The 140337-nt window shown below is 42.3% G+C and overlaps 6 long non-coding RNA genes, 4 other non-coding genes and 1 pseudogene across 20 annotated transcripts; 5 read left to right on the forward strand and 6 right to left on the reverse strand.

Moving 5' to 3' along the window:
* Window positions 1-65: 65 nt before the first annotated feature.
* Window positions 66-6726, reverse strand: LOC121436751. Of its 2 annotated transcripts, XR_005972757.1 has the most exons (4): window positions 6677-6704; window positions 3732-3769; window positions 2810-2916; window positions 66-124 (listed from the first exon to the last, which is right to left on the reverse strand). It is a non-coding gene; the product is annotated as an uncharacterized LOC121436751 (long non-coding RNA). The 2 variants fall into 2 exon arrangements; XR_005972756.1 differs by lacking the exon at window positions 3732-3769 and having other exon boundaries at window positions 6677-6726.
* Window positions 6727-7190: 464 nt separating this feature from the next.
* Trnaa-ugc lies at window positions 7191-7262 on the reverse strand. The gene has a single exon. It is a non-coding gene; the product is annotated as a tRNA-Ala (tRNA).
* A 24405-nt stretch (window positions 7263-31667) lies between these two features.
* On the forward strand, window positions 31668-31739 carry Trnaa-cgc. The gene has a single exon. It is a non-coding gene; the product is annotated as a tRNA-Ala (tRNA).
* Window positions 31740-32192: 453 nt separating this feature from the next.
* LOC121436752 lies at window positions 32193-35745 on the forward strand. 2 transcript variants are annotated; one of them, XR_005972759.1, is made up of 4 exons: window positions 32193-32252; window positions 32405-32503; window positions 35326-35432; window positions 35683-35745. It is a non-coding gene; the product is annotated as an uncharacterized LOC121436752 (long non-coding RNA). The 2 variants fall into 2 exon arrangements; XR_005972758.1 differs by lacking the exon at window positions 32405-32503.
* A 5816-nt stretch (window positions 35746-41561) lies between these two features.
* On the reverse strand, window positions 41562-46196 carry LOC121436745 (annotated as a pseudogene).
* A 3293-nt stretch (window positions 46197-49489) lies between these two features.
* LOC121436749 lies at window positions 49490-74358 on the forward strand. 8 transcript variants are annotated; one of them, XR_005972753.1, is made up of 8 exons: window positions 49490-49960; window positions 52870-52964; window positions 66754-67165; window positions 67631-67737; window positions 68416-68514; window positions 70359-70787; window positions 72867-72904; window positions 73719-74358. It is a non-coding gene; the product is annotated as an uncharacterized LOC121436749 (long non-coding RNA). The 8 variants fall into 8 exon arrangements; XR_005972754.1 differs by lacking the exon at window positions 67631-67737 and having other exon boundaries at window positions 73719-73824; window positions 73895-74358; XR_005972751.1 differs by lacking the exon at window positions 67631-67737 and having other exon boundaries at window positions 66754-66813; window positions 67059-67165.
* Window positions 71204-102423, reverse strand: LOC121436758. Of its 2 annotated transcripts, XR_005972765.1 has the most exons (4): window positions 102405-102423; window positions 98765-98873; window positions 95960-96054; window positions 71204-71465 (listed from the first exon to the last, which is right to left on the reverse strand). It is a non-coding gene; the product is annotated as an uncharacterized LOC121436758 (long non-coding RNA). The 2 variants fall into 2 exon arrangements; XR_005972764.1 differs by lacking the exon at window positions 102405-102423 and having other exon boundaries at window positions 98765-98900.
* A 1511-nt stretch (window positions 102424-103934) lies between these two features.
* LOC121436756 lies at window positions 103935-107206 on the reverse strand. Its single transcript, XR_005972762.1, has 4 exons — window positions 107157-107206; window positions 104932-104969; window positions 104252-104358; window positions 103935-104001 (listed from the first exon to the last, which is right to left on the reverse strand). It is a non-coding gene; the product is annotated as an uncharacterized LOC121436756 (long non-coding RNA).
* Window positions 107207-107669: 463 nt separating this feature from the next.
* Trnaa-cgc lies at window positions 107670-107741 on the reverse strand. The gene has a single exon. It is a non-coding gene; the product is annotated as a tRNA-Ala (tRNA).
* Window positions 107742-132295: 24554 nt separating this feature from the next.
* On the forward strand, window positions 132296-132367 carry Trnaa-cgc. The gene has a single exon. It is a non-coding gene; the product is annotated as a tRNA-Ala (tRNA).
* A 456-nt stretch (window positions 132368-132823) lies between these two features.
* LOC121436750 lies at window positions 132824-136096 on the forward strand. Its single transcript, XR_005972755.1, has 4 exons — window positions 132824-132881; window positions 135070-135107; window positions 135680-135786; window positions 136037-136096. It is a non-coding gene; the product is annotated as an uncharacterized LOC121436750 (long non-coding RNA).
* The last annotated feature ends 4241 nt before the right edge of the window (window positions 136097-140337 follow it).

The raw sequence follows: 140337 nt of genomic DNA on the forward strand, positions 1-140337 counted from the left end.
CGTCCAGATGGAACTCCTCAGCACATAAACAGGGTCGCCTGGTAGCCCAATGATCCTAGACCAGGATGGAGGGGGGAGGACTTTGGACTTTCCACAGGGCAGGGAACACTGACTGCTCTTCAGACTGGAGAGGGAGGGGGAGAGGAGTGGGTGGAGGGGGAGAGGAGTGGGAGGAGGTAGAGGGAAATGGGAGGCAGGGAGGAGGCGGAAATTTTTTTCAATAAAAAATAAAAAATAAAATAAAATAAAACATAATTGACAGAAAAAAAGATAAAATCTTAAAATACTGACTTTTAAGCACATATCCCTTAAATGTTACACTGAACACTTAGAAATGAACAAAAAATAATAGCCAATTACAAATAAAAGGTAACCTGAGATAAAAATTCTGATATTTGAGAAATGCTTAAAAGAATATGCAATTAAGAGATATTTTTGAAACCCACAATAATTCTATGGGCTCAACTTTAGTGGCAAAATGTTACTTTTTCAAGAAATATACCAATAATGTGGCATTTTTTTGAGGAATGTGATGGCTAATCTTGGTTGTCACTAAGACTACATCTGAAATCAACTAAAACTCAAGTATCTGGACTCTCCTGTGAGAGATTTTCTTGATTGGATCATGTGAGGTGAGAATATTCACCCTAATCATCATCTCTGTTGGAAGTCCACATCAAAGGACGTGGAAGAGGAAAGCTTTTATTTTTGCTTGCTCTCATTCTTATCAGCAATGTCATCTACCCTGCTTCTGAGGCATCCCTTTGTTGGAGTTAGAACCTACATTTTTGGGACTCCAATAGTGACTGAAGAAAAGTAGCAGGTCCCTAAGAATCCTCTAGATCTCCAGTGCCAAACTGGGACTGCTGAGACATCCAGTCTTGTTGACTGAACAACTACCATTTATGGCTTTTCTGCCAGACAGAGCCATTGTTGGTTTTGGGAGGCACATTCTACCAATTATATTCCTTTAGATCAGTGGTTCTCAACCTTTGAGTTTGACCCCTTTCACAGGGATCAGATAAGACTATAAATAAACACAGATATTTACATTGTGGTCCATAAAAATAGCAAAATTACAGTTATGAGTAGCAATTAAATAATTTTGTAGTCGTAGGTCACCACAATATGACAAACCGGATTAAAGGATCACAACATTGGGAAGACTGAGAACCACTGCTTTAGTGAGATCTGAGTAATGCAATGGATAAGGAAAAGCTCAGGAACAATAGTAGATTGGAACACACTGTTTTCGATGCAACAATAATCATATGGGAAATAATACATTGAAAAGATTTATGACAGCTAATTTTCCTGTAGCTCTATGGACTTCTGAAACTTGATAGAAGACAACCTACCTACTCTCCAGATGAATATGGAACATTCGCCGACACTAACTCCACATGAGACTGTTAAATTTGTACACAAATGCATGTATGGATTAAAATGTTGCAATTTGCAGGTAGTTCAATTGGTAAAAGAAAGGCACATATACTTATGCCTGCCTGCTGAGTTCAATTCCCAAGACCCATGAGGTGGAAGGAGAGAACCAATCATCACAAACTGGTTTTGGGAGGCACATATGTATCTAGGCACTGATGCACTGAAAGGCCTCTTTCACAGCAATAGAAACCACGGCTTAGCAGAAAAGACAAAAATATTCCAAGAATGGTGACCTCTATGTATCCATTAATGTAGGAGAAGACCCAAGTTTTCCAGAAGGTCTGTAAAACAATGCAGACTAAGTAAGGATAAAAGACCCAAGTTTTCTCTCAGATATCGAATCTAGAGTTGAATTCGTTTGTGAGTGTGGCTGTGTGTGGTCATGCTTGCAGGTCATAAAACTAGAAAACAGACCATGAGGAGACGAACAGGAGCTTAAAAGAGGAAGGAAAAGAGAGGGCAGTGAAATATGTGGGCCATGAAAACAGAAGATGCAACAACTTGTAGATGAAAGCACAAAGGAAAAAATCTATTTCTAAAACAATGTTGAGTAAACCAGGAAGCATATGAACCCAAGATACATGAAATGATTGATATAGTCAAACTTCAGAAAAGAAAAAAGAAAAAACCTTGAGATCATGTTGAAGGAATTCTGTTTCTGGTAGACAAAAAGAGAGCCACATAATTATAATGAGGCATGCAGTCCAAGGGATAAAGCACACTATTTATTATAGTGCTGAATAAAAGCAATTATCAAACCTGAATCTCTATGTCTACATAAATTATTCTGCTGGATTATCTTGGGGATAAAAAACCATCATCAAAAGTAAACGTAATTGTTTATCAATATGAGACATGCTGCTAAAAAGGGCTAAAGGAAGTTTCTAAAACAAACAAATCTTAGAGGAATCAGAAATATCTGGAAGAAAGAAGAAGAATATCAATGCAGAATATGATTAAAATATATACGTTTCCTTTTCCTTTTAATATCTCTCAGTTCTGTGTGATGTTTGAAGCAAAAAGTATAAGTGATGTGATGTGGTCCTCTATAGACACAGAGTAAATGTATTGTAGATTCTGTTCTTACAATGGTGATTGTGAAGGAACTATAATTGCAGTAACATCAAATAGGGTTAGACTTGAAGGCAATCACGATATCTGAGTAGCACTAACACCGACCAGAGAGATCTGGGATAGCTGATGTAACATACTCACTTCACAGTGCCTTGATCCTTCCATCCAACTGAGATGACAAGGCATTTAGGCACATGGGATCACATTTAACCTCAAAGAGCTGCTAATGAACAGAACATGAGGTATTGTTATCATATTGAATGGTTAAGGATGGGTAAGGGAACTAACTCACCCTTAATGTCCCAACGTTCTGCTCAGTCTGGCAGACATCACAGCACACTGGGTTCTTCCTTAAAACTCCTGCTTCTGGGTTGCAAAGATTAAACCCTTTACTTTACACTAGAAGGTAGCAGAAGGGAAAAGAAAACTCATGAAGTAGAGGAAACCAGGATGAGGAAGCACATAAATCCCAGGGGATGGAATGATGGTGCCTTGTCTGTGCAGACGACATCAATGGAAGGTACACAATGATGTTTTTCCTCCTCCCAGGTCATCTCACCACCCTGGGCATATACAGTGATAACTGTGACTGCAGACACATACTGGGAATGTGAGCTTGTGCATTTCCCATTCCCGTGGCAAGAACTCCCCCTCTCTGTGTGCACTCAGGCCCCTACTTTCATGCCACAGCCTTCCATGGGCAGCACAAAGGGGGCAAGGGAAATCCGCCAACCACATAAATACACAGGTTTTGTTTTCTCTCCATTCAGGCCCTGAAAATTATTCTTTGAGGTGGGCATCATTACTTCCTTTCCACACAGGGGCTCAGAGAGCGCAATGCTTAGACCCAGGAAATTCTCCAGAGGCACCAGATGAACACTGATGCCATCTTAAATGGATTCCTCTGACCAATATTGGGACAAATGGAGCATGGAAATAGAGAACAGCAATAGAGGAAAACAGTTTGGGAAAATGGGTGTTGAGCCATACTGATATAGGTCAGCACATGAGTAAAGAAATATGGAGATAAGTAAGCAGTATACTACACACCAGGTCATCATTGAAGAGGACCAGGAGAATTATAACACATAACCTATCACAGCAGTAAGTGATTAACTAACTTTCACAATATATATCCAGGGACATATCTGCACAAGCATGAGCATATACACAACACACACTAACAAATGTCAATGTAAACACACAGCTCTCACCTCAAAGGAAGAAGAGAGTTCATTCTGGAGTCAAATATCTGTGAGTAAACATGAGTGAGACAGGTTTATGTTAGTACAAATTACATGTTACAATGTGGAAACAGTTTCATGAAGTTTTTATAATAATAGAATGAAGAAACTATAGACTCTCTTTAAGTACATGGGTGATAATATTAAGTAGACTATTATGTTAAAGCAGAGAAACCACAGCTACAGGCACTAGCTGCTATGTGATGACACGCAGTCATTTGACTGGTAGAAACTTAAAGCTTTGATAAGGAGACATATTCTGATATTTTAAATGTCAGGTCCAACGTCATCACTTAGTAACAAGGTGTTAGGTAAGTTCAACACAGGGGGCCCAAGGAGTGGCTACTCATGGGCTCAAGAGAACACAAAGGAAATTGTAATTAGGCCCTGGGACTGCGACTTCCACCATCTCCATATCACTGCAGGTCTAAGAGTCAATCAACCAGGCTTTGCAGACCAGCCTCTGCCAAGGAATTCCTGTACACACACACACACACACACACACACACGACACCTCATTCTCACTCTCCTAGCTCCCTGGTGTTTACTGAGAGCTCAAGGGGTACAACCACATTACAACAGATTCATCTCTGACCACACACAGGATGGTGAGAGCTACTAAATTATGTGGTCTGAATGAGATTCCTGTGACGATGGCCATGGACTTGTCTCTGGGACATTTCTCTCATTTGTTTCAGACTGTCAATAATAACCTGTAAATGCCGATACGAAAATAGGGACATGCTGCATTACACATCAAATATAGTTTGCATCATGAAATAATCCATGCTTGCAACAAAAAATATCCTTTGTAAGTTTCATTGACACTTGTTTCCTGACAGTTTACAGAAGATTTAATAATTTGTTCACAGAAAAAACAATACGTATCAATTTGTTTAAAAAATAATAGCAGTTATAGATGAATCAAAAAGTACAAATATTTGTGCATTATCCCGACAGATAGATCCATAGTGCTGATAGGCCGAGAGATTTCCAAACATTGCTGAATTGGAGACAACCTGTCTTAATAAAGGACAACTATGTTCACGGCTCAAACAATTCATTATTAGTAAGATGTCTGTTGATTCAAAACTGAGCTACAGATTCGATGCACTAACAATAAAATAGCACTTATTCTTTTTAAAAATTGAGTGGATAACTCTAAACATTGTAGACTAAATATATAGCTTGTGTAAACCTTAGAAACAGACAAATGTTAGAGAACAGCATTGCCTGATAGGAGACCTCTGTGTGAACCTACAGTAATTGGACCAGCATGCTATTGAATCAAAGTTGGCAAGAAAAAGTCCAAAACCAACATTCCACGCTCACATCCACACATTTACATACCACTGCCTATATCGAGTCAACATTTTTCCTGTGTCTGATGCTGGCATCAAGCTTGTGTGTAGTGCGTGTAGTGTGTGCTGAGAAGAACTGACCATACTCCTGCTGCAGCCTCCCAGGCACTGGGATTACTGGCATATGTACCATGATTGGATAATTGGAGAACTGATGTTTCACAAATAAACAAGGCAATTTGATGCAGAAAGATGGCCTTTCAGGAAGCAATACTGAGGTAAGTGTATATCCAAACCCACAAATATAAACTAGGACCTACATCGTATCATATGTGAAGACCATTCAAAATAAATTACAGATGTAAAAATATAAAAATCAGCCTATAAATGTCCAACAGAAAACAAGAAGAAAATCCCTGTCACTGGGTTCCAGGAAAAGATTTCGCAGACAAGACACCGAATAAAAACCGTAATTGAAGAACTAGAGAAGGTGGGATCTTACAATTGAAAATCTCCTGCTCTTCCAAAGACATGGATGAGAATTGAGATGATAAGTCTGAGGCTAGGAGAAAAGTTAGAAATACATATATCTGATAAAGCATTTCTATGAAACATACGGAAAACCTCATATGTCAGTCAGAAAGTAGTCATTGAGACCCGTGAAATATTTCAGGTGTGCTTTTCAAGGGGGTGTTGATAGGATTGCCCCCTTTATAGAGATTCATTAGAGATATTAAGGCCATAAGCAGTGTCTTAGGGATTCTGAGGAGAGATCAGGGCCACCTGGCAGGGCGGGCCCAAGGAAATGGAAATTAAAATGCCAGACCGGTGCCAAGCACAAAGTGTCCCACACCTGCAACCCCTTCACGAGGCAGCCAAGGCAGGAGAATCACTGAGAGTTCTGAGCCAGGGTAGGACACAGTGAAATGCTGTCTCAAATCCAAACAAAACCGCAGATTACTAAAAAGAAAATCCTCTAACCAAGTGAGTCTTTTACCACTCATCTGAGACATGTAGGGTAATTATTGACTAGCATTTAGGCTTTCCCTCTTAAATCTCACCGGTCCTATGGGCTAGCAATCTCATGGCCTTTTCACAGAGAGGGACATGTACAGACAGGTCTGGGGAAGAAGGGGGTAGTGGAGAGGAAGGTGCTCGCTGGTCATCCAGTGGTAAATAAAGCTGGGAATAAATAGCTGAATATTAACTCATTCAAATAATATTAAAACTGTTCAAAGAGAAAACAATTGCTTTCTTTTCTGTTTGCCCAGAGATCTGACTGACTGCAACTTGGAAAGACAGCCCTGCTATCTCACTTATCTCTTACATCTCACCGATCCATGGGCGAACAATCTCAAGCACAGAGTAGGAAGTCGGGATCACAGAGTGCTCATTTGGCCTCATCTCCCTCCTGTTCACTCTCCCACAATTCCCCTCCTGGACAATGGCTCCAGCACAGCCCTGTACAGAACAGCACAGGAGGAGGCAGAATGGTCCCAAGTCTCTCTCCTTCCGGAGAAACACAGGTTGCAAACCCCGAGGTAGGAGTGGTCCTACTTGGGTCTGGAATCCCTGCATCTGCCTCCAAACCCTCAGAAAGATTCTGGTGCTCACCTCCGGGAATCCATAAGCTCAACTCAGTCCAAACACCAGGAACTGAATGCTCCTTTCCAGGACATCGTCCGGTCGCCATTTGAAAAGAGTCGCCATAATGACCCCGGTTTCTATGACAACCGTAATGCTGCCTCCCCCTTAGTAACCAGGAATGGCTCCGCCCAGCCCTCCCTTACTTCCTCTCAAAGGAAGAACTCTTCACCCTTGTTTTCACCCAAGAAAGCATACCCATTAGAGAAACTGTCCCCACTACGAATGCAGAGCTTTTCTTTTTTTTCCGCTCTGTGAACAAAGCATATCCCTAAAAGCCCGACCACATTGTACTCACCAGACCATGGTGGTATCTATGGAAATGTCGTCACAAAGATGAACATTGCTGTCACGGTGACAAACGAGCAATTTCATTCCAATAATTAACTATGCATATATGACCTCATCACGGGAATTTAAAGTCTGGGACATCTTGTACAGAAACATCCTGAAAAAGAACAGTCAAAGGTTAAAAGAACTGCTTTGGAGATGCCGGGGATCGAACCCGGGGCCTCACATATGCAAAACATGTGCTCTACCTCTGAGCTACATCCCCACACCTGATAACAGCTTCATCAAAGCCCTTGTGAAGTCAGAGGAACCGAGCCAACGTTCAGAGTCTCTGCAAGGGTCTGCATCAGGTCCTTTGAGCATACTGGATTCCAGGTTGAGTTTAGTGCTTTGATAGGATTCTTGGGACATTTGTTGCATGAGAAAACAATCTATTTTCAGTCAAAGGAAAAATAATAACAATAAAAATAATAACAACAACAAAAATAACAACAAACCTTATGCTCTTTAAAGCAAAGTAACCTAACAATGAATGATACTTTGAAGTACTCAGTCCCATCAATTTTACTTCAACTTTACCTTGCAGGTGGTTCAACATGCCAGTATCATGCGGAATTAATAATTATATGTTGCTGATATGCGGTCATATCTGAGAGTATGAGTAGCTTCCTGAAACCCTCTCTAGCATACCTTCTTCCTCTTTTAAAGCACTAATTAGTTTCAGGGCTTGAAAGGCAGTTTTTATAATCTTGGTCAGGCTGCTCATTTTGTTTCTTAACGTTGCCAATACTGTCCATCACTCCATTTATGGCAATAACTAAATGTGCGGTAGCTATTGGTTCATAAAACCCTAAGGTACTGTCACTTTCTGCACGTTTATGTATCTCACCGCACGCTTTGTAAGTTTCAAAAATGAGAGGTTTTCTGAAATATGTCCTCCTTTTCACACATCATCTAGTATATGTCTCAATATACAAAATCATTAAATAAATATTGTATGTATGTTCAGATGAGTGAGAAAAGTGAGTATTTTTTAGAAAGAAAGCAATCTATCTTTTTTTTCATTTACATGCTTATCCAAGTTTCTATTCCCTCTCCTCAGCCCATTCCCTCCACTTACCCCCCCCTCCCAGCCCACCTTCATCCACTCCTCAGAGAGGGTAAGGCACATTGCCCAGAGGAAGAAGCAAGGCCTCCCCCACTATATCCAGGCTGAGCAAGGTATCCATCCAAAGACAATGGTTTCCAAAAAGTCAGCACCAGCAGCAGGGATAAATCCTGGTGTCACAACCAGTGGCCCTGCAGTCTGCCCCAGCCATAAACTGTCACCCACATTCAGAAGGTCCAGCTTGGTCCTATGCTGGTTCCTTCCTTGTCTGGCCAGAGTTGGTGAGCTCACAACTATTTCAGTGGGTGTCTTCATCATGGTCTTGACCTCTGCTCATATTCTCACTCCTCCCAGGTTTCAACTGGAAAAAATTAATAAAGAGTACCTGAGAAGATGCCAGACTATAGAAGACTGAGTCCACATAAGACATTGCTTAACCTCAACAATTATTGGAATACTACAAAGAATGATATTAAAACAGGCCTTTAATATATAACTTCTAGATAAAGACAAGGAGTAATGGCAAACGGGTGAGCTAGTGTGGTAGACCGAGAGCTACCTAAATTAAGTGAAGACAAAAGCAAAAAGAGAGGGATGGAGGGATGGAAACAAAAGGTAAATGAGGGCAACGGAAGAAGCAATAACATCTCAGTACTGACTGTGGTCTAGGTTTGAGATGTTGGTGGATAGGTACTGATACCCAAATGACCTAGAAGTAATAAAATATGAGTCAGTGTATCTCTGTGAGCCATGACCCTTTTGTGTTATCTTTCTTTCTGGGAATCATCCTTTCAATTTCATTCATAATAGATTTTCCCCGTAATCTATCCTGATTATAATTTTCCTTCCCTCTACTCCTCCCAGTTCTGCTCTACCTTCCCTTCTTTCAGGATCCATTCTGTTTCTATCTCTCAGTAGATAATAATATGCTTCTAAGAGATAACAGCAAAGTGCAACAAAATAAATTAGAATAAGACTTTAAATCACAATTATCAAATTGAAATTGGATGAGACAAATGAACAGGAGTAAAAGAGCCCACAAGAAGACCCAAGAATCAGAGACGCACTTCTTCACACACTCAACAGCCCCACAAAAATACAAATAAAAGTTCTCCTAAAATACTGAAAGAGATAATATACACATTGAAGACCTGGTGCAGACCCATGCCTGCCTCATGCTTGCTGCTTTGGTCTCTTTGAGTTTCTGTGAGTTGATTTAGATGGATTTGTACTCCATATGGTAATCAATCTACCTTAAATTCCAAATAAAGCACACTCGTTATATACTCCAAGGACACTTTACCCTACCACAAGGACACTTCTATGTGATAGTTGCATTTTATCTTATTCTAATTAATTTTGTTATTTTTTATCTCTTAGGAACTTATTGTTTTCTAATAAGAATCAGAAAGGAGGTGGATCTGGATGTTATGGGAGGAGGGGAGAAACTGGGGAGGTTAAAGGGAGAGGAAACTCTAATCAGAATATATTTAAAGAAAAATGTGTCTTTTAAACACAGGGCGAAAATAAGAAAAGTATCAGGATAACTATCATGATTTCATGCTTCTAACATAACCTTGCTGTACAACTGTCCCTGCACACAGGAAAGGCCTCCCTTCTCTCCTCGCTTTCACTCAAAGCAAAAGTCCTTCCTTAGAAGGCTACCAACTGAGAAGCAGAACTAAGATGACCTAGGTGGGGACTCAGACAATTGGCAGAACTCACTTTTGGAAATAAACTATCTCCTCTCAGGAATTTTTGCATTATAGCAGTGAGTGTAGGATCTACCGTGAAGACATAGCTAGGGATAAACAGTAGGACTGTGGAATATAAGGTAAGTCTTTTCAGAGGAATGTCTAAGATAGGCCATCCACCTATGACAGAAAACTGCAAGATTTTTCTCCAAAACATTGACTAAGCAGTCAAGCAACATTTGAAAACCGAACAACAACAAAAACAAACAAACAAAAAATGCCCAAAAGTTGTATAGCTGGGTCTTGAGGTAGACTGATTCCCAATCTGAGAAACCACCATACTGATTTCCAAAGTGGCTGTATAGGTTTTCACTCCCACCAGCAGTGGAGGAGTGTTCCCCTAACTCCATATCCTCTTCAACATAAGCTGTCCTCATAATTTTATCTTAGTCATTCTGACAGGTGTAAGATGGTATCCTAGAGTCATTTTAATTTATGTTTCCTTGTTGATTAAGGATGTTCAGCAATTCCTTAAATTTCTTTTGGCAATTTGAGATTGTCCTGTTGAGAATTATCTGTTTAGCTCTATACCCCATTTTTAAATTGGGGTATTTTGAGCCTCGTTTCTTCAGTTCTTTATATATTTTGGGGATCAGTCCTCTGTCAGATGTGGGATTGGTAAAGACCTTTTTCCATTCTGAAGGATGTCATTTAGTCTTATTGACTATGTCCTTTGCCTTACAGAAGCTTTTCAGTTTCAGGAGGTCTCTTTTATTGGTTGTTGTTCTCAGTGTCTGTGCTACTCCTGTTATATTTATGAAGCGGTCTCCTGTGCCAATGTGTTCAAGGATACTTCCCACCTTCTCCTCTATCAGGTTCAGAGCAACTGGATTTATGTTGAGGTCATTGATACATTGGGACTTGAGTTTTGTGTATGGCTGAAGATTTAGATCTATTTGTAATCTTTTACATGTTGACACCATTTATCCAGCACCATTTGTTAAAGATACTTCCATTTTCCATTGTATATTTTGACTTCCTTGTCAAAAATCAGGTGTTCACAGGTGTGTGAATTAATGTCAGCATCTTTATTTGATTCCATTGGTCCATGTGTCTGATTTTATGCCTACCAAATTGTCTTTTATTACTTTAGCTCTATGGTGAAGTTTTATGTCAGGGATGGTGATGCCTCTGGAAGTTCTTTTATTGTACAGGATTGTTTTAATTATTCTGAGGATTTTTTGTTTTTCCATATGAAGTTGAATATTTTTCTATAAGTCTGTGAGCAATTGTGTTTGGATTTTGATGGGTATTTCTTTGAATCTCTAGAATGTTTTTGGTAAGATTGCCATTTATATTATGTTGGTCCTACCTATGCAAGAGCATCCATGAGCGTGGGAGATCTTTCCATTTTCTGATATCTTCTTCAGTTTCTTTCTTTAATGTTGTAGGGCACCACTCTGTAATATGGAGTGAGCGGTGGGCTGCCTCCCCAGCACCCAGCTGCCCACATGGCTAGATTTACACCCCAAATAATTACACGGAAATTGTATTCTTTTAAATACTGCTTGGCCCATTAGCTCTAGGCTCTTATTGGCTAACTCTCACATCTAGATTAATCCATTTCTAATAATCTGTGTACCACCACAAGGTGGTACCTTACCGGTAAGATCTTAACCTGCATCCATGTTGGAGAGCACAGCTATGGCAACTGCCTGACTTGGCTTCTTTCTCCCAGCATTCTGTTCTGTTACTCCGCCTACCTAATTTCCTGTCCTATTAAAGGGCCAGGGCAGTTTCTTTCTTTAACCAATGAAATCAAGACAAAACAGAAGACTCTCCCACATCACTTTAGAGACTTAAAGTTCTTCTCATACAGGTGTTTCAATTGTTTAGTTATAGTTACCCCAAGAGAATTTATATTTGTGGCTTTTGCAAAAAGTGATGTCTCTGATTTCTTTTTTTTTAATTAATTAATTTATTTATTAAAGATTTCTGCCTCCTCCCCGCCACAGCTTCCCATTTCTCTCCCCCTCAACCAATCAAGTCACTTGTATATAGGATGGCTACTGATTGTTTTGAGTTGATCTTGCATCCTGCCACATTACTGAAGATGTGTATCACCTGTAGGAGTTCTCTGGTAGAGTTTTTGTGATCACTTATATTTCATCTCCAAATAATAAAAGTTTAACTTTTCTCCCTTTCCAATTTGTATCCCTTGAACTCCTTTTGTTGTCTTATTGCTCTAGCTAGGTCTTCAAATCCTATATTGAAAAGATATGGAGAGAGTGGACATCCTTGTCTTCTTCCTAATTTTAGTGGAATCACTTTGAGCTTCTCTCCGTGTAATTTGATGCTGGCTGTTGGCTTGCTGTAAATTGTTTTTATTGTGTTTAGATAGGTTCCTTGTATCCTGATCTCTTCAATACTTGTACTACAGATGGGACTCAAACTACCTCATATTCCACATATAGCACTTGGGGCATATACCCCAAGGACACTTCAACCTACCAGAAGGATAATAGCTATTCCATGTTCATTGCCACTCTATTCCCAATAGCCCAAAATTAGAAACAACCTAGATGTCTCACAATAGTATAAGGGATAAAGAAAATGCTGTACACTTATATAATAAAGTATTATTCTTATTTTAGAAAAACGACATCATGAAATTAGCAGGTTATTGGATGGTACTGGAAAAAAAATTCTGAGTGAGGTAACCTCGATTCAGAAAGACAAACATGGTATGTACTCACTTCTAAGTGGATATTAGATGTAAATCAATGGGTAACCAGGCTGAGATCCAGAGCTCCAGAGAAGCTAGGTAACAAGGAAGCCCCAAGGAGGGATGCATGGATCGCCTTGGGAAGGGGAATTAGATGAAATCCCCTGGGTAAACTGGGGGTGAGGCCGTGGTGAAGGAGAGGCAATGGGGAAGGAGAACATGAGGGAACAGGATGGTCATAGAGAATGGAGTGGGAAAGCAATGAAAGAGGGAACTTGATAGAGAGAGTCACTATGGTTTTAGGGAGAAACCTGGTGCTAGGGAAATTCCCATGAATCCACAAGGATGAGCCCAGCTAAGATTCCTAGCAGTAGTGGAGAGGGTTCCTGAACCGGCCTTCCCCTATTTTCAGATTGGTGACTACCCCAACTATCATTATAGAGGCTTCTCCAGTAATTGATGGACTCAGATGGGCCTTCTGTATGTGGAGAGATAGTTGTGAAGTTTGGACTATCTGAGGTAATACTGGCAGTGGGATCAGGATCTATCCTTGGTGCTCAGCCTTGTTTGTTGGTGCCCATTCTCTGTGTTGAGATGTGATGCTATCCTTAATGCAGGGAAGAGGGACTTGGTCCCGTCCCAAATTAATGTGCCCTTACCCTTAGGAGGAGTAGAAGAGATGTGCGCTGCTGTGGGGAGGCATGGGGAGTGTGAGCAGAGGTGGGAGGGGGAACTGTGGTTGGAATGTAAAATGAAATTTTAAAAAACAAATTGATCAATTTAAAAAGCAATAGAACCCACCCCCCAAATCCTCTTAGTCAAGGCTGGTGGGCCATGCCTACAATCTCAGCACTTAGCACGTGGAGAAAATAGAATGCAAGACAAAATAATAAACATTATTCTTTTTATATGATAAATGAAATTCAAATATACAAGAATATTCCTTACATAAATATGATAATAATTCACCACTGTTGCAACACTCCATTTTATTGTTTTTATTGAGCTATACATTTTCTCTGCTCCATCTCTTCCTCCTCTCTCCCCTTCTACCTTCTCCTATGAACCCCACATTCCCAATTTACTCAGGAGATCTTATCTCTTTCACCTTCCTGTGTAGATTCATGTATGTTTCTTTAGGGTCGTTTGATTTATGTCTAAAAGCCACATATAAGTGAATACATATTATATTTTACTCACTGAGTCTGGGTGACCTCAATATGTTTTTTCTAGATCCATCCATTTTCCTACAAATTTCAAGATTCCATCATTTTGTACCAGATTTTCTTTATCCATTCTTCAATCTAGGTTGCATCTAGGTTGTTTCCACGTTCTGACTATGACAAATAATGCTTCTATGAACATAGTTGAGCACATGTCCTTGAGGAATGATTGAGCATTCTTTTCGTATATTCCCCAAAGTGGTATTGCTGGGTCTTGTGGTAGGTTGTTTCCTAATTTTCTGAAAAATCACCATACGGATTTCCAAAGCAGCTATATCAGTTTGCACTCCCACCAGCAATGGAGGAGTGTTCATTTTACCCCACATCTTCTCCAGCATAAGTTGTCATCAGTGTTTTTTATCTTGGCCATTCTTACAGGCATAAGATGGAATCTCAGAGTTGTTTTGATTTGCATTTCTATGATGACTAAGGATATTGAACATTTCCTTAAATGTCTTTCAGTCATTTTAGATTCCCCTGTTGACAGTTCTCTGTTTAGGTCTGTACCTTATTTTTTAGTGGATTATTTGTTCTTTTGATGACCAATTTCTTGAGTTCTTTGTATATTTTGGATATCAGCCCTCTGTCTGATGAAATATCAGAAGAATCAGCCACATAATTGTTGGGGGGAGTGAGCTGCTTGTTGTTTAACGGCTGCTTAGCCCCGAAATAATCACTCAGAAACTGTATTATTTAAATCGCTGCTTGGCCCATTAGCTCTAGCTTCTTATTGGCTAACTCTTACATCTTAATTTAACCCATCTTCATTAATCTGTGCATTACCACGAGGTCGTGGCCTACCAGCAAAGTTTCAGCACATCTGTCTCTAGCACCGGCTCCATGGCTTCTCCCTGACTTTCTATTTTCAGCATTCAGTCTAGCTTTCCCTGCCTTCCTAGGTTCTGTCTTGGTATAGCTCCAAAGTACTTTCTTTTTTCATTAATGGTTATCACAGCACACAGAGGGGACTCCCACATCACATAGTCAGACAATGGATAATTTTCTATAGATGCAAAATAGTCTTGCAGCATGTGGCAGAGATTTCACAAATTTCACAAAATCATGACTTCACTAGGTCTTCAAGTACTATACTCAACAGATACAGAGATTGTGGAAACCTTTTCTTATTTCTGATGTCATTGGAATCGCTTTGTGGTTCTCTTAATTTGATGTTGGCTGTTTCCTTGCTGTATATTGCTTTTCTTATGTTTAGATATGGCCCTTGTATCCTTGATCCTGCCATTCCCAGGGTCTCTATCTTCCTTCTGTTTGTGGGCCAAGATGTTAACTGCTTTTAGCTGTTCCTAGTGCCAAGCCTTTTCCCAGATATCATGGACTGTAACCCTCTGAATGTGTGAGTCCAACACATTGTAAAAACTGTCTTTTTTAATTTGCTTTGTTTGTGGTGTTTTATCTCAGCAGAAAAAGAGTAACTAAGACACCCAGGTCCTTCCTGACAGAAAAATGATGCTCGTTCACCAATACTCTCTAGTCTTAAGTCACTCTGCCTTGTCAGGAACTTCCTGACTAGGAGAAGGAACTAGGAGATGCAAAAGGCCTGTCTGACAAAGCTTCCCTTGATTGAGATGAGAGAGGCCTATCCTCATTGAGGTCAGTTTTGTTTTTTATTAAATCACTGTTGGTGTTCATTGAGTTATGATTGTAAAAATACTTACTACTGTTTATTTCCTATAAGCAAAGATGATAAAGCATGTGCTAACTTAATTGGTAACTGTTGAACTCTCCTTGGTGCCCTGCCTGCCTTGAGGACTGTCAATCAAACAGCTAGGCAGACTACTCAAGTCATCACTAACAGTCTTGAACTCTCCACAGATACCTTGAGAAAACTCCCCCAAGTCCACAATTGATTTGTGCTAGTCAGAGGGTATGACCCTAGCCTGGATGATTTGAAACTGTTTGCATCAGATATACTGTTATCACAGGCCTCAGTACAACTGAGAAGGGTCTGGAATAGTTTACCATAAGCCAGAGGGGAGCCCATTTCGTGATGGCCTAAGGTAGTTGCTGTAGTGTCTGTTGCTAAGATACAAGGCTGTGACTGCTTTCAAAGCAAAGTCTCAGTGACTGCGATTGGTTTTAAGAGGCAAGGCTGCCCTGGGACACAGCACAAACCTGAGTGATACTGGTTGATGCTAAGAGGCAAGATTGTGATTGTTTCTGCCAGATGGTTGGAATTGGTCCCCACATCCATTTTATACTGTATAATCAGGTTGTTCAGGCTTGGCTGGAAGAAGCTCTCCTGTGCTGTGTGATCTGGTGTTGCAGCCTTAGACACCAGACAAGGCTTCTCTTGCTTTGTCTTTCCTTACCAGTTTCAGTAGTGTTGCTGATGGGATGGAGAAAACACCAGCAGAACCAAGTAAGGTGAGTCTCACTTGGAATCACAGCTCTCAGCAAGGGAAGCAGCATGGTCGTGTTTAAATGCTCACCTGGGCTATGTGAGGTTGTGTCTCAAAGAAGGAGCATGAGACAGATGTGGGCAAGGGACAGGGAGACAGGGACAGGCAGACAGAGGACACTGGATTGGCAGTGACAGTGGGGAAGGAAGGCCAAGTAGAAGAAGCATCAAATCAACCAGCTGTCTCACAGCTGAAGAGCAACAGCTGAAAAATCTGAAGGAGCCAGGAAAGAAATAAGGGCAGGGGAAGTAGAAAGGAGTCAAGAGAGCAAGGAGGGTCGATACTGAAAGAGAAGAGCTGTGAGGTGACAGGAAAGATAACATGAAAGTCCTAGTGGGTGGAGGGTTCCACTGGGCTATCTATATATTTCAGGGTCAAGGATATTTCTATTATTTATTCATTTATTCATTCATTTATTTTACATCCCAACCACAGTTTCCCCTCCCTCCTCTCCTCTTTTTTCTTCCCACCCTATCTACTCCCCTCACCCATTTTTCCTCCTTGTCTGTTAAGAAAGGGGCAGGCCTCCAAAGGGAGTCAACAAAGCCTGACACATCAACTTGAAGGGGGACCAAGCTCCTCCCCCTGCCTCAAGGCTGGTTAGGGCAACCAGCATGGGGATAGGTTCTGAGTATCAGAGTCTGCACCAGGTATAGGTCCTGATCCCATTGCTAGGGGTCCCGCAAATAGACCAGGCTACACTCTCACACACAAGAGGGGGCCTAGGTCAGTCACATGTGGGCTCCCTAGCTACAGGTCCAGAGTCCTTGAGCTCCCACCAGCTCAGCTGTGCTGTCTCTGTGAGTGACCTTGACCAAAGTGGCTTGAGCAATCCCTCCTCTCTCTCTCTTCAACAGGACTCCTGGGGCTCGGTCCAGTTCTTGGTTGTGGAGAGGGTCAAGAGTCTTAGAAGCTGGGGCTCAGACTTGCAATGCCATCTTGTATTAAGGGTTAAGTAGCACTGAGCCCTGGACCTACAGAAGAGCTGTACCAATGGTTACTATTAGGGATGGAGGAGCCATGGTACTTGGACTGCCCTGAAGCTGTGGTGCAAGTTGGAACAAAGAACTGGGCAATGTGAACGTTCTAGGACCAAAAGTTCCGTACTACTTAAAGGGCCGAGGGACCCTGTTTCCATACTAATGTGCATACAGTCATGGCTGGCAGCTGTCAAGTGCAGTGGGAAGGAAAATCTGACATCTATCAGAACTTGAAGGCCTTCCCATCTACCCACAGGGATTTCTATGCAGGTGAAGCAAATGGCATCCAGCCAGCTGATTGGTAGCATCACCACTGTTTGATCAGTGCGCAATCTCTGAACACAAACACTACAAGGGATTTACTTACATGTGAAAATGCATAAGAATAAAAGGTTTACAACTGTGTTCTTTAACGGGGATAGTAACCCAAAAGAAAAGAGTGACATGTGTGTGTATTTGTGGGGAATATAAATGAGAGAAATTAAACCCACACACATTCATAAAGAGACTTAAGAACTAAGAAGAGAAGAGAGATTGACCTCATTACTGATACTCAGATCCCATTACTAAATTACCAGACTTCCTTAACTTTTCTGTGTCAGACAATTATAGATTTTTTAAAAAATAACCAAACGTTTTTATACTATGAGGAGAAACACCCCAAAGAAACAAATAGTTCATCTCATCTTTATTATATATTTTAAGACATATTGACATCTGCCCTGGCGATCGCCTCTAATCCCAGCACTGAGGAGGCAGAGGTAGGAAGATCTGTATGAGTTTTAAGCCAGCCTGGTCTACGAAGTGAGTTCCAGGACAGACAAGGCTATTCCTCAGAGAAAGCCTGCCTCAAGAAACAAAACCATAAACAATTATTTTAATAATCTATATTGATTCCAGAAAAATGAGCACATCCTCTTGAGGTTCTGGGTCTCATTAATAATGTGATTTTAAAATACTAAATGAATATTTGATGACAATAACAGTTTAGATTTATTTATGCTCTTCTATGTGTATGGGTATTTTGCCTGCATGCACACATGTACAGCCCTTGGGTGGATGGTGCTGGAAGAGGAGAGAAGGGAGTGTTTGATTCCCAGAAACTGCATTTAACAGATGTTTATGATCCTATATTTGGATGCTGAGAACTGACCAAGGGTCTTCTGGAAGATCAAGGGCTCATCAGAAAAAGGCTAATAAAACCAACTCTGAGATTCCTTCTTATACATGTCTGAAGGGCCAAGATCAAAAACAGTGATGACATTTTATGCTGGAGAGGATGTGGGGTAAGGGGAATGGTCCTCCATTGCTGGTGGGAGTGCACACCTTCTACAGCAGCTTTGAAAATCAATATGGGAATTTCTCAGAAAATTAGTAAGCAATTTACCTCAAGACACAACAATATCACTTTTGGGTATATACCCAAAGGATGCTCAATCATACCACAAGGACATGTGCTCTATTATGTTCACAGCAGCATTATTTGTCATAGCCAGAACCTGGAAACAACCTAGATGCTCCTCTACCAAAGAATGGAAAACGAGAATGTGGTACATTTTAAAAATGGAGTACTATTTAGGTGTTAAAAAGAATGACATCTTGAAATTTGCAGACAAATGGATGGATCTAGAAAGAAACCATAGTGAGTGAGGTAACCCAGATCCAGAAAGAGAAATATAGTATGTACACATTCATAAATGGGTTTTAGACATAAAGGAAAGAAAAACCAGTCTACAACTCACAATCCCAGAGAACCTAGAGAAAAAAAGAGGACCCTAAGAGAGACATACATAAACCTTCATAGGAAGGTGAAAAAGATAAGATCTTTAAAAAAAAAACTGGGAGCATGCGGGTCAAAGCACAGGATAGAAGGGGAGAGAGGAGGAAGAATACACGGGAACAGAGAAAATGTAGAGGTCAATAAAAACAATAAAAAAGAGAAAAAAGATAAAGTGCTCTTAATCACTGAGCGTTCTCTCTAGTTGTTGGATGACGATGTCCTTAGAGTTTAAGAGAGAAACCCTGACGCCTTTACAGCCCTTGTTTTTGCAGAGAACTTGGGTGAGTTTCCCAGCATCCAGCAGGGTGCTCACAACCATTCCAATTCCAGGGTATCAGATGTCTTTTCTAGTCTGCTTGGATAGCAGGCACCTGCATGGTACACAGACATCAATGCAGGCAAAATATTTCAGTGCATAAAAAAAAAACACCTAGAAAAGAAGTAAAGTGGCCAGAGTCAAGAGGGTGAGAGACTGCAGCTCTGTGGGAGACTGCTGGAGGGGCAGGGGTATGGTAAGGGAAAGCAGATTACCTCCTGGAAGATGAATCAGTATGGCCCCTTTCTCTTTCTAGTGTGGCTTAAGTGGAAGGAGCCCCATTTTGGAGAAGGGATCCTTTGGTCTTCTGGTTGGCTGACCCAACTGAACCAACTCTTCACCAGGGAGAGAGTGGAATGTCTCCATTCAGAGGGACATTTCGTTCTTTTGGAAGAGAGGCAACAACATCCCATTATTGAGGCTTCAAGGCTACTGATAACAGAACCATCCAAGGCTTAGGTGAAGGGACAGAGGGGCTACCCATGGAAGAACAAATAGAGGCTGCTTGTTTGCAACTTGTTAAATCAACAGAGTCAGACATTTGTGTTCTCCAGAGATTAAAGTGAGAAAGCTTTGTGTTGGAGATATCTTTTAAAGCACCCAAGACTTTGGGAATTTCTTGAGAAGATGAAGTAGGATCCCAGGCAGCTGGAAGCCTGGCATGGAGTGCCATGGACTAGCGGGCATATTAGATGTATTCAAAGGCAAATTGGTTTGTCCTTCAATCTTGAAGATGATGCGAAGAAGTGTTTTGTTCACTCAATCTGTGCGGTGAAAGAATGACCGATCACAGCGCTATTTTCATCCAGGGTCTGGTCATTGCCTCTTGCATACGCAGTTTCCCATTTAAAATAAATTAATGTTCTGTCTCTTAGCCCCAAAACTCAAAAGATCTAATCTCCAAAATATATAAAGAACTCAAGAAACTAGACTGTAAAATGCTAATAAACCCAATTATAAAATGGAACACTGAGCTGAAGAGAGAATTCTCGAGAGCGGAATTTCAAATGGCCAAAAGACCCTTAAGGTCATGTTCAACTTCCTTAACGATCAGCTAAATGCAAATCAAGACAACTTTAAGATATCATCTTACACCTGTCAGAATGGCTAAAATCAAAAACACCAATGATAGCCTTTGCTGGAGAGGTTGTGGAGAAAGGGGTACACTCATCCATTGCTGGTGGGAATGCAAACTTGTGCAATCACTTTGGAAAGCAGTGTGGCGGTTTCTCAGAAAATTCAGGATCAAATTCCTGGACCCAGCAATACCACTCTTGGGAATATACCCAAGACATACCCTATCAAACAACAAAAGTATATGCTCAACTATGTTCATAGCAGCATTGTTTGTAATAGCCAGAACCTGGAAACAACCTAGATGTCCTTCAATGGAAGAATGGATGAAGAAAGTATAGAATATATACATATTAGAGTACTACTCAGCAGTAAAAAACAAGGGCTTCTTGAATTTTGCATGCAAATGGACAGAAATAAATATTAAACGTGTAGAAAAAGTAATAGAATAAGAAAAACAAGCCATGTAAAGATGTATGAGGCTGCTTGTTTGTCCCAGCCAACCAGAACCAAAATAAGCACATAGAAACTGTATTAATTAAATCACTGCTTGGCCCAGTAGCTCTGGCTTCTTATCGGTTAACTCCTATATCTTAATTTAAACCATTTCTAGTATTCTGTGTTGCCATGTGGCTCTGGCTTACTGAAAAAGTTTCAGCATGCCTTTCCCTGGTGGCGGCTCCATGGCTTCTCTCTTACTCAGCCTCCTTTTCCCCAGCATTCAGTTTAGTTTTCCCTGCCTACCTGTTCTCTAATCTATCACAGGCCCAAAACAACTTCTTTATTAACCAATGATATTCATAGCCTACAGAGGGGAATCCCACACCATATTTGACGACAACTTATGCTGGAGAGATTGTAGGATAAAGGGAACATTCCTGCATTGCTGGTGGAAGTGCAAGCTGGTACAGCCCCTTTGAATATCAGTATGGAAATTTCTCAGAAAATTAGGAAACAACTTTCCTCAAGACCCAGCAATACCATTTTTGGGTATATATCCAAAGGATGCTCAATCGTGCCACGAGGACATGTGCTCCAAGATGTTCATAGCAGTATTTTTTTTTGTCATAGCCAGAACCTGGGAACAACCTAAATGCCCCTCAAACAAAGAATGGATAAGGAAAATGTGGTACATTTAAACAATGGAGTACTACACAGCAGAGAAAAATAATGACACCTTGAAATTTGTGGGCAAATGGACGGATCTAGAGACATCATATTGAGTGGGGCAACACAGATCCAGAAAGACAATTATCATATGTACTCACTCATAAGTGGTTTTTAAACATAAAGCAAAGAAAACCAACCTACAAATCACAATCCCAGAGAACCTAGACAACAATGAGGACCCAAAGAGAGACTTACATAGATCTAATCTACATGGGTAGTAGTAAAAGACAAGATTTCCTGAGTAAAGTGGGAGCAGAATAGGGTTGAACATGAGGAAAGAGAAAGGGAGGGGAGTGGAAAAAATGTATAGCTCAATAAAATCGGTAAAAAAGGAAAAAAATTTGTTTGAGGCTACATTCTTAACCCAATTAAGATTGTTTACAAGATCACATATGGCAACAATACATTGTCCTTATTCTAAAATGGTTTGAGATATTGCCAAGTTTTTTAAAAGTAGTTATTGTTTTCACAGGATGTAAGCAATAATGTGAAAGATAAGAAGAGATTGTAAAATGACCATCTGTGACTCAGAAATTGGGGATTGTTAAGACTAAAATCTAAAAGCTTTTCTACTCACATGATGAGATTTATATGATACTCTAGACTGGGATATACCTTTGCATTTGGTGACATTAAAGCCTTCTTGGTCTGAAATATTCATGAGTCAATGAATAATGAACTTTTGAGTAATTTTTCTGTATAGAAGATCATCCCAAGGTTCATCATTGTGATAGCCCCTGATGGGTTCAGAATATAAAAACAACATATGCTTGTTGTTTGACTTTGGATACTTTCTTCTGTTTTGTGACAGGATCATTTGTCGCCATATAATAGGCTGGCCCAGAACTCATGATCCTCTTGCCTCAGTTCCCTCACAGCTTTTGCTAGCATTATATATTATAGACACTTTTCACCACACCCAGAGGAAAATATAGGTCCTTAGTCAAATAATGATCTGAATTTTATTCCAACCTTAGACCTTACTTACTTTTTACATTATAGTAGCCTATTTCTTTAAAATTTATTAATTCTGTAATTTAGTTTCTTCGTCTTTGTCCATATTCTGCTACCTTACTTCTACTTTTTACTTCTTAATATTGAGAATTGGACCCAGGACCTTGGACAGCATGAGCCCACAATCTTTCACTGAGACACAACCCTTTCCTGTCTTTCCAGTTTTTCATCTGATGCACTTGCTCCCAAGCACAGGTATATGACTTTCAGAAAAATCAACTAGAAAAGTCAGTAATTTTTAGTTTACTGTCATTTATGATCTTCTAAAACTGTGCCCACTAATAAATAAATTCTAAAACTTATATTAGAATCCTATTTTAGTATGGTAAAGACAGGTTACATTATGATCAAGAATTATGTTTTTGGTTCCAAGTTTTATTTTTTGTTAAGAATCACAAAAAATAAAAGGAAGAAAGAAAAACATAAGTCAAAAATAACAAAAAAAAGAAAGAAAATGTCTAAGTAAGAGAGTGGCCTGTGTTGTTAGATACCTTAGACATACAGGGCCCACCTCTGCCCCCATTTCCTGACTACCTTGAGGTCCCGATGGCTGATGTAGTTAGTGCACTTGACTTTTCCTCTTCATGATAGATTGCTTTGGGTACTTTGTTGAATCTCAGAAGTCCATAGTTGGTAAAGTAATGACTTCTGGCTACATTCGAGCCTTACCCACACACCTTATCTCTTCTTCCAGGTTAGACGACTTTATAACACCCCAGGCTGACTTGAGATCATGTCTGGATTTCTTTATGTTCAGAGCTTCCTGAGACTTTAAATGTCTAACTCCTGATGTGGCTGTTATTTCTGCTACTAGCCTCTTCCCTCTCTTTTTATCCATAGCAGAGCCACTGACAGTTCTTCAGCATTTCCCAGAAATGTTCAACAACTTGCATCTGTCTTGGCCTCAGGGCAAATGAGGTGACAATTTTCTGGGCAAAGAGGTGAGTGATGAGGTGTTAGAATAACCCTCAGAGCTCATAACCCTTGAGCCTTCAAGGGCAAGGGGAAACGGGGAGGTGGGCCACGTCCTTCCTTACCTGACAGCCACCAAGAAGAAAAGAGTATTCTCACAAGCATGAGCTCCAACCAGGTGCCATAACATGGGTTCCAATCCAGTTTCCACACCATCTAAGCCCACATACAGTTGGATCTACTCCCTGTGATACTTTCAGGTCCATCTTGCACAGCAGTGGGACTAGGCTAAGTACAAATCCCTGAGCACAGTGCTTTGCTGATGTCATGCTAAGTCTTTTATGCATTGCATCCATTTCTTTTTGTCAAACAAGTATAGTAATACCTTCCTGCCATGTGAAGGTGAGGACAGCACATAGCTTGTCTGTTTGTGAGTGGTTCCTTGCCCCTTTTAGGTTAACTGTGGCCCAAATTCATAACTCTCTTCGTGACTCAGATAGCTGATATACTGCCCCTATCTCTTCTGTTCCATCCTGTGGTAGATTGCTTCAGATCAGATGTGATCTATAATCTCAATAGCCCCCTGCCAGGGACCCACTGTCTCCTCCTAAGGAGTATTAACTCAAATTGTAATCATCTTACTACATGTTCTGGGAAGTTAGGTCCCCTAGAAGCTTTCCTGACCAATACCAGGAGAGGTTAACTCCTTTCCTAGGTCAGGAATAGGATTCTTACAGCAGCTACCCCCAACATAGGAGCTATGCCCAGAAGCTTGTACCTCTCAAGGATCCTTTGTCCTATGGCAAGCACTGAGCAACTCCCACTGCAGGGTCACCTGTACAGGAATGGAGGTTGAACCGAAGCCTCCTCTTTTCCTGGAGGTAAGGTATCCCTTGTCCTCCCAGCAAGCTCATACTCTTGGGTTTACCCAGAGGTTCTAGACTCCACCAAGGAAATCCCATATTCCCCATCCTAAATCTTTCTTATAGGTTTAAATGGGAGCCTTTCTCACCTAGTTTTCTGGAATCTTTCATGTTCCAAGGTTTATTCTTGGAAAAGTTGGGAGAGTCGGGGAAGAGATCCTTGGTGGAGATCAACAGGAACTGGCACAAAGAGGGAGAAACCCAGGAGTCCTCCATCCTACTGCCTGTATATTGGGATGGGACCAAGCTCCAAGACAAGGGATTAGTCTCCTTGAAATTCAGAAAGTGGGGGTTGTGGCTTCAAGAGAAAGATACAAAGGAAGATTCTGTCAAGTCTCTCCACGGAATGGGACGTCCAGGTCTACAACAGGGCTACTTTCACAGTAACTCAGAAGAAACTCAGGCTCCTTCCTCACATGAGAGCTCTTAACAAAGAGCTTGGACCACCTTCAGACTCAATGAAGCGAGGAACAGAAGTGGGTGTCACTTTCAGACATGGGTTCCTTGAGAACAGAATATCTCAAGGCTTTTCATAGGCAGATCCTGCATCTTCCTTGCTCTCAGAACACGGATTCATACACTCCCATCACTATCCTCTCCAAATCCATACCCTTTTCTAATTCAAGGGACTGATAAATTCACTGGAAAGAAATAGAGACTGACAGCTATGAACTGTTTTAAACTCTTCTTGGGCAGGACTGTAAGGATGTAGGCCTTACTCTTCTTAGAAATAAGTCTGGATGTTACACAGAGATACCCTGTCTCAAACAACAACAACTACAACAACAAACCCTCACACAAACAAATAAATAAAAACAAAAAGAGAAAGAAAGAAAAGAAAAGAAATAGAACTAGGTCTGGAGTCTCAAGAAAATAATCACAAAGCCATTTTAGCAAGGCAAGAAGTTTGACTTGCGCAGAATGGCACATAGCCGTGCCCAATCAAAGTCAAGAACACTGAGCAGAATCCCATTTGGTTTTTGGTTTGGTTTTTATCTCTACCACAAAAGGGAGCCTGTGCCTTAGCCTGAGGGGTCAGAGCTGGGCCTGACATGCTTATCCACTTGGGTAACTTAAATGGCTTAGCTGGTAAGTGAAGCACAAATTCTGAGAATACCATGCATCGTGGAACACACATTTTGATTTGAAGAAGTGCTGGCCCGGGGGAAATTTCAATTTTTTTCAAGTGGATTCTCTATTATTAAAAAAAAAAGACTTTGTCTTATTTAACCCTTTAATAAAGACAATTTGCCTTATTCGCATTTCCCACAATCCCACCAAGCTGTGGTTCCAGTTGCAGAAATGATGGTACTACTCAGAGCTGGAAACCTCAGGCTAGGCAATTCTGAGACCTGAGTCCTGAGCTTCTCTTCAAGAAAAAGGAAGCATTTGTGTAACTAACAAGATTTAACATCCTTACGCATTTTTTATTTATTTATTTATTTATTTATTTATTTATTTATTTTGGTTTTTTTGAGACAGGGTTTCTCTGTGGCTTTGGAGCCTGTTCCTGGAACTAGCTCTGTAGACCAGGCTGGTCTCGAACTCACAGAGATCCGCCTGCCTCTGCCTCCCGAGTGCTGGGATTAAAGGCATGCGCCACCATCGCCCGGCTCGCATTTTTTTATTTTGACGCAGGCTTTCACGCTGCAGCCCAGATATGCCTTGAACTCGTGCAATCTTTCTGCCTCATCCTCCCATAGTCTGATATTACAAACATGAGCCACCACACTTGGTTTAAGGTCAGGGACCATCTTAAATGCAGAATGCCTAGCATACCCAGTCTTTAATGGGGGGTTCAATAAATTCTAGCAAGAAAAATTAACAGAATAATAGTTATAAGAAATCCTTGATATGATATTCAATGTTAACAACTTGGGCCTTTGGTGTTATATATAGTCAGTCATCACAATGTTTCTTAAATTGTTAGCATAATTACTACCATTTTAGAAGTAAGAACACGGAGATTCAGAGAGGTTGAGTAACTTGCTCACAGTCACACTGCTGTGAAGTGGAAGGGCTGAGATTCAAATTCATGAAATCTGGCTTTAAAACCTGCCCTCTTAAGCTTGCTACCATAACCAGAGCAATGCAAAACTAAAATTATACCTCCACTGCTTTAGGTCTCAGTTACTATGTTCATCATATGTGAATAACAATGCTACATGCTTGCACAGCATTATGATACATAGTAGCTAGCATGTAAGAAAGTATCTGTCACATAGTGGGCATTAATGTCATCTGCCTTTCCTTTCACACCAATCAGAACAGGGAGGAATGAGGGGACGTGGAATGAAGGCATAGTGGTAGAGGAGCTAAACAACAAAGTTTCAGGGGCAGATGCTTCTGTTCCAGAAACTAGCCACGAACAGCCTGCAGATAGGTGGTCAGCATTGGGAAGACTCGAGTCATGGCCTCAGCCACCATATTCCGTAGTCTAAGGTCGGGGAGGTCCATAGGTAATGACCAGGACTGTTGAGTCAAATCAGAGGATCCAACCCTTTATTCAATTTCTATATCGCTTGGAGCTGATCATCTGACTCTGGATACAATTCCTATAGCTGAGGGGGTGGGTGCCTTGCCTGGTGTCCATGAGCTTTCTTTAGCTGACTACGTATGACTCCCGGTCTCAGAGATGGACTTCAGCTCCTTTCAAGGAAGGATTTCCCAATAGAAGGGAAGGAGTCTGAATCTGATGGTGAGCTCTCCATTTTTTTTTTTTTTAAAAAGTGTGTTCAGGTACTGTTAAACACAGGCAGAGGCCCACTGCCTCGGCAACCTCCTAAATCCACCGCAGCTATTTATTCAGGATCCATTGGCTGAGGCAGAGTGGAGGGCAGTGGAAAGCACGGAGTATTGTCCTAGTCTCCAGAAAGGGCAGGAAAGGTTTGGAAGGGAAAGCCTCACTACAGGCCTAAGTCTGCATGGTACCAAGAGGAGGTATGTCTCCCATGTTCTGGAAATGATGCAGACTTGAATGTTGACGTCAGAGACCTAGTTACAGACAATTGAGAAGGGGATTAGCAGCACATTGCTCTGTTGAGGTTAGGTAGAGGAGAAAGAACACCAAGAGAAAGGTGCCACTCCTGCCACAGAAAACTCGGTGGAGAAGGGGCATTTAATCCAAGCAGATCTATAACAAGTGCGGCCAAGAGGAGTTGGTAACATGGAAGACAGCACCTGGCATACAACAGGCACTTAGTAAGAATAAAGACTTAGCAGGGACTCCCCTCCCCAGTCTAAGGAGCGCAAATGGAGGGCCTCACAAAAGAACCATAGGGCAGAGTCCAGGAGCAGATACAACATGGCCCATATCTAGCGTGAGCAGACAGATCGGGGTAGAAGAATAACCTACTCATAAACAAAAGCATAGCCTGCTGAAAAGGGCACTGAGAGCCAAGATTAGAAGGCAGAGTCCCAGTATACAGATGGGCAAACTGAGTTCAGCTAATGGAAAAGGACTGGCCCTGGAAATCTCTGCACATGAAGCTAGAGGAAAATGTAGGCTTGGCTACAATGGAGCTAAAATCAAGAGTGAATACACTCAAAATATGCACCAACAACCCAGATAACCTCTTAGTCCCAAAGGGTTCCCAGGCTGTTTGGTGTGGTAAATTGACTCTAGCTGGAAGCCTGACTCTTCCCATTGTCTCCCTCTCCACACCCCTTCTCTCTCTTTCTCCCTCCCTTCTCCCTTCTCCTCTTTCCCCTCCTTTGCTATCTTCCCAGAACCCTGCCCTGCTAAAGGGAGGAAAGCATCAAAAGTAAATGCCTTATTACAAAGCAGCCTCTGTTCATTGCCTTGGCTGTTGTTAGAGGGGCAGGGAAAGGTTCTGCCTCTGTGCATGCTTGTATGGGCTCAGGAAGGTATGGATGAGGCAGTTTGGGACTCAGCTATACATATCGGTCTTCTCTTTGTCTCTTCACATTCAGCATGAAACCTAGAAATTAGAAGTGCACAGTGAGATGCACCATGTTCACCAGCACTGTCAGATAAATAGCAACCATATTTTCAGGTATGATATATTCCACATGTTGCATGAGATATAGATATATATTTATATGCACTTTATCATTTGGCACAGAAACTTAAATAAGTTTCCTCTAATTTGAAGTCCTACAATGATCTTCTCTTTTTAAAACTTTTCTCCACCCCCTTTATTGAAAAGAGATTCTTTTCAAGTTCACTATAATCTGAATACAATTTCTCCTGACTCCCTTTCTCTACTCCTCCCAGCTCCACCCAGTCTCTTTCATCCAGGTCCACTTCCTTTCTGTCTCTCATTTTAAAAAACAGGCTTCTAAGATATAACAACAAACCAAAACAAAATAAAATATAATAAAACAAAAATAAAGAATAATGTTTATTATTGTATATTGCATTCTATTTTTTCCATGTGCTAAGTGCTGAGATTGTAGGCATGAACCACCAGTCTTGGCTAAGAGGATTTGGGGGGTGGGCTCTATTGTTTTTTAAATTGATCAATTTGTTTTTTAAATTTCATTTTACATTCCAACCACAGTTCTCCCTCTGCTCACACTCCCCATGCCTCCCCACAGCAGCCCACACCTTCTCTACTCCTCCCGAGGGGTAAGGACACATTAATTTGGGGCAGTACCAAGTCCCTCTTTCCTGCATTAAGGATAGCATCACATCTCAACACAGAGAAAGGGCACCAACAAACAAGGCTGAGCACCAAGGATAGATCCTGATCCCACTGCTGGGGGCCCCCTCAGATAGTCCAAACTTCACAACTATCTCTCCACATACAGAAGGCCCATCTGAGTCCATCAATTACTGGAGAAGCCTCTATAATGATAGTTGGGGTAGTCACCAATCTGATAATAGGGGAAGGCCGGTTCAGGAACCCTTTCCACTACTGCTAGGAATCTTAGCTGGGATCATCCTTGTGGATTCTTGGGAATTTCCCTAGCACCAGGTTTCTCCCTAAAACCATAGTGACTCTCTCTATCAAGTTCCCTCTTACATTGCTTTCCCACTCCATTCTCTATGACCATCCTGTTCCCTCATGTTCTCCTTCCCCATTGCCTCTCCTTCACCACGGCCTCACCCCCAGTTTACCCAGGGGATTTCATCTAATTCCCCTTCCCAGGGCGATCCATGCATCCCTCCTTGGGGCTTCCTTGTTACCTAGCTTCTCTGGAGCTCTGGATCGCAGCCTGGTTACCCTTTGATTTACATCTAATATACACTTAGAAGTGAGTACATACCATGTTTGTCTTTCTGAGTCTGGGTTACCTCACTCAGAATTTTTTTTCTAGTTCCATCATTTAACCTGCAAATATCATGATGTCTTTTTTTTCTGAAATAAGAATAATACTCTATTATATAAGTGTACAGCATTTTCTTTATCCATTATTATATTGTGAGACATCTAGGTTGTTTCTAATTTTGGGCTATTGGGAATAGAGTGGAAATGAACATGGAATAGCTAGTGACCTTCTGGTAGGTTGAAGTGTCCTTGGGGTATATGCCCCAAGTGCTATATGTGGAATATGAGGTAGTTTGAGTCCCATCTGGAGTACAAGTATTGAAGAGATCAGGATACAAGGAACCTATCTAAACACAATAAAAACAATTTACAGCAAGCCAACAGCCAGCATCAAATTACACGGAGAGAAACTCAAAGTGATTCCACTAAAATTAGGAAGAATACAAGGATGTCCACTCTCTCCGTATCTTTTCAATATAGTATTAGTTGACCTAGCTAGAGCAATAAGACAACAAAAGGAGATCAAGGGATACAAATTGGAAAGGAAGAAAAGTCAAACTTTCATTATTTGCAGATGATATGATCGTACATATAAGTGACCACAATAACTCTACCAGAGAACTCCTACAGCAGATAAACACCTTCAGTAATGTGGCAGGATACAAGATCAACACAAAACAATCAGTAGCCCTCCTATATAGAAATGATAAAATAAAGAGAAAGAACTCAGAGAAACATCCCTTTTTGCAAGAGCCACAAATATAAATTATCTTGGGGTAGCTATAACTAAGCAACTGAAACACCTATATGACAAGAACTTTAAGTCTCTAAAGAAAGAAACTGAAGAAGATATCAGAAAATGGAAAGATCTCCCACGCTCATGGATGCTCTTGCATAGGTAGGACCAACATAATATAAATGGCAATCTTACCAAAAACATTCTAGAGATTCAAAGAAATGCCCATCAAAATCCAAACACAATTGCTCACAGACTAATAGAACAATATTCAACTTCATGTGAAAAAAAATTAGAATAGTTAAAACAATCCTGTACAATAAAGGAACTTCCAGAGGCATCACCATCCCTGAATTAAAACTTCACCATAGCGCTGTAGTGATAAAAACAGTTTGGTATTGGCATAAAAGCAGACACATGGACCAATGAATTAAATTAAAGCCCCAGGTATAAATTCCTCTGGGCAATGTGCCTTGCCTTCTCTGAGGAGTAGATGAAGGTTGGGGGGACGGGTAAGAAGAGGGAATGGGCTGAGGAGAGGGAATAGAAACTTGGATGGTATGTAAATGAAAAAAAAATGATTGTTTTCTTTTTAAAAATACTCACTTTTCTAACTCATCTGAACATACATGAAATATTTATTTAATGATTTTGTATATTGAGACATATACTAAGTGATGTATGAAAAGACGACATATTTCAGAAAACCTCTCATTTTTGAAACTTACAAAGCATGCGGTGAGATACATAAACATGCAGAAAGTGACAGCACCTTAGGGTTTTGTGAACCAATAGCTACCGCACATTTAGTTATTGCCATAAATGGAGTGATGGACAGTATTGGCAACGTTAAGAAACAAAATGAGCAGCCTGACCAAGATTATAAAAACTGCCTTTCAAGCCCGGAAACTAAGGCGTCTTTTAAAAGAGAAAGGAGGTATGCTAGAGAGGGTTTCAGGAAGCTACCCATACTCTCAAATATGACCGCATATCAGCAACATATTATTATTAATTCCCCATGATACTGGCATGTTGAACCACCTGCAGGTAAAGTTGAAGTAAAATTGATGGGACTGAGTAATTCAAAGTATCATTCATTGTTAGCTTACCATGCTTCAAAGAATATAAGGTTTGTTCTTATAATTGTTGTTGTTATTATTTTTATTGTTATTATTTTTCCTTTGATTGAAAATAGATTGTTTTCTCATGCAACAAATGTCCCAAGAATCCTATCAAAGCACTAAACTCAACCTGGAATCCAGTATGCTCAAAGGACCTGATGCAGACCCTTGCAGAGACTCTGAACGTTGGCTCGGTTCCTCTGACTTCACAAGGGCTTTGATGAAACTGTTACCAGGTGTGGGGATGTAGCTCAGAGGTAGAGCACATGTTTCGCATATATGAGGCCCCGGGTTCGAGCCCCGGCATCTCCAAGACAATACTTTTAACCTTTGATTTTCTTTTTTCAGGATGTTTCTGTGCAAGGTGTCCCAGAATTTAAAGTCCCGTGATGAGGTTATATATGCATAGCTAATTATTGGATAAAATTGCTCATTTGTCACCGTGACAGCAATGTTCATCTTTGTGACGACATTTCCATAGATACCACCATGGTCTGGTGAGTACAATGTGGTCGGGCTTTTAGGGATATGCTTTGTTCACAGAGCGGAAAAAAAAGAAAAGCTCTGCATTCGTAGTGGGGACAGTTTCTCTAATGGGTATGCTTTCTTGGGTGAAAACAAGGGTGAAGAGTTCTTCCTTTGAGAGGAAGTAAGGGAGGGCTGGGCGGAGCCATTCCTGGTTACTAAGGGGGAGGCAGCATTACGGTTGTCATAGAAACCGGGGTCATTATGGCGACTCTTTTCAAATGGCGACCGGACGATGTCCTGGAAAGGAGCATTCAGTTCCTGGTGTTTGGACTGAGTTGAGCTTATGGATTCCCGGAGGTGAGCACCAGAATCTTTCTGAGGGTTGGGAGGCAGATGCGGGGATTCCAGACCCAAGTAGGACCACTCCTACCTCGTGCTTGCAGCCTGTGTTTCTCCGGAAGGAGAGAGACTTGGGACCATTCTGCCTCCTCCTGTGCTGTTCTGTACAGGGCTGTGCTGGAGCCATTGTCCAGGAGGGGAGTTGTCGGAGAGTGAGCAGGAGGGAAATGAGGCCAAATGAGCACTCTGTGATCCCGACTTCCCACTCTGTGCGTGAGATTGCTCGCTGACATTTGAGGTTTTCCGTATGTTTCATAGAAATGTTAGAAATGTTTTATCAGATATATGTATTTCTAACTTTTCTCCTAGCCTCAGACTTATCATCTCAATTCTCATCCATGTCTTTGGAAGAGCAGGAGATTTTAAATTGTAAGATCCCACCTTCTCTAGTTCTTCAATTACGGTTTTTATTCGGTGTCTTGTCTGCGAAATCTTTGCCTGGCACTCAGTGACAGGGATTTTCTTCTTGTGTTCTGTTTGACATTTATAGGCTGATTTTTATATTTTTACATCTGTAATTTATTTTGAATGGTCTTCACATATGATACGATGTAGGTCCTAGTTTATATTTGTGGGTTTGGATATACACTTGCCTCAGTATTGCTTCCTGAAAGGCCATCTTTATGCATCAAATTGCCTTGTTTATTTGTGAAACATCAGTTCTCCAATTATCCAATCATGGTACATATGCCAGTAATCCCAGTGCCTGGGAGGCTGCAGCAGGAGTATGGTCAGTTCTTCTCAGCACACACTACACGCACTACACACAAGCTTGATGCCAGCATCAGACACAGGAAAAATGTTGACTCGATATAGGCAGTGGTCTGTAAATGTGTGGATGTGAGCGTGGAATGTTGGTTTTGGACTTTTTCTTGCCAACTTTGATTCAAAAGCATGCTGGTCCAATTACTGTAGGTTCAAACAGAGGTCTCCTATCAGGCAATGCTGTTCTCTAACATTTGTCTGTTTCTAAGGTTTACACAAGCTATATATTTAGTCTACAATGTTTAGAATTATCCACTCAATTTTTATATTTATTTATTTATTTATTTATATTTTTTTGGTTTTTCGAGACAGGGTTTCTCTGTGGTTTTGGAGCCTGTCCTGGAACTAGCTCTTGTAGACCAGGCTGGTCTCGAACTCACAGAGATCCGCCTGCCTCTGCCTCCCGAGTGCTGGGATTAAAGGCTTGCGCCACCACCGCCCGGCTTCCACTCAATTTTTTTTTTTTTTGGTTTTTCGAGAATTTTTAAAAAGAGTAAGTGCTATTTTATTGTTAGTGCATCGAATCTGTAGCTCAGTTTTGAATCAACAGACATCTTACTAATAATGTATTGTTTGAGCCGTGAACATAGTTGTCCTTCATTAAGACAGGTTGTCTCCAATTCAGCAATGTTTGGAAATCTCTCGGCCTATCAGCACTATGGATCTATCTGTCGCGATAATGCACAAATATTTGTACTTTTTGATTCATCTATAACTGCTATTATTTTTTAAACAAATAGATACGTATTGTTTTTTCTGTGAACAAATTATTAAATCTTCTGTAAACTGTCAGGAAACAAGTGTCAATGAAACTTACAAAGGATATATTTTGTTGAAAGCATGGATTATCCCATGATGAAAACGTTATTTGATGTGTAATGCAGTTTGTCGCTATTTTCTTATCGGCATTTACAGGTTATTATTGACAGTCTGAAACAAATGAGAGAAATGTCCCAGAGACAAGTCCATGGCCATCGTCACAGGAATCTCATTTAGACCACATAATTTAGGAGCTCTCACCATCCTGTGTGTGGTCAGAGACGAATCTGTTGTAACGTGATTGTACCCCTTGAGCTCTCAGTAAACACCAGGGAGCTAGGAGAGTGAGAATGAGAGGTGTCGTGTGTGTGTGTGTCGTGTGTGTGTGTGTGTGTGTGTGTGTGTGTGTGTGTGTGTGTGTGTTTGTACAGGAATTCCTTGGCAGAGGCTGGTCTGCAAAGCCTGATTGATTGACTCTTAGACCTGCAGTGATATGGAGATGGTGGAAGTCGCAGTCCCAGGGCCTAATTACAATTTCCTTTGTGTTCTCTTGAGCCCATGAGTAGCCAATCCTTGGGCCCCCTGTGTTGGACTTACCTAATACCTTGTCACTAACAGATGACGTTGGACCTGACATTTAAAATATCAGAATATGTCTCCTTAACAAAGCTCTAAGTTTCTGCGAGTCAAAGTACTGTGTGTCATCACATAGCAGCTAGTAGCTGAGGTTTCTCTGCTTTACCATAATAGTCTACTTAATATTATCTCCAATGCACTGAAGGAGAGTCTACAGTTTCTTCATTCTGTGATTATAAAAACTTCATGAAACTGTTTCCACATTGTGACATGTAATTTGTACTAACATAAACCTGTCTCACTCATGTTTACTCACATATATTTGACTCCAGAATGAACTCTCTTCTTCCTTCGAGGTGAGAGCTGTGTGTTTACATTGACATTTGTTAGTGTGTGTTGTGTATATACTCATGCTTGTGCAGATATGTCCCTGGATATATATGTGTGAATGTTAGTTAATCACTTACTGCTGTGATAGGTTATTTGTTATAATTCTCCTGGTCCTCTTCAATGATGACCTGGTGTGTAGTACACTGCTTACTTATCTCCATAGTTCTTTACTCATGTGCTGACTTTTATCAGTATGGCTCAACACCCATTTTCCTAAACTGTTTTCCTCTCTATTGCCGTTCTCTATTTCCATGCTCCATTTGTCCCAGTATTGGCTAGAGGAATCCTTTTAAGATGGCATCAATGAATATCACAAATTCACCTTAAGCTTAGGAGCTCACAGCCCTGCTTCAGGGAAAGTTTGCCCCAAATTAACAGCTCTGCTCTGGTAGGGGAGTGTTACCCCAGCTAGGTTGTTACAGCTCTCCTTAGATCCTCAGAAGAGTAACAACTCTGCTCTGCTAGGAGAAGCTTTTCCAGTTCTGCTCCCCTCACCTCTGCCTTGCTTCAGTTGAAGTCATTGCTTCTCTGTTCTTCTTAGGCAAAGAAGGTCTCACCCAAGCCTCATTTAAGAGATTCACTGGGAGGGAAGAGTCCAGGAGGTGGCTGACCCTGCAAGAGTGGGAAAGGCAGCTCCCAACTGAACAGGTACAGGGTGGTTTCATGCTCAGTGATTAGCTTGTTTTCCTGCTCTGGGATTGGTTCCTTTTATGCTGAGAGATTGGTTAGTTTGTTTCGCTGAATTGGTAAGTGGAAGAGTGTGTTTCTGTGGCTTTGGTTTCAGGGGCAAAGTGTGTTTATTTCACTGGCCTTTTTAAAACGTTGGGCTCTGGTTTCAGGGCCAGTGAATTGATTCTAGTCTCAGGGTCAGTGTATGTTTCTTTTGCTCTGGTTTCAGGATCAGGGTGTGCTGCTTTGGACAGAAAGGGGTGTTGTTTCCCCTAGAAACAGATATGCAGTCCATTGTGGGCCAGCAAGTGAGTGCTGAGAACCCAGCCCAGGTCTTCTGTAAGAGCAGCAAGTCCTGTTAACCATGGGGCAATCTCTGAAGTCCAAGTCACCAAATATAAAACGTAATTTGTATTTTTCCACTTTTCCCCATAATGACAATAGACATCTTCTTATACTCAGGTAGGTATAAGTTTCATTATTATTTACCAATCCATAAAGTTTCTTTATGTTACTTAGGTTCTCATACCCAACCACTGCCCAACTCTGTCTGCAGAAAAATACAACAATCTGATATTATAGACAAATTTATATATGCTGGAATGTATTAGGATAAAACCAGAGTTTAGAGACATCTGGCCTTCATTCATCTTGAATATATGTTTAAATTTATCTCTTTTGTTGCCCATGATAATTGTTCATTCTTAATATGAAATAGTGTAGCAATGTATAGCTACACGGCAAGTTTTATAATTTAGTTTATTTCATGTGTATATATGCTTGCCTACATATAGGTATGAAGAGCTCATGCATGCCTGTTGCTCATGGAAGCCAAGAGTGGACATTGAATCCCTTGGCACTGGAGTTAACAGTTGAAAACTGCCGTGCTGGTTTTGGGAAATGAGTCTTTGCCTGTTGCCTGTTGCTGAGGTTGTTTTCAATTTCAGTGTCTTGTATATAAAGCTGTTGTGAACTGAAATAAATAAGTCTTTAAAAGAAAATATGTCCTCTTTCTCCAGGTTATATATTTGGGTTGTGATGGCCAGATGACAATTAACATATGAAGAAACAGAAAAAGATTTTTCCAAGTTATCCTGTTTTCCATGGCCACCAGCAGTGGGCATTTGAGAGTCATCCTCCACAAACTTGCCAGGTCTTTGTATGACAAGTCTTTATTTCTGAGTATTTTATATGGGTGTCGAGAGTCCCATCAGAATCACCTGTCTCTCTTCCCTAAGTGTTAAGCATGTTGCTGCTGTATGTTTCTCTTAGTGGAGCATCTATTCACCCTTCTGGTCAAGTTTTATTTCCTGAATTGTTTATTTTCTTAGTGTCTCCTTTAGAAGCTTTCTGTATTCTGGATACAAGAAGACTGTCATCTGATATACAATTTCCCACATTCATTTTCCCAGGTAAGAAAAATATGTTTCTATCATATATTTGGAAGAATAGACATTTTCTCACTTTATGGAATTCTTAACACTCCTGTTCTTCATTTAATGAATGGGGGTTTGCCGTATCTAAGAAGTTTGTTTGTAATTCATGAACCTGAACATCCAATTGTATTCTGCTACAAGATTCATGTTTAGGTTGTAATTTGGACTTCTTTTAGGTTTATTTTCCCTATTTACTGAGGGTCTGCCTGTATGTCTGTGTGTGCCAAATACACGTTTGAGTGCAGATGCCCACTGAGACCAGAAGAGACTGTCAGTTCCCCTGGATCTGGAGTTACAGACATCTGTCACCCACCATATGGGTGCTGGAAACTGAAGTCAGGTCCTCTGCAATAGCAAAAGGCACTCTTAACTTCTGAGATGTCTCTCTAGTCCTGTGTAGATCATTTGTTCATTCTCGATTGACTTTTGTATCCTGCGATATACGTTTGTCTATATTTATATTTGTGCATGGGGAGGTCTGCTTGTCCCAAAATAAGACAGAAAGACAGGGCATTGAAGGGGATATGAGAGGGAACACACAGCCCCTCACCCTGTAATCATTTTTACATTTTTCTGACATTCAAGAAACCTCAAGCCAACTGATAGAGCCAAAATTACCTGCAGATATGATGCAACTATTCCTAAAGACATCCCAAATAATGTTTAAAAATAACAACAAATAAACTAGAGTCTGAAGATAGGGTGTCAGGAGCTGTTTCCTCCTGAAGTCATTACAAGAACCATCACCCTGGGGAGTCTGCAGAGAACCCCACACCCCTAATTGTGTTAGGAATCGTTCTATTGACAGAGCCTACCCCATACCCAAATTGGCTGTTAATGGAGAGCTATCTGTTAGTGGAACCCGCCCCACATTCCAAACTATCTAGAGAACTAGGTGTGTCAACTCCTAGTTGTGAGTTCCCCGCCTATGTGACCTGACCGAATGTAACCTCCTGGCCTAGTGACCAACGTGAACTACGTGAACCATGCGACAAGAGTCCAGGCCCCTGTGCCCCCCCCCCCAATTCCTTACCCTATATAAACTGTAAACCTGTCTCTAATAAGCACAGGCTTCGACAAATCTACCTAGCCTTCTTCCTCTTTCCCCCCATATCTTCCAGATAGTGCCTCTCCGGGACCCTGGAATAGCTGAACTGCCAGGTGGGTTACAGACCCTAGACTGAGTAACCCACCCAAAGCGGTTTACAGTGGCGCCCGAACCAGTGACTCGGAGCATGGCCAACTATTGGATGAAGATGCGCGGTCCCGGGACAACAACAAGAAGAAAAAAGAAGATTCTATGGCTGTAGAACTCAGACACATCTGCAGAATGAGGTAGGCGCAGGATCACTGTCGTCCAAAAAGATATGGGACTTTCAAAGGAAGAGAAATTCATACAGGAATTTGCGCACGCCTTTAATCCCAGCACTCGGGAGGCAGAGGCAGGCGGATCTCTGTGAGTTCGAGACCAGCCTGGTCTACAGAGCGAGTTCCAGGACAGGCTCCAAAGCCAGAGAGAAACCCTGTCTCAAAAAAAAAAAAAAATCAATCAATCAGGGAGAGAGGAGTAAGAGTCAAAAAGAGAGATTTATGTGTTTGCTTTATGTGTTTGCTTGCGGACTCAAAAGAGAGTCCCTCGAGATGCGAGAAGTTAGGGTACAATCCACACAGCTATGCCTGCCAAGCAGGCTGGCTGCTAGGGCTAGAGAGCCTATGTCTTTAACCCCCTGCCATATGGAGCAAAAGCTGACAGGCAGGTTTGCTATAAAGGAATCTAGACTCAAAAAGCTGCAGCTTCATTTAGGACAGTAAATATGCTTCTTTTCCATTTTTAAAAATCTTGCTTCTTGGTCAAAAATCTTTAGTTTGTAGGTGTCTAAGTTTATATCTAAGGTAGATTAATTTCAGTACTGTGTTTCTGTAAAAAAGTTTTAAAATCAAAGATTGTAATACATTCAGAAAATTTTTAAAATTGTTTAGGCTATCCTGAGTTTTCATTTCTTTCTCATAAAGTTGAGGTTTGTTCTTTCGAGTTCCGTGAAAAGTTTTGCTATAATTTTAATGAACATTTACATTAAAATCTGTATGTGAGTTCTGTGAAAAATGTTGCTATAATTTTTTTTAATTTATTTATTTATTGTGTATACAACATTCTGCCTCCATGTATGCCCACACACTAGAAGAGGGCACCAGATCTCATTACAGATGGTTGTGAGCCACCATGTGGTTGCTGGGAATTGAACTCATGACCTCTGGGAGAGCAGCCGGTGCTCTTAACCACTGAGCCATCTCTCCAGCCCGTTGCTATAATTTTTAATGGACATTTACACTGAATCTGTAGATTGCTTTCAGTAAAATTGTCATTTTTGCTGTGTTTCTTCTGCTTTCCCAAGAAAGTAGGGGATCTCTCAAGATTTAAAATTCTCATACAAGTTTTTCCATTTGTATGGCCCGCTCTTGGGTGGGAGTCGTATTGTTTCAGCTTGAGGTTCTTTCCTGCTGACAGGTGTTGCTCCAGGCTAAACTGCTGAGACTCCAGCCTCTCACTAAATTTATCAAGGGCAGGAGTTATACTCTACCAAGTGATAATGTTTAAAAATAAAAAACATTTCTGCCTTCACACGCAGAGATTACGGGACTCAAACTTCTGTCCTGCTTGCTTAAAGTTATTCCAAGATATTTTGTGGTGTTCATGGATACTTAAAAGGATGATGTCTCATTTATCCTAGGTGTAAAAGAGGTACATTTGGGTTATTTTCAGATTCTGGCTATGATAAGTAACTCTGCTGTAAGCAAGTCTGAGCCCATGGTCTTATGGTTAAACAACTTTGTATTTAGGCCCAAAAGGGTTATTGCTAAGTTTTGAGGTAAATATTTGCCTAATTTTAAAAAAATAGACATAATGGGGGTCCCCCAGTGCTGGGGAGACTCTCACTCAGGTCTCCCCATGGCTCGCTGGAGGCCGGCCTTGCTGAGGTAGTGCACGTGGCTTTAGTTGGGGGGGTGGGGGGAGGAGTTCAGCCTCTAGTGACCTAAAGAGAAAATTTTTGAAAAGGGGCCACAGCCCAGTGGTCCAGGAGGGTCATAAATTCGAAAAATACAGTGGTGGTCGCAGGAGGACAGCTGCCTGCCTTGGGACCACTCCCAGGGTCATAATCCGCTAGTTCCTAAAACAGTACTGTGATAATTGCAGCTGGAAAACCCGTTTTTCGAGGTAAAGGTCTGGCTTTGTCTTCAGACAGTTCCTGGTACAGGGTCGCTGAACAGGCTAGTCCTGGATTTTTGATCCTTCTCTTCCTGATGAGGGAGTCTGGTTTATCCAGGTTTTTCAATACTATGTGTGATCCAAAGGTGACTGTCAGTTTGCACTTCCAGCAATGGAGTTTTTTCCCTACCCACATTTTCTTAAGCATAAATTGTTAGCAGTAATTTTTAATCTTGGTCATTTTTGCAAGGATAAAATAAAATCTCAGAGTTTTGGTTTGCATTTCTCTGAGGGCTAAAGGATGTTCTGCTTAAACATTTTTTAGGTGTCTCTCATTTTTAAGTTCGTCTGAGAGTTTTCAGATTAGGTCTGTAACAAATATTCTTATTGGATTAATTTTTAATAACTAATTTCCTGAGTTCTTCATATATTTTTGAAAGGGATTTATGGTAAGTAAAGATCTTTTCCCACTCTATAGCCTTGTTATACAAAAGTTTCTCAATTCAAGAGATCTAGTTTATGGTTTCTCACAATGTTTGTGCCACTGAGGCTGTGTTTGAGATGTGGCAAAGTGTACTTCAAAAAATTTTTTCTCTGTGAGGTTCAACATAATTTTTATATGCTGAGGCCTTTGGCTCATTTAAACTTAAGTTTTGTACATGGAGATGAATATGGATCTATTTTCATTCTTCTACATGTTGGTGTCTAATGAGGCCAGCATTATTAGTTAAAATGCTTCCTTTTTCCATTTTCCTATCTGTAAGGCAGACTTAAAACTTAAGAGGAGGATAGCTTGCAAACTTTTGGTTGGATGTCCAATGGTTAAAGCTCTAGTTATAATAGTCTTATGAGGGACCTTGAGCCAATAGATAAAATTCTTACAAAAAAAACAGTTTTCAATAGAAAGCTTAAGCAAGCTGCCTAACAGATACTCAAGCAGGTAAAATATAAATCAAAAGGTAAAGTATGCAATAATCAACAAATACAGTATATTAATTATAATTCAGCTATGGCAAGTGTGTATATTAAGTACAAACTTATTCTACAACAGTTTTATAAAAAAATGCTGTTTGTGGCTAAACCTTCCCAGTTTTGCCAGTTAAGATATTAAACTCTTAATTTAAAACAGTAGCCTGTCTGATACAAAAGGACAGGATAAAAGCTGAAAAATTGTTTGACAGAATATTGACTATGATCAGTGTTTCTTATACTAAACAATAGATTCATTGATAATTTTAAGACTGATTCCTGGACAATTGTCTTTGCTCAATTCAAAGGCAAAAACAATAATCTTTTCCCAGATCATTGCTACAATTCACACAACTGTATTTTGCTAATGTTATAGCAAAAAATCCCTTAAAGGATTTTATGCTAATTTTTAGCACATTTCCCCAAATTTATTTTTGTTTTTATGCTTATATCAAATACAAAAACATTCATAATATTATAGAATATTATACACTCACTAGGAATGTTGATAAAGATATTTGTTTATTCATTCACTTGGAGTTCTTAAGTAAAACAGTATAATAGAAAATAAGTTAGAAAAGACTGTATATTCCAAAATCCTAAAAGTGATCACTTAGGGGCAGTATAAAAATACACAGAGCATTGCTATCATGAAAGTTAACTAAACCGAGGCACTTGTGTGAGCCCCCATGCTCACATTCTCACTCAGGCTTCCCCCAACGCCTCAGCCACACCCCCTCCCACTACTCCCGCCCCACTCCAGGCCATGTGGGCTAGAAGTTACTTTCTCATACAATCCATTGGGTGTCCACAGTATTGGGGTGGTAGTCCGAGGCCAGCCTGAGACCCTTCCTGTGTACACACAGGACTCACAGACTCCCACTGTCCCACACAGGTCATCTGACTGTGACCTTGTCCAGCTCTTCCCTCTCAATAAGAGAACCAACTACAGAAGCCTGAAAGGTCTGTCAGCTATGAGGAATAGGTTCACAGCAGAGGTCTAAGTGTCACGGTTAGGCCACAGGAGATATCCATTTCAGGACCCTAAGAATATTTTATTAACAATTAACAAGTTTTCCTCTTTTTATGTGTGGTATTAGGGCAAGAACAGGTCTACGGGACTTCCTTCTAAGGGGCAAAAAACCCCAGTCAAGAACAGCGAAGCTCACGGTCTCTGCCACCAGGTGGCGTCATAGAGCAGTCCACAAGAACCTGGATGGGTGGTGGCAGCCACTCTACCTATCTCCTCCCTCCTCCTGGCTCCACAGCTGTCAACAGCTGACCCAGAAGAGATGAGGTAGGGCAGGAGGGAGTTTTCTTAGCCCTGGCAAGACAGAATGAAGACCCAAACGCCTTTCTTCTCCTTCTCTTTTAATCTCTTTTAATACCTAGATATAAAGATCCCAGAACCGACCACAGTAACAACAGCTGCATGTTGGCAGGTCCCTTCCAGGGCTGTCCTGAGCACCTGCCACGTGCCCAGCTCGCAGGCCCCGTTCTAGGAGGAGCTGGGGCTAGGGACTGCCTTCAGCCCACAGCCTCTCAGACCTCTGTTGGAAATGTGTGGTCCCAGTGGAGGAGGTCTTCCCTTGAACCAAGATGAGGGTTATTACTTGTGGAGAAACTTCATTTTATTGCCCAGACCCTTTAGGAACTTATTGACTCCGCTGTGTTCTCCGCTGGGCAAGGTTTCGAGGTATTCCTGGGCTCGGACCTCAAACAGACCTTTGGCATCCTGCCTGCGTAGTTCCCGCTCCTGGATGAAGCCACGGAAAGTCTGGGTCTCCATGAAGACCTGCAGGAAGCGGCGCAGGCTCTTGGAGGAGACAGCTTTTCTGAAGGCCTCTCGCTGCAGGCTCCTCTCCTCGTCCGAGGTCAGGAACGAGGAATAGTGGCCCACAATCTCCACGAAGAATCGGACAAAGGCTTCAGACGCCACCGCATTCAAGGGGCTGAACTCAGGGCCATGCACGCAGTCCAGTGGGCCTCCATCCTAGTCACAGGCCAGGTCATTCCTCTGCTCCAGAATGTGTTCCAGGGCTACCTGAAGCTTCCGGGGCAGAATGGAATCCTCGTCCTCCATCTGTCTGAGGAACCGATCATTGATGAGATGGACCACAAGGACCTCTTCCAGTGGCAGCTCCCTGAGCAGCGGCAGTGAGCTGGAGAGCAGCCCGATGAGGAAGGGCGTGGGTGAGCACACTATGTCAATCGTGGCGGGTGGCAGCACTGGGATGTAGGTGTGCTGCCAGCTGAAGGGGTAGATGAGCGCCACCACGGCATGGCAGCACTTGGACAGCGTGCTGAGTTTGTCCGCAATGAAGATGACCCTCCTTTCCAGGAGCAGGGAGGCAAAATCACTGATGAGGTGCCAGACGCTGAGGGAGGAGAACAGAGACTCAAAATCCACGTGCTCCAGCCGGGAGTCCAGGGGCCAACACAGCTCAATCACAACAGTCCCCGAGCTTGGCAGGAAGTTCTTGACAACGATGATTTTGCCCAGGACTGGGAAAGGGGCTTCCATGATGCTCCTCATGAGGGGCTGCACCAGAGCAGGGGAAATGCCTCTTCTCTTTTCCACCTCATCCAAGAACTTTGAAAAGAGGCTGAAACATCCCAGATGGCTCACAATGCAATAAACTTCAGGAAGCCTCTTCCCTTTGCCTCCAGGCAGCAATCTTTGGCAATAACCGAACCTTCTGCTCCCGTCTTCTCCAGTTAAGACAAATGAGAATGTTTCACTGGTAAACTCCTGGATGGAAGCCCAGTCCTTGGCGTCAGGAAAGCAGAACTGGGGCATTGCCTTCAGCTGGTCCTCAGCCTCCCTTATGAACTTGAATGACTTTTCTAACTTCAGAGGAAACTGCTGGGTGAGTTCTGGCACATAGGCAGCCCCTGCCTGCTTCTTGTGCAAAGACACGACCACAAAGTACTCGAAGAGTTGCCTCTACTGGTACTCGCTGAGATCCCGGTCAAGCGTGGAGTAGCGAGGGGCCTGCTTCAGGCGGGACTTCACATTGACCAGGCGCTGGCTGTGGGCTTTCAGCTTCTCCTCGGTGTCGCTGTCAGACTCGCTGTTCTTGTCTGTCACTTTTCCTGAGTTGCTCTCCGTGGACTGGGATAGCCTCTTCACCCGTTTCTTTCCTCTCCGGGCCTCATAAAAGGCATTGATCCGCAATACCAGCCTGGGGATCTTTTTCTTCTTCCTGCCATTCTGTAGGTCTCCGAGGTTAAAGAAAGTGTCATCCGGGTTGCTAGCTGTTTAGGGGGGGGCTGGCTCTCACTGGGGACCCAGCTCCCTCCCGACTCAGCTTCTGGGTGTCCAGCAGTTTGAAGTTTCTTCTCTCTGAATTTTGCCTGAAAAATGCAGACTTGGACAAGGATTGCTTGGTGAAAGTGTCCGGGATGGAAGAGGTGGGAGATCCAGGGAAAGTCAAGACACACTTCTTGCCCAGGCAGCGGCCATGTAGCTCGATGTCCTCATACGGATTTTCCTTCATAGGTGGATCTAGAATGTCTTCGTAGACGTTCTCCGATAAAGTGCATGTGAGTCCCAGCTTGGTCTGTGCGTACCAGTCCACCCTGCTGCTCTCAGAGGAGGACTGCAGTAGGTCTTCAAACTCATAGGACTTCCTGTGGTCAGCACTGGGTCTCTGCTTCCCAGTCCACAGTCTTCTATTCACAGAAGTAGGAGGCGGGGAGGAGGGTAGCGGTGGGGGAGGGGGAGGTAAAGTGGGCAGGGGAGGCAGGTTTCTCTTCTCTTTCCTGAAGCCAATGCCTGAGCTCCCAGGACTGCTGTCCTTGTCCCCTTCTCCTGCATGTTTGAACGTTCTGCGGGGCTTGGGAAGGGGGTTGATGAAAGGCTTCGGGGACACTGCCTGGAGCCCGGGTATACACTCTCCTGGCCTTTACACTTCTCTGAAGCCTCAGGGCCTGGCTCCTTGTCCTCCAAGGGGTGGGCCTTGCGGCCAGCTGCAAAAGCACCCCCACTTCCAGGACTCTCGGGAATGTGCTGGTCCTCTTCTGCTTTGTCAGGCAGACAGTGTGGGGAATAACAAGTCCCCAGCAACTGGGGGTTCAAACCAGCAGAGCCATCCTTCAAGGCCTTCTCCAGTCTCCTGACCTGTTTGAGCGCGGAGAGGTGGTCACTCTGAAAACGCAAGTCACTGGGCTTCAGCTCGACACCTCGGCGCTGGCTGGGCTCCGGCTGCCCATCACTCTGCCTCAGGCCTGGCCACCGGTCTGTGTCCTGACACGTGGTCTTTGCTGTCCTTCTGCTGTCATTTTCCAAGCTCTCTGTTTCAAGCCTCAACCCATTCTTTGTTCTGGTGACCTCGCTGCCTCTCCGCTCTACCCCGCAGGGTGGCAAGTAGTTCTCTTGGCCCTCCGTTGGCCTGGCAGGCTCAGGAGTAGGTGGCTCCTTCTTGCCTTCCCACTTGGATATCTTGTCCTTTATGCTGAGGGGCTCGGTCTCCGGTGGATGGCCCGGGGTTCTGGACGCTGCCAGGCTGCTTCTTCGAGGGCCTGCTGGCCTCTTTAGCACCGAGGTCTGCAGCCGGGCCATTGATGATCATACTGGAGCCGAGCATGTCCACTCTTGCCTCCAGCATGAGGTTGTGGGGGTTCCTTGGGGAGCTCCTTCCCAAGGGCAGTGCTGGATTAGACTCTCGAGAAGGAACAGATCTCCCAAGTGGCCGCCTTCCAAGAACTTCCCCAGCCTTTGAACCCTCTGCCTTGATCCTCCCCGCAGGCGGGTTCCTGGGCGCATATTGCTGATGCCCATGGCGGCGGCAGGGGGGGGGGGCCTGGGGCGCCAAGGCCTGCTGCCCTCAGCGCCTTGGTCCACATGGCCTCCCCCGCTGCCACTAGCTCCTTGGGTCCCTTGCGGGCGTGCCTTTTATGCTAAATTTTACAAATGGCTCTTCCAATGGAAGAACTGCATATAGGGCTAATAAAAAAAATTGTGGAGCATAACAAGGGTCCTTCAAAGCAAATCATAAAAGTTGTAAGCAGATCCTGATGCAAACGGATCTGACATGATAAAACCAAGCTGACCTTTGCTAGGGCAAGGTGGAAAAAGCCCTTACAATGCATTATGAAAAAACCCGACCTATATATATTTGGGGTCGATGATATGTTTATGCTTTTTTCACAGAAAGAAAATAAAATCTGGACCTGGATGATGTTGAGGCTGCAGATGCCCCACAGAGGTCTTCCAGAGGCAACTGGGGAGAGGTCCTTGGTCTGGCCTTTCCTGCCCCAAGGAGAGGAGTGCCTGATAACAGAACCTGCTGCTCCACTCTGCAGGGTGTCATACTGCCTCTAGAGAGTCAGGGAGACCCGGCTGAGATAAGTGCCAGGATGTGCTCCAGATAGCTGAATCCAGCTCACCTCACTCAGAAATCCCACCTGCCCTGGAGCACAAATGCTAAACTGCTTCTGCAGCTTGAATTCTGGTTTGCTTTGGAGCTAAGGTGCAGACTAAACAATTGTTTTAATCTTTGGGACACAAAACTCATTTTAATTTAAAATATTAACCCTTCTTCACTAAAGAAGGGTGAAGATTGGGGTTCTTGTCACTGTTGCTCAGAGACTGGAACTGGGTGCTGGAAACTGAAGTCAGGTCCTCTGCAATAGCAAAAGGCACTCTTAACTTCTGAGATGTCTCCCTAGTCCTGTGTAGATCATTTGTTCACTCTAGATTGACTTTTGTATCCTGCGATATACGTTTGTCTATATTCATATTTGTGCATGGGGAGGTCTGTTTGTCCCAAAATAAGACAGAAAGACAGGGCATTGAAGGGGATATGAGAGGGAACACACAGCCCCTCACCCTGTAATCATTTTTACATTTTTTTTTGACATTCAAGAAACCTCAACTCAACTGATAGAGCCAAAATTACCTGCAGATATGATGCAATTATTCATAAAGACATCCCAAATAATGTTTAAAAATAACAACAAATAAACTAGAGTCTGAAGATAGGGTTCATTCTTTTATATCACTGGATGTCTTCCAGAGGATTCAGGGTTGATACCCAACACCTACCCGATGGTTCACAACTGTCTGTAACTCCAGTTCCGAGAGATCTCATAAAGTCTGGTACCCTCTGTGGGCTTTAGGTACTCACGTGGTGCACAGACTTCTCTGTGGAAAAGCATTCAAAAGCAGAAAATAAAAAACGCAGTTATGCTTTCTTAGGGGCAGAATACTTGTAGCCTTGAGATGGATGATGATAGCACTCTATTCTCTCGCCTAAGTCACATAATCACCTTACAATTTAATTTACTGAAAGAAACTTTAAAAGGAATAAGCACATTTAAAAGCATTGCTTTTTAGTTTCATTTTTTACTTTTTAATTACCTATTGAATATTTTTTCCTAATGGAAAAATAGAACCCATTTAAAGAGTAAAAATATTCTTATAGTTAATTTAAAAACCTGAATATAGGCTTTAATGTAATTTAATCTTGAAATTTTTTGAATTACATTCTTTCAGCAATGTAACTTTAGAGCCATAAAAATCCTCCCATTTCTCCCTCTCCCACTGTACCTCCCTCCCTGCCCACCTCACATACCCTTTGCAATGACACCTAATCTCAAGTCTCTCTCCAGTCCACTCTCAGGCCATCATGCAGGAGCCATCCTTATTCTGTGTGAGCTTCTATCCACAGGATTAATAAGCTCACAACCTTTGCTTCATCCTGGCTGTTTCTGAAATTCTTTACTGCATCCTAGATTCATCTTTACCAGGGTCAAGGTCATCAAAGCGACAGGGTTATCCTCAGGCTGCTGGTCACTGTGCTGGGCTGTACCTCCCTACCACCACCAAGAGTCCCAGAAAACCTCGTGAAGAGCATATGTTTTGTTCACTGAAGTGTCTTTGTGTCTTTGCTAAAGGTGTCCCCTACACATGTGTGACTCTTCTGTCCCCTTCATATTCTTTTCTGTCTTATTGTCATTTCCAATCAGGCACACTGTCTACATTTCTCTATGTTTATAAGGAGTCTGGAAATCATGTGTTCATCCTCCAAGTTTGTTCCTTTATAAGGTTGTTTCAAGCTGGGGTTTTTCATATTCACTGTGAGTTTCAGATTAAGCCCATTAGTTTATGAAAAGTCTGTTAGAGTTCTGTTGGTATTGCACTGGATCTATAGGACTGTATGAGGAGAACAGACACCTGTATCTTCCATTGCATGAAGGTGATTGTAGCGTGAGTTCTAATTGGTCTTAATAATAAAATCTGGAGTCAGATATTAAGTGGTTGGAGCTATAAGATCAGAACAGCAGAGCAGCCAGACACTAGTTCTTTCCTCGACAAAATCCTCAGACCAAATGGAGCATCCTGTCTCTACAAGACCTCAGACTGACTGCCTGGATCTCCTATCTCCTCCCACCTTATATTCCTCTCTTTTCCCAGCCACATTCCTTTCATTCTCCATCTCCCTCGTGCTGGGATTAAAGGTGTGTGACACCAAAGCACTTTGATGAAAGATGTGAGTCACCACTGCCTGACTCTGTTTCTCTTTTAGACTGGATCAATCTAATGTAGCCCAGGATGGCCTTGAACTCACAGAGTTCTGTTTCTTAAGTGTTGGGAAAGGTGAGTGACAACACTGCCTGTCTTCTGTGGCTAACTAGTGGCTATCTGCACACACTGATTCTCAGGCAAGCTTTATTGTCATGGAAGAAACAAAATATCGCCACAGTCGATGAATCTATACATCTTTACTCTCAGCAATGAGTTGTCCCATTCAGTGTCTAGGCACTACAGAGAAGTGGGCAGAGTTTTCCTAATTATTTCATATTTCCTGATGCTATCTCCAGTGACAGGGATTTTAAATTACAGCTTCCACACATTCATTTCACTGTGGTCAGCTGTCTGTGTTAAATTTAGACAGAGTTATTGATGAATCTTTTAGGTTAAAATATTTAATTACATTCTCTATGATGAAAATGTCTTTGATGCTAACATATATTTGCTGTGTTTAAAATTCAGTACTTTGAAGTTGCAAGTGAATTATGAGAACAGAAACAAATGTCCAACACCCAGTTTGGGGGAAAATTTCTAAGGCAGCCACAGGTCAAAGGTTTGCCCCAATGGCATCTTTGGAATCATAGAGATAGTCCTTTACCTCCCAGCTAGCTCCATCAGGGAGGTGCTGAGATCACGGTGGAGAGAAAGAAGGGGATACATGTGAAGAGTTAGGTATGTATGTGTAACTCCAGAAAGGTTTGTATTATGAAGAATACTTAGGTAATTATTTTCAAAATATCTAATATTATTTTCCCCAACACAAAAAGGAAAAGGTTAGTACTCGTGTGTTTTCCCTCTTGTTTTCCCATCCAGTCATGCAGATTTTAGCAGTGTTGCTGTGGACTTGTACAGAGGGGGTGTTTTATGTATGGTTCTTTCCATGTTTATTATAACCATGACGCCTGCTAAGTGTTGCTCTGATACCTACTTCCCTGTGCAGTTACTAGTATACAAGCATTGCTTGTCTTTGAGTAAAGTTTCCCTTTTATCTTTTGTTTATTAATGGATTTACTCATGCGTTTGTGTCTACTAAGAAACACCCATTTCTTAAAGGAGTACTCCTTTGTCATCATTATATACTGTGATGCTTAAATTATCCCATAACATGCCCGTGGGAGTACATTCAAGTGGACCTGCTCTTCATTTGTTATCTGTCTAGAATTCTGGATTATCTGACCACCCCTGGGAAGAAAGCCAAAAGCAAATGCTTCTTGTCAGTGATACTTTGTGTACTCTGTCTATCAATGTCAGGTCTCTTCTATGAGAAGAACAGCAGACCTGCAGAGAGAACACGCAGAATGTTGACAAGAAGCTGACATGAGCCCTTGTTTCCAGTATGTGAGTCATCATTGCCACCAATGTGAGTGTGTGTGTGTGTGTGTGTGTGTGTGTGTGTGTGTGATGTGTACATGGCTGTGTATAAAGGGTCTGTGAAATGAACAAAGAAAAGGAAGATGTCACTGCACATCTTTGACTTGACTGGATGCAGACAGACTACTCCATCCTTATATTCAGTACAGTAGAGTGACAAGATCATGTGGGACTCACCAGGTGAGTCATTTCCTTTTCTCTTCCCATCTGTGTGACCAGCAGCTGGTCTGTGATGCCTTGTAGGAACACATCCTGTTGAGCAGGTCGCAGCAAAGAGCAGCACACTGTGAAACACTGGCATTCATAGACTCCCCAGATGACTGAACCCTGTAGGGGTCCCTTTAAATGACCAGGACTGAAATGGAAGCAATCCCCATCAGACCATTTCCCCGAATGGGCCATGCATGACTGCATCACATTTGGAGGGATTGCTTATTAAGATGGTAGAAATCTGGATCCACAACAGACACTGAATCATGCTTATTAAAATGGTAGATATCTGGGTCCACAGCAGACACTGATTCAAACCCTAGGAAGTGAGTGTGGCATAGCCACTTCTTTCTGATGGCTGTCCATGTTAAAACGTATTGCTAGTGTGTTTGATATTCTGTCTTCCAGGATATGAAGTCACAGACTGCTTAAGTCCATGCCATGTTCTCTTGTTACTGCCTTAAATACCACTGTGTTGCATGGCATATCAAATAGACAAATCAATTCCTTCGTGTACGTTTATCCAGATATTCACATAGTGGCCTCTTTAGTGAACACCTTGTTCCTGCACTGTGAAGACTAGCACGGGTCCTTGTATATCGTGTTAGATAGGCAAACTGTCAGTAAGCAGAAGAAATCAGTAATCACAGCAATTCCGTGTATTATTGGCGCTTTAAAGATCATAAAGGGGACAGGAAATAGTTGTGATGGGGATTGTCGTATGTGATGTTACCCCCAAAGGTTTCAGAAGTTAGCATGTGATCTGAGTCCTGAATGGCAAATAGAAGCAAGACCGTGCACAAACCAAGTTGTGGGCGTGCTTGCTTCCATGGAGAACAGTGGATCTAAGAGCAGAGAACAAGGCTAGTTGCCAGAACCTTGAAGACAACGTGGACACTGCTTGGGGATAGGACAGAAAGGAAAATGTTGTCATTGTCAGCTGTGTATGACATTTGGATTATATGATCTGTGTGGAAGGTGAGTTATGGAATTGTCATGATATGTTTCCTTTTGGTAGAAGGTGACTTGGCACTGAACAGAGAAAGGCCTGGGGAGGGCGGGATGAGGTAGTGTGTGGAGACAGTGGAGATGGTTCCGAAGACAGGGGAGGGATGGAGGTATGAAAGAGGGATGAAGCCATGCTGCAGTGATCAGCAGGAGAGCTGCCCTGTGCAGCCTTGTCTGGGAGAGGGCAGATAGCACCTGGATGCGCTGTGCATTTTCCTTGTGGAGACATTGCTCTAACATCTCTGGATTTGTCTGACCACATGGAGACACGGTGCTTCCATTTACTGACATCAGTTATTCCACGTGTATTGACACAGGATAGTTTGAATACCCAATCTAGTCATTGTAAAACTTAACAATTTGATAACGAGTTGCTGATGAATAATTTTCAGATGTAAAGTTTTCTAAGTACAGCTAACTGTAGCATAATTTCCAACAGAATAAGAATCTAACATTTGTCTCATAAAAAGTGAACACAAAATTCAGTGTATTTTTGAAAATGGCTGTTCTACAGCATGTACTGCTCTTGGTAGGTTTACAGATGAAGGAAGTGAGTAGGTTTTAGGCAGAGTTGAAGTGAAATCAGTCTCTAAATTCTGTAGCAACTGCTTGTCCCTATTCTTTCTCCAGAAGAAGACTGCCTTTAGAAATGCGTATTTTTGACAGCTGGGCACGGAGCAAACATTCACAAGACAGAGGCAGTTGGATGTCTGAGTTCAAGGCCAGCCTGTAATTCCAATTGCATATATCAACATTAGTCTGTCACATATGCAGGAACTTGTGACTGGTATTTAAAGCAGGTATTATCACTAAAGACCCCCAAATTAGCACATGAGCAGTGTGATGCTCTCAATTCACAGAGTGGGAAGCACAGCTCAGAGCAGAGGGTCTCACTCTGTTTTCTCCTCACAGAAATTCCCAGCCTGTGTTTGGAAAATGGGTCCAGGACATCCTGGCTCAGGGAACCAAAGTTGCTGGGGCTAGGAAGGTCCCACATATCTCTGACTCTAGAAAAGTGGTTCAACCTGTGACTTGACCCCTTCAGCAAACGTCTATCTCCAAAACTATTTCCATTGTGATTCTTACCTGTAACAACTTTACAGCGATGATGAAGCAACAGAAATAATTTTCTGGTTGGGATCACCACGCATGAGGGACTGTATTAAGAGTCATGTCACAGGGGGCTGGAGAGATGGCTCAGTGGTTAAGAGCATTGCCTGCTCTTTCAAAGGTCCTGAGTTCAATTCCCAGCAACCACATGGTGGCTCACAACCATCTGTAAAGAGGTCTGGCGCCCTCTTCTGGCCTTCAGGCATACACACAGACAGAATATTGTATACATAATAAATAAATATTTAAAAAAAAAAGAGTCACGTCACAGCATAGGAAGGCTGAGAACCATTGCTGTACAGACATCCAAACACAGAATCCGGCTTCTCAGATATCTCTGGGATCCCTTCATCATTGTCCCCATACTCCTAGGGAGGCACAGCCCCACATCAGGACACATACACTCACATCTCCGTGCAAGGGAAATCCTGTTCTTCTTTCTCCGTCATTTCTATTTCCACACACTATGCTATATTTCCAAATTTTCTTTTTTTATGTCTTCAGCACTGAGCTTAAGGATGTGTCTGATTCTTTGACCAACCTTTTTCCTGTTTTGTGATTCTTCTGCAGGGTCTGGGTCGTTGGCTGTGCACACACATCCACAGACAGTACAACAACAGCCTCTAGTCCCTTGTTGCTGACCTTTGGGAAGCTGGGCATGTAAGGTAGGTTTGCTGGCAGGAGACTTGCTCTCGGGAACAGGATGTCCTTGCCAGAGGCTGGACTCGAGGATGCTACAGCACTTAGATCTGCCCAGCATCTGACGGCCCTGTCCCAAGCTCTTCACAAATGTGGTGGGAGCACATTTGGGGATTTTTAAAAGTGGTCCCTAGACACTGCTATTGCTCCCCTGGCTGTGCACACATTCCCAGCTATATTCTTGGTTTCTCTGGTAGCTGTTCAATGAGAATGCTATACCATGAAAAGAAATCACTGGTGAATTTAAAAAGCCACAGTATGGGGACTGGCGACATAGCTCTCGTGGCAGAATGATTGCCTAGAATGGAAATTGCTCTGTGTTCTTTGACCCTCTGGGCATGTTCACCCTCACCTGTAATACCAGCACTCAAGGCGTAGAGGGAGGAGGAAAGAGACAAGAGAGTCATTACTGTTTATGAGAGTATGGCTCCCAGCCCCCATGGCAGATAGCTCACAACTGCCTTTAACTCTAGCCCCATCAGGAGTCAATGCCTCTGCCAATCATGTGCATACCACAGACAGACAGACAGACATAATTAAAAGTATAACTAAAATCTAAACAAGAAAAAAAAAGAAGCATCAACTCCAGGTCATTGACCAAGGGGAAAACACAGTGGAATTTAAAATATGAACATTATAAAGGCTAACGGAATCTAACAGTCTACAGTCTGGCAGGGGAGATGTCTCAGTGGTTCAGAGTGCATTCTATTGTTGCTGAGGATCCAAGGTAGTTTCCAGCATCCATTTCCAACATCCTTGAAGGACCATACCTCAGCTCCAGGAAGGTATGACCTCTCCTGACCTTTGGAGGCACAGGAATTCATGTGTACATACACATAGGAATATACACAACGTAATTATTATTAAGTTATGTACATTTTAAAATTATGTACAAATTAAAATAATTGTTGTGAAACAATGAAGAAAAATGGTCAAATGCCAGGCAGTATTGAGAACAGTTTTCATCAGCGTTAGGTGGCAAATGCGTGCACTTCCAGCTATTTGAACACTGGGGTTACACGATCGATCATTAGTGCTAAAAAGTTTCAGAACAGCCTGAATAGCATAGAGAGGCCCTAACTAACAATGAAAACCAAGCAAAAACCTAAAATATCTCGTCAATGCTAAATTTCCTAAAATAGCAATCTTAGAATTCATGGTTTTTCAAGAGATGTGGATCATTATAAAATAAATTTTTGCAGGGAAATCAATGATAAAATTACTTATTTCTTGGGAATTCAACCATATACATGTAGAAATGGAATGAAAATGTTACTGGGCCGAGAAGAAAACAGTAGCATTAAGAATGTGTTTACATTAAAATGAATACTTGAGCTGTGGCAGTGTGCTAAGCTTGGAAGACCAGCAGCACTCTGAAGGCTGAGGGAGGAAGGGCAAGAGTCCCAGGCTGGGCTGGGCTTCTCTGAGACTCTGCACTAAACACACAAAGTAGTTAGCAGGACTATTATCATTCCATTCACTGTTGTAAAGTTTCAGCTTAGTTCTGGCATGGGAAGCCATCCTCTTTCCCCGGATATGAGGCACAGCAATGTACGCCCCTGGCCCAGACATTTTAAAGATTACCATCCCCTAAATGGGAAGGCAACTTCCTCACCACCACATACAGCAAGGCGTATAGAAAATGGTGGCTTGGACTGTACTCAGATTGCTCACTCTCAGGAGATTTCCCTGCAGACAGCCCTGTGCCTTAGGGGTAGGAATCAGCCCAGCGACAGACACAGATTTCCTTATGGTAGTACATGTGCTTTCCTGTGGTGTTTCAAATTTCGTATCCAGGAAGGAAAGTACTTTAAAGTGTAAACTGAGAAAAATGCTTGTGCTCGGGTGGTAAAAGTGGGGCTGGGGAGACAGCTAAATCAATAAATTGCTGGCCTTGTGGGCATGAGGCCCTGAGTGTCATTCACAGAGAGCATCATCAAGAAAATGAAGATAAACTACAGCAGGAAAAGTAGTAGGTGTGGTGGGACATGCTTGTGTGTGAAGGTGGAGGCAAGCTTTCCCTGGAGTGTGCTGCCCAGCCAACCCAGCCTGCCTTGCTTGTTCCAGGCCAGTTGGAAACCTTTTCTAAGAAAAACTTCAGGGGGACGGCACCTGAGGTACAACACCGGAGGCTGTCTTCTGTCCCCTGACCTCACGCGCGCGCACACACACAATTGCTCACGCACTCACAGGCATGCACGAACCCACAATCGCACTTTGGATAAAGGATTATACACCTTCCATACTTCAGGAGAAGTAGTCATTTTGTTCAGTTTCTGGAGCAGTAAGGACGAATGTAATCTATTTTGATGCTGTGTGCATGCCTCTGTGTGTGTGTGTGTGTGGTGTGTGTGTGGTGTGTGTGTGTGTGTGTGTGTGTGTGTGTGTGTGTGTTTACACACAGAGCTCCACCATCTCTATCTAATGAGGCTGCTTTATCTTAGCCTTAGACTAGGATTGGTCTCCAATCTCGGGTTTACATTTGATATACCTAAGATGTCAAGTATTATGTGACAGGAAATCATAATGAGGTGAAAAAACACTGCCTTATCTTCAGAGGTATGGTCCCTTCAAGTCCAGGTCACAGTCAATGTTCCCTCCCATCCAAACATAGACTCCACTGGGCCCAAGACTCTCACTGATGTAGTTCCCACTAAGGCCAGGAGGTGGCATTCAAACTACATGCCTACATTTATTTTCTTAAAAAGGGCTGATGTTTTATGGAATACAATGCGTTTTTAGTGTGTTTGGAAAGCTGGCACACGTATAGAGCAGTTCCATTTATGGACTGCAGCAACTGTAGTGCTCCACAACTCACTTCATCCTCCCTAAGTGTAAAGTGGGCAGTGCACACGGGATACAGAGTGGTGCTCTGTAGAGAATATGAATGTGGTGGTCACCTTGAATCCCCTGACTCTGGGATGGATGGATTTCCTAGACTTTCCATCCCCTCTCCAGGAGGCTGTGGTACAGTCCCCAGATCGCTGCCTGCCAGGCAAGTTGTATCCTGGTCAGTCACTGCAATTGTGTTGCACCATGCCTGCTGGGGACTTCCAAGAGCAACCTGGTGTTTGTGGTGTGGTAGCCAAGTATGTTTCCACGGTGTTTGTGGTGTGGTTGCCATGTACTTTTCTATGAATATGCTCTGCATATGACTCAGATGTAATATGTATTCACCCTTACGATGTAGAACAAACTTGGGGTCCCTTCTCTATTGCAGGAAGATCTCCAAAGTATTTCCTTTACCTCACCATCATTTTGGAGCCACTAATTTGATATTGAAATAGAAATTATCCCCTGTGCCCTACAAGAAGAGATAACACAGAAGAAAAGAGGCAGGAACTGCAAGTCCCTTGACAGCCACAGGACATTGACTGAGCTACTGTTCTATTGCTGGGAAAAGGCGCTGTGCTGAAGGGAATTTACAGAACAAAGCATTAAATTGGGAGCTTGCTTTCAGTGTCAGAGGGTTAGTCCAGTACCATCACTGTGGGCAGCATGGCAGCAGCCAGCCTGGCAGGACACCGTAGCAGTAACTGAGAGTTTACATCCTGATCACAGGCAGGAGGCAGAGGTCTTTTTTTTATTTTATTTTATTTTTTTTATTGAGAAAAGAAAAAAAAAACAAATTTCCTCCTCCTCCCAGCCTCCTATTTCCCTCCCCCTCCTCCCACCCTTCTCCCTCTCCTCCCACCCTTCTCCCCCTCCTCCCACTCCTCTCCCCCTCCCTCTCCAGCCCAAAGAGCAGTCAGATTTCCCTGCCCTGCGGTAAGTCCTAGGTCCTCCCCCCTCCGTCCATTTCTAGGAAGGTGAACATCCAAACTGGCTAGGCTCCCACAAAGCCAGCACATTACGTAGGTTCAAAACCCCGTGCCATTGTCCTTGGGTTCTCATCAGCCCTCATTGTTCGCCATGCTCAGAGAGTCCAGTTTTATCCCATGCTTTTTCAGTCACAGTCCAGCTGGTCTTGGTGAGCTCCCAGTAGATCAGCTCCACTGTCTCAGTGGGTGGGTGCTCCCCTCGTGGTCCCGACTTCTTTGCTCATGTTCTCCCTCCTTCTGCTCCTCATCGGGACCTTGGGAGCTCAGTCCAGTGCTCCAGTGTGGGTCTCTATCTCTGTCTCCATCCATCACCAGATGAAGGTTCTATGATGATATGCAAGATATTCGTCAGTATTGCTATAGGATAGGGTCATTTCAGGTTCCTCATCCTTAGCTGCCCAAGGAACTAACTGGGGACCTCGGCTTGGGCATCTGGGAGCCACTCTAGGTTCAAGTCTCTTGCCAACCCTAAGGTGGCTCCCTTAACTAAGAACCGTGCTTCCGTGCTCCCCCATCCAACCTTCCTTCATCCCAATCCTCCCCCTTCCCCAAGCTCCCCCCATTCTCCCCCTATCCCCCTCTCTCCCCATCTCCCCTTACCCCCATCCCACCCCACCCCCAAGTTCTCAATTTTCTCCCCGGGCAAATTTTGTCTACTTCCCATAGCCAAGAGGACATCTATATGCTTTTCCTTTGGTTCACCTTCTTACTTAGCTTCTTTGGTATCACCAATTGTAGACTCCGTGACCCTTGTTTATGGCTAGAAACCAATTATGAGTGAGTACAACCCATGTTCCTCTTTTTGGCTCTGGGTTACCTCACTCAGGATAGTGTTTTCTATTTCCATCCATTTGCATGCAAAATTTGAGAAGTCATTGTTTTTTTACCGCAGCATAGTACTCTAATGTGTAGATATTCCACACTTTCTTCATCCATTCTTCCATTGAAGGGCATCTAGGTTGTTTCCAGGTTCTGGCTATTACAAATAATACTGCTATAAACATAGTTGAACAAATGCTCTTGTCATATGATAGGGCATCTCTTGGGTATATTCCCAGGAGTGGTATTGCTGGGTCCAGGGGTAAGTTGATCCCGAATTTCCTGAGAAACCGAAACACCGATTTCCAAAGTGGTTGCACAAGATTGCATTCCCACCAGCAATGGATGAGGGTTCCCCTTGGAGGCAGAGTTCTTTTGAGTCATCAGAACTCACACCCAGTGACACGCCTTGTCCAAAAAGGACACACATCCTAATCTTTCTTAAATTATTCACCACTGAAACATTAACCATAGGAGCTTACGGGGACCATCCTCATTCAAACTACCACTGTCATGTAAGGGATTTCCTCTGCCCCACCAGCAGCTGCAGAGGGAGAATTGGGGCTGGTTGAATACTCATAAGTGCATTGACTAGAATCTGTTCCAAGATGTCAGTCATTAATACAAGAGACTACTGTGGGACATTTGGGCAGAGCAGGAGGCCATTCCAGTTACTTGTCTAAAATAATGTGCTCTTCAGAAAACAGTAGTCCCCCTTTGGCCCTCTTCATGGACAAACCTGTGTATACTAAAACTGTAAAGACCTTGAGCACACAGGAATTTATGAAACACCATCTGTCTTGGTCACTGTTCTATTGCTGTGAAGAGACACCATGAGCAAGGCCACTCTTATCAAAGAAAGCATTCACGTGCCTTGCTTATAGTTTCTGAGGTTGGTCTGTTACCATCACGGCAGGGAGCATGGTGGCACACAGGCAGACATGGTGTTGGAGAAGTAGCTGAGAGTTCTATTACCTGATCCACAGGGAGAGAGAGGCTGACACTGGGCCTGACATGGGATTTTGAAATTCAAAGCCCACCCCCAGTGGCACACTTCCTCCAATGATGCCACTTCTACTCCAACAAGGACACCACATCATCTAAGCCTTCTCAAAGAGTGCCCCTCCCTGGAGACTAAGCATTCAGATACATGAGCCTATGGGGACCATTCTTATTCAAACCTCCACACCACCTCCAGACTCCAAGAGATTTGAGCTCTGTGTTTGCCAGGCGCATATCCCTGGGATGGTCTATGCTGTAAAGCTTCCCTTTTATCCCACATTGATGCTTCCCCAATTTTCTGCAAAGAGGATGTGGGAAATTTCTCTCTTTTTTAGCATAAGGTGACCTTCTCCCAACTTTGTGCTCTTATAGGGGTAGCATGAACACAACTTGGCCAGTAAGGTTTCCCTTCCAATTCTGCAGTTGCTTCTAAGATACAGTCTGAGTCATTATACCAGGATATCAGATGTGCACATAGCCAGAGTTTTGTGGAACTCATCAATTTCTCAGACATGCACAGACAGGTGTTCTCTTCGGGTGCTTAGCTGACTTGGGGCAAATGAAAACATCGTGCAACTAACTAAAACGGGAAACTCGGAGATTTGAATTGTCAAGATGCTTGAAGAATCAGGCCCACTGGTAAAAGGAAGTGTCCTTTAGTCATTTCTTGTGAGTGGGCACAAATATCCACAGGGGAATTTCCTTTTGTAAGAAGCAGCTATAGAATGAGATGGTGGCGCATGCAGACAGGCTACCACCATAATAAATTCCTAATGCACTGAAGTAAGTTAACTATGTACGCCACCGTTGGGGAGCTGGAGAGATAGATGGTCCATGGCGAGAAAAATAATCTGTTAAAATTGGAGGCAAGTGGCTGGGCAGTGGTGGCGCACACCTTTAATCCCAACACTCGGGAGGTAGAGGCAGGTGGATCTCTGTGAGCTCAAGGCCAGCCTGGTCTACAAGAGCTAGTTCCAGGAGGGCTCCAAAACTACAGAGACACCCCGTCTCAACCCCACCCTCCAGTGGAGGCAGGTAACATCTGATGATTCATGTCAGAATGGCAGGATCACAAGCCGTCTAGACAGTTGGTCTATAGCCATGAGAACTGGGGTGGCTGTCGGGGATTCAAGGATCCATGCATTCGGGGTAACAGAAAAATCAGTACGCTCTGGTTGGTGGCATCTTCTGGACATAATAGGAAAGCTTTTGAGAAATTACATTTCCAGTGATTATCTCTCAAATGAGCCGAGGGATTTTTACAGAATTGCAATCCTTCACATACTATATGGTACATAGAAGGACCTTACCCTAACCCTAACCTTAACCCTTGGGGAGCTGAGGCAGTAGATGGTTCATTGGTTAGGAGCGATACTTGCTTCCCCAGAGGACCTGAGTTCAAATCCCAGCACCGATGACAGGAAGCTCAAACCATGTGCAACTCCAGCCTCCGGGATCCAACACTGCTGGACACTGACATTCACATACATAGCCCTCCTCCCCAGGATTAAAGTAAATCTAAAGGCAAAGACAACCAATGAAAATTGGGAAAAGTTTTTCCCTGTCCTGTTATATTTTGAGGAAAAGTTTTGTTTCTGTTCATTAACAACAACAACAAAAAAAGCATTTAAAAATTTTTGAAAGATGCCATTTCATGGTGATAAAATAATCTGTTAAAAATGGAGTCAGGAGACATCTCCTGATCCATGTGGGAACAGCAGGACTGTTTCCTATCACATACCCCAATCCAGAGCCCCTGCACATACAAACTCACTGTCTCTATTACGCTCCCACACTACTGGTGGGGATTTTCCACTGTAAACATAGTGAGGCCTGCTACCACATAGCTCAGGGAAGTCCATGAATTCCAGAGCTTTCTGACATTTTTTAGAGGGCTGGACTCCAAGCCCGCCTGTCACCTGGTGTGGAAGGAATACTGAAGGTTCCTGCCACGTTTTCCCCCTGTTTTTTCTTAATCTCATCTGCTGCTTCCTCTTGTGGAGGTTGTGTGGCAAGAGAGGCTGCTCATCTCAGCAACTGGGAGGACCAGACTCTTCCCATTTCTGCGGCCACCTGGACACTTACCTCACCCTGCAAGAGCAGGGATGGAAGGAACATTGTGAAACACCGCCTCAGGGTCAGGGTTCCCGAAGGAAAGGCTCTAGGGAAACTGGGAACATGGTCACCTCTGCCCTGAGCAGTGTGGACAGCGGGAGAAGAGGGACTGCTTCCTTAAGCAGTAGAAAAATTCATAGCTTTAACAAGAATTTATTGTATATATTTATTGTGGTGGTATGTAGCGTGTTCAAGATCTGAGGACAATTTACAGGAGTTGGCTCTTTTCTTCCACCAAGTAGGTTCCAGGCCTCAAACTCGTTGGGCTGGGCTGTAAGCACCTTTGCCTGGTGAGCCAACAGATGGGCCAAGAATTCCACAGTCTTGGTTCTTCCGTGTGCATGTACCAACCCTGCCATAAAAGAATGCATGTATGTTTCCAATTGGCCAAAATATGCAAGTCACCCAATTTTAGTAGATGTTGTCTATATTCTTCTAGTGTTAGAAAGTAGAATTGCTTTTTATTTTCTCTAATTTCCATGTGTGTGCAATAGTTTACATTGATGCCCCAACATATGTCTTGGGGTAATTCTGGACTTCATACTCTAGAAGGGAAAGCTTAATGACTGAGATGTCTCTATGCTACACCCATTTAAATGGAAAATGTGACAGAAGAAAAGCCCATACATTGCTGGAGGAGAAATTCCATGTACTCCCTATGTAGAAAAACAAATGCTGCCTTGGAAACCAAGGAAAATTTGGCCCATCCTTCCCACAGTCTTCGCTATCAGGCCCCACTCTTCTCCTGGCTATATCTCCCTTACAGAGGGGAGGGAGAATAAACCTTGTGTGGTGTCTGTCTTGGAAGTTATCCTCGGTGCGGAGTAGATTTTTTTCTGATTCTGCTTCCATTTGATAGTGCAGTTAACATGTATGGATGATCTATAAGAAAGCAATTTGTTTAAGGAGGTCATTGAGGTTACACCAAGCACGTGACTTCCCTTTCCCACACTGTGGGCCTAGAACCAGAGCCACAGGACTCAGAGAGGAAGAGGAACCACATCTTCAAAGACAAAGACAGGCAGAGGGTCCAGTCTGAGCATGTCACTCTCCTGATTTCAGGAAATGCTCACCACAGGTTTCTCACATAGCAGTCACCTCCTCTCAGCTCTCCCCGTGGGTAGTCTGTGAGCAAAAAGACACTCTTCTCCATTGCTGGAGAGAATGCAACTGTTCTCCAAGCCTATGGATGGATCTTATGCTAGTGAAAACCACAAGCGTGCATTCTGGGACCAGGGGTCTTTCTTCTAAGGATCCATCCCAAAGAACACGGAAGGGGACACAAAGAATCTGACAGAGCAACAATGTAGAACTCCAAGAGCAGAACTATGAAAAACATCTGTGGGAAGGAAAGAGGGACAGCATGATCTCAGGTGTATCTACCACTCAAATGACTAGGTACGCATGTGCTTAGCCAGGTATGATGGTATGCATCTGTGATGCCAACAGGCTGATGGTAAAGACAAGAGAATAGTCGTTTTGAGGCTATCCTGAGCTACATAGTGAGCTCAAGTTTTACCTGACTTATATACTGAGATTCTATCTCAAAACAAACAAAATAATTTTTAAGAAGGCAACATGAAGTCCATGATTATAATTATAGAGTGATCTCCAGGATATATTGTGAATACACAACACAAGGTGAAGAAATGAGGCCAGGGTTATCTGCCTAATGTTTTCCTCAGTTACATGCGGCACATGGAGGTTTATAAATTATATAACCCTATTTAAAATAAATAAAGTCAGCTTTAACAAACAAAATTTAATCATAATTATAAGTGTCACCTTCAGCACTGCTCAGATTTCCAGTGGCCAACAGCCACAGACAGCTAGAGCTTCCTGGGCTGGGCAGTGCAGATGCAGAGCATTTTCATCAATTCAGAAAGGTGCATTGGGAACAGAGAGTGCACACCTTTATTGTGAGTGGGAGAATTGATAAAATATGTATGCTTGTGCTTTGAAACACTGGATAGTTGAGCGCCCCCCAAGAAAAGAAAATGATCTCCTATAGAGTGCCCTGGAAGAAACCAGGACAGAGGCTGACATTTATGCTCTCGAAGATGCAGAAGTACTCATTCCATGCACTGATTCCAATCAACTACTTATCACCAACAACTCCATTGCTCAGATTGAGTACACTAAAAAAACTGCCCCCTCAAAGATGCCTGGGGAAAATGGCTGATTCCAGATTTGGGGCCAGGAATGCAACAGAAAAGTGCACAGTGACCTATCGCATCAGGAAGAATTTGGAAAAGACTAAAAAGTCCGTGTTAAAATGGAGATCTTCACTTGAGTGCAGCAAGTCAGACTTATCAGGGAGATGTGGAATATTTTCTCTTACAGACTGAATTAAAGACCAGATGTCATAGTAGTAGCCAAACCTACTATTTTATAATATATATGAATTTAATTGGAGTTACCTGACGAAAGGGATGATGCTTCTCCCAGAAGCCATGGATTATTAAAAAGCCCAGTGCCAAGTGTGGAACACCCCCTCCAGCTGTTGGTCAGGGCTGTTCCAGTGATCCCCCAAAACAATGCAGGTATTGTTTTGATCTTGTTTCCTATTGTCATTGCTCTTGATTCCTATTGCTTAAGACACCACACACGTTGGCCACAGGGTATGGAGAAATCAAGTTGACACTGACCAGAAACCTTCCTTCCTATTACCTAGTTTTCCTATTACCAGAAGATACTACCAGGCTATTGAGTGGAGGAAAGTTGTCAATGTTCTTATTCCTCTGTGAACTACAATAATGGCCAACATGGCAAGATATACCCATGGGTCAACAGTGGCATGAATATCACAGAGGTAACCAAGTAACTTTATGTTTCAATTTAAGGCCCACTCCACAGGAGGAAACACTTGCCTAGTACTATAAATCTGATCATGATCCCATGGTTGGCGAGTTCAGAGGTCCCAGAGGTGAAACTACAACCACCACCACCACCACCACCACCACTACCACCACCACCACCACAACTAACACCATCACCACCACTAACACCACCACCACCACCACCACCATCACCACCACCACCATTACCACTAACACCACCACCATTACCAACACCACCATTAGCACCACCACCATCACCACCACCACCATTACCACCACCATCACTACTACCACAACCACCACCACCATCATCACCACCACCACCACTAATACCACCACCAAAATCACCACCACCACCATCATCACCACCACCACCACCACCACTAACACCACCACCAAAATTACCACCACCACCACCACTAACACCACCACCATTACCACCACCACCACCATTACCACCACCATCACCACCACCACCACCATCACCACCATCACCACCACCACCACCACCACCACCACCACCACCATCACCACCACCACCATCACCACCAGCACCACCACCACCACCACTAACACCACCACCATTACCACCACCATCACCACCACCACCACCACCACCACCACCACCACCACCACCACCACCACCACTAACACCATCACCACCACTAACACCACCACAACCACCACCATCACCACCACCACCAATACCACCACCACTATCACTACTACTACCTTTACCACTAGTGCCATTACTACTACTCCTCTGGGAGGTGAACATTGTATGACACTTCCAGGTGTCACTAAGGTGAGCAAGTATTGCTGGAGAGATGAGAGAAGCTTCTTCATCAACTGATGTGTGTCATTAAATCACCAAGTTTCACGATAAGGGTCATTGGGTTTCCAAACCATCCAGGGAATGTCTCAAAAATACAAGAAACAACTGTTATCAGAAAACAGCACCACTATGTGGACATGGAGCCAGAAAAGCCCAGGAATTTTTGCCCCGCCTCTTCCCCATAAGCCCCATGCACAGTCACTGCCCTGCCAACAGCAGCCATGGCCAAAGGTCCCACTCTCTACACACTGCAGCTGCATGGCTCCCGTTGATCATAATGGCTGTTCCAACCCACTCTCGCAACAGTTTCTACTCAGTTCATTCTACACACAATAACATAACAACAACAAGAGTGAAATTGTGACTCTCTCCAAATCTTCCTTTCATAGTCATAATACAACTGAAAGACTATGAGAGTCATCTACCCTTTCCACCTCACACCGACATGACTACACTGTCCGCCAGCCTCTAGGCTTGTCCTCTGCTCGTAGACCAAATGAGGTCCATGTGGACAAGCCCACCAACAAGGCTTGTATATCCCTTCTTCTTCTTGTCAATCAGGACTCGAGTCAAATGCTACCTGATGAAACCGACCTTTGGGGGGAACCCCACCTACAACAATCCCCATCACAGCCATTTTATGTCCACCTTGAGTTCTTTAAAGCACAAATAACATATGGAGTTGCTGCAATTACTGCTATCCTCTACTTACTGACAATTTAGCCATCTAACTCTGCTAGTCTTCTCAGTGCAGGAACCCGGTGCTCACAAAAGAGGCCACTATGTGAATATCTGGATAAACATACATGAAGGAATTGATTTATCTATTTGCTATGCCATGTAACACACTGGTATTTATGGGATTAACAAGAGGACATTGTATGGAATTAAGCAGTCTGTGATCCATATCCTGAAAGACAGAATGTAAAACCCACTAGCAATACTTTTTTTTTAATTTTTTAATTTATTTATTTATTAAAGATTTCTGTCTCTTCCCCGCCACCGCCTCCCATATCCCTCCCCCTCCCCCAATTAAGTCCCCCCCTCAGCCCGAAAAGCAATCAGGGTTCCCTGTCCTGTGGGAAGTCCAAGGAACCCCACCTCCATCCAGGTCTAGTAAGTTGAGCATCCAAACTGCCTAGGCTCCCACAAAGTCAGCGTGTGCAGTAGGATCAGAAACCCATTGCCATTGTTCTTGAGTTCTCAGTAGTCCTCATTGTCTGCTATGTTCAGAGAGTCCGGTTTTATCCCAGGCTTTTCCAGACCCAGGCCAGCTGGCCTTGGTGAGTTCTCAGTAGAACATCCCCTTTGTCTCAGTGTATGGGTGCACCCCTTGCGGTCCTGAGTTCCTTGCTCGTGCTCTCTCTCCTTCTGCTCCTGATTTGGACCTTGAGATTTATGTCCGGTGCTCCAATGTGGGTCTCTGTCTCTGTCTCCTTTCATCGCCTGCTGAAGGTTAATATTCAGGAGGATGCCTATATGTTTTTCTTTGGGTTCTCCTTATTTAGCTTCTCTAGTATCACTCATTATAGGCTCAATGTCCTTGGTTTAAGGCTAGAAACCAAATATGAGTGAGTACATCCCATGTTCCTCTTTTTGGGTCTGGCTTACCCCACTCAGGATAGTGTTTTCTATTTCCATCCATTTGTATGCAAAATTCAAGAAGTCCTTGGTTCTTACTGCTGAGTAGTACTCTAATATGTATATATTCCATACTTTCTTCATCCATTCTTCCATTGAAGGGCATCTAGGTTGTTTCCAGGTTCTGGCTATCACAAACAATGCTGCTATGAACATGGTAGAGCATATGCTTTTGTTGTATGATAAGGCCTCTCTTGGGTATATTCCCAAGAGTGGTATTGCTGGGTCCAGGGGTAAGTTGATCCCGAATTTCCTGAGAAACCACCATACTGCTTTCCAAAGTGGTTGCACAAGTTTGCATTCCCACCAGCAATGGATGAGTGTACCCCTTTCTCCACAACCTCTCCAACAAAGGCTATCATTGGTGTTTTTTATTTTACCCATTCTGACAGGTGTAAGATGGTATCTTAAAGTTGTCTTGATTTGCATTTCCCTGATCACTAAGGAAGTTGAGCATGACCTTAAGTGTCTTTTGGCCATTTGAAGTTCTTCTGTTGAGAATTCTCTGTTCAGCTCAATGCCCCATTTTATAATTGGGTTGGTTAGCCTTTTACGGTCTAGTTTCTTGAGATCTTTATATATTTTGGAGATCAGACCTTTGTCAGTTGCGGGGTTGGTGAAGATCTTCTCCCAGTTAGTGGGTTGCCTTTGTGTCTTAGCGACAGTGTCCTTTGCTTTACAGAAGCTTCTCAGTCTGGACAGCCATCAGAAAGAAGTGGCTATGCCACACCCCACTTCTCAGGTATTGATTCAGTGTCTGTTGTGGACCCAGATATCTAACATTTTAATAAGCATGATTTAGTGTCTGTCGTGGACACAGATATCTACCATTTTAATAAGCACTCCCTGCAAATGTGATGCAGTAATGCATGGCCCTTTCGGGGAAATGGTCTGATGGGGATGGCGTCCATTTCAGTCCGGGTCATTTAAAGGAACCCATGCAGACTTCTGTCATCTGGGGAGTCTATGAATGTCATTGTTCTACAGTGTGCTGCACTATGCTGCTACCTGCTCAACAGGATGTGTTCCTACAAGGCATCACAGACCAGCTACTGGTCACACGGATGGGAAGAGAAAAGGAAATGACTGACCTGGTGAGTCCCACATGATCTTGTCACTCTTGCTCAGGTAACAGGCTGACCAGACCACACCACACTTGGTTCTTCTCCAGGAGTTGGTTCTGCATGGAAAGTTCACTGTTTTCTCCCCTGCTCTACTAGAAGGCAGAGAAGGAGGAGAGAAATCTCATGGAGAGGGGAGGAAGGCAGATGAGAACGCTCATGCACTCTACTGTAGTGAATATAGGGATGGAGTAGTCTGTCTGCATCCAGTCAAGTCAAAGATGTGCAGTGACATCTTCCTCTTCTTTGTTGATCTCACTGACCCTTCCTATACAGACACACACACACACACAAACACACACACACTCACACACACACACACACACACACTCACACACTGGTGACACTGATGACTCACATACTGGAAACAAGGGCTCATGTCAGCTTCTTGTCAACCTTCTGTGTGTACTCTCTACAGTCTTGTTGTACTTCTCATAGAAGAGAACTGACATTGACAACCTTGAAAAGGAACAAACTTGGAAGATGAACACCTGACTCCCAAACTCCTTATAAACATAGAGAAATGAAGACAGTGTGCCTCATTGGTAATTACAATAAGACAGAAAAGAATATGAAGGGGACAGAAGAGTCACACACGTGTGAGGGGACACCTTTAGCAAAGACACAAAGACACTTCAGTGAAGCAGGCATATGCTGGTCACCGAGTTTTTCTGGGACTGTTGGTGGTTATAGGAGGTACAGCCCAGCATCGTGATCAGCTGCCTAAGGATAACCCTGTTCCTTTGATGACCATGACCTTGGTAAAGCTGGATCTATGATTAGGCTGCAGAAAAGAATTTCAGGAAAAGCCAGAATGAAGCAAAGCTTGTGAGCTTATTCATGCTATGGAAGAAGCTCACATAGTATAGGGATGGCTCAGGAATGAAGGCCTGAGTGAGGACTAGAGAGACTTGAGATTAGGGTGTGTGAGGAGGGCAGGAGAGTGAGAAATGTGAAGATTTTTATGGTTCTCAGAGTTACATTGTTACATTATTACATTGTTTGAAAATTACATGCTTTGAGTCTTTGAAATGGTTCTGTTTTTCCACTTGAAGAAAATATACAATAGGTTATTAAAAGTAAAAAATAATAATGCTTTTAAATGTTCTTATCCCTTTTAAAAAAATTTTAGTAAATTAAATTGTAAGGTGAATATGTGATTCTGCAAACATTCTGGTCCTAAGTAAGCATAATTAATTAATTTTTTTAATGTTTTTCACAAGGAAGTCTGTGCACCATCTGAGTGAATACCTATTGCTCACAGAGGACACCAGAGTTTGAGATCTCTCAGAACTGGAGTACAGACAGTTGTGAATCATCAGGTAGGTGCTGGGTATCAACCCTGGATCCTCTGGAAGACATCCAGTGATATTAAAGAATGAACCCTATCCTCAGACCCTAGTTTATTTGCTGTATTTTTTAAACACTATTTGGGATGTCTTTAGTACTACTTGCATTATATCTGTGGGTAATTTCGACTCTATCAGTTGGGTGGAGGCTTCTTGAATGTCAGTTAGAAAAATGTAAAAATGATCACAGGGACGGGTGGTGTTGGCTCACGCCTTTAATCCCAACACTTGGCAGGCAGAGGCTGGCAGATCTCTGTGAGTTCGAAGCCAGCCAGGTCTACAAGAGCTAGTTCCAGAACAGGAACTAAAAAGCTATGAAGAAACCCTGTCTCGAAAATCCAAAAAAAAAAAAAAAAATGATCACAGGGTGAGGGGCTGTGTATTCCCCTCTCATATCCCCTTCAATGCCCTGTTTTTCTGTCTTATTATGGGACAAGTGGGCATCCTCATGGACAAATATAAATATAGACAAGTTGTTTATCACCGGATACAAAAGTCAACCAAAATTAACAAATGATCTACATAGGACTAGAGAGACATCTCCGAGGTTAAGAGTGCCTTTGGCTATTGCAGAGGACCTGACTTCAGCTTACAGTCCCCATATGGTGGCCCAGAGATACCTATAACTCCAGATCCAGGGGAGCTGACAGTCTTTTCTGGTCTCAGCAAGCATCTGCATTCAAATGTGCATACGGCACACACAAACATATAGGCAGATACCCAGTAAATAGTGAAAGCAAATCTAAAAGGTAATTAATCCAAAATACAACCTAAGCATGAATCTTGTAACAGAAAGCAATTGAAAGAATTATAGACAAAATTCATAGATATAACAAACCCCTTTTATGAAAAGAAGAACTGGACTGTTAGGACTTCCATAAAGTGAAAAATGTACACTGTGATATAAAAGATATTTTCCCTGCCTGGGAAAAAATGAATGTAGGAAATTGTGTATTAGATGACAGCCTTATTGTTTCCAGAATACAGAAAGCCTAAAAAAGAGTCACTAAGAAAATACACAATTCATGAAATAAAAGTTGTCCAGAAGGGTGAGTAGATGCTCCACTAAGCGGAACATACAGCATCAACATCCTTAACACTTAGGGAAGAGAGACAGGTGACTCTAGGGGACTCTTGACACCCCCACAAAATATTCAGAAATAATAATACGAAGACCTGGCAAGGTTGTGGGGGATGAAACTATCATACTGACTGCTGGTAGCCATGGGAAATAGGACAATAACTTGGAAAAATATTTCTCAGTTTCTTGATATGTTAATTGTCATTTGACCAAAGCTGTAACAACTTTCCTGATGGAGCAGAGCTGTTACTTTGAGGAAAGCTTTCCCTGAAGCAGATCTGTAAGCTGCTAAGCTTATACTGACTTTGTGGTATTCCTTGCATCTGGACGGCCAGGATCCCTTTACATTTGAGCTGAAATGTTTACACTACACATATATGTTTTTAATTGTACTCATTGTCTGGCAGAAAGACATCTCCACTCTGCCTTATGGCATCCAGGTCCAGAAGGTACTAGCCAATCACAGTCCAGCCAGAGTCCTCAAAGCCTGGTCTGGCTGGTAGACAACCAGAGGCCTGCCCAGAGCTACAAGGCTTCCATTACAATGAGCAAAATGTGTGGTGGAGAAACAGGAGAGAAAGAGTAGGGGGATGGTTCATGTGCTGTGAAAAGAGGGAGAATAGAAGGTGGTAAGGAACAGGCTGAGGGGGTGGTCTTCTTCTCATTCATGGTCATGGGGTCATCAGGACCGAGGTTGCTACCAAAGGTCATTTCTGGGTCTCTGTTCTTATTGCAGCTTGGGTCTATGTTAACATCCATGGTCCACGCTGCCACCAAAGGGCACACAGGAGCCTGGAGTCTGGGCTGTGTCCTCTGGCCTTGTTGGGATCTGAGCGCTGTGTTGCCATTGGAGTGACAATGATCTGAGAGACCCGAGCTGCCAACCTGGGCCATGGTGTTGTCCATGCCTGAGCTGCTGACCAGGGCCATATCTGTGACCCAGCAGTAGCCAGGGTCTTTGTCTTCCTGACTCCTGTTACCATTGAAGGCCATGCGGATGCCTGAGGTGTGGGCCACCACCTGAGGCCACGTTGGTGTCCAAAGGCTTTGCTGCAGCTGGTGCCATCCTGATCTGTGTGGTCTGTGAAACCACCCGGGAAATGGTGACATCAAGGACGAGTTGTTGCCAGGATCATGTTGGGTCTATGGTCCTACCAGAGCTAGGGTATGTGCTGATGTTTGTGGCCCATGTTACTACAGGGGGCCTTAAGAGCCATGAATGATGATATCCAAGGGCCAGAGTGAGCTGGTTCTGCCCTTTGGTGGACATTGTGTCAAGAGCTGGCCCTGACTTTCACAGGAGAGCTAGTCCCACACCTCACCATGGGCATTGGAAAACTGGGCCTGGTGCCATGGGCATAGGTGAGCTGGCTTCGGCCCTATCCTTAGGCAGGCAGCTGATCAGCTCAGCTACCACCCAGGTCCATATTGGGGTTCTTGGCTTGGCCCATCCTAACATCTACACCATCTAAGGCCTACTGGAATGCTGGAATTGACTGGTCCTGGGGAACAATACCTGCAGAATCTCTGTTACTTGGGGTGACTGCAGGATATCCTAGAGGAGTTTTGTTGTGGGTCCCATGATGATAGTGTACCAGAAACTAGAGGCCATGAACAAGTTCAATGACTCATTGCAATGAAAGTTTACAAGTAAATATGTTGGACAAAAAGGTATACTGTGTGACTCACCTTATATGTAGATCGTATTAAAGTGTAATAGAAGCCCGAGTACTGCTTCTGATGACTTCAGTTGGATCCCCAGGACTCACATTGTGGAAGCAGAGAAATGACTCCTGCAAGTTGTCCTCTGACCTCTACAAGTACACTGTAGATCATGTATGGCCTTGCCAGACACACAAAATAGGCAGACAAATAAATGTAAAAAATGTAAATGGACATAACTTACCAAACACAAAACAAAAGCCAAAAATAACCGATGTTCTTATTGCTGACTGAAATAGACTCTAAAATGATTGCTTTTTTCAAGACATATATCTGAAACAAAGGCATTAAAATGTTAACTTGAACACTTAAAAAGAAGTAAACACATACCATCCAGGAACGAATTATTAGAAATCTAGAGTTATAATCTTAACGTTTAAGAAAGAACTAAAACTAAAGTGGAATAAAACAATTTTAAAACATGCAGTAATGTTATGTGTAAAATTCAGTAGGAGAATGCAAATCTTTCATACTTATATTTCAGTCACACAGCAAAATATGGATTGAAGGAGAATTACAAGAAAGTATAAAAGCCGATTAATAATTGCAGATGAATGCAAAGTAGATTTCTCAATGTGACCACAATCATAGGAAAATAATTTATTAAATGAGAGGCCCTGCATAACCTAACCTCAAAGGCATATGCCCTGGGAAGACATATGGAACTCTTAAGTCTGATATAATCTTTTTTGTTGAAAGCATGGATTATTCCGTGATGGGAACTTCATTTGATGTGTAATGCAGTTTCTCCCCCTTTCCTTATCAGCATTTACAGGTTATTATTGACAGTCAGAAACAAATGAGAGAAATGTCCCAGAGACAAGTCCATGGCCATCGTCACAGATATCACACGCAAAAGACATACATAATTTTGTAGCTCTCACTATCCTGTGTGTGGTCAGAGATGAATGTGTTTTAACGTGGTTGTACCCCTTGAGCTCTCAGTAAACACCAGGGAGCTAGGAGAGTGAGAATGAGAGGTGTCGTGTGTGTGTGTGTGTGTGTGTGTGTGTGTGTGTCTGTGTGTCTGTGTGTCTGTGTGTGTGTGTACAGGAATTCCTTGGCAGAGGCTGGTCTGCAAAGCCTGGTTGATTGACTCTTAGACCTGCAGTGATATGGAGATGGTGGAAGTCGCAGTCCCAGGGCCTAATTACAATTTCCTTTGTGTTCTCTTGAGCCCATGAGTAGCCACTCCTTGGGCCCCCTGAGTTGGACTTACTTAACACCTTGTCACTAACAGATGACGTTGGACCTGACATTTAAAATATCAGAATATGTCTCCTTATCAAAGCTTTAAGTTTCTACCAGTCAAAGGACTGCTTTTCATCACATAGCAGCTAGTGCCTGTAGCTGAGGTTTCTCTGCTTTACCATAACAGTCTACTTAATATTATCACCCATGTACTTAAGGAGAGTCTATAGTTTCTTCATTCTGTGATTATAAAAACTTCATGAAACTGTTTCCACATTGTAACTTGCAATTTGTACTAACATAAACCTGTCTCACTCATGTTTACTCACAGATATTTGACTCCAGAATGAACTCTCTTCTTCCTTCGAGGTGAGAGCTGTGTGTTTACATTGACATTTGTTAGTGTGTGTTGTGTATATACTCATGCTTGTGCAAATATGTCCCTGGATATATATGTGTGAAAGTTAGTTAATCACTTACTGCTGTGATAGGCTATGTGTTATAATTCTCCTGGTCCTCTTCAATGATGACCTGGTGTGTAGTACACTGCTTACTTATCTCCATAGTTCTTTACTCATGTGCTGACCGATATCAGTATGGCTCAACACCCATTTTCCCAAACTGTTTTCCTCTATTGCTGTTCTCTATTTCCATGCTCCATTTGTCCCAGTATGGCTAGAGGAATCCTTTTAAGATGGCATCTGTGTTCATCTGGTGCCTCTGGAGAATTTCCTGGGTCTACGCATTGTACTCTCTGAGCCCCTGTATGGAAAGGAAGTAATGATGCCTACCTCAAAGAATCATTTTCAGGGCCTGAATGGAGAGGAAACAAAACCTGTGTATTTTTGTGGTTGGCCGATTTCCCTTGCCCCCTTTGTGCTGCCCATGGAAGGCTGTGGCATGAAAGTAGGGGCCTGAGTGCACACAGAGAAGGGGAGTTCTTGCCATGGGAATGGGAAATGCACAAGCTCACATTCCCAGTATGTGTCTGCAGTCACAGTTATCACTGTATATGCCCAGGGTGGTGAGATGACCTGGGAGGAGGAAAAACATCATTGTGTACCTTCCATTGATGTCGTCTGCACAGACAAGCACCATCATTCCATCCCCTGGGATTTATGTGCTTCCTCATCCTGGTTTCCTCTATTTCATGAGTTTTCTTTTCCCTTCTGCTACCTTCTAGTGTAAACATAAAGGGAAATATCTGCAACCCAGAAGCAGGAGTTTGTATGGAAGAACCCAGTGTGCTGTGATGTCTGCCAGACCGGACAGAACATTGGGACAAAAGGGTGAGTTAGATCCCTTCCCCCATCCTTATCCATTCAATATAATAACAATACCTCATCTTCTGTTCATTAGCAATCCTGAGGTTAAACATGATCCTGTGTGCATAAATGCCTTCTCATCTCAGCTGGATAGAAAGACCAAAGCACTTTGGAGTAAGTATGTTACAGCAGCTATCCAAGATCTCCCTGATAAGAGCTAGAGAGTGGAACTCAAACATTGTGATTGCCTGCGAGTCTAACCCTATTTGATATTATTGTAATTATAGCTCCTTCACAATCACCCCTTGTAAGAACAAAATCTACAATACATTTACTCTATGTCTATAGAGGACCACATCACATCACTATGCTTCCTGCTTAAAACATCACACAGAACTGAGAGATATTAAGAGGAAAATGAAATTTGTGTTTTGTTTAATCATTTTCTGCATTGATTTTATTTTTCCTTCTTCCAGATATTTCTATGTTTCCTCTATATGTAGGGATAGGTCCCGCCCCTTGGGGGGCGTGTTCGCCTCGGGCTAATGTCTGCCTATAAATTTGGCGAGCATGCTCCCAGCCATCACTTCTGCTTTCCTGGTCTCCACGGGAACGGTGCTTCTGTAAGTCTATTTCTACATTAAAGCTATAGATATATATTTTTTTACAATCTGTCTGCATTTGTTTACGCCGTTACAGATTGGCGCCCGATGTGATGGACTAAACCCACTTAAAAAACCTGAGAAGGCTTACAAATAAGGGAGAGAGAGTTTAACACAGATTTTTGCTGTTCGTTGGTGGCATGCTGTAGAGAGATTTCCTGATTCGGCAACAGTAGCAGAAAAAACGCTGTGTCATTTTAAAGTGCGACTTCCTGGGGCTGTGCCGCCATTGCGATCTCTTTCTGGCTCCTGAGGGAGACAGAGCTTTTGAATAGAGCATTTGGAGTAAAGTGCTACGATTTGTTTGATGGCAACTAGACTCGCTGTGTTCTCGGGTCTGCTCTGCTTGCTAGAGGCAAGCAAGCGCCTCATCTAAGAGAGGCTTCCTGACTCAGCTTCAGCTGCAAAACCCTGCAGCTCTTAAGAGGTCCTGCCACGAAACACTTAAATGGTGTTGACGAAAAGCTGAACGCATGCTTTTCAGTTTTCAGCCATAGCAGAAAAAAAGCTGCGCCATTTAAAAATGCGGGGAATGCAATCTTGTGCAACCACTATGGAAGTCAGTGTTTCGGTTTCTCAGGAAATTCGGGATCAACCTACCCCTGGACCCAGCAATACCACTCTTGGGAATATACCCAAGAGATGCCCTATCATATGACAAAAGCATTTGTTCAACTATGTTCATAGCAGTATTATTTGTAATAGCCAGAACCTGGAAACAACCTAGATGCCCTTCAATGGAAGAATGGATGAAGAAAGTATGGAATATCTACACATTAGAGTACTACGCTGCGGTAAAAAACAATGACTTCTCTAATTTTGCATGCAAATGGATGGAAATAGAAAACACTATCCTGAGTGAGGTATCCCAGACCCAAAAAGATGAACATGGGATATACTCACTCATAATTGGTTTCTAGCCATAAATAAGGGTCACGGAGTCTACAATAGGTGAATCTAAAGAAGCTAAGTAAGAAGGGGAACCCAAGGAAAAACATATAGTTATCCTCTTGGCTAAGGGAAGTAGACAAAATTGCCGGGGAAAAAATTGGGATCTTGGGGGTGGGGTGGGATGGGGGTAAGGGGAGATGGGGAGAGAAAAGTTAGAAGGGAAGGAGGTCGGGCCTTGGGAAAACAGGAGGATTGGGATAAAGGAAGGTTGGACAGGGGAGCACGGAACCACAATTCTTAGTTAAAGGAGCCACTTTAGGGTTGGCAAGAGACCTGACTCTATAGGGGCCCCCAGGTGCCCAAGCCGAGGTCCCCAGTTAGTTCCTTGGGCAGTTGAGGATAGGGAACCTGAAATGACCCTATCCTAGAGCAATACTGACGAATATCTTGCATATCATCATAGAACCTTCATCTGGTGATGGATGGAGATAGAGACAGAGACCCACACTGGAGCACTGGACTGAGCTCCCAAGGTCCCAATGAGGAGCAGAAGGAGGGAGAACATGAGCAAAGAAGTCGGGACCACGAGGGATGCACCCACCCACTGAGACAGTGGAGCTGATCTATTAGGAGCTCACCTAGACCAGCTGGACTGTGACTGAAAAAGCATGGGATAAAACTGGACTCTCTGAACATGGCGAAAAATGAGGGCTGATGAGATGCAAAGGACAATGGCACGGGGTTTTGATCCTACGTAATGTGATGGCTTTGTGGGAGCCTAGCCAGTTTAAATGTTCACCTTCCTAGATATGGACGGAGGGGGGAGGTCCTAGGACTTTCCACTGGGCAGTAAACTCTGACTGCTCTTTGGACTGGAGAGGGAGGGGGAAAGGAGTGGGGGGAGGGGGAGAAGGGTGGGAGGAGGGGGCATAGGGTGGGAGGAGGGGGAGGGAAATGGGAGGCTGGGAGGAGGTGGAAACTTGTTTTTTTTCTCCTTTTCTCAATAAAAAAAAAAAAAAAGAAAAAAAATAAATAAATAAAAATAAAAATGCCGCTTTCTGGGCTGTCCTGCCAGGGCAAACTCTGACTCTTTTACGCAGGCGGTTCGTGCGGTTTGCAAGCACAGGCTGCTGAAGTTCGCTTGCTGGCAGGGACCTTGAAATGCCATAGAGTTGTGGCAGTAAACATGGCTACAGCCAGTACCTCAGCCATGAGGCTGGAAAGCTAAGGAATGGGCTGGATCCAGTCGGCAAAGCCACACCTTTAATCCTACTGATATTGCTTGGTAAATTAAAGACTCATGTGGTCAGAAAAAGAGAGATATACAGTAAAGAGAGATTAAAAGACAAAGAAAATTTTTAAATGGTTTAAAGTGTGTTAAAAATATATGCAGACTAAAAGTTGAAGTTCTTAAAGTAAAAAACAAAAAAAGGAAGAGAGTTGTTGTGTGTGGTAGCACACGCCTTTAATCCCAGTGCCTAGAAGGCAGAGACAAACAGATCTCTGTGAGTTCAAGGTGTAGTAGTGTACACCTTTAATCCCGAATGCCTGGGAGGCAGAGACAGGCGGATCTCTGAGAGTTCAAAGACAGCCTGGTCTACAGAGTTACTACAGGTCAAAGATACAGAGAACCTGTCTCAAAAAGCAAAGAGTTAAAAGTAAAAATAAACAAAATAGAGGTTAAAACAAAGCTGCACAAAGATGTAAAATACACAGAGAATTTTGATACTGTATGCTATTATGCTCTCTTTGAATTATTTGAATGCTGAGGAAGGAGCAACAGCTGCTAAAAGATATTTATTTATAAATGCTGCTGAACTAATCCAACATAGATATTTAGAATTTGGATCTAAGGATATGATACTTTGGAAAAGAGATTCTTCTTTTGTTTTCACAGAGGATCAGACCTTGTGGATTGCATTTATCCCGATATGGTATGATGGACCACACCCTCCTGAAGGGTTGTTGTGAACATCTTCAGAAAATTGCTTCGCTCAACTGCCAACTGAGATGAAACTAGCACACAGGTTATACCATGAAAGACCTAATTAATGACGCCCCCATTCAGCAGGAAGCAGTTTGGAGAGAAAAAACTGCGCCCATGTTCCCAAATATTGTTTATAAATGTTCTTTTACATTTAAAGGGGCAAATGATATAGGTATGAATAATTTGCATTGGTATGGATTTTAAGGTCAATTTGGTTATATGTATATGTATTTCTTGATCTTGATTAAGGTATTGTGATTGTGTAGTTCATTTAAAAATATAATGTATAATTAGAAATATAGATTGTTAATTGATAATCATAATAGTCAAGTTTGTAGTCATGTTAGTTAAGATTTTCTAGATGTACATAGATATATTTTAGATAGGCATTCTTCATATCTTTCAAAGATTATAGAATATGGCATTTTAAATGTTTTAATAACTTAGGACATTTTATGACAATGAGACACTCTGCGCCTGGCAGCACCAATCTACTTTAAGAGGAAGATGGGCATCGAAGAGGCACCTTATGGAGTTTGATAGCCATTTGGGCAAGAAACTGCTCTTGCCTGGACTATTGCATAAACTGGACACAGAGAACCCACAGAGAGAGGACTACTGAACTTGCCTAAGGTGAGATGATCTTTTGGGGTTCCTGATTCATGAAAAAGTCTGCGAGACATTCTGCAGGACACAACAGATAGTGACTGAACTGACTTTGAATTTTCCTGCTTTATGGAAATGTCTGCTGAATACCATGGGCCTGAAGGCTGAAGATGGATGCCCCAACGGTACAGAGGAACCTTGGGTGACTATCCAGGCAGCAAGATGTCTCTGTCATTTCTAGAGTTTTAAAAGTTGCTTTTTTCTTGTTTGCTTAGGTAGTATTGTATCTTTCTGGAGTCTTTGATGGAGTTAAGAATAGTTAGTTATAGTTATAGTTTTCCTTAGTTATGATAAAGATTATTGTAACTTTTACTTGATAACTGTTTTGTTATATGTAATTTTGCTATGTTAAAGTTAAAGCCTTTTTTTTTTTGTTTAAACAGAAAAAGGGGAAATGATGGAGGAAGGTCATTGGCTAATAAAGGAACTGCCTTGGCCCATTTTATTGGTTAGAAGATAGGTGGGAGGAGTAAACAGAACAGAACGCTGGGAGGAAGAGGAAGTGAGCTCAGACTCCACAGCTCTCCTCTCGGGAGCAGACGCCTGAGAGAGACGCCATTCTCCTGGCTCCTGGGCAGACACACGCTATGAAGCTCAGGCCCAGGATGGACATAGGCTAGAATCTTCCTGGTAAGCGCACCTAGGGGCGCAACACAGATTATTAGAAATGGGCTAAATTAATATGTGAGCATTAGCCTAGAAGAGGTTAGATAGAAATGGGCCAAGCAGTGATTTAAATGAATACAGTTTGTGTGTTGTTATTTCGGGTAAAGCTAGCCGGTGGTGGGAGCTGGGTGGCGGAATGCAACCCGCAGCACCCCACAACATCTATAGATTTGCTTCTGTTTGTAAACTTCCTTTAGTCCTTTTTAGCAGTATGTCTCATATTGAGAAACACTTATGTTTACTTTTGATGATATCTTTTTATCTCCACTATAACCCTGGAGAATAATATATGTAGACCAAGAGATTCAGAATTGAAAATTGCTTCTATTTCAGCACTTTAACAAATATTGTGCTTTATCCCTTGGACTACATGCCTCATTGTAATTACGTGGTTTTCTTTTTGTCTTTTTTCTTCTACCAAAAACAGAATTCCTTCAACGTGATCTCAAGGTTTTTTTGCTTTTATTTTCTGAAGTTTGCCTATATCAATCATTTCATGTATTTCTTGGGTTCATAAGCTACCTGGTTTAATCAACACTGTTTTAGGCATATCTCTTTGTGTTCCCATCCACAAGTAGTTTGCACCTTCTGTTTTCATGGCCCACATATTTCACTGCCCTCTCTTTTCCATCCTCTTTTAAGCCCGTGTTCTTCTCCTTGTAGTCTAATTCTAGTTTCATGACCTGCAAGCATGACCACACACAGCCAACTCATAAACGAATTCAAGTCTTGATTCGATATCTGAGAGAAAACGTGGGTCTTTTATCCTTACTGAGTCTGGTTTGTTTTACTGAGCTTCTGGAAAACGTGGGTCTTCTCCTACATTTATGGATGCAAAGAGTTCACCATTCTTGGAATATTTTTCTCTTTTTGGGTTAGCCAGGATTTCTACTGCTGTGAAAGATGCCATGACCAAATGCAAGGTGGATAGGAAAGGGTTGATTTGGCTTCACTTCCACAGCACTGCTCACCGTAAAGTTAGTCAGGACAAGAACTTCAGTAGGGCAGGCACCGTGAGGCAGGAACTGGTACAGAAGTCATGGAGGGGTGCTGCTTACTGGATTGGTCACAGGGCTTGTTCAGACTGGTTTCTTATTGAACCAGGACCACCCTCCATCAGTCACTCTTAAGAAAATGCTGTATGGATCTGCCTACAGCCTGATCTTATGAAGGCATTTTCTCAGTGAGGCTCGCTCCTGGCTGAGGACTCCAGATTGTTTCAAGTTGATGTAAAACTATCCAGCACACTTGGGTACGCTTTATCCCTTCATTTATGTATATATTCATCTGTGGCTTGATTTTGTTTTGACATGTATTTCTAGCCGGCCTGGAACTCACTATGTAAAGCAGGCTGGACTGGGACTTTTCATCATCTTCCTTCCTTTTTCTCTTTAGTGCAGAGATTTTGGTCACTCCGTACCACACTTATCTTGCAGTTTATTTTTCTAACCCCTTCATTTCTAAACTGATGATTAAGTATTATTTTATTTTACATAGTGGACAATTTGGGTTTCTCTCTGAAGGTAAAGAATAATCTTATTTCTTTCCAAGAAAAATCACAAAATGTAGGCAAGCTGTAAGTTTCGGTGACTGTCAGGAGGAACAAAATGGACTAGAGAGGTAGAGAAGGTCATTGCCTTTGAGTTAAGGTTCCAGAATTCAGGAAGGTTCAATAAGCAGCTGCATTGGTGGTGGAGCACGTTTAGGACAATGGTTTTCCCAAAAAGAACGAGATGTCCACAGTGTCAGGACAGGCAGGCTTAGGATTTTTACTGGGGTCTGGAAAAAGTAAAAAGAAAAGTGACACCTTTGATTTATAATTCTGAAACGGTAAGGGGCTGGGTAAATTGTTCTGTTCTTGCTTCTTTGTTTGTTTGTTTTTTGACTTGCAGATGGTTCAGTAAGGAAAAGTGCTTACTTCGAGGGCAAGCCTGATGATCTGAGTTCAGATCTCAGAGCCCATGTAAAAGCCAGATGTGGTGCTCACATCTGTAATCCCAGGATTCCTACAGCAAGATGGGAGGTATAAGCATGAGAACTGGCTGAAAGATTGTGGTCCAGGGACCCTGGAGTACACAGTGTATGCGGCAGAAACTAGAGAACTCTGCCTCAAAAGGTTGAAGACAAGAACTGGCTCCAAAATAATTTGTTCTCTTACCTCCTCTCTTGTACGATGACATTTCCATACCTGTGATCACACAAATGTGTGCTCATACGCACACACACACACACACACACACACACACACACACACATTGGTGTACTTAGTACTATAGATCTCTAAGCAGCTGTCATGGTGACCAATTATTTGGGGTTAAAAAGTGTGTGTGTGTGTGTGTGTGTGTGTGTGTGTGTGTGTACCTTTCAGGGAACCAGTTCCAAGGTGCATGTGTGCCGATCAAAGACAGTTTGTGATGATTGGTTCCCTCCTTTCACCTCATGGGTCTGGGTATTGAACTCAGTAGGCAGGCAGGATTACATGTGCCTGTCTTTTTCCATTGAGTCACCTGCAAATTGAAATATTTCAATACATATGTGCATTTGTATACAAATTTAACAGCTTCATGTGGAGTTGGTTTTGGTGAATCTTCCATATTTATCTGGAGAGTGAGTAGGTTGTCTTCTATCAGGTTTCAGAAATTCATTGAGCTACATATAGGATCTACAGGGAAATTAGCTTTCATAAATCTTTTCAATGTATTATTTCCCATGATTATTGTTGCATCGAAAGCAGTGTGTTCCAATCTACTATTGTTCCTGAGCTTTTCCTTATCCGTTGCATTAGTCAGATCTCACTAAAGCAGTGGTTCTCAATCTTCCCAAAGTTGTGACCCTTTCTTTAATACGGTTCGTCATATTGTGCTGACCTACAACTACAAAGTTATTTAATTGCTTCTCATAACTGTAATTTTGCTATTTTTATGGACAACAATGTAAATATCTTTGTTTATCTATGGTCTTATCTGATCCCTGTGAAAGGGGTCAAACTCAAAGGTTGAGAATCACTGCTCTAAAGAAACATAACTGATAGAATGTGGTCAAGCTAGTCCATTAAGGGCTATTGTCCCTGCACAGAAAAGCCATAAATGGTAGTTGTTCAGTCAACAAGACTGGATGTCTCAGAGGTTATCATTTGGCATGGGAGTTCTAGAGGATTCTTAGGGACCTGCTATTAGTCTTTGTTCAGTATTGGACTCCCCAAAACATAGGTTCACCTCCAGCCAAGGCCTCAGAAGCAGGGTAGATGAACTTGCTGGTAAGAATGAGGGCACACAAAAGCAAAAGCTTTCCTCTTCCATGTTATTTGATGTGGTCTTCCAACAGAGATGTTGCCCAGATTAGGGTGGGTCTTCTCACCTCAAATAATTCAGTGAAGAAAATCTCCAACGGGAGTGTCCAGATGCTTGAGTTTTAGTTGATTTCAGATATAGTCAAGTTGAAAACCAAGATTAGCCATCACATTCCTCAAAAAAAAACCTGCCCATGATTGCTATTTCCCTTGAAAAAGTAACATTTTGCCACTAAAGTTGAGCCCATAGAATTATTGTGGGTTTCAAAGATATCTCTTAATTGCATATTCTTTTAAGCATTTCTCAAATATCAGAATTTTTATCTCAGGTTTCCTTTTATTTGTAATTGGCTACTATGTTTTTGTTCATTTCTAAGTGTTCAGTGTAACATTTAAGGGGTATGTGCTTTAAAAGTCAGTAGTTATCTTAACAGGCAACCTGAAGAGTATTTTCTTTGCTTGATAAATTCATATACATTTACATTTCTTATGATATCAGTACGCTTGGTCATTTAGAATCATCTGTTCTATTATATAAGTAGCACTTACCTTAATGATGTCTGTGAGATGCTCTGTATCCTAGATACAAGAATTCCTTGATCTTGTGCATGGTTTTCAAACTTGTATTTCCCCATCAGGGCATTGTCTTCATTTATCAACCATTACTTGGAAGAGTGTACATCTGACACTTGATGGACGTCCTAACAACACGCTTCTCAACTTATGAAAAGAGGTTTGTTATATCTAAGAAGTTTGGTTTTTATTGTTTTTATTGAGCTATACATTTCGCTCCGCTATCCTACCTTCCTATACTCTCCCCTTCCTCCTCTCCTTTGACCCCCCCCCCCACACGGCCAGTTTTCTCAGGAATTCTTATCTTTTTCTCCTTCCTATGTAGACCGGCAATGTCTCTCTTCCTTCTCTAGGTTGTCTGGGGTTGTGGAAAGTAAGCTGGTTTTTCTTTGCTTTATGTCTAAAAGTCACTCATGAGAGAGTACATATTACATTTGTCTTTCTGGGTCTGGTAAGAAGTTTGTTTTTAATCCATGTTCCTGAGCTTGAAGGTATTTAGGTTGTCTACTTATTATATTGTCTATTTAGATTGATTATTCAGTTTTAACTTATTTTTATTTTTCGTCATGAGATTGGAGTGTATTTGTGTGTGAAATATGTACACATGAATTCACATGCCCATGGTGGCCAGGAGAGGACACTGGTTCCCCTGGATCTAGAGTCACAGAAAATTGTAAGCCACTCAGGTCCTCTGCAGTGGCACAGTGCACTTTAACCCCTGAGACATCCCTGCAACCTTACTTAGACCTGCTTTCTCTCAGGGTGCATTCTCACAGAGCCCAAAGGTCTTCAAAGGCATTTTGCTCTCAGAAAAAGTCTAGGGCACAAGGGAGGATGGGCAGGGCATCTCTATATGCAGCTTGTGCCAGATTGTGGTCATAGAAACCAAGATGACATTTATGGAACACAAGAATACATGACAAGGACAGCAGACGTTCCCCGCCCCCAATAATGGGACTGAGCTGAGAGTGTGAGTGCCCTATGGTGGGGGCTGACCCCTATGGACACAGGAAGATAAAACTCTTAGATGCAAGCCAGAAAATGCTGCTTCACTTCCTGAGGGAGAAAGACATGGAGGCTTCTGGATATACAAGCATGTACCCGTCCTGATTCAGAATGACCATAAACCATTTTCTGGGAAAAGGTGGGGTGTTTGTGGAAAATAAAATAGGCATCAGTGCCTGCACTCGCCCAACTCCCGGCTCTGTGAAAAGGGATGTGAATGGCTCATCCACAAATCTCTTGAACCTGTAGTGATAATGCCTGCTTAAACCATCACCAGTGATAAGCGTGAATGTCTCAGATGGATGTGAAAAGACTCCTTTGACAGACTTGCTAAGAATGTGATTTGAACATAAAAACTTTTATTGATTTTATAGAGCTATACATTTTTCTCTGCTCCCCTCCCTTCTTCTCCCCTCCCCTTTTATCCACTCCCATGGTCTCCATGCTCCAAATATACTCAGGAGATCTTGTCTTCTTCTACTTCTCATGTAGTTTAGATCCGTGTATGTCTCTCTTAAGGTCTTCATTGTTTTCTAGGTTCTTTGGGATTGTAGCACAAACTTTTCTAGATTTTAACAGAGACTTTTCTCTGGGCACCAGGCTGGTGCCAAATACTTAGAAATGTACTTTAACAAATTCTGTTGATTACAATTTCAACATAATTTCTTTATAGATCCTCTGGGAATTTCACATCATGAACCCAAATCTGTTTGTTTTGAGGTACCTGCATATATGCCCCTCACCCAACAAGAGAATAAGCCACTAAAACAAAGGTAAAGCAAACGAAAATCTGAACCCAAGCCAACGACCAACCTCTTTGCCCCTCGATCTTTCCCCCCTATACAACACATCTGGTCATTCATCTTAGTGGCATTGGGATCCTTGGTGATCACATACCACACCATTTTGTCCAATCAGCTCTTGTTGCAAACATTTATTGCAATGAGTCTTTTGTCTCATTTGTGGCCTCTGGTTTCTGGTACCCATCGTCAGTGTACCCTCACCAAAACTCACCTCAGACATTCCGGGTCCACCATGAGTAATGGAGATCATACAGGTATCATTCCAGAAGACCTGTCCCTTTACGAGTTCCAGCCAGTTAATGATGGGGGAGATGTTAGGATGGGCCAACCCAAGGCCCTGAATATGGGCCTAGGATGTAGTTGAGCTTGTTAGTCCAGCCCACTTGAGATACCCCCCTCAGGCTAGGGGCAGAGCAGCTGTCCTATGGCCATGCCATCAGCACCCGTTCTTGTGAACAGACTTCACTGTGGTTTCCCAGCCACCCAGACCCGAGTAATCACACAGAAACTATATTAACAAAACAGCAGCAATGCAGGCCCCACAGATCGGCATGGCCCCAGTGTCATCATGACACTCAGACACCAGCATGGCCCCAGGTGGTAGTCCAGATCTCTAACAACCACATGGCCTTCAATGCTGACAAGAGCCATGGACATGAACTCAGACCCTGGCCTCTGTAGGGCCACAGAGCCAGACAAGACCCTTGGCAGCAGCTCGGGAATGGACAACACCAAGGCCCCGGTTGGCAGCATGCGTCTCTCAGATCAGGGACACTCCAGTGAGAGCACAGCCCTAGGACACCAACAAGGCCAGTGGACACAGCCCAGACTCCAGGCTTCTGTGTACCCTTTAGTGGCAGCATGGACCATGGACATTAACACATACCCAGACATATCATTTAAAAACAGCTTGAGTCCTGATGGTTGGCGTGGTAAGAAGACCACCCACCTCAGCTTGTTCCTCACCACCTTCCCGTCCTCCATTGTCCCTCTTTTCATAGCTCATGAACCATTCGGCTGCTCCTTCTCTCCCATTTCTCCACCACACATTTTGCTCACCATAATGGCTTCCTGGAAGTACCGGGTCGACCTGTGAATGTCTTCCCGCCAGCCCAGGCTTTGACAATGCAGGCTTGCCTGTGGGTGTGTGGCACCTGCCTGAACAGAATGGTGTCAGGCAGCCTGGGGATATCTTCAAGGCACCCAATGACTGCAATGTTTTAAAAATTGTGTGTATATGTTGTAAACATTGCTGCTCAGATGGAAAGGGATCCTGGCAGTCGGGAGGCAAGGAATACCACAATTCACCATAAGCTTAGGAATGCACAGCCCTGCTTCAGGGAAAGTTTTCCCCAAATGAACAGCTCTGCACTGATAGTTGAGGGTTTCCCCAGCCAAGTTGTTGCAGCTTTGTTGTTACAGTCTCTGAGAGATTGGTTAGCTTTTTGCCGAATTGGTCAGTGGAAGAGTGTGTTTCTATGGCTTTGGTGTCAGGGGCAAAGTGTGTTTCTTTCACTGGCCTGTTTAACCTTTTGTCTGTGGTTTCAGGGCCAGTGAATTGATTCTAATCTCAGGGTCAGTGTATGTTTCTTTTGCTCTGGTTTCAGGATCAGGGTGTGCTGCTTTGGACAGAAATGGGTGTTGTTTCCCCTAGAAACAGATATGCAGTCCATTGTGGTCCACCAAGTGAGTGCTGAGAACCCAGCCCAGGTCTTCTATAAGAGCAGCAAGTCCTCTTAACCATGGAGCCATCTCTGAAGTCCAAGTCATCGAACATTAAATGTAATTACTATTTTTCTACTTTTCCCCATAATGACAATAGACATCTTCTTATACTCAGGTAGGTATAAGTTTCATTATTATTTACCAATCCATAAAGTTTCATTTCTATGTTCCTTAGGTTCTCAATCCCAACCACTGCCCTATCCTGTCTGCAGGAAAATACAACAATCTGATATTATAGATAAATTTATATATGCTGGAATGTATTAGGATAGAACCAGAGTTCAGAGACATCTGGCCTTCATTCATCTTGAATATATGTTTAAATTTATCTATTTTGTTGCCCATGATCATTGTTCATTCTTACTATTAAATGGTGTCGCAATGTATAGCTACGCTGAAACTTTGATAATTTAGTTTTATTTCATGTGTGTATATGCTCGCCTACATATAGGTATGAAGAGCAAATGTATTTCTGGTGCCTGTGGAGGCCAAGAGAGGGCATTGGATCCCTTGGCACCATAGTTACAGACAGTAGGGAGCGCCATGCCAGTTTTGGGAAATGAGTCTTTTACCTGTTGGCTATTGTTTAGGTTGTTTTCAATTTCAGTGTCTTGTATATAAAGCTGGTGTGAACTGAAATAAATAAATCATTAAAAGAAAATATGTCCTCTTTCTCCAGGTTATATATTTGGGAATGTGATGGCCAGATGACAATTAACATATGAAGACATTGGGAAATACTTTTCCAAGTCTCTGTCCTGTTTTCCATGGCCACCAGCAGTGGGTATGAGAGTTTCATCCTCCACAACCTGCCAGGTCTTTGTATGACAAGTCTTTATTTCTGAGTATTTTATGGGGGTGTCGACAGTCCCCTCAGAGTCATCTGTCTCTCTTCCTTAAGTGTTAAGGATGTTGCTGCTGTATGTTTCTCTTAGTGGAGCATCTACTCACCCTTCTGGCCAACTTTAATTTCCTGAATTGTCTATTTTCTCAGTGACTCTTTTTGAGGTTTTATGCATTCTGGAAACAAGAAGACTGTCATCTGATACACAATTTCCAACATTCATTTTCCCAGGTAAGAAAAATATGTTTCTAACATATATTTGGTAGAGTGGACATATTCTCACTTTATGGAGTTCTTAACAATTCAGTTGTTCATTTAATGAAAGGGGGTTTGTCATATCTAAGAAGTTTATCTATAATTCATTCAATTGTTTTCTGCTACATGATTCATATTTAGGTTGTATTTTGGATCAATTACCTTTTAGATTATTTTCACTATTTACTGAGTGTCTGCCTGTATGTCTGTGTGTGCCATATGTACGTTTGAGTTCAGTTGCCCACCGAGACCAGAAAAGACTGTCAGTTCCTCTGGATCTGGACTTATAGGCAACTTTGGGCCCCCATATAGGTGCCTGAAACTGAAGTCAGGTCATCTGCAATAGCCAAAGGCACTCCTAACCTCGAAGATGTCTCTCTAGTCCTGTGTAGATCATTTGTTCATTTTGGGTTGACTTTTGTATCCTGTGACTAACAACTTGTCTATATTTATAGTTGTGCATGGGGATGTCTGCTTGTCCCAAATAAGACAGAAAGACAGGGCATTGAAGGGGATATGAGAGGAGAAAGAGTCTCTCACCCTGTGATCTAATTTATATTTTTATAACTGACACTCAAGAAACCTCAACCCAACTGATAGAGCCGAAATTATCTACAGATATAATGCAGCTTTTTCTAAGACATCTCAAAGAAAGTTTTAAAATAACAAAATATAAACTAGAGTCTGAAGATAGGGTTCATTCTTTAATTTCTCTGGATGTCTTCCAGAGGATCTAGGGTTGATATGCAGCACCTACCGGATGGTTCACAAGTGTCTGTAACTCCAGTTCCGAGACATCTCAAACTCTGGTGCCCTCTGTGGGCAGTAGGTACTCACTCATGTGGTGCATATATTCCCTGTGGAAAAACATTAAACAAATAAAAATAAATTAATGAATTGTGCTTACTTAGGACAAGAATACTTGTAAATTCACCTAATAACCTTACAATTTAATTTACTTAAAGAAATTTTAAAAGGGATAAGAACATTTCAAAAGATTATTTTTTCATTTTTGACTTTTGAATAACCAATTGTATATTTTTTCCTAATGGGAAAACAGAACCCATTTAAAGACTCAAAGTATTCTTACATGTAATTTTAAACAATGTAACTTTGAGAGCCATAAAAATCTTCACATTTCTCACTCTCCTGCCCTCCTCACACACCATTGGCAATGACACCCAATCTCATGTCTCTCTCTAGTCCTCACTCAGGCCTTCATGCATGAGCCATCCATATTCTATGTGAGCTTCTGTCCAAAACATTAATAATCCCACAACCTTTGCTGTATTCTGGCTTTTCCTGAAATTCTTTTATGCAGCTTAGTCATAGATCCACCTTCACCAGGGTCAAGGTTATTAATGGGACAGGGTGATCCTCAGGCTGCTGGTCACTGTACTGGGCTGTTCCTCCCAAACACCACAGGGAGTCCCAGAAACACTCGGTGAAGAGCATATGCCTGCTTCACTGAAGTGTCTTTGTGTCTTTGCTAAAGGTGTCCCCTCACACATGTGTGACTCTTCTGTCCCCTTCATATTCTTTTCTGTCTTATTGTCATTTCCAATCAGGCACGCTGTCTTCATTTCTCTATGTTTATAAGGAGTTTGGGAAGTCAGGTGTTCATCCTCCAAGGTTGTCCCTTTTCAAGGTTGTTTTCAAGCTGCGGTTCTTCATATTCCTATGAGTTCCAGGATAAGCCCATTAGTTTATGAAAAGTCTGTTGAGAGTTCTCTTGGTATTGCACTGGATCTACAGATCTGTTTAAGGAGAACAGACACATGCATATTCCATCGCATGAAGGTGATTGTAGCGTGAGTTCTAATTGGTCTTAATAATAAAATCGGGAGTCAGATATTAAGTATTTGGAGCTATAAGATCAGAACAGCAGAGCAGCCAGACACTAGTTCTTTCCTCGACAAAATCCTCAGACCAAATGGAGCATCCTGTCTCTACAAGACCTCAGACTGACTGCCTGAATCTCCTATCTCCTCCCACCTTATAGTCCTCTCTTGGCCCAGCCATATCCCTTTCAGTCTCCATCGCCCTAATGCTGGGATTAAAGGTGTGTGACACCAAAGAACTTTGCTGAAAGATGTGAGTCACCACTACCTGACTTTGTTTATTTTTTAAACTGGATCAATCTTATGTAGCCCAGGATGGCCTTGAACTCACAGAGTTCTGTTTCTTTTTTTTTTTATTGAGAAAAAGAGAAAAAAAAACAAGTTTCCACCTCCTCCCAGCCTCCCATTTCCCTCCCCCTCCTCCCCCCTTACGCCCCCTCCTGCCCCCCTTCTCCCCCTCTCCCCACTCCTTTCCCCCTCCCTCTCCAGTCCAAAGAGCAGTCAGGGTTTTCTGCCCTGTGGTAAGACCTAGGACCTCCCACCTCCGTCCATATCTAGGAAGGTGAACATCCAAACTGGCTGGGCTCCCACAAAGCCATCACATTACTTAGGATCAAACCCCCGTGCCATTGTCCTTTGCGTCTCATCAGCCCTCATAGTTCGCCATGTTCAGAGAGTCCAGTTTTATCCCATGCTTTTTCAGTCACAGTCCAGCTGGTCTTGGTGAGCTCTCAATAGATCATCATTATATATTGTGATGCTTAAATTATCCCATAATGTGCCCATGGGAGGACACACATTCAGGTGGACCTGCTCTTCACTTGTTATCTGCCTAGAACTCTGGATTATCTGACCATCCCTGGAAGACTGTCACCAGCAAATGCTAATTGTCAGTGACACTTTGTGTCCTCTGTCTATCAATGTCTGGTCTCTTCTATGAGAAGAACAGCAGGACTGCAGAGAGAACACGCAGAATGTTGACAAGAAGCTGACATGAGCCCTTGTTTCCAGTATGTGAGTCATCAGTGCCACCAGTGTGTGTGTGTGTGTGTGTGTGTGTGTGTGTGATGTGTACATGGGTGTGTATAGGAAGGGTCTGTGAGATGAACAAAGAAGAGGAAGATGTCACTGCACATCTTTGACTTGACTGGATGCAGACAGACTACTCCATCCCTATATTCAGTACAGTAGAGTGCATGAGCGTTCTCATCTGCCTTCCTCCCCTCTCCATGAGATTTCTCTCCTCCTTCTCTGCCTTCTAGTAGAACAGGGGAGAAAACAGTGAACTCTCCATGCAGAACCAACTCCTGGAGAAGAACCAAGTGTGGTGTGGTCTTGTCAGCCTGTTACCTGAGCAAGAGTGACAAGATCATGTGGGACTCACCAGGTGAGTCATTTCATTTTCTCTTCCCATCCGTGTGACCAGCAGCTGGTCTGTGATGCCTTGTAGGAACACATCTTGTTGAGCAGGTAGCAGCAAAGAGCAGCACTCTTTGGAACAATGGCATTCATAGACTCCCCAGATGACTGAACCCTGTAGGGGTCCCTTTAAATGACCAGGACTGAAATGGAAGCCATCCCCATCAGACCATTTCCCCGAATGGGCCATGCATAACTGCATCACATTTGCAGGGAGTACTTATTAAAATGGTAGATATCTGTGACCACAACAGACACTGAATCAAACCCTGGGAAGTGGGGTGTGGCATAGCCACTTCTTTCTGATGGCTGTCCATGTTAAAACGTGTTGCTAGTGGGTTTGATATTCTGTCTTCCAGGATATGGAGTCACAGACTGTTTAATTCCATACCATGTCCTCTTGTTACTGCCTTAAATATCGGTGTCTTATATGGCATATCAAATAGGCAAATCAATTCCTTTAGATATGTTTATCCAGCTATTCACATACTGGCCTCTTTTGTGGGCACCGTGTTTCTGCACTGAGAAGATTACCACGGATCTTGGAGTATTGTGTTATATGGGTAAACTGTCAGGAAGCAGAGGAAAGCAGTCCTAGATACACCTGAGATCATGCTGTCCCTCTTTCCTTCCCACAGACGATTTTCATAGTTCTCCTCTTGGAGTTCTGCAGTGTTTCTCTGACAGTCTTTGTGTCCCCTTCTGTGTTCTTTGGGATGGATCCTTAGAAGAAAGATCCCAGGTCCCCAGAATGCACGCTTGAGGTTTTCACTAGCATAAGACCCATCCATAGGCTTGGAGAACAGTTGCATTTTCTCCAGCAATGGAGAAGAGTGTCTTTTTGCTATCAGACTACCCACGGGGAGAGCTGAGAGGAGGGGACTGCTATGTGAGAAACCTGTGGTGAGCATTTCCTGAAATCAGGAGAGTTACATGCTCAGACTAGACCCCTCTGCCTGTCTTTGTCTTTGAAGACGTGGTTCCTCTTCCTCTCTGTGTCCTGTAGCTCTGGTTCTAGTTCCACAGTGTGGGAAAGGGAAGTCACATGCTTGGTGTAACCTCAATGTCCTCCTTAAACAAATTGCTTTCTTATAGATCATCCATACTTGGTTAAGTATGGAGACATGTTAACTGCACTATCACATGGAAAGCAGAATCAGAAAAAAATCTATTCCGCACCCAGGATAACTTCCAAGACAGACACCACACAAGGTTTATCCTCCCTCCCCTCTGTAAGGGAGATATAGCCAGGAGCAGGGTGGGGCCTTATAGCTATCACTATGGGAAGGATGGGCCAAATTTTCCTTGGTTTCCAAGGCAGCATTTGTTTTTCTTTGTGGACCAGACAGTTTAAGGCAGTCTCTTTGAATGGTTTCCATGGGAATCCACTTGAGCAGATCAAAGAAGGGAAAAAGGAATTGTGTGAGACATGTAGATGTGGGGTTAGAATGATGATGCCTGGCCCACCATAAACTACTAATTCACAGAAATAAATTGATGACATGGCTGAAGAAAGTGTGTGTGTGTATGTATGTTTGTGTGTGTGTGTGTGTGTGTGTGTGTGTGTACGTTCACTAAATCTTGTATAATTCCTGTGTGCTCAAGGCCTTTACAGTTTCAGTATACAGTTTCAGTATCCATGAAGAGAACCAAAAGGGGACTACTGTCTTCTGAAGAGCACATTATTTCAGACAAGTAACTTGAATGGCCTCCTGCTCTCCCCAAATGTCACACAGTAGTCTCTTCTATTAATGACTGACATCTTGGAACCGATTCTAGTCTATGCACTTATGAGTACTCAGCCAACCACAATTCTCCCTCTGCAGCTTGATGGGGCAGAGGAAATCCCTTATAGGACGGTGGTAGTTTGAATGAGGATGATCTCCATACGCCTCTTTTGGTGAATGTTTCAATCCCAATGGTGGATGGTTTAAGAAAGATTAGGATGTGTGGCCCTATTGGACGAGGTTTGTCACTGGGTGTGAGTTCTGATGACTCAAAAGCCCTCTGCCTCCTGCCTGTGATCAGGATGTAAACTCTCAGTTTCTGCTACAGTGCCCTGCCAGGCTGCCTGCTGCCATGCTGCCCACAGTGATGGTACTGGACTAACCCTCTGACACTGAAAGCAAGCTCCCAATTTAATGCTTTGTTCTGTAAATTCTCTTCAGTACAGCGCCTCTTCCCAGCAATAGAACAGTAGCTCAGTCAATGTCCTGTGGCTGTCAAGGGACTTGGGGTTCCTGCTTCTTTTCATCTGTGTTATCTCTTCTTGTAGGGCTCAGGGGATAATTTCTCTTTCAGTATCTAGTTAGTGGCTCCAAAATGAGGGTGAGGTAAAGGAAATACTTTGGAAACCTTCGTGCAACAGAGAAGGGACCCCAAGCTTGGTCTAAATCGTAAGGGTGAATACATATTACATCTAAACCATATGCAGACCATATTCATGGAAAAGTACATGGCAACCACACCACAAACACCAGGTTGCTCTTGGAAGTCCCCAGCAGGCATGGTGCAACACAATTGCAGTGACTGACCAGGATACAACTTGCCTGGGAGGCAGCGATCTGGGGACTGTACCACAGCCTCCTGGAGAGGAGATGGAAAGTCTAGGAAATCCATCCATTCCAGTGTCAGGGGATTCAAGGTGACCACCACATTCATATTCTCTACAGAGCACCACTCTGTATCCCGTGTGCACTGCCCACTTTACACTCAGGGAGGATGAAGTGAGTTGTGGAGCACTACAGTTGCTGCAATCCATAAATGGAACTGCTCTAGTATTGTATCAAGTTTCCAAACACACTGAAAACGCATTGCTATTCCATAAAACATCAGCCCCTTTAAAAAAAATAAATGTAGGCATGTAGTTTGAATGCCACCTCCTGGCCATAATGGGGACTACATCAGTGAGAGTCTTGGGCCCAGTGGCGTCTATGTTTGGGTGGGAGGGAACATTGGCTGTGACCTGGACTTGAAGGGACCTTACCTCTGGAGATAAAGCAGTGTTTTTTCACTTCAGTATATTTTCCTGGTACATAAACCTTGACATCTTAGGTATATCAAATGTAAACCCAAGATTGGAGACCAATCCCAGTCTAAGGCTAACATAAAGCAGCCTCATTAGATAGAGATGGTGGAGCTCTGTGTGCAAACACACACACACATATGCACACAGGCATGCACAGAGCATGAGAGTAGATTCCATTTGTCCTTCTACTTCATTGCCCAGAAACGGAACACAATGACTACTTCTAAAGTACAGAAGGTATAAACATCGTTTATCCAGTGTGTCGTTGTGTGCCCGTGTGCATATGTGTGTGCTTCTGCAATTGTATGCATACATGCATGTGGCCAGGGGACAGAAGGCAGCCTCCGGTGTTGTACCTCAGGCGCCATCCCCCTGAAGCTTTTCTTAGACAAGGTTTCTCACTGGCCTGGAACACGCAAGGCAGGCTGGGTTGGCTGGGCAGCACACTCCAGGGATAGGCTTGCCTCCACCTTCACACACAAGCAAGTCCCACCACACCTACTACTTTTCCTGCTGTAGTTTAACTTCATTTTCTTGATGATGCTCTCTGTGAATGACACTCAGGGCCTCATGCCCACAAGGCCAGCAATTTATTGATTTAGCTGTCTCCCCAGCCCCACTTTCACCACCCGAGCACAAGCAATTTTCTCAGTTTACACTTTAAAGTACTTTCCTTCCTGGATACGAAATTTCAAACACCACAGGAAAGCACATGTAGTACCATAAGGAAATCTGTGTCTGTCGCTGGGCTTATTCCTACCCCTAAGGCACAGGGCTGTCTGCAGGGAAATCTCCAGAGAGTGAGCTATCTGAGTAGAGTCCCAGCCGCCATTGTCTGTGCGCCTTGCTGTATGTGGTGGTGAGGAAGTCACTTCCCCATTTAGGGGATGGTAATCTTTAATGTGTCTGCCAGGGACACACAGGGCTCTGCCTAACATCCAGTGAAAAGAGGATGGTTTCCCATGACAGAACTAAGCTGAAACTTTCCCACAGTGAATGGAATGATAATAGTCCTGCTAATTATTTTGTGTGTTTAGTGCAGAGTCTCAGAGCAGCCCAGCCCAGCCTAGGACTCTTCCCCTTCCTCCCTCAGCCTTCAGAGTGCTGCTGGACCTCCCAGCTTACCACACTGCCCCAGCTCAAGTATTCATTTTAATGTAAACACATTCTTAATGCTACTGTTTTCTTCTCTGCCCAGTAACATTTTCATTCCATTTCTACATGTATATTGTTGAATTGCCACGAAATAAGTAATTTTATCATTGATTTCCCTGCAAAAAATTTATTTTATAATGATCCACATCTCTTGAAAAACCATGTACTCTAAGATTGTTTTTCTAAGAAATTTCACATTTTCTGAGATATTTCTGGTTTTTGTTTGGTTTTCATTTTGAGGCAGGGCCTCTCTGTGCTATTAAGGCTGTTCTGAAACTTCTTAGCAGTAATGATCGTGTAACCCCAGTATTCAAATAGCTGGAAGTGCACGCATTTGCCACCTAACGCTGATGAAAACTGTTCTCATTATTGCCTGGCATTTGACCATTTTTCTTCATTGTTTCACAACAATTATTTTAATTTGTACATAATTTTAAAATGTACATAACTTAATAATAATTACGTTGTGTATATTCCTATGTGTATGTACACATGAATTCCTATGCCTCCAAAGGTCAGGAGAGGTCATACCTTCCTGGAGCTGAGGTATGGTCCTTCAAGGATGTTGGAAATGGATGCTGGAAACTACCTTGGATCCTCAGCAACAATAGAATGCACTCTGAACCACTGAGTCATCTCCCCTGCCAGACTGTAGACTGTTAGATTCCGTTAGCCTTTATAATGTTCATATTTTAAATTCCACTGTGTTTTCCCCTTGGTCAATGACCTGGAGTTGATGCTTCTTTTTTTTTCTTGTTTAGAATTTAGTTATACTTTTAATTATGTCTGTCTGTCTGTCTGTGGTATGCACATGATTGGCAGAGGCATTGACTCCTGATGGGGCTAGAGTTAAAGGCAGTTGTGAGCTATCTGCCATGGGGGCTGGGAGTCATACTCTCATAAACAGTAATGACTCTCTTGTCTCTTTCCTCCTCCCTCTACGCCTTGAGTGCTGGTATTACAGGTGAGGGTGAACATGCCCAGAGGGTCAAAGAACACAGAGCAATTTCCATTCTAGGCAATCATTCTGCCACGAGAGCTATGTCGCCAGTCCCCATACTGTGGCTTTTTAAATTCACCAGTGATTTCTTTTCATGGTATAGCATTCTCATTGAACAGCTACCAGAGAAATCAAGAATATAGCTGGGAATGTGTGCACAGCCAGGGGAGCAATAGCAGTGTCTAGGGACCACTTTTAAAAATCCCCAAATGTGCTCCCACCACATTTGTGAAGAGCTTGGGACCGGGCCGTCAGATGCTGGGCAGATCTAAGTGCTGTAGCATCCTCGAGTCCAGCCTCTGACAAGGACATCCTGTTCCTGAGAGCAAGTCTCCTGCCAGCAAACCTACCTTACATGCCCAGCTTCCCAAAGGTCAGCAACAAGGGACTAGAGGCTGTTGTTGTACTGTCTGTGGATGTGTGTGCACAGCCAATGACCCAGACCCTGCAGAAGAATCACAAAACAGGAAAAAGGTTGGTCAAAGAATCAGACACATCCTTAAGCTCAGTGCTGAAGACATAAAAAAAGAAAATTTGGAAATATAGCATAGTGTGTGGAAATAGAAATGACGGAGAAAGAAGAACAGGATTTCCCTTGCACGGAGATGTGAGTGTATGTGTCCTGATGTGGGGCTGTGCCTCCCTAGGAGTTTGGGGACAATGATGAAGGGATCCCAGAGATATCTGAGAAGCCGGATTCTGCATTTGGATGTCTGTACAGCAATGGTTCTCAGCCTTCCTATGCTGTGACGTGACTCTTAATACAGTCCCTCATGCGTGGTGATCCCAACCAGAAAATTATTTCTGTTGCTTCATCATCGCTGTAAAGTTGTTACAGGTAAGAATCACAATGGAAATAGTTTTGGAGATAGACGTTTGCTGAAGGGGTCAAGTCACAGGTTGAACCACTTTTCTAGAGTCAGAGAGATGTGGGACCTTCCTAGCCCCAGCAACTTTGGTTCCCTGAGCCAGGATGTCCTGGACCCATTTTCCAAACACAGGCTGGGAATTTCTCTGAGGAGAAAACAGAGTGAGACCCTCTGCTCTGAGCTGTGCTTCCCACTCTGTGAATTGAGAGCATCACACTGCTCATGTGCTAAGTTGGGGGTCTTTAGTGATAATACCTGCTTTAAATACCAGTCACAAGTTCCTGCATATGTGACAGACTAATGTTGATATATGCAATTGGAATTACAGGCTGGCCTTGAACTCAGACATCCAACTGCCTCTGTCTTGTGAATGTTTGCTCCATGCCCAGCTGTCAAAAATAAGCATTTCTAAAGGCAGTCTTCTTCTGGAGAAATAGGGACAAACAGTTGCTGCAGAATTTAGAGACTGATTTCACTTCAACTTTGCCTAAAACCTACTCACTTCCTTCATCTGTAAACCTGCCAAGAGCAGTACATGCTGTAGAACAGCATTTTCAAAAATACACTGAATTTTGGGTTCACTTTTTAAGAGACAAATGTTAGATTCTTATTCTGTTGGAAATTATGCTACAGTTAGCTGTACTTAGAAAACTTTACATCTGAAAATTATTCATCAGCAACTCGTTATCAAATTGTTAAGTTTTACAATGACTAGTTTGGGTATTCAAACTATCCTGTGTCAATACACGTGGAATAACTGATGTCAGTAAATGGAAGCACTGTGTCTCCATGTGGTCAGACAAATCCAGAGATGTTAGAGCAATGTCTCCACAAGGAAAATGCACAGCGCATCCAGGTGCTATCTGCCCTCTCCCAGACAAGGCTGCACAGGGCAGCTCTCCTGCTGATCACTGCAGCATGGCTTCATCCCTCTTTCATACCTCCATCCCTCCCCTGTCTTCGGAACCATCTCCACTGTCTCCACACACTACCTCATCCCGCCCTCCCCAGGCCTTTCTCTGTTCAGTGCCAAGTCACCTTCTACCAAAAGGAAACATATCATGACAATTCCATAACTCACCTTCCACACAGATCATATAATCCAAATGTCATACACAGCTGACAATGACAACATTTTCCTTTCTGTCCTATCCCCAAGCAGTGTCCACGTTGTCTTCAAGGTTCTGGCAACTAGCCTTGTTCTCTGCTCTTAGATCCACTGTTCTCCATGGAAGCAAGCACGCCCACAACTTGGTTTGTGCACGGTCTTGCTTCTATTTGCCATTCAGGACTCAGATCACATGCTAACTTCTGAAACCTTTGGGGGTAACATCACATACGACAATCCCCATCACAACTATTTCCTGTCCCCTTTATGATCTTTAAAGCGCCAATAATACACGGAATTGCTGTGATTACTGATTTCTTCTGCTTACTGACAGTTTGCCTATCTAACACGATATACAAGGACCCGTGCTAGTCTTCACAGTGCAGGAACAAGGTGTTCAATAAAGAGGCCACTATGTGAATATCTGGATAAACGTACACGAAGGAATTGATTTGTCTATTTGATATGCCATGCAACACACTGGTATTTAAGGCAGTAACAAGAGAACATGGTATGGACTTAAGCAGTCTGTGACTTCATATCCTGGAAGACAGAATATCAAACACACTAGCAATACGTTTTAACATGGACAGCCATCAGAAAGAAGTGGCTATGCCACACTCACTTCCTAGGGTTTGAATCAGTGTCTGCTGTGGACCCAGATATCTACCATTTTAATAAGCATGATTCAGTGTCTGTTGTGGATCCAGATTTCTACCATCTTAATAAGCAATCCCTCCAAATGTGATGCAGTCATGCATGGCCCATTCGGGGAAATGGTCTGATGGGGATTGCTTCCATTTCAGTCCTGGTCATTTAAAGGGACCCCTACAGGGTTCAGTCATCTGGGGAGTCTATGAATGCCATTGTTTCACAGTGTGCTGCTCTTTGCTGCGACCTGCTCAACAGGATGTGTTCCTACAAGGCATCACAGACCAGCTGCTGGTCACACAGATGGGAAGAGAAAAGGAAATGACTCACCTGGTGAGTCCCACATGATCTTGTCACTCTACTGTACTGAATATAAGGATGGAGTAGTCTGTCTGCATCCAGTCAAGTCAAAGATGTGCAGTGACATCTTCCTCTTCTTTGTTCATTTCACAGACCCTTTATACACAGCCATGTACACATCACACACACACACACACACACACACACACACACACACACACACTCACATTGGTGGCAATGATGACTCACATACTGGAAACAAGGGCTCATGTCTGCTTCTTGTCAACATTCTGCTTGTTCTCTCTGCAGTCCTGCTGTTCTTCCCATAGAAGAGACCTGATATTGATAGGCAGAGGACACAAAGTATCACTGACAAGAAGCATTTGCTTTTGGCTTTCTTCCCAGGGGTGGTCAGATAATCCAGAATTCTAGACAGATAACAAATGAAGAGCAGGTCCTCTTGAATGTACTCCCACGGGCATGTTATGGGATAATTTAAGCATCACAGTATATAATGATGACAAAGGAGTACTCCTTTAAGAAATGGGTGTTTCTGAGTAGACACAAACGCATGAGTAAATCCATTAATAAACAAAAGATAAAAGGGAAACTTTACTCAAAGACAAGCAATGCTTGTATACTAGTAACTGCACAGGGAAGTAGGTATCAGAGCAACACTTAGCAGGCGTCATGGTTATAATAAACATGGAAAGAACCATACATAAAACACCCCCTCTGTACAAGTCCACAGCAACACTGCTAAAATCTGCATGACTGGATGGGAAAACAAGAGGGAAAACACACGAGTACTAACCTTTTCCTTTTTGTGTTGGGGAAAATAATATTAGATATTTTGAAAATAATTACCTAAGTATTCTTCATAATACAAACCTTTCTGGAGTTACACATACATACCTAACTCTTCACATGTATCCCCTTCTTTCTCTCCACCGTGATCTCAGCACCTCCCTGATGGAGCTAGCTGGGAGGTAAAGGACTATCTCTATGATTCCAAAGATGCCATTGGGGCAAACCTTTGACCTGTGGCTGCCTTAGAAATTTTCCCCCAAACTGGGTGTTGGACATTTGTTTCTGTTCTCCTAATTCACTTGCAACTTAAAAGTACTGAATTTTAAACACAGCAAATATATGTTAGCATCAAAGACATTTTCATCATAGAGAATGTAATTAAATATTTTAACCTAAAAGATTCATCAATAACTCTGTCTAAATTTAACACAGACAGCTGACCACAGTGAAATGAATGTGTGGAAGCTGTAATTTAAAATCCCTGTCACTGGAGATAGCATCAGGAAATATGAAATAATTAGGAAAACTCTGCCCACTTCTCTGTAGTGCCTAGACACTGAATGGGACAACTCATTGCTGAGAGTAAAGATGTATAGATTCATCGACTGTGGCGATATTTTGTTTCTTCCATGACAATAAAGCTTGCCTGAGAATCAGTGTGTGCAGATAGCCACTAGTTAGCCACAGAAGACAGGCAGTGTTGGAACTCACCTTTCCCAACACTTAAGAAACAGAACTCTGTGAGTTCAAGGCCATCCTGGGCTACATTAGATTGATCCAGTCTAAAAGAGAAACAGAGTCAGGCAGTGGTGACTCACATCTTTCATCAAAGTGCTTTGGTGTCACACACCTTTAATCCCAGCACGAGGGAGATGGAGAATGAAAGGAATGTGGCTGGGAAAAGAGAGGAATATAAGGTGGGAGGAGATAGGAGATCCAGGCAGTCAGTCTGAGGTCTTGTAGAGACAGGATGCTCCATTTGGTCTGAGGGTTTTGTTGAGGAAAGAACTAGTGTCTGGCTGCTCTGCTGTTCTGATCTTATAGCTCCAACCACTTAATATCTGACTCCAGATTTTATTATTAAGACCAATTAGAACTCACGCTACAATCATCTTCATGTGATGGAAGATACAGGTGTCTGTTCTCCTCATACAGTCCTATAGATCCAGTGCAATACCAACAGAACTCTAACAGACTTTTCATAAACTAATGGGCTTATCCTGAAACTCACAGTGAATATGAAGAACCCCAGCTTGAAACAACCTTATAAAGGAACAAACTTGGAGGATGAACACCTGACTTCCAAACTCCTTATAAACCTAGAGAAATGTAGACAGCGTGCCTGATTGGAAATGACAATAAGACAGAAAAGAATATGAAGGGGACAGAAGAGTCACACATGTGTGAGGGGACACCTTTAGCAAAGACTCAAAGACACTTCAGTGAAGCAGGCATATGCTCTTCACCGAGGATTTCTGGGACTCTTGGTGGTGGTAGGGAGGTACAGCCCAGCACACTGACCAGTAGCCTGAGGATAACCCTGTCCCTTTGATGACCTTGACCCTGGTAAAGATGAATCTAGGATGCAGTAAAGAATTTCAGAAACAGCCAGGATGAAGCAAAGGTTGTGAGCTTATTAATCCTGTGGATAGAAGCTCACACAGAATTAGGATGGCTCCTGCATGATGGCCTGAGAGTGGACTGGAGAGAGACTTGAGATTAGGTGTCATTGCAAAGGGTATGTGAGGTGGGCAGGGAGGGAGGTACAGTGGGAGAGGGAGAAATGGGAGGATTTTTATGGCTCTAAAGTTACATTGCTGAAAGAATGTAATTCAGAAAATTTCAAGATTAAATTACATTAAAGCCTATATTCAGGTTTTTAAATTAACTATAAGAATATTTTTACTCTTTAAATGGGTTCTATTTTTCCATTAGGAAAAAAAATATTCAATAGGTTATTAAAAAGTAAAAAATGAAACTAAAAAGCAATGCTTTTAAATGTGCTTATTCCTTTTAAAGTTTCTTTCAGTAAATTAAATTGTAAGGTGATTATGTGACTTAGGCGATAGAATAGAGTGCTATCATCATCCATCTCAAGGCTACAAGTATTCTGCCCCTAAGAAAGCATAACTGCGTTTTTTATTTTCTGCTTTTGAATGCTTTTCCACAGGGAAGTCTGTGCACCACGTGAGTACCTAATGCCCACAGACAGTACCAGACTTTATGAGATCTCTCGGAACTGGAGTTACAGACAGTTGTGAACCATCGGGTAGGTGTTGGGTATCAACCCTGGATCCTCTGGAAGACATCCAGTGATATTAAAGAATGAACCCTATCTTCAGACTCTAGTTTATTTGTTGTTATTTTTAAACATTATTTGGGATGTCTTTAGGAATAGTTGCATCATATCTGCAGGTAATTTTGGCTCTATCAGTTGGCTTGAGGTTTCTTGAATGTCAGAAAAATGTAAAAATGATTACAGGGTGAGGGGCTGTGTGTTCCCTCTCATATCCCCTTCAATGCCCTGTCTTTCTGTCTTATTTTGGGACAAGCAGACCTCCCCATGCACAAATATAAATATAGACAATCGTATATCGCAGGATACAAAAGTCAATCGAGAATGAACAAATGATCTACACAGGACTAGAGAGACATCTCAAAAGTTAAGAGTGCCTTTTGCTATTGCAGAGGACCTGACTTCAGTTTCCAGCACCCATATGGTGGGTGACAGATGTCTGTAACTCCAGATCCAGGGGAACTGACAGTCTCTTCTGGTCTCAGTGGGCATCTGCACTCAAACGTGTATTTGGCACACACAGACATACAGGCAGACCCTCAGTAAATAGGGAAAATAAACCTAAAAGAAGTCCAAATTACAACCTAAACATGAATCTTGTAGCAGAATACAATTGGATGTTCAGGTTCATGAATTACAAACAAACTTCTTAGATATGGCAAACCCCCTTTCATTAAATGAAGAACTGGAGTGTTATGAATTCCATAAAGTGAGAAAATATCTATTCTTCCAAATATATGATAGAAACATATTTTTCTTACCTGGGAAAATGAATGTGGGAAATTGTATATCAGATGACAGTCTTCTTGTATCCAGAATACAGAAAGCTTCTAACGGAGACACTAAGAAAATAGACAATTCAGGAAATAAAACTTGACCAGAAGGGTGAGTAGATGCTCCACTAAGAGAAACATACAGCAGCAACATCCTTAACACTTAGGGAAGAGAGACAGGTTGTAGTAATAAGGGCGGCAGGGCTGCATCCCAGGCACCCGGCCGCCCCCACAGCTAGCTTTACCCAAAATAATTACACGGAAACTGTATTCATTTAAACACTGCTTGGCCCTTTAGTCCTAGCCCATACTGGCTAATTCTGTTATCCCGATCAACCCATCTCTAATAATCTGTGAGCACCGGTCTTACTGGGAAGATTCTAGGTCGGAGCTTCATCTCGTGTGTCTGCCCAGGAGCGGGGCATGGCGTCTCTCTGAGGCATCTGCCCCCGAGAGGAGAGCTGTGGAGTCTGAGCTCACTTCCTCTTCCTCCCAGCGTTCTGTTCTGTTTACTCCTCCCACCTATCTTCTAACCAATAAAATGGGCCAAGGCAGTTCCTTTATTAGCCAATGACCTTCCTCCATCAACAGGTGACTCTGAGGGGACTCTAGACAACCCCATAAAATACTCAGAAATAAAGACTTGTCATACAAAGACCTGGCAAGTTTGTGGAGGATGACTCTCCCATACCCACTGCTGGTGGCCATGGAAAACAGGATGATAACTTGGAAAAATCTTTTTCTGTTTCTTCATATGTTAATTGTCATCTGGCCATCACAACCCAAATATATAACCTGGAGAAAGAGGACATATTTTCTTTTAAAGACTTATTTATTTCAGTTCACAACAGCTTTATATACAAGACACTGAAATTGAAAACAACCTCAGCAACAGGCAACAGGCAAAGACTCATTTCCCAAAACCAGCATGGCAGTTTTCAACTGTTAACTCCAGTGCCAAGGGATTCAATGTCCTCTCTTGGCTTCCATGGGCAACAGGCATGCATGCGCTCTTCATACCTATATGTAGGCAAGCATATATACACATGAAATAAACTAAATTATAAAACTTGCCGTGTAGCTATACAATGCTACACTATTTAATATTAAGAATGAACAATTATCATGGGCAACAAAAGAGATAAATTTAAACATATATTCAAGATGAATGAAGGCCAGATGTCTCTAAACTCTGGTTCTATCCTAATACATTCCAGCATATATAAATTTGTCTATAATATCAGATTGTTGTATTTTTCTGCAGACAGGGTTGGGCAGTGGTTGGGTATGAGAACCTAAGTAACATAAAGAAACTTTATGGATTGGTAAATAATAATGAAACTTATACCTACCTGAGTATAAGAAGATGTCTATTGTCATTATGGGGAAAAGTGGAAAAATACAAATTACGTTTTATATTTGGTGACTTGGACTTCAGAGATTGCCCCATGGTTAACAGGACTTGCTGTTCTTACAGAAGACCTGGGCTGGGTTCTCAGCACTCACTTGCTGGCCCACAATGGACTGCATATCTGTTTCTAGGGGAAACAACACCCCTTTCTGTCCAAAGCAGCACACCCTGATCCTGAAACCAGAGCAAAAGAAACATACACTGACCCTGAGACTAGAATCAATTCACTGGCCCTGAAACCAGAGCCCAACGTTTTAAAAAGGCCAGTGAAATAAACACACTTTGCCCCTGAAAACAAAGCCACAGAAACACACTCTTCCACTTACCAATTCAGCGAAACAAACTAACCAATCTCTCAGCATAAAAGGAACCAATCCCAGAGCAGGAAAACAAGCTAATCACTGAGCATGAAACCACCCTGTACCTGTTCAGTTGGTAGCTGCCTTTCACACTCTTGCAGGGTCAGCCACCTCCTGGACTCTTCCCTCCCAGTGAATCTCTTGAATGAGGCTTGGGTAAGACCTTCTTTGCCTAAGAAGAACAGAGAAGCAATGACTTCAACTGGAGCCAAGCAGAGGAGAGGGGAGCAGAACTGGAAAAGTTTCTCTTAGCAGAGCAGAGTTGTTACTCTTCTGAGGATCTAAGCAGAGCTGTAACAACCTGGCTGGGGTAACCCTCCCCTACCAGAGCAGAGCTTTTAATTTGGGGCAAACTTTCCCTGAAGCAGGGCTGTGAGCTCCTAAGCTTAAGGTGAATTTGCGGTATTCATTGATGCCATCTTAAATGGATTCCTCTAGCCAATACTGGGACAAATGGAGCATGGAAATAGAGAACGGCAATAGATGAAAACAGTTTAGGAAAATGGGTGTTGAGCCATACTGATATAAGTCAGCACATGAGTAAAGAAATATGGAGATAAGTAAGCAGTGTACTACACACCAGGTCATCATTGAAGAGGACCAGGAGAATTATAACACATAACCTATCACAGCAGTAAGTGATTAACTAACATTCACACATATATATCCAGGGACATATCTGCACAAGCATGAGTATATACACAACACACACTAACAATTGTCAATGTAAACACACAGCTCTCACCTCGAAGGAAGAAGTGAGTTCATTCTGGAATCAAATGTCTGTGAATAAACATGATTGAGACAGGTTTATGTTAGTACAAATTGCATGTTACAATGTGGAAACAGTTTCATGAAGTTTTTATAATAACAGAATGAAGAAACTATAGACTCTCCTTCAGTGCATTGGAGATAATATTAAGTAGACTATTATGGTAAAGCAGAGAAACCTCAGCTACTAGCTGCTATGTGATGACACACAGTACTTTGACTCGCAGAAGCTTAGAGCTTTGTTAAGGAGACATATTCTGATATTTTAAATGTCAGGTCCAACGTCATCTGTTAGTGACAAGGTGTTAGGTAAGTCCAACACAGGGGGCCCAAGGAGTGGCTACTCATGGACTCAAGAGAACACAAAGGAAACTGTAATTAGGCCCTGGGACTGCGACTTCCACCATCTCCATATCACTGCAGGTCTAAGAGTCAATCAACCAGGCTTTGCAGACCAGCCTCTGCCAAGGAATTCCTGTACACACACACACAGACACCTCTCATTCTCACTCTCCTAGCTTCCTGTTATTTACTGAGAGCTCAAGGGGTACAATCACGTTACAACAGACTCATCTCTGACCACACACAGGATGGTGAGAGCTACTAAATTATGTGGTCTGAATGAGATTCCTGTGACAATGGCCATGGATTTGTCTCTGGGACATTTCTCTCATTTCTTTCAGACTGTCAATAATAACCTGTAAATGCCGATAAGAATTTAACGACAAACTGCATTACACATCAAATAACGTTTTCATCATGGGATAATCCATGCTTTCAACAAAAAATATCCTTTGTAAGTTTCATTGACACTTGTTTCCTGACAGTTTACAGAAGATTTAATAATTTGTTCACAGAAAAAACAATATGTATAAATTTGTTTAAAAAATAATAGCAGTTATAGATGAATCAAAAAGTACAAATATTTGTGCATTATCCCGACAGATAGATCCATAGTGCTGATAGGCCGAGAGATTTCCAAACATTGCTGAATTGGAGACAACCTGTCTTAATGAAGGACAACTATGTTCGCAGCTCAAACAATTCATTATTAGTAAGATGTCTGTTGATTCAAAACTGAGCTACAGATTGGATGCACTAACAACAAAATAGCACTTATTCTTTTTAAAAATTGAGTGGATAACTCTAAACATTGTAGACTAAATATATAGCTTGTGTAAACCTTAGAAACAGACAAATGTTAGAGAACAGCATTGCCTGATAGGAGACCTCTGTTTGAACCTACAGTAATTGGACCAGCATGCTATTGAATCAAAGTTGGCAAGAAAAAGTCCAAAACCAACATTCCACGCTCACATCCACACATTTACAGACCACTGCCTATATCGAGTCAACATTTTTCCTGTACCTGATGCCGGCATCAAGCTTGTGTGTAGTGCGTGTAGTGTGTGCTGAGAAGAACTGACCATACTCCTGCTGCAGCCTCCCAGGCACTGGGATTACTGGCATATGTACCATGATTGGATAATTGGAGAACTGATGTTTCACAAATAAACAAGGCAATTTGATGCATAAAGATGGCCTTTCAGGAAGCAATACTGAGGCAAGTGTATATCCATACCCACAAATATAAACTAGGACCTACATCGTATCATATGTGAAGACCATTCAAAATAAATTACAGATGTAAAAATATAAAAATCAGCCTATAAATGTCAAACAGAACACAAGAAGAAAATCCCTGTCACTGAGTGCCAGGCAAAGATTTCGCAGACAAGACACCGAATAAAAACCGTAATTGAAGAACTAGAGAAGGTGGGATCTTACAATTTAAAATCTCCTGCTCTTCCAAAGACATGGATGAGAATTGAGATGATAAGTCTGAGGCTAGGAGAAAAGTTAGAAATACATATATCTGATAAAACATTTCTAACATTTCTATGAAACATACGGAAAACCTCAAATGTCAGCGAGCAATCTCACGCACAGAGTGGGAAGTCGGGATCACAGAGTGCTCATTTGGCCTCATTTCCCTCCTGCTCACTCTCCGACAACTCCCCTCCTGGACAATGGCTCCAGCACAGCCCTGTGCAGAACAGCACAGGAGGAGGCAGAATGGTCCCAAGTCTCTCTCCTTCCGGAGAAACACAGGCTGCAAGCACGAGGTAGGAGTGGTCCTACTTGGGTCTGGAATCCCTGCATCTGCCTCCCAACCCTCAGAAAGATTCTGGTGCTCACCTCCGGGAATCCATAAGCTCAACTCAGTCCAAACACCAGGAACTGAATGCTCCTTTCCAGGACATCGTCCGGTCGCCATTTGAAAAGAGTCGCCATAATGACCCCGGTTTCTATGACAACCGTAATGCTGCCTCCCCCTTAGTAACCAGGAATGGCTCCGCCCAGCCCTCCCTTACTTCCTCTCAAAGGAAGAACTCTTCACCCTTGTTTTCACCCAAGAAAGCATACCCATTAGAGAAACTGTCCCCACTACGAATGCAGAGCTTTTCTTTTTTTTCCGCTCTGTGAACAAAGCATATCCCTAAAAGCCCGACCACATTGTACTCACCAGACCATGGTGGTATCTATGGAAATGTCGTCACAAAGATGAACATTGCTGTCACGGTGACAAATGAGCAATTTTATCCAATAATTAGCTATGCATATATAACCTCATCACGGGACTTTAAATTCTGGGACACCTTGTACAGAAACATCCTGAAAAAAGAAAATCAAAGGTTAAAAGTATTGTTTTGGAGATGCCGGGGCTCGAACCCGGGGCCTCATATATGCGAAACATGTGCTCTACCTCTGAGCTACATCCCCACACCTGGTAACAGCTTCATCAAAGCCCTTGTGAAGTCAGAGGAACCGCGCCAACGTTCAGAGTCTCTGCAAAGGGTCTGCATCAGGTCCTTTGAGCATACTGGATTCCAGGTTGAGTTTAGTGCTTTGATAGGATTCTTGGGACATTTGTTGCATGAGAAAACAATCTATTTTCAATCAAAGGAAAAATAATAACAATAAAAATAATAACAACAACAATTATAAGAACAAACCTTATATTCTTTGAAGCATGGTAAGCTAACAATGAATGATACTTTGAATTACTCAGTCCCATCAATTTTACTTCAACTTTACCTGCAGGTGGTTCAACATGCCAGTATCATGGGGAATTAATAATAATATGTTGCTGATATGCGGTCATATTTGAGAGTATGGGTAGCTTCCTGAAACCCTCTCTAGCATACCTCCTTTCTCTTTTAAAAGACGCCTTAGTTTCCGGGCTTGAAAGGCAGTTTTTATAATCTTGGTCAGGCTGCTCATTTTGTTTCTTAACGTTGCCAATACTGTCCATCACTCCATTTACGGCAATAACTAAATGTGCGGTAGCTATTGGTTCACAAAACCCTAAGGTGCTGTCACTTTCTGCATGTTTATGTATCTCACCGCATGCTTTGTAAGTTTCAAAAATGAGAGGTTTTCTGAAATATGTCCTCTTTTCATACATCACCTAGTATATGTCTCAATATACAAAATCATTAAATAAATATTTCATGTATGTTCAGATGAGTTAGAAAAGTGAGTATTTTTAAAAAGAAAACAATCTATTTTTTTCATTTACATACCATCCAAGTTTCTATTCCCTCTCCTCAGCCCATTCCCTCTTCTTACCCGTCCCCCCAACCTTCATCTACTCCTCAGAGAAGGCAAGGCACATTGCCCAGAGGAATGAATACCTGGGGCTTTAATTTAATTCATTGGTCCATGTGTCTGCTTTTATACCAATACCAAACTGTTTTTATCACTACAGCGCTATGGTGAAGTTTTAATTCAGGGATGGTGATGCCTCTGGAAGTTCCTTTATTGTACAGGATTGTTTTAACTATTGTAATTTTTTTTTCACATGAAGTTGAATATTGTTCTATTAGTCTGTGAGAAATTGTGTTTGGATTTTGATGGGCATTTCTTTGAATCTCTAGAATGTTTTTGGTAAGATTGCCATTTATATTATGTTGGTCCTACCTATGCAAGAGCATCCATGAGCGTGGGAGATCTTTCCATTTTCTGATATCTTCTTCAGTTTCTTTCTTTAGAGACTTAAAGTTCTTGTCATATAGGTGTTTCAGTTGTTTAGTTATAGCTACCCCAAGATAATTTATATTTGTGGCTCTTGCAAAAAGGGATGTTTCTCTGAGTTCTTTCTCTTTATTTTATCATTTCTATATAGGAGGGCTACTGATTGTTTTGTGTTGATCTTGTATCCTGCCACATTACTGAAGGTGTTTATCTGCTGTAGGAGTTCTCTGGTAGAGTTTTTGTGGTCACTTATATGTACTATCATATCATCTGCAAATAATGAAAGTTTGACTTTTCTTCCTTTCCAATTTGTATCCCTTGATCTCCTTTTGTTGTCTTATTGCTCTAGCTAGGTCAACTAATACTATATTGAAAAGATACGGAGGGAGTGGACATCCTTGTATTCTTCCTAATTTTAGTGGAATCACTTTGAGTTTCTCTCCGTGTAATTTGATGCTGGCTGTTGGCTTGCTGTAAATTGTTTTTATTGTGTTTAGATAGGTTCCTTGTATCCTGATCTCTTCAATACTTGTACTCCAGATGGGACTCAAACTACCTCATATTCCACATATAGCACTTGGGGCATATACCCCAAGGACACTTCAACCTCCCAGAAGGTCACTAGCTATTCCATGTTCATTTCCACTCTATTCCCAATAGCCCAAAATTAGAAACAACCTAGATGTCTCACAATATAATAATGGATAAAGAAAATGCTGTCCACTTATATAATAGAGTATTATTGTTATTTCAGAAAAAAAAGACATCATGATATTTGCAGGTTAAATGATGGAACTAGAAAAAAAAATTCTGAGTGAGGTAACCCAGACTCAGAAAGACAAACATAGTATGCACTCACTTCTAAGTGTATATTAGATGGAAAGCAAAGGGTAACCAGGCTGCCATCCAGAGCTCCAGAGAAGCTAGGTAACAAGGAAGCCCCAAGGAGGGATGCATGGATCGCCCTGGGAAGGGGAATTAGATGAAATCCCCTGGGTAAACTGGGGGTGAGGCCGTGGTGAAGGAGAGGCAATGGGGAAGGAGAACATGAGGGAACAGGATGGTCATAGAGAATGAAGTGGGAAAGCAATGTAAGAGGGAACTTGATAGAGAGAGTCACTATGGTTTTAGGGAGAAACCTGGTGCTAGGGAAATTCCCAAGAATCCACAAGGATGATCCCAGCTAAGATTCCTAGCAGTAGTGGAAAGGGTTCCTGAACCAGCCTTCCCCTATTATCAGATTGGTGACTACCCCAACTATCATTATAGAGGCTTCTCCAGTAATTGATGGACTCAGATGGGCCTTCTGTATGTGGAGAGATAGTTGTGAAGTTTGGACTATCTGAGGGGGCCCCCAGCAGTGGGATCAGGATCTATCCTTGGTGCTCAGCCTTGTTTGTTGGTGCCCATTCTCTGTGTTGAGATGTGATGCTATCCTTAATGCAGGAAAGAGGGACTTGGTACTGCCCCAAATTAATGTGTCCTTACCCCTCGGGAGAAGTAGAGAAGGTGTGGGCTGCTGTGGGGAGGCATGGGGAGTGTGAGCAGAGGTGGGAGGGAGAACTGTGGTTGGAATGTAAAATGAAATTTAAAAAACAAATTGATCAATTTAAAAAACAATAGAACCCACCCCCCAAATCCTCTTAGCCAAGACTGGTGGTTCATGCTTACAATCTCAGCACTTAGCACGTGGAGAAAATAGAATGCAAGATACAATAATAAACATTATTCTTTATTTTTGTTTTATTATATTTTATTTTGTTGTGGTTTGTTGTTATATCTTAGAAGCCTGTTTTTCAAAATGAGAGACAGAAAGGAAGTGGACCTGGATGAAAGAGACTGGGTGGAGCTGGGAGGAGTAGAGAAAGGGAGTCAGGAGAAATTGTATTCAGATTATAGTGAACTTGAAAAGAATCTGTTTTCAATAAGGGGGGTGGAGAAATGTTTTAAAAAGAGAAGATCATTGTAGGACTTCAAATTAGAGGAAACTTATTTAAGTTTCTGTGCCAAATGATAAAGTGCATATAAATATATATCTATATCTCATGCAACATGTGGAATATATCATACCTGAAAATACGGTTGCTATTTATCTGACAGTGCTGGTGAACATGGTGCATCTCACTGTGCACTTCTAATTTCTAGGTTTCATGCTGAATGTGAAGAGACAAAGAGAAGACAGATATGTGTAGCTGAGTCCCAAACTTTGCCTCATCCATACCCTCCTGAGCCCATACAAGCATGCACAGAGGCAGAACCTTTCCCTGCCCCTCTAACAACAGCCAAGGCAATGAACAGAGGCTGCTTTGTAATAAGGCATTTACTTTTGATGCTTTCCTCCCTTTAGCAGGGCAGGGTTCTGGGAAGATAGCAAAGGAGGGGAAAGAGGAGAAGGGGGAAGGGAGGGAGAAAGAGAGAGAAGGGGTGTGGAGAGGGAGACAATGGGAAGAGTCAGGCTTCCAGCTAGAGTCAATTTACCACACCAAACAGCCTGGGAACCCTTTGGGACTAAGAGGTTATCTGGGTTGTTGGTGCATATTTTGAGTGTATTCACTCTTGATTTTAGCTCCATTGTAGCCAGGCCTACATTTTCCTCTAGCTTCATGTGCAGAGATTTCCAGGGCCAGTCCTTTTCCATTAGCTGAACTCAGTTGGCCCATCTGTATACTGGGACTCTGCCTTCTAATCTTGGCTCTCAGTGCCCTTTTCAGCAGGCTATGCTTTTGTTTATGAGTAGGTTATTCTTCTACCCCGATCTGTCTGCTCACGCTAGATATGGGCCATGTTGTATCTGCTCCTGTACTCAGCCTCATGGTTCTTTTGTGAGGCCCTCCATTTGCGCTCCATAGACTGGGGAGGGGAGTCCCTGCTAAGTCTTTATTCTTACTAAGTGCCTGTTGTATGCCAGGTGCTGTCTTCCATGTTACCAACTCCTCTTGGCCGCACTTGTTATAGATCTGCTTGGATTAAATGCCCCTTCTCCACCGAGTTTTCTGTGGCAGGAGTGGCACCTTTCTCTTGGTGTTCTTTCTCCTCTACCTAACCTCAACAGAGCAATGTGCTGCTAATCCCCTTCTCAATTGTCTGTAACTAGGTCTCTGACGTCAACATTCAAGTCTGCATCATTTCCAGAACATGGGAGACATACCTCCTCTTGGTACCATGCAGACTTAGGCCTGTAGTGAGGCTTTCCCTTCCAAACCTTTCCTGCCCTTTCTGGAGACTAGGACAATACTCCGTGCTTTCCACTGCCCTCCACTCTGCCTCAGCCAATGGATCCTGAATAAATAGCTGCGGTGGATTTAGGAGGTTGCCGGGGCAGTGGGCCTCTGCCTGTGTTTAACAGTACCTGAACACACTTTTTTAAAAAAAAAAATGGAGAGCTCACCATCAGATTCAGACTCCTTCCCTTCTATTGGGAAATCCTTCCTTGAAAGGAGCTGAAGTCCATCTCTGGGACCGGGAGTCATACGTAGTCAGCTAAAGAAAGCTCATGGACACCAGGCAAGGCACCCACCCCCTCAGCTATAGGAATTGTATCCAGAGTCAGATGATCAGCTCCAAGCGATATAGAAATTGAATAAAGGGTTGGATCCTCTGATTTGACTCAACAGTCCTGGTCATTACCTATGGACCTCCCCGACCTTAGACTACGGAATATGGTGGCTGAGGCCATGACTCGAGTCTTCCCAATGCTGACCACCTATCTGCAGGCTGTTCGTGGCTAGTTTCTGGAACAGAAGCATCTGCCCCTGAAACTTTGTTGTTTAGCTCCTCTACCACTATGCCTTCATTCCACGTCCCCTCATTCCTCCCTGTTCTGATTGGTGTGAAAGGAAAGGCAGATGACATTAATGCCCACTATGTGACAGATACTTTCTTACATGCTAGCTACTATGTCTCATAATGCTGTGCAAGCATGTAGCATTGTTATTCACATATGATGAACATAGTAACTGAGACCTGAAGCAGTGGAGGTATAATTTTAGTTTTGCATTGCTCTGGTTATGGTAGCAAGCTTAAGAGGGCAGGTTTTTAAAGCCAGATTTCATGAATTTGAATCTCAGCCCTTCCACTTCACAGCAGTGTGACTGTGAGCAAGTTACTCAACCTCTCTGAATCTCCGTGTTCTTACTTCTAAAATGGTAGTAATTATGCTAACAATTTAAGAAACATTGTGATGACTGACTATATATAACACCAAAGGCCCAAGTTGTTAACATTGAATATCATATCAAGGATTTCTTATAACTATTATTGTGTTAATTTTTCTTGTTAGAATTTATTGAACCCCCCATTAAAGACTGGGTATGCTAGGCATTCTGCATTTAAGATGGTCCCTGACCTTAAACCAAGTGTGGTGGCTCATGTTTGTAATATCAGACTATGGGAGGATGAGGCAGAAAGATTGCACGAGTTCAAGGCATATCTGGGAGGCAGCATGAAAGCCTGCGTCAAAATAAAAAATGCGTAAGGATCTTAAATCTTGTTAGTTACACAAATGCTTCCTTTTTCTTGAAGAGAAGCTCAGGAATCAGGTCTCAGAATTGCCTAGCCTGAGGTTTCCAGCTCTGAGTAGTACAATCATTTCTGCAACTGGAACCACAGCTTGGTGGGATTGTGGGAAATGCGAATAAGGCAAATTGTCTTTATTAAAGGGTTAAATAAGACAAAGTCTTTTTTTTTTTAATAACAGAGAATCCACTTGAAAAAAATTGAAATTTCCCCCGGGCCAGCACTTCTTCAAATCAAAATGTGTGTTCCACGATGCATGGTATTCTCAGAATTTGTGCTTCAATTACCAGCTAAGCCATTCAAGTTACCCAAGTGGATAATCATGTCAGGCCCAGCTCTGACCCCTCAGGCTAAGGCACAGGCTCCCTTTTGTGGTAGAAATAAAAACCAAAAACCAAATGGGATTCTGCTCAGTGTTCTTGACTTTGATTGGGCACGGCTATGTGCCATTCTGCGCAAGTCAAACTTCTTGCCTTGCTAAAATGGCTTTGTGATTATTTTCTTGAGACTCCAGACCTAGTTCTATTTCTTTTCTTTTCTTTCTTTCTCTTTTTGTTTTTATTTATTTGTTTGTGTGAGGGTTTGTTGTTGTAGTTGTTGTTGTTTGAGACAGGGTATCTCTGTGTAACATCCAGACTTATTTCTAAGAAGAGTAAGGCCTACATCCTTACAGTCCTGCCCAAGAAGAGTTTAAAACAGTTCATTGCTGTCAGTCTCTATTTCTTTCCAGTGAATTTATCAGTCCCTTGAATTAGAAAAGGGTATGGATTTGGAGAGGATAGTGATGGGAGTGTATGAATCCGTGTTCTGAGAGCAAGGAAGATGCAGGATCTGCCTATGAAAAGCCTTGAGATATTCTGTTCTCAAGGAACCCATGTCTGAAAGTGACACCCACTTCTGTTCCTCGCTTCATTGAGTCTGAAGGTGGTCCAAGCTCTTTGTTAAGAGCTCTCATGTGAGGAAGGAGCCTGAGCTTCTTCTGAGTTACTGTGAAAGTAGCCCTGTTGTAGACCTGGACGTCCCATTCCGTGGAGAGACTTGACAGAATCTTCCTTTGTATCTTTCTCTTGAAGCCACAACCCCCACTTTCTGAATTTCAAGGAGACTAATCCCTTGTCTTGGAGCTTGGTCCCATCCCAATATACAGGCAGTAAGATGGAGGACTCCTGGGTTTCTCCCTCTTTGTGCCAGTTCCTGTTGATCTCCACCAGGGATCTCTTCCCCGACTCTCCCAACTTTTCCAAGAATAAACCTTGGAACATGAAAGATTCCAGAAAACTAGGTGAGAAAGGCTCCCATTTAAACCTATAAGAAAGATTTAGGATGGGGAATATGGGATTTCCTTGGTGGAGTCTAGAACCTCTGGGTAAACCCAAGAGTATGAGCTTGGTGGGAGGACAAGGGATACCTTACCTCCAGGAAAAGAGGAGGCTTCGGTTCAACCTCCATTCCTGTACAGGTGACCCTGCAGTGGGAGTTGCTCAGTGCTTGCCATAGGACAAAGGATCCTTGAGAGGTACAAGCTTCTGGGCATAGCTCCTATGTTGGGGGTAGCTGCTGTAAGAATCCTATTCCTGACCTAGGAAAGGAGTTAACCTCTCCTGGTATTGGTCAGGAAAGCTTCTAGGGGACCTAACTTCCCAGAACATGTAGTAAGATGATTACAATTTGAGTTAATACTCCTTAGGAGGAGACAATGGGTCCCTGGCAGGGGGCTATTGAGATTATAGATCACATCTGATCTGAAGCAATCTACCACAGGATGGAACAGAAGAGATAGGGGCAGTATATCAGCTATCTGAGTCACGAAGAGAGTTATGAATTTGGGCCACAGTTAACCTAAAAGGGGCAAGGAACCACTCACAAACAGACAAGCTATGTGCTGTCCTCACCTTCACATGGCAGGAAGGTATTACTATACTTGTGTGACAAAAAGAAATGGATGCAATGCATAAAAGACTTAGCATGACATCAGCAAAGCACTGTGCTCAGGGATTTGTACTTAGCCTAGTCCCACTGCTGTGCAAGATGGACCTGAAGGTATCACAGGGAGTAGATCCAACTGTGTGTGGGCTTAGATGGTGTGGAAACTGGATTGGAACCCATGTTATGGCACCTGGTTGGAGCTCTTGCTTGTGAGAATACTCTTTTCTTCTTGGTGGCTGTCAGGTAAGGAAGGACGTGGCCCACCTCCCCGTTTCCCCTTGCCCTTGAAGGCTCAAGGGTTATGAGCTCTGAGGGTTATTCTAACACCTCATCACTCACCTCTTTGCCCAGAAACTTGTCACCTCATTTGCCCTGAGGCCAAGACAGATGCAAGTTGTTGAACATTTCTGGGAAATGCTGAAGAACTGTCAGTGGCTCTGCTATGGATAAAAAGGGAGGGAAGAGGCTAGTAGCAGAAATAACAGCCACATCAGGAGTTAGACATTTAAAGTCTCAGGAAGCTCTGAACATAAAGAAATCCAGACATGATCTCAAGTCAGCCTGGGGTGTTATAAAGTCGTCTAACCTGGAAGAAGAGATAAGGTGTGTGGGTAAGGCTCAAATGCAGCCAGAAGTCATTACTTTACCAACTATGGACTTCTGAGATTCAACAAAGTACCCAAAGCAATCTATCATGAAGAGGAAAAGTCAAGTGCACTAACTACATCAGCCATGGGGACCTCAATGTAGTCAGGAAATGGGGACAGAGGTGGGCCCTGTATGTCTAAGGTATCTAACAACACAGGCCACTCTCTTACTTAGACATTTTCTTTTTTTTTTGTTATTTTTGACTTATGTTTTTCTTTCTTCCTTTTATTTTTTGTGATTCTTAACAAAAAATAAAACTTGGAACCAAAAACATAATTCTTGATCATAATGTAACCTGTCTTTACCATACTAAAATAGGATTCTAATATAAGTTTTAGAATTTATTTATTAGTGGGCACAGTTTTAGAAGATCATAAATGACAGTAAACTAAAAATTACTGACTTTTCTAGTTGATTTTTCTGAAAGTCATATACCTATGCTTGGGAGCAAGTGAGTCAGTTGAAAAACTGGAAAGACAGGAAAGGGTTGTGTCTCAGTGAAAGATTGTGGGCTCATGCTGTCCAAGGTCCTGGGTCCAATTCTCAATATTAAGAAGTAAAAAGTAGAAGTAAGGTAGCAGAATATGGACAAAGACGAAGAAACTAAATTACAGAATTAATAAATTTTAAAGAAATAGGTTACTACAATATAAAAAGTAAGTAAGGTCTAAGGTTGGAATAAAATTCAGATCATTATTTGACTAAGGACCTATTGTTTCCTCTGGGTGTGCTGAAAAGGGTCTATAATATATAATGCTAACAAAAGCTGTGAGGGAACTGAGGCAAGAGGATCATGAGTTCTGGGCCAGCCTATTATATGGTGACAAATGATCCTGTCACAAAACAGAAGAAAGTATCCAAAGTCAAACAACAAGCATATGTTGTTTTTATATTCTGAACCCATCAGGGGCTATCACAATGATGAAGCTTGGGATGATCTTCTATACAGAAAAATTACTCAAAAGTTCATTATTCATTGACTCATGAATATTTCAGACCAAGAAGGCTTTAAAGGCACCAAATAAAAAGGTATATCCCAGTCTAGAGTATCATATAAATGTCATCATCTGAGTAGAAAAGCTTTTAGATTTTAGTCTTAACAATCCCCAATTTCTGAGTCACAGATGGTCATTTTACAATCTCTTCTTATCTTTCACATTATTGCTTACATCCTGTGAAAACAATAACTACTTTTAAAAAACTTGGCAATATCTCAAACCATTTTAGAATAAGGACAATGTATTGTTGCCATATGTGATCTTGTAAACAATCTTAATTGGGTTAAGAATGTAGCCTCAAACAATTTTTTTTCCTTTTTTACCGATTTCATTGAGCTATACATTTTTTCCACTCCCCTCCCTTTCTCTTTCCTCACGTTCAACCCTATTCTGCTCCCAATTTACTCAGGAAATCTTGTCTTTTACTACTACCCATGTAGATTAGATCTATGTAAGTCTCTCTTTGGGTCCTCATTGTTGTCCAGGTTCTCTGGGATTGTGATTTGTAGGTTGGTTTTCTTTGCTTTATGTTTAAAAACCACTTATGAGTGAGTACATATGATAATTGTCTTTCTGGATCTGTGTTGCCCCACTCAATATGATGTCTCTAGATCCATCCATTTGCCCACAAATTTCAAGGTGTCATTATTTTTCTCTGCTGTGTAGTACTCCATTGTTTAAATGTACCACATTTTCCTTATCCATTCTTTGGTTGAGGGGCATTTAGGCTGTTCCCAGGATCTGGCTATGACAAAAAAATACTGCTATGAACATAGTTGAGCACATGTCCTCGTGGCACGATTGAGCATCCTTTGGATATATACCCAAAAATGGTATTGCTGCGTCTTGAGCAGAGTTAGGAAGGGAAAACTAAACTGAATGCTGGGGAAAAGGAGGCTGATTAAGAAAGAAGTCATAGAGCCACCACCAGAAACAGCCATGCTGAAACTAATTCCTAGACTGTATCTGTCCCATAAAATCGATTCAATGAATCCTTGAATGGATTAAATAATAAATGGGTGGTCAGAGGAATGAATGAACCATTCACGTTATGAGCTTTACCTAGTCTCTAATCTCAGCTTTTCCACTTACCAACAGTGTGACCTTGAGAAACCTCCCCTTAGCCTCAATTTGTTGTATGTCTCACAGGGCTGATTTAAGAATTTTAATGAGATAATCTGTGTAAAGTGTTCAGCACAGTTCTTGGCATATAGGAAGAATAAGTGACATGTAAGATGATAATTACAAAGCTCTTTGTAAAAGTGCATACTTGAAAATATAAAAGATGGGTTCCTCAGCTATATCCTGACTGGGGTGACTGAACATGTCCTGCAAATCTTATACTTACTTTACAACTGAATAAAATCTCTCTCTCAACCCGCCCCCCCCCCCCGTATATGTGTATACATACATACATACACACACATACATATATATCTCAGTTTGATTATTCATCTAACTATTGATGAACATCTAATCTAGTTTGATTCCATTTAACTTTTGTGAGTATAGTCACGGTGAACATGGATGTGCAAGTTCAGTGGAAAGCCCCAAAAGTGAATGGGTCACCCTGGGTACCCTACCAGCATAAGCAAAAAGGGGAACTCACCGAGAGGAAGTCATTGATCCAGTCTGGCAGAGAAGGTGCACAGGAAGGGTGTTTTCCAGCACGTGGGCCTGGGCCCTGTGCCTGCTGGAAAAACAGAACCTTTTGATAGGAAACTTCCATCTGTTAAGAAAAATCTTAAAACGATCCTCTCCACCCACGCAAAATAACTCCAATTAGACCAGATCACACCAAACCCAAGATGCTCACGTTTAATGACTGCAATGTTCTTGAGAGTTCCAGTGAGCCGAATTAAAGAATCCAACTTAAACAGGTCAGATACATCCCCCTCAATTCCCTCGTCCTTATTTTTTTTCCCTTAATTTAACTTTGTTCTTTGTTCTGACAATACCTTAAACAGGATAAGAGATACCAGATATTTCCATGCCATAGACACCGGCCAGAAGCAAACAGACCAACTATGCCAGGATGTGGCCAGCACATAGCTTTCTCAGATTCCTGCACACAGCCTTCTCAGGTTCCCTGCCCCCCAAGGATAATGCCCACAAATCAGCAGGAAGCAGTTTTGAGAATTCGCCACCCCAATTCCTTCTAACTGTGGTGTCTAATCTGCTGCTTTTTAATATAAGAAAGACCTTGGGAATATTTTTTTGTCTCTTTAAGAGTCAAGCCACGCCCACTCCCTCCCCCATCCATGGAGGCAATCTGATCTTCAGCTTCCTGCTTGAGTGCATTCTCTTTTCCATCTTTCTCTCAGAGAGACAGCTTTGCTTCTGCCTCACTCCCCACTTCTCGGCTCCCCCTTCTCTCTCTCTCTCTCTCTCTCTCTCTCTCTCTCTCTCTCTCTCTCTCTCTCCCCTTCACCCTTTCCCCTACACAACCCCCTAAATAAACATTCAACCTCACTCTGCATGTCGTGTCTATCCATGTTTCTGTCTTCTGCCTGCCCGCCATGTGTCTCTCTGAATGGGACCAGCCATTGCTCAGGTACAAGAGTCCTGCTCTGCCTGGGGTCCACTGGCTGCTGACACATGGCCCGCCACCACCTCTCTGAGACCAGCAGCTGTCTCTGCCTGGGAGGAGGGTGGGGAGACAAAGAGAGACCATGCAAAACCTGGGACCATATGTTAACTGGCTTGTGAGAGTGGTTCTGACCCTTCCTGGAGAGGGGTCAGGACTTGGCAGGCTTCCCCAAGGTGGAGTCTGAACCAAGGCAACTCCCAGGGGGAAGGGGCTTAGGATGGATGCCAGGGACGGGGATGCTGCTTCCAATTTTCCCAGACTCATTGGAAATAGGGGTGTTAGAGGGCTGGGGTTTCACTTATGAACAATTATTCCACAAAAGACATCTGTAATTTGTTCATCAATGAGGAAGTTTAAAAACAAAGGGAATGCCTGTTCCTGATTACTGATTAACTCCGTACCTATTAACACTTAACTATCAGGTACAGACAAGAGCCCATCAGCAATTGTCATACATCTCTAGAAACACATAGGCTTACAAAAAAAAAAAAACAAAAAAACAAAAAAAAAACCCACTAAAACCAAGATCGTTGGGCAATGTCGACGTTTATTCTTCAAAGGTTTTCCTAATTTTATGTTTTTTTTTTTCTCCAACTCCTTTTCTTGTTGGGTGGCTAGGGAAAGAAAAATAGAAAAAAAATCCTTAAAAGGGATTTTCCTCTTTCTTTTATTTTTTCTTTCTTTTTTTGATTTTCTTAAAATTAAGTTAGGTTTCTTCTACAAGATAGATTTACTAAGTCACAGAAGGTGCTAAACATGCAAAAGCCTTAATCACTTATCCTCATAGTGGAGATATGTATGTGTTAGAACACCTGAAGACTTTACAATAATCCATATATTCTTACATATAAAGTTTATATTTAAGAAATAGATTTAAAATATTGTTAAAATATTGTTAGTGTCCACAGAGTGTTCTACGAATGAGGAGTAAGTAAGAATGGCATTCAGTTTTATCCTTATAGAACGAGGAAGTTTCATGTTTTCAGATGATTTTTTGAATTCTTGAGTTTTCATTTAAAGCTGACAAGATGAAAATACCACTCAGCTTTTAAAAGTTCAGTTTATGTTTTTCCAGGAGGTTGTTATTCTGAAGAGCAAACTGATTCTTTGAAGCTGGGAAGCCGGGATACACACAAACTCTAAACTTAGTCTTCCACCTTATTTTATAGCTATTTCTAGAAGACTTAAACTACAGGTTGCACAGTTTTTATGTGTGAAAGCATAGATTCAAACTATTGCATCCTGAAAAATGTGTAATACTCACATTAACATAAAACCTTGGCAAAATCGAGATTGATATAGTGCCACATCCAATATTCTAGAATTAGCTTTAATGTAATTTTAGTAATTTTGTGAGAAGAAATGAATCTAGATACTATTATTACTATAACCTAGCATACAAACCATGTACATTATCTAAATAAAAGACAACTATTTGATATTTTAACTGCTGCATTAATTATCATAATTCTCTTACTACTACTTAGGTTTATTAACTGACTATGCTAACTTTCACCACTGTTCCTCTCAACTAGAAACCTCCGTGACTTACTTTCCTTCGATGGAAACATATTTTGTTCTGCGGTAGTAATTTTTTTCAGTTTTGATCTCTCAAACTTTTCAATTTCCGATATGTCAAGTTTTGTCAGCCATTTTGAGTGAAAGAAGAACAACAAAAAATGTTACCTGCTAGAACTATGATCAGATTAGGAATAACAATTAAAACTTCATACAAATTCAAAATATCAATGAATACATTGTATGTTGGTTTTCAACAAGGAAACAGCCGGTCTTAGAAAGTCCTGTTTTCGTAGGGTACTCTGATTGCAAAGATTTAGTCCTTTTCTGGTGGCAGCAAATGACAGCAGATGAAGATGCTCCAGAAACTAAGATACTCTAGAAACCCAGGGGAAAATAAAAGCCTGACTTTTAAAATCCCAGCAAAGGTAAAATGAGACGATGAGCATCTTCACTTTCCAGTCAGCTACTTTTAGGGGATTTGGGAATGATGGTGAGCATCACACGCTAAAAGAGAGGCACACAACACTGTACTAATTTCTATTGAATGTCCAAAGTCAGTGTATTAGAACACTGCAATAAGACAGGGAAGGGTTTAACCTAGTCATTGCCAATTACATGTCTCAAAGTACCTTCTTGTAACCTTGGAGAGTGTATAAAAGAAAAAAGAAAAGTCACTATTTATGATCAAGACTCAAAAGCTTTAGTAGAATGAGGAATACCAAATACAGCTGAGTCCTAGTTCCAAAGATAAGAAGGCAGAGCTCTTCAGCTGGCTTTATCTTAACAGGGCTAGGACACAATCTACTGACCAGGGTAGACTACAGAGCCCTCTACCCCACCCCAGCCCCAGCTTCCATGTCTCAAATCCTTTCAGTCATGGGTATCCTAAGGCCTCCTTTGCCAGGTGAACATCGCAGATCTCAAAGCTGGGGTAATTGTCCCCATCCACAGTGAGGACAGACCTTCACATACATCAATCATCAATCAAGAAAATGTAGGTTGGGTGTAGTGCTGCATGCTTTTAAGCCTAGCACTTGGGAGGCAAAAACAAGTGGATCTGAGTTCAAAGTCAGTCGTGTCTATATAGGGAGTTCTAGGCCCAACAGGACTACAAAGTGAGACAGTGTCTCAAAAAAAAAATGAATAAATAGTCAGATAGACCTCACCTTTGAAATGTATGTATAGAATTGCAGTGCTTGGTAAGCAGAGACAGGAGGGACAGGAGCTTAACATGGTCATTGTAGTCTACATAGTGAGTTCAAGAACAGCCTGGGATACATGAGACTGTCTCGAATAAGAAGACAGACCCACTGAAGCAGATTAGTGGTTACTATAGCATCTAGAAATCGAAATACAGGAGTGACTGCTGAAAGATAAGGAGTTATGTTTGTTCTTCATTTTCTCTTTAAGATGTGGGAAATGTTCTGGACTTTGATAACTCTGACAGTTGTATAATATTTTGAATATAATGATGCCCTGCTCCTGTATGGAAGAGATCCATTCATAGGGGTATGTGTGTGCCCGCTCGACTGGCCGGTCTAATCTCCAAAATATATAAAGGACTCAATAAACTAGACATTAAAATTCTAATTAATCCAATTAAAAATGGGGTACTGAACTGAGCAGAGAATTCTCAACAGAAGAAGTTCAAATGGCCAAAAGACACTTAAGGTCATGTTCAACTTCCTTAGCAATCAGGGAAATTCAAATCAAAACAACTTTGAGATACCATGTTACACCTGTCAGAATGACTAATATCAAAAACACCAAAGATAGCCCATGCTGGTGAGGATGTGAAGTAAGGCAAACACTGATCCATTTCTGGAGGGAATGCAAACTTATGTAACCACTTTGGAAATCAGTGTGGCAGTTTCTCGGGATATTGGGAATCACCCTACCTCAGGATCCAGCAATACCACTCTTAGGAATATACCCAAGAGATGCCCAATCATACTACAAAAGTATTTGTTCAACTATATTCATAGCAGCATTATTTGTAATAGCCAGAACCTGGAAACAACCTAGATGCCCCTCAATGGAAGAATGGATGAAGAAAGTATGGAATATATACACATTAGAGTGCTACTCAGCGGTAAAAAACAAAGACATCTTGAATTTTGCATGCAAATGGATGGAAATAGAAAACACTATCCTGAGTGAGATAACCCAGATTCAAAAAGATGAATATGCTATGTAGTCACTCAGTAGTGGACTCTAGCCATAAACCAAAGACATTGAGTCTAGAGTTCACAAGTCCAGAGAAGCCAAATAACAAGGTGAACCCAAAGAAATATATATAGAGAGATTCTCCTGGAAATTGAATGCAAACAAGATTGCCATGTTAGGAACATGGGGGTAAATGTAAGGGTGGGGGATGGATGGGGGAAGGGGAGAAGGGGAGAGAGAAGAAAGAAGGTAAAACTGGGGAGAGTTTGGGGGAGTGGGGAGGTGAAGATGGAGGAAGGGCTGATATAGGAGCAGGGAAGAAGATATCTACATTAAGGGGCCCATTTTAGGGTTGGCAAGAGACTTGCCTCTAGAGATGATCCAAGGTGTCCACGAGATGTCCCCAGCTAGGTCCTTGGGCAGCAGAGGAGAGAGTGCCTGAACTGGCCTTGCCCCACTATCACACTAACGATTATCTCGAGTATCACCATAGAATCTTCATTAGACGAAGGATGGAGATGGAGACAGAGACCCTCATCAGAGCAACGGACTGAGCTCCCAAGGTCTAGTTGAAGAACAGAAGGAGGGAAAAGATGAGCAAGGAAGCCAGGATTGTGAGGGGTTGGTCCAGCCACTGAGACAGTGTGCCTGATCTAATGGGAGCTCACCAAAGCCAGATGGACCAGACCTGAATGAGCCTGTGATCAAATCAGACTCTCTGAATGTGGCTGACAATGGGGGCTGACTGAGAAAAAGCACTGGGACCTATTTCTACTGCATGTGATAGCTTTTTGGTACTCTCGGCTAATTGGATGCACACCTTCCTAGGCCTGGATGGAAAGGGGAGGGCCTTGGACTTCCCACAGGTCAGGGTACCCTGCCCTCTCTTAAGGAGGGAGGGGAGGGAGGAAGGTGTGGGGGAGGCGGGAGGGGAATGGGAGGTGCGGAAGAAGTGTAATTTTAGAATGGAAATTTAAATTAAAAATAAAACACAAAAAAATAACAAAAGAAATTTCTTAATTGGGAGCTGGAGAGAGTACTCGTTGGTTAAGTGTCCTTGCCATTCAGACACAAAAGATACTGGAATCCTTGTAAGAAGTTGATTGTGGCCATGCAGGTTCCTGTAACCCCTGGACTGTTGAATCTGAAGAGAGTGGAGACCCCAAAATCTCTGGGGCCTGCAGATGGCCAGCCTAGCTCCAGGTTCAGTGAAAGATGCTGTCTCAGCGGAATCAGGTGTAGAGTGATAGATCAGAGCACCCAGCCTCCTCTTCCGGTCTCTGTGCATGAAGGGTACACCACATGTATGCACACAACACACACACGTGTATTCACAGAACACACATACAAACACGTGTATTCACAGAACACACAACACACACACGTGTATTCACAGAGCACACATACAAACACGTGTATTCACAGAATACACATACACACACGTGTATGCACAGAACACACACATACAGACACGTGTATGCCCAGAACACACATACAAACACGTGTATGCACAGAGCACACACATACAGACACGTGTATGCCCAGAACACACATACAAACACGTTTATTCACAGAACACACAACACACACACGTGTATTCACAGAGCACACATACACACGTGTATGCACAGAACACACAATACACACACGTGTATTCACAGAACACACATACACATGTGTATGCACAGAACACACACATACAGACACGTGTATGCCCAGAACACACACACATATACACCCTCGTGTACAGACATAAAGAGGGAGAGGGAAACCGAGAATTTACCTGGACACTAATATTTTGCCTTTTTAAAGTTTTTTTTTTTTCCTTAGGGTTTCTCTGTGTAGCTTTGGAGCCTGTCCTGAAACCTGCTCTGTGGTCCAGGCTGGCCTCGAACTCACAGAGATCCGACTACCTCTGCCTCCCAAGTGCTGGGATTAAATGCGTGTGCCGCCACCACCACTCCAGTTAAAAAAAAAAAATTGAGCCAGTGTTTCACTATGTCACTTTGTCAGTACTGAAAGTCATCACATAGAAGCTGGCCTCTAATTTCCCCAAATCCACTTACCTATTTCCTAAGTCCTGGGATTAATATAAACCACCATGCCTGGCTGGGTTTTGTTTGATTGTTTTCGTTTTTAAGACAGTATCATGAAGTTCAGACTAGTCTCAAAATTACAATCCTCTGCCCTCACTCTGTGTGTCCTCATGCCATAACTCAAGAATGTTACCACAAAATTGCCTCATTTTATTTATACTGCTTTGGTCTGCTGATACTAATTTCTATTGTTGATGAGAACTGTTGATTATATTCTCTGACAAGTGATACATTGGGATTCACCTGCCTCTGTCCCCTGCAACACTGTGGTTATCGACATATACCAGATCTGACTTTTAATTGGGTGCTGGGTAATAAAATCTAGGTCCTCATTCTTAGGCAACAAGCCCTTTAGCCAAGGAACCCTCTCCTCAACTCAATATTAAAACATGTTATTTTATTTTTTAAGGTTTTGTTCTATGTGTAATTCTCTCTCTCTCTCTCTCTCTCTCTCTCTCTCTCTCTCTCTCTCTCTGTGTGTGTGTGTGTGTGTGTGTGTGTGTGTGGTGTATGAGTGTAACTCCTACTAAAGTCCAGAAATTGGCATCAGATCCTTGCAGCTAGAGTTACAAGTGGTTGGAAGCTATGGGTTTTGGTCGTTGAGAATCAAATTTGTGTCCTCTACAAGAGAAGATGAGCTTTTAACCACTAAGCAAATTCTTCACCCCAAACCCTGTGTTTCTTAAGTCGCTATGATAACAAGGTTTGCAAAGCCTGAAATATTCGGGTTAGAGTAAAACTGTAACACTAATCTATGCTCCAAAAAAATCAATAAAATATACCCAATACTGTTCCTTATATATTAAGAAATAATACAACTGAATAAATTAAACCGTGGATATGTGTGTGTTCTGTGCATACATGTGTGTGTATGTGTGTGTTCTGAGCATACACGTGTATGTGTGTGTTCTGTGAATACACGTGTGTATTGTGTGTTCTGTGCATACATGTGTGTGTATTTTGTGTTCTGTGAATACACATGTATAAGTGTGTTCTGTGCAAACACGTGTATTTGTATGTTCTGTGCATACATGAGTGTATGTGTTCTGTGCATACACGTGTGTGTGTTCTATGCATACATGTGTGCATACATGTGGTGCACCCTTCATGCACAGAGACCGGAAAAGGAGGCTGGGTGCTCTGATCTATCACTCTACACCTGATTCCGCTGAGACAGTGGCAATCTTTCTGCCTCATCCTCCCATAGGCTGATATTACAAACATGAGCCACCACACTTGGTTTAAGGTCAGGGACCATCTTAAATGCAGAATGCCTAGCATACCCAGTCTTTAATGGGGGGTTCAATAAATTCTAGCAAGAAAAATTAACAGAATAATAGTTATAAGAAATCCTTGATATGATATTCAATGTTAACAACTTGGGCCTTTGGTGTTATATATAGTCAGTCATCACAATGTTTCTTAAATTGTTAGCATAATTACTACCATTTTAGAAGTAAGAACACGGAGATTCAGAGAGGTTGAGTAACTTGCTCACAGTCACACTGCTGTGAAGTGGAAGGGCTGAGATTCAAATTCATGAAATCTGGCTTTAAAACCTGCCCTTTTAAACTTGCTACTATAACTAGAGCAATGCAAAACTAAAATTATACCTCCACTGCTTCAGGTCTCAGTTACTGTGTTCATCATATGTGAATAACAATGCTACATGCTTGCACAGCATTATGAGACATAGTAGCTAGCATGTAAGAAAGTATCTGTCACATAGTGGGCATTAATGTCATCTGCCTTTCCTTTCACACCAATCAGAACAGGGAGGAATGAGGGGACGTGGAATGAAGGCATAGTGGTAGTGGAGCTAAACACCAAAGTTTCAGGGTCAGATACTTCTGTTCCAGAAACTAGCCATGAACAGTCTGCAGATAGGTGGTCAGCATCGGGAAGACTTGAGTCATGGCCTCAGCCACCACATTCCTGAGTCTAAGGTCGGGAAGGTCCATAGGCAATGACCAGGACTCTTGAGTCAAATCAGAGTTTCCAACCCTCTATTCAATTTCTATATCGCTTGGAGCTGATCGTCTGACTCTGGATACAATTTCTATAGCTGAGGGGGTGGGTGCCTTGCCTGGTGTCCAGGAGCTTTCTTTAGCTGACTACATATGGCTCCCGGTCTCAGAGATAGACTTCAGCTCCTTTCAAGGAAGGATTTCCCAATAGAAGGGAAGGAGTCTGAATCTGATGGGGAGCTCTCCATTTTTTTTTTAAAGTGTGTTCAGGTACTGTTAAACACAGGCAGAGGCCCACTGCCCCGGCAACCTCCTAAATCCACCGCAGCTATTTATTCAGGATCCATTGGCTGAGGCAGAGTGGAGGGCAGTGGAAAGCACGGAGTATTGTCCTAGTCTCCAGAAAGGGCAGGAAAGGTTTGGAAGGGAAAGCCTCACTACAGGCCTAAGTCTGCATGGTACCAAGAGGAGGTATGTCTCCCATGTTCTGGAAATGATGCAGACTTGAATGTTGACGTCAGAGACCTAGTTACAGACAATTGAGAAGGGGATTAGCAGCACATTGCTCTGTTGAGGTTAGGTAGAGGAGAAAGAACACCAAGAGAAAGGTGCCACTCCTGCCACAGAAAACTCGGTGGAGAAGGGGCATTTAATCCAAGCAGATCTATAACAAGTGCGGCCAAGAGGAGTTGGTAACATGTAAGACAGCACCTAGCATACAACAGGCACTTAGTAAGAATAAAGACTTAGCAGGGACTCCCCTCCCCAGTCTATGGAGCGCAAATGGAGGGCCTCACAAAAGAACCATGAGGCTGAGTACAGGAGCAGATACAACATGGCCCATATCTAGCGTGAGCAGACAGATCCGGGTAGAAGAATAACCTACTCATAAACAAAACCATAGCCTGCTGAAAAGGGCACTGAGAGCCAAGATTAGAAGGCAGAGTCCCAGTATACAGATGGGCAAACTGAGTTCAGCTAATGGAAAAGGACTGGCCCTGGAAATCTCTGCGCATGAAGCTAGAGGAAAATGTAGGCCTGGCTACAATGGAGCTAAAATCAAGAGTGAATACACTCAAAATATGCAACAACAACCCAGATAACCTCTTAGTCCCAAAGGGTTCCCAGGCTGTTTGGTGTGGTAAATTGACTCTAGCTGGAAGCCTGACTCTTCCCACTGTCTCCCTCTCCACACCCCCTTCTCTCTCTTTCTCCCTCCCTTCCCCCTACTACTCTTTCCCTCCTTTGCTATCTTCCCAGAACCCTGCCCTGCTAAAGGGAGGAAAGCATCAAAAGTAAATGCCTTATTACAAAGCAGCCTCTGTTCATTGCCTTGGCTGTTGTTAGAGGGGCAGGGAAAGGTTCTGCCTCTGTGCATGCTTGCATGGGCTGAGGAGGGTACCGATGAGGCAAAGTTTGGGACTCAGCTACATATATCTGTCTTCTCTTTGTCTCTTCACATACAGCATGAAACCTAGAAATTAGAAGTGCACAGTGAGATGCACCATGTTCACCAGCACTGTCAGATAAATAGCAACCGTATTTTCAGGTATGATATATTCCACATGTTGCATGAGATATAGATATATATTTATATGCACTTTATCATTTGGCACAGAAACTTAAATAAGTTTCCTCTAATTTGAAGTCCTACAATGATCTTCTCTTTTTAAAACTTTTCTCCACCCCCCTTATTGAAAACAGATTCTTTTCAATTTCACTATAATCTGAATACAATTTCTCCTGACTCCCTTTCTCTACTCCTCCCAGCTCCACCCAGTCTCTTTCATCCAGGTCCACTTCCTTTCTGTCTCTCATTTTAAAAAAACAGGCTTCTAAGATATAACAACAAACCACAACAAAATAAAATATAATAAAACAAAAATAAAGAATAATGTTTATTATTGTATCTTGCATTCTATTTTCTCCACGTGCTAAGTGCTGAGATTGTAAGCATGAACCACCAGTCTTGGCTAAGAGGATTTGGGGGGTGGGTTCTATTGTTTTTTAAATTGATCAATTTGTTTTTTAAATTTCATTTTACATTCCAACCACAGTTCTCCCTCCCACCTCTGCTCACACTCCCCATGCCTCCCCACAGCAGCCCACACCTTCTCTACTTCTCCCGAGGGGTAAGGACACATTAATTTGGGGCAGTACCAAGTCCCTCTTTCCTGCATTAAGGATAGCATCACATCTCAACACAGAGAATGGGCACCAACAAACAAGGCTGAGCACCAAGGATAGATCCTGATCCCACTGCTGGGGGCCCCCTCAGATAGTCCAAACTTCACAACTATCTCTCCACATACAGAAGGCCCATCTGAGTCCATCAATTACTGGAGAAGCCTCTATAATGATAGTTGGGGTAGTCACCAATCTGATAATAGGGGAAGGCCGGTTCAGGAACCCTTTCCACTACTGCTAGGAATCTTAGCTGGGATCATCCTTGTGGATTCTTGGGAATTTCCCTAGCACCAGGTTTCTCCCTAAAACCATAGTGACTCTCTCTATCAAGTTCCCTCTTACATTGCTTTCCCACTTCATTCTCTATGACCATCCTGTTCCCTCATGTTCTCCTTCCCCATTGCCTCTCCTTCACCACGGCCTCACCCCCAGTTTACCCAGGGGATTTCATCTAATTCCCCTTCCCAGGGCGATCCATGCATCCCTCCTTGGGGCTTCCTTGTTACCTAGCTTCTCTGGAGCTCTGGATGGCAGCCTGGTTACCCTTTGCTTTACATCTAATATACACTTAGAAGTGAGTGCATACTATGTTTGTCTTTCTGAGTCTGGGTTACCTCACTCAGAAATTTTTTTCTCGTTCCATCATTTAACCTGCAAATATCATGATGTCTTTTTTTTCTGAAATAAGAATAATACTCTATTATAGAAGTGTACAGCATTTTCTTTATCCATTATTATATTGTGAGACATCTAGGTTGTTTCTAATTTTGGGCTATTGGGAATAGAGTGGAAATGAACATTGAATAGCTAGTGACCTTCTGGGAGGTTGAAGTGTCCTTGGGGTATATGCCCCAAGTGCTATATGTGGAATATGAGGTAGTTTGAGTCCCATCTGGAGTACAAGTATTGAAGAGATCAGGATACAAGGAACCTATCTAAACACAATAAAAACAATTTACAGCAAGCCAACAGCCAGCATCAAATTACACGGAGAGAAACTCAAAGTGATTCCACTAAAATTAGGAAGAATACAAGGATGTCCACTCCCTCCGTATCTTTTCAATATAGTATTAGTTGACCTAGCTAGAGCAATAAGACAACAAAAGGAGATCAAGGGATACAAATTGGAAAGGAAGAAAAGTCAAACTTTCATTATTTGCAGATGATATGATAGTACATATAAGTGACCACAAAAACTCTACCAGAGAACTCCTACAGCAGATAAACACCTTCAGTAATGTGGCAGGATACAAGATCAACACAAAACAATCAGTAGCCCTCCTATATAGAAATGATAAAATAAAGAGAAAGAACTCAGAGAAACATCCCTTTTTGCAAGAGCCACAAATATAAATTATCTTGGGGTAGCTATAACTAAACAACTGAAACACCTATATGACAAGAACTTTAAGTCTCTAAAGAAAGAAACTGAAGAAGATATCAGAAAATGGAAAGATCTCCCACGCTCATGGATGCTCTTGCATAGGTAGGACCAACATAATATAAATGGCAATCTTACCAAAAACATTCTAGAGATTCAAAGAAATGCCCATCAAAATCCAAACACAATTTCTCACAGACTAATAGAACAATATTCAACTTCATGTGAAAAAAAAATTACAATAGTTAAAACAATCCTGTACAATAAAGGAACTTCCAGAGGCATCACCATCCCTGAATTAAAACTTCACCATAGCGCTGTAGTGATAAAAACAGTTTGGTATTGGTATAAAAGCAGACACATGGACCAATGAATTAAATTAAAGCCCCAGGTATTAATTCCTCTGGGCAATGTGCCTTGCCTTCTCTGAGGAGTAGATGAAGGTTGGGGGGACGGGTAAGAAGAGGGAATGGGCTGAGGAGAGGGAATAGAAACTTGGATGGTATGTAAATGAAAAAAATAGATTGTTTTCTTTTTAAAAATACTCACTTTTCTAACTCATCTGAACATACATGAAATATTTATTTAATGATTTTGTATATTGAGACATATACTAGGTGATGTATGAAAAGAGGACATATTTCAGAAAACCTCTCATTTTTGAAACTTACAAAGCATGCGGTGAGATACATAAACATGCAGAAAGTGACAGCACCTTAGGGTTTTGTGAACCAATAGCTACCGCACATTTAGTTATTGCCGTAAATGGAGTGATGGACAGTATTGGCAACGTTAAGAAACAAAATGAGCGGCCTGACCAAGATTATAAAAACAGCCTTTCAAGCCCGGAAACTAAGGCGTCTTTTAAAAGAGAAAGGAGGTATGCTAGAGAGGGTTTCAGGAAGCTACCCATACTCTGAAATATGACCGCATATCAGCAACATATTATTATTAATTCCCTATGATACTGGCATGTTGAACCACCTGCAGGTAAAGTTGAAGTAAAATTGATGGGACTGAGTAATTCAAAGTATCATTCATTGTTAGCTTACCATGCTTCAAAGAATATAAGGTTTGTTCTTATAATTGTTGTTGTTATTATTTTTATTGTTATTATTTTTCCTTTGATTGAAAATAGATTGTTTTCTCATGCAACAAATGTCCCAAGAATCCTATCAAAGCACTAAACTCAACCTGGAATCCAGTATGCTCAAAGGACCTGATGCAGACCCTTTGCAGAGACTCTGAACGTTGGCGCGGTTCCTCTGACTTCACAAGGGCTTTGATGAAGCTGTTACCAGGTGTGGGGATGTAGCTCAGAGGTAGAGCACATGTTTCGCATATATGAGGCCCCGAGTTTGAGCCCCGGCATCTCCAAAACAATACTTTTAACCTTTGATTTTCTTTTTTCAGGATGTTTCTGTACAAGGTGTCCCAAAATTTAAAGTCCCGTGATGAGGTTATATATGCATAGCTAATTATTGGATAAAATTGCTCATTTGTCACCGTGACAGCAATGTTCATCTTTGTGACGACATTTCCATAGATACCACCATGGTCTGGTGAGTACAATGTGGTCGGGCTTTTAGGGATATGCTTTGTTCACAGAGCGGAAAAAAAAAGAAAAGCTCTGCATTCGTAGTGGGGACAGTTTCTCTAATGGGTATGCTTTCTTGGGTGAAAACAAGGGTGAAGAGTTCTTCCTTTGAGAGGAAGTAAGGGAGGGCTGGGCGGAGCCATTCCTGGTTACTAAGGGGGAGGCAGCATTGCGGTTGTCATAGAAACCGGGGTCATTATGGCGACTCTTTTCAAATGGCGACCGGACGATGTCCTGGAAAGGAGCATTCAGTTCCTGGTGTTTGGACTGAGTTGAGCTTATGGATTCCCGGAGGTGAGCACCAGAATCTTTCTGAGGGTTGGGAGGCAGATGCAGGGATTCCAGACCCAAGTAGGACCACTCCTACCTTGGGGTTTGCAGCCTGTGTTTCTCCGGAAGGAGAGAGACTTGGGACCATTCTGCCTCCTCCTGTGCTGTTATGTACAGGGCTGTGCTGGAGCCATTGTCCAGGAGGGGAGTTGTCGGAGAGTGAGCAGGAGGGAGATGAGGCCAAATGAGCACTCTGTGATCCCGACTTCCCACTCTGTGCGTGAGATTGCTCGCTGACATTTGAGGTTTTCCGTATGTTTCATAGAAATGTTAGAAATGTTTTATCAGATATATGTATTTCTAACTTTTCTCCTAGCCTCAGACTTATCATCTCAATTCTCATCCATGTCTTTGGAAGAGCGGGAGATTTTAAATTGTAAGATCCCACCTTCTCTAGTTCTTCAATTACGGTTTTTATTCGGTGTCTTGTCTGCGAAATCTTTGCCTGGCACTCAGTGACAGGGATTTTCTTCTTGTGTTCTGTTTGACATTTATAGGCTGATTTTTATATTTTTACATCCGTAATTTATTTTGAATGGTCTTCACATATGATACGATGTAGGTCCTAGTTTATATTTGTGGGTATGGATATACACTTGCCTCAGTATTGCTTCCTGAAAGGCCATCTTTATGCATCAAATTGCCTTGTTTATTTGTGAAACATCAGTTCTCCAATTATCCAATCATGGTACATATGCCAGTAATCCCAGTGCCTGGGAGGCTGCAGCAGGAGTATGGTCAGTTCTTCTCAGCACACACTACACGCACTACACACAAGCTTGATGCCAGCATCAGGTACAGGAAAAATGTTGACTCGATATAGGCAGTGGTCTGTAAATGTGTGGATGTGAGCGTGGAATGTTGGTTTTGGACTTTTTCTTGCCAACTTTGATTCAATAGCATGCTGGTCCAATTACTGTAGGTTCAAACAGAGGTCTCCTATCAGGCAATGCTGTTCTCTAACATTTGTCTGTTTCTAAGGTTTACACAAGCTATATATTTAGTCTACAATGTTTAGAGTTATCCACTCAATTTTTAAAAAGAATAAGTGCTATTTTGTTGTTAGTGCATCCAATCTGTAGCTCAGTTTTGAATCAACAGACATCTTACTAATAATGAATTGTTTGAGCTGCGAACATAGTTGTCCTTCATTAAGACAGGTTGTCTCCAATTCAGCAATGTTTGGAAATCTCTCGGCCTATCAGCACTATGGATCTATCTGTCAGGATAATGCACAAATATTTGTACTTTTTGATTCATCTATAACTGGTATTAGTTTTTAAACAAATTTATACATATTGTTTTTTCTGTGAACAAATTATTAAATCTTCTGTAAACTGTCAGGAAACAAGTGTCAATGAAACTTACAAAGGATATTTTTTGTTGAAAGCATGGATTATCCCATGATGAAAACGTTATTTGATGTGTAATGCAGTTTGTCGTTAAATTCTTATCGGCATTTACAGGTTATTATTGACAGTCTGAAACAAATGAGAGAAATGTCCCAGAGACAAATCCATGGCCATCGTCACAGGAATCTCATTCAGACCACATAATTTAGTAGCTCTCACCATCCTGTGTGTGGTCAGAGATGAGTCTGTTGTAACGTGATTGTACCCCTTGAGCTCTCAGTAAATAACAGGAAGCTAGGAGAGTGAGAATGAGAGGTGTCTGTGTGTGTGTGTACAGGAATTCCTTGGCAGAGGCTGGTCTGCAAAGCCTGGTTGATTGACTCTTAGACCTGCAGTGATATGGAGATGGTGGAAGTCGCAGTCCCAATGCCTAATTACAGTTTCCTTTGTGTTCTCTTGAGCCCATGAGTAGCCACTCCTTGGGCCCCCTGTGTTGGACTTACCTAACACCTTGTCACTAACAGATGACGTTGGACCTGACATTTAAAATATCAGAATATGTCTCCTTAACAAAGCTCTAAGCTTCTGCGAGTCAAAGTACTGTGTGTCATCACATAGCAGCTAGTAGCTGAGGTTTCTCTGCTTTACCATAATAGTCTACTTAATATTATCTCCAATGCACTGAAGGAGAGTCTATAGTTTCTTCATTCTGTTATTATAAAAACTTCATGAAACTGTTTCCACATTGTAACATGCAATTTGTACTAACATAAACCTGTCTCAATCATGTTTATTCACAGATATTTGATTCCAGAATGAACTCACTTCTTCCTTCGAGGTGAGAGCTGTGTGTTTACATTGAATATTGTTAGTGTGTATTGTGTATATACTCATGCTTGTGCAAATATGTCCCTGGATATATATTGTGAAAGTTAGTTAATCACTTACTGCTGTGATAGGTTATGTGTTATAATTCTCCTGGTCCTCTTCAATGATGACCTGGTGTGTAGTACACTGCTTACTTATCTCCATATTTCTTTACTCATGTGCTGACTTATATCAGTATGGCTCAACACCCATTTTCCTAAACTGTTTTCATCTATTGCCGTTCTCTATTTCCATGCTCCATTTGTCCCAGTATTGGCTAGAGGAATCCATTTAAGATGGCATCAATGAATACCGCAAATTCACCTTAAGCTTAGGAGCTCACAGCCCTGCTTCAGGGAAAGTTTGCCCCAAATTAACAGCTCTGCTCTGGTAGGGGAGGGTTACCCTAGCCAGGTTGTTACAGCTCTGCTTAGATCCTCAGAAGAGTAACAACTCTGCTCTGCTAAGAGAAACTTTTCCAGTTCTGCTCCCCTCTCCTCCAGTTGACCCCAGTTGAAGTCATTGCTTCTCTGTTCTTCTTAGGCAAAGAAGGTCTTACCCAAGCCTCATTCAAGAGATTCACTGGGAGGGAAGAGTCCAGGAGGTGGCTGACCCTGCAAGAGTGTGAAAGGCAGCTCCCAACTGAACAGGTACACTGTGGTTTCATGTTCAGTGATTAGCTTGTTTTCCTGCTCTGGGATTGGTTCCTTTTATGTTGAGAGATTGGTTAGTTTGTTTCGCTGAATTGGTAAGTGGAAGAGTGTGTTTCTGTGGCTTTGGTTTCAGGGGCAAAGTGTGTTTATTTCACTGGCCTTTTTAAAACGTTGGGCTCTGGTTTCAGGGCCAGTGAATTGATTCTAGTCTCAGGGTCAGTGTATGTTTCTTTTGCTCTGGTTTCAGGATCAGGGTGTGCTGCTTTGGACAGAAAGGGGTGTTGTTTCCCCTAGAAACAGATATGCAGTCCATTGTGGGCCAGCAAGTGAGTGCTGAGAACCCAGCCCAGGTCTTCTGTAAGAACAGCAAGTCCTGTTAACCATGGGGCAATCTCTGAAGTCCAAGTCACCAAATATAAAACGTAATTTGTATTTTTCCACTTTTCCCCATAATGACAATAGACATCTTCTTATACTCAGGTAGGTATAAGTTTCATTATTATTTACCAATCCATAAAGTTTCTTTATGTTACTTAGGTTCTCATACCCAACCACTGCCCAACCCTGTCTGCAGAAAAATACAACAATCTGATATTATAGACAAATTTATATATGCTGGAATGTATTAGGATAGAACCAGAGTTTAGAGACATCTGGCCTTCATTCATCTTGAATATATGTTTAAATTTATCTCTTTTGTTTCCCATGATAATTGTTCATTCTTAATATTAAATAGTGTAGCATTGTATAGCTACACGGCAAGTTTTATAATTTAGTTTATTTCATGTGTATATATGCTTGCCTACATATAGGTATGAAGAACGCATGCATGCCTGTTGCCCATGGAAGCCAAGAGAGGATATTGAATCCCTTGGCACTGGAGTTAACAGTTGAAAACTGCCATGCTGGTTTTGGGAAATGAGTCTTTGCCTGTTGCCTGTTGCTGAGGTTGTTTTCAATTTCAGTGTCTTGTATATAAAGCTGTTGTGAACTGAAATAAATAAGTCTTTAAAAGAAAATATGTCCTCTTTCTCCAGGTTATATATTTGGGTTGTGATGGCCAGATGACAATTAACATATGAAGAAACAGAAAAAGATTTTTCCAAGTTATCATCCTGTTTTCCATGGCCACCAGCAGTGGGTATTTGAGAGTCATCCTCCACAAACTTGCCAGGTCTTTGTATGACAAGTCTTTATTTCTGAGTATTTTATGGGGTTGTCTAGAGTCCCCTCAGAGTCACCTGTTGATGGAGGAAGGTCATTGGCTAATAAAGGAACTGCCTTGGCCCATTTTATTGGTTAGAAGATAGGTGGGAGGAGTAAACAGAACAGAACGCTGGGAGGAAGAGGAAGTGAGCTCAGACTCCACAGCTCTCCTCTCGGGGGCAGAAGCCTCAGAGAGACGCCATGCCCCGCTCCTGGGCAGACACACGAGATTAAGCTCCGACCTAGAATCTACCCGGTAAGACCGGTGCTCACAGATTATTAGAGATGGGTTGATCGGGATAACAGAATTAGCCAGTAAGGGCTAGGACTAAAGGGCCAAGCAGTGTTTAAATGAATACAGTTTCCGTGTAATTATTTTGGGTAAAGCTAGCCGTGGGGGCGGCCGGGTGACGGGGACGCAGCCCCGCCGCCCTTATTACTACAACCTGTCTCTCTTCCCTAAGTGTTAAGGATGTTGCTGCTGTATGTTTCTCTGAGTGGAGCATCTACTCACCCTTCTGGTCAAGTTTTATTTCCTGAATTGTCTATTTTCTTAGTGTCTCCTTTAGAAGCTTTCTGTATTCTGGATACAAGAAGACTGTCATCTGATATACAATTTCCCACATTCATTTTCCCAGGTAAGAAAAATATGTTTCTATCATATATTTGGAAGAATAGATATTTTCTCACTTTATGGAATTCGTAACACTCCAGTTCTTCATTTAATGAAAGGGGGTTTGCCATATCTAAGAAGTTTGTTTGTAATTCATGAACCTGAACATCCAATTGTATTCTGCTACAAGATTCATGTTTAGGTTGTAATTTGGACTTCTTTTAGGTTTATTTTCCCTATTTACTGAGGGTCTGCCTGTATGTCTGTGTGTGCCAAATACACGTTTGAGTGCAGATGCCCACTGAGACCAGAAGAGACTGTCAGTTCCCCTGGATCTGGAGTTACAGACATCTGTCACCCACCATATGGGTGCTGGAAACTGAAGTCAGGTCCTCTGCAATAGCAAAAGGCACTCTTAACTTTTGAGATGTCTCTCTAGTCCTGTGTAGATCATTTGTTCATTCTCGATTGACTTTTGTATCCTGCGATATACGATTGTCTATATTTATATTTGTGCATGGGGAGGTCTGCTTGTCCCAAAATAAGACAGAAAGACAGGGCATTGAAGGGGATATGAGAGGGAACACACAGCCCCTCACCCTGTAATCGTTTTTACATTTTTCTGACATTCAAGAAACCTCAAGCCAACTGATAGAGCCAAAATTACCTGCAGATATGATGCAACTATTCCTAAAGACATCCCAAATAATGTTTAAAAATAACAACAAATAAACTAGAGTCTGAAGATAGGGTTCATTCTTTAATATCACTGGATGTCTTCCAGAGGATCCAGGGTTGATACCCAACACCTACCCGATGGTTCACAACTGTCTGTAACTCCAGTTCCGAGAGATCTCATAAAGTCTGGCACCCTCTGTGGGCATTATTAGGTACTCACGTGGTGCACAGACTTCCCTGTGGAAAAGCATTCAAAAGCAGAAAATAAAAAACGCAGTTATGCTTACTTAGGGGCAGAATACTTGTAGCCTTGAGATGGATGATGATAGCACTCTATTCTCTCACCTAAGTCACATAATCACCTTACAATTTAATTTACTGAAAGAAACTTTAAAAGGAATAAGCACATTCAAAAGCATTGCTTTTTATTTTCATTTTTTACTTTTTAATAACCTATTGAATATTTTTTTCCTAATGGAAAAATAGAACCCATTTAAAGAGTAAAAATATTCTTATAGTTAATTTAAAAACCTGAATATAGGCTTTAATGTAATTTAATCTTGAAATTTTCTGAATTACATTCTTTCAGCAATGTAACTTGAGAGCCATAAAAATCCTCCCATTTCTCCCTCTCCCACTGTACCTCCCTCCCTGCCCACCTCACATACCCTTTGCAATGACACCTAATCTCAAGTCTCTCTCCAATCCACTCTCAGGCCATCATGCAGGAGCCATCCTAATTCTGTGTGAGCTTCTATCCACAGGATTAATAAGCTCACAACCTTTGCTTCATCCTGGCTGTTTCTGAAATTCTTTACTGCATCCTAGATTCATCTTTACCAGGGTCAAGGTCATCAAAGGGACAGGGTTATCCTCAGGCTGCTGGTCACTGTGCTGGGCTGTACCTCCCTACCACTTATGGGGAGTCCCAGAAAAACTCGGTGAAGCACAAATGTCTGCTTCACTTAAGTGTCTTTGAGTCTTTGCTAAAGGTGTCCCCTCACACATGTGTGACTCTTCTGTCCCCTTCATATTCTTTTCTGTCTTATTGTCTTTTCCAATCAGGCACGCTGTCTACATTTCTCTAGGTTTATAAGGAGTTTGGAAGTCAGGTGTTCATCCTCCAAGTTTGTCCCTTTATAAGGTTGTTTCAAGCTGGGGTTCTCCATATTCACTGTGAATTTCAGGATAAGCCCATTAGTTTATGAAAAGTCTGTTAGAGTTCTGTTGGTATTGCACTGGATCTATAGGACTGTATGAGGAGAACAGACACCTGTATCTTCCATTGCATGAAGATGATTGTAGCGTGAGTTCTAATTGGTCTTAATAATAAAATCTGGAGTCAGATATTAAGTAGTTGGAGCTATAAGATCAGAACAGCAGAGCAGCCAGACACTAGTTCTTTCCTCGACAAAATCCTCAGACCAAATGGAGCATCCTGTCTCTACAAGACCTCAGACTGACTGCCTGGATCTCCTATCTCCTCCCACCTTATATTCCTCTCTTTTCCCAGCCACATTCCTTTCATTCTCCATCTCCCTCGTGCTGGGATTAAAGGTGTGTGACACCAAAGCACTTTGATGAAAGATGTGAGTCACCACTGCCTGACTCTGTTTCTCTTTTAGACTGGATCAATCTAATGTAGCCCAGGATGGCCTTGAACTCACAGAGTTCTGTTTCTTAAGTGTTGGGAAAGGTGAGTTCCAACACTGCCTGTCTTCTGTGGCTAACTAGTGGCTATCTGCACACACTGATTCTCAGGCAAGCTTTATTGTCATGGAAGAAACAAAATATCGCCACAGTCGATGAATCTATACATCTTTACTCTCAGCAATGAGTTGTCCCATTCAGTGTCTAGGCACTACAGAGAAGTGGGCAGAGTTTTCCTAATTATTTCATATTTCCTGATGCTATCTCCAGTGACAGGGATTTTAAATTACAGCTTCCACACATTCATTTCACTGTGGTCAGCTGTCTGTGTTAAATTTAGACAGAGTTATTGATGAATCTTTTAGGTTAAAATATTTAATTACATTCTCTATGATGAAAAT

The sequence above is a fragment of the Microtus oregoni genome, unplaced genomic scaffold (genome assembly GCF_018167655.1).
Source record: "Microtus oregoni isolate MIOR12 unplaced genomic scaffold, Mior012 000050F_003, whole genome shotgun sequence".
Classification (NCBI taxonomy): domain Eukaryota; kingdom Metazoa; phylum Chordata; class Mammalia; order Rodentia; family Cricetidae; genus Microtus; species Microtus oregoni.